Below are 144,179 nucleotides of genomic sequence, written 5' to 3' on the forward strand. Positions count from 1 at the left end.
TGTACCCCATGTCCCTGTGATTAATTAGGGAACTCTAAGTGCATGGCGTAGTGCAGAGGGCTGCTGTGTCTGTAGTGTCCGCCAACGGTAGCGGTACTGCATGCACTGAACATGTCTTGCTTCTTTCTCCCCCCCCTTTTGTGGTCTCCCTGTTCTTGTGTGCATTAGCATCATCAGGCGGAGGAGCAGTGCCACCGGAACAGGAGGGAGCTGCATCCCACATGGCCCTGGAGGGCGAGACAACGGAGTCTGAAGTCACCAGTGGGACAGAGGGCGATGGGAGCTCCACGGCGGGGACAGGAGCAGAGACCAGCAACACCGATTCCTCCTCTGATGAGAGCTACTTGCGGTGGCAGGCACCGCCCTCCCAAGAGCCCCTCAGCGTGTGTCCCGTGGCCGCTCACCCAGGAGGGTGGGCATGTCCTTCGCCCCAGGCACCTCAGGCCCTGCCCCAGTCAGCCCTGCTGCCCTCAGTTAGGAGGCCATTGACCTCCTGAGATCCCTCACTGTTGGGCAGTCTACCGTTCTGAATGCCATCCGGGGGGTAGAGAGGCAGTTGCAACAGACCAATGCATACCTGGTGGGCATTCATGCTGGTCAGGCAGCCCAACAGCGAGCTTTTCAGACTCGAGCCTCAGCACTGATGGCAGCCATTGTCCCTGTGTCCAGCCTCCCCCCTCCAACTTCCTCCACCCAGACCCAATCCCCTGTACCTCAGCCTATCCCAAGCACACCATCAGACCTGCATGCACACACATCAACACACAAGGGTGGCTCAGACAAACATAAGCACCACACATCCCACAGGCACTCATGCAAGCATCATACCCATGCACACTTACCAACATCCACTGTCTCCACTGTGTCCCCCTCCTCCATGTCTCCCTCCTCACTCCCTGTCACGTCTACACTCACACCAGCATGCACTACATCCTCAGCCACTACCTCCATCATCAGCACGCCCATCACCACACAACGCTCACGCGCACTCACCACCCCACTACCATTCACCCATCCCCTGTGTCCTCTATCAGTGTGTCTGTGAGACCTCCTCCCAAACACAAACACAGTCACACACCCACCCAACAGCCATCCACCTCACAACAGCCTACAGCCCATGCACTTTCACCCAAAGTCACCAAACAAACACCTCCTACAACTACTACCTCTTCCTCCACTCCCAAACCCCCTCCATCTACCCATCCCAGTGTGTCTAAAAAGCTTTTCCTATCAAATGTTGACCTCTTCCCTACACCTCCCCCCGTCCACCCCCTAGGGCCCGCCTTTCCCGGTCCCAACCCAGCACCTCAGCCACCACATCACCGGGCACAGTGGTGCCAGCAATAGCGGGATTTTGGAGTGCGCCAAGCAACAGGGCTGCCAGTGTCCCAAGGAGCGAGGGCAAGGACATTCCGCCACCTCCAAAACTGAAAAAGTTGCCCACATCCCGGAGGGGGAAGGCGAAAACACCTGCCACCAAGGGCTCAGGCAAGACAAAAGTTGAAAATGGCAAGACAGCTGCGCCACCATCCAAGACAGGGAAGGGCCTGAAAATCAAAGGCATGTCCACGTCGACGCCAACCTGTACGACGGACAAGATCGCCACCGCCACCTGCACCGCCGCCACAGACACCGCCACCAACACCTCAAACACTGAGCCCTTCACCAGTACGGCAGATACTGTGCCCTTTACCAGCACCGCAGTCAGTGAGCCCGCCACCAGCACCACCACTACTGACACCGCCGCCAGCACTGCAGTCAGTGAGCCCGCCACCAGCACCGCCGCTACTGACACCGCCGCCAGCACCGCAGTCAGTGAGCCCACCGCAAGCACCGCCGCTACTGAAACCGCTGCCAGCACCGCAGTCAGTGAGGCCGCCACCAGCACCGCAATCAGTGAGGCCGCTACCAGCACCGCCGCCACAAAGACCACCGCCAGCACCAATGCCACAGAGCCCGCTGCAAGCACCGCCGCTACTGACCCCGCCGCCAGCACCGCCAGCGGCCCCGCAACATCTTGAGCCAGTGGCACCACCGAAGACCTGGCTGCCATCCCCAGTGGTCAGTCGTACAAGGCTGGTGGTCAGTTCCAGGAGCCTGGGCAGCTTACATGTTGCACCACCATCAGTGGAGTGTCACATCCACTACCTCAGTCGTTGGCAGGATGAAGTACTCTGGGCACAAAGCCCCCTCCAGAACCAGTGGAGTATCACATCCACTACCTCAGTCCTTGGCAGGATAAGGCACTCTGGGCACAAAGCCCCCTCCAGAACCAGTGGAGAGATACATCCACTACCTCAGTCCTTGGCAGGATGAAGCACTCAGGGCACAAAGCCCTCTCCAGAACCAGTGGAGTATCACATCCACTACCTCAGTCCTTGGCAGGATGAAGCACTCTGGGCACAAAGCCCCCTCCAGAACCAGTGGAGTATCACATCCACTACCTCAGTCCTTGGCAGGATGAAGCACTCTGGGTACAGTGTCCCCTCTAGAACCAGTGGAGAGATACATCCACTACCTCAGTCCTTGGCAGGATGAAGCACTCTGGGCACAATGCCCCCTCCAGAACCAGTGGAGAGATACATCCACTACCTCAGTCCTTGGCAGGATGAAGCACTCTGGGCACAATGCCCCCTCCAGAACCAGTGCAGACTGTTATCCACTTGAGAGACTGTGGCTTTGCACTCCCAGGATAAAGCAGTGGGCAAACCACCCACTGAAAAGACTTGAGAGACTGTGGCTTTGCACTCCCCAGGATGAAGCAGTGGGCAACCCACCCACTGAAAAGACTTGAGTGACTGTGGCTTTGCATTCCCCAGGATAAAGCAGTGGGCAACCTACCCACTGAAAAGACTTAAGAGACTGTGGCTTTGCACTCCCCAGGATAAAGCAGTGGGCAACTCACCCACTGAAAAGACTTTAGAGACTGTGGCTTTGCATTCCCCAGGATAAAGCAATGGGCAACCACCCACTGAAAAGACTTGAGAGACTGTGGCTTTGCACTCCCCAGGATACATCAATGGGCATGGAGCCCCCTCGTGGAGCTGGCGTCGTGCACTCATCTGGCTGAGGTGCCCCACCTTCCCTTCCCCCTGAGGTGCCTGTTTCATTTAGATCTGATGCCCTAGCAGTGTTCTCTCCGTTTCGAGTCTGGTATCGAGTGTGGGTCTCTCCCATGCATTTTGGGCTCAGTAGTCCACGGACTATGAATGGTGCACTACCCGGACTTGAATAGTTGGTGTACATAATTGTTTATACTGTATTTGAAGTTTTGACTAATGGATTTTTATTGATTACAATCGTTACAATCATTTCCTTTTGTCATTGCGTTCTTCCGGGAGGGTTGGGGGTATAAATGTAATGCTGCAGCATGTGTATGTGTGTGTATGTTGTTGTGGATGAGGGTGAGGGTGGGGGTGTTGCGTGTTGTGTGTGTGTCACTCTCTTTTCCCTCCCCCCTCCCCTATGTTGTAGGTGCAGTACTCACTGTGGTTGTCGCCGCTGTCTTTCGTGCTCCTGGTAGAGGAGCAGGAATACTATCGCAGGCAGTATTTGGAGTTCTGGCTCCATGGCATCCTGGTTCTTCGTGGGTTGTGTAGAGGTGAGTGTTTCCCCTTCCAAGTCCTGTTTCCGCCATGTTTTTCTTCGCGTTGAAACCGCCCCGGAAAAGGTGGCGGATTGGCCTCTCATAATAGTGTGGGCGGTACATTGTCTTCCGCCTGTCTGTTGGCGGTGACCGCCGCTGTGTTTGTTTCTACCGCCGTGGCGGTCAGAGTGTTAAAGTGGCTGTCTATGTTGGCGGTTTCCGCCATGGTCGTGATTCCATTTTTTTTACCGCCGGCCTGTTGGAGGTCTTACCGCCGCTTTAACACCGACCGCCAGGGTTGTGATGAGGACCTATGTGCATTGTGCTTACTAAGTGCTTGTTCCTTCAAAAACCTCTGATATCTTTAGACCCTATGGTTCCTCCTGGGTTCGCCTGTCTGCATGACTTGGCTTTCTCTGGGTCCTCCTACTTCTATGTATGCTGTCTACATTCTGACACTTTCCATACTTGCCTCAAAACTTTGTAAAGCTCGTCCCCTTGTCGTTGCTCTTTACAGCATATAATCCATTTAAAATCATATGTTCTTTCCTTTGTGGTTATATCTTTTCAAATATAATAATTATCTATGTTCCTGTTTCAATGGCGAACATTTGGAACAGGTATATTTTGAATTGTGTATTTGTTATAGATTCATTTTTAGATATATTTACACTACTTAGTAAAGTATGTCGAGTCCTATGGATAAAGCGCTATGAATATTAAATAGTTTTGTCAAGTCTTAAACCCTTGCTACAAATGTGAGCTATGGCTGAATGCGTAAATGACTACAATGCGATGTTATTTTTACAGAAAGCACTAATTTAGCGTTCTCATGCAATTTAATACATTTTTATTCGGGTGTACATCAGTCACATAATGATGGGTTGGACACATCCTACAGTATCTTTGAGTCTGAAGCCCTAAACGACAATACTGCATCTTGACTTTTTCTGTGGCTGGCTGCAAATGACAAGGGTTCCTAGCTGTCAACCCTGGTCTTTCTAGTTTCAGTTTCAAAGGCAGCTGGAACATTTTGCACATCAAACAAGTACTCTGAACTCTCTTCTAAGCCCAAATCTAACACCCATCATATCTGATATGACTCTAAGCAGCACTAATCGCACTTAGGCAGCATAAAAAGAAATGTTTTCTAGAGAATAAAAGAATCCTGAAATTCAGTAATTAATTTATTTGCTCTTCTAAAAAAACGTAGCATTCACAAATCTATGATTTTACTGCACACTTTCTGACCTTATTATCAATGTTTAAATGGAGAATATTATTTTAACGATCCCTGTTGAGCTGGTGCGAGAATTGTATGTCGTTTCTATTCTTGGCAAATTCTGTGCATCTTGTTAAGCCTGTTTAAATTCACTGCACATTTGCTTTTGAGGCAAAACAGTATACTTTTATCTAATATTCGAAAATCTCTACGGTTTCCAGCGGTCCTTTCTCCGTGATTCCATCACTAAGTACAACTACTAATGCCCCCTTTCAACACAATTTTCATGTCAATAAAATCATGATAATATCACGAAGCACTGTAAATGCCAACTATTTATATAGACGTATTCTGCTGCGTTCCTGCACCTAACAAGCACAATAAATTATAGGTTGTACTAATTCTGAATTCAGATGTCCTCTTCATACTTACCTCATTTGCAAGTGTTCTTGTCATACTGTCAGGACTGCATGCCACCTTTCCACGTGATAATGCTGAAGACATTGACCACACGTCACACGCCATAAATAAACTAGAACCCTGGATTGTTGACATCTCCATTGTTAGACAATGGAGTCACTTGGGGCCAATAATGGCTTGTGTAGAACATTCCAATGCTTGTCTGTCTGTTTCTTCCTCTTAAATATAGAACATTCACCCTCAGTGGGTTTAAAGTTCTAATCGAACTATAGTTCTTCTGCTTTTGGGCTATACCTGTCATTAAGGGTCTACTTCCTCTTATAAGTTCATGTCTGCAACTCAGGCCTTTAACTCAGGAAGAGGGACAATAATGACCCCTACTACCCCTATAATCTAGAGCAACAAGCGTAATGCTGTTTTGTAAATCAGACAGCAGTACAATATCAAAATGCTATATTTTGATTGGCTTCTACCCAGGAAATTCATAGCCTGTCCTATGACAAGCCTAATGGCAATAATTCTCATCTCTGCTGCTTTAAGTTCTCCCGATCAGCTTTCTGGCACACTAGCAACCATTTATTTGACAACATGAAACTCCCATTTTGTTCATGTACTACAGCCCCCTCCACTAGGAATGTTTTCAACTCTACAGCTCCTAATCTAACAGATTGTTAATGCTCGATTTGTACAGTAGAACACTGTGGTGAATCTATGATAGAATACTGGAAAGAACTTCCAGCCTGCTGTTGCGGTTGGAAATATATGTTTTAATCAGCAAGTCATAATATTTACACATAGGGATGATGATGATTTTTGTGAATTATAGAAAATGTGTCCTCATTTTAGCTCTGAAACATAAAAAAAAAAATCCACAAGACAAACAAGAGAGAAAACAGTTTTATCTCTGAGATGGCCCATCATATCCTAGTAGGAGGTCACCATTTTCGGCTGGAGGTGAAAGTACCTTACTGCTCACCAGAATTCACATGGTTGGTATGGCTACACCAATGAAAGATTTATATTGTACCTAATAGTACGTCATTGGTCCCCTGACACAACCCTGCCCCACAACTACCTGGGAATTCCTTCCCTCTTGAATAATAGTGCTTAAATAGACTTTAAGAATGTCCATAAGCAATTGCCTCTTGCCACATAATAGTAAAGCTGATTTATTCATTTATCAATACAAAAGACCAGGTGATTAAGAAAAAAAAAGTTATTTAGGGCCAGATGTAGCAAAGGGTTTTTCCCATTCTGTGTCAATGGCAAAATGTGTTAGTACATATGGCCCTTATTGTATTCAAGCCACTTTTGTTGTCAATGACGGATTGAATTCTGTTGAACTTCCCAACTAATTCGTCCATTTTCTGTTGACTGTCAAACTTTAGGAGTTGTAAAAAACATTCAGCAGTGTGGTGAAGTTATGTAAGACTGATATGACAAAATGTTTGTTTGTGTACAAAAGTGGCATAAAACAGGTAACATCATGTTCATAAACTCCTGTCTTTAACAACAACAAAAAACACCTAGAGCTACTGAGTTCAAGAAGAAAAATAGAATGTGAGGCAGCTACTATGGCCCAACTGGAAAGAAAGCTCTGGCTTACATTCATTGTGTGCTGTACTGCATTGGTAAATATTATTACATGTGACTAATACATTATAGAAGATTGTTGATTGCCAATTCCACAGATTTAATGTAAGCTATGACTGATGGTAATATAATACATCATTTTGAATCTCCCATATTTTCAGATTTGTTTTGCTATAGTTACATATTATATACATTTGCAATACTTTTACATTTTATTTTCAACGTTAGCAATATCACTGACAGAGACTGGCGAATTGTGACCAAAAAAATACAAAAGTCCTCTTATAAAGCTTGTCTTTCGATCCTGATCCAACCCTAGAAAAACCAAGGCTTCTGGAAATAAAGCCGACTCCCATAGATAGAACACTACAATCATCATTCCAATCCTTCTTTTGATTAAAACAGTGCACTACTGCCAGATCTGCCCAATATGATGAATTATGATTCTTTTCTCGCTTATCTATTCTTTCCAAAGCATGTTTAAGCAGGGAGTAAGCAAAATATATCACTTATACAACATTATATATGAATAAATACATCAATAAAAGCCAGAAAGAGTTCATGGAACAATAGTAATGCTAATTACTTATTGGTAAATATATGCCACTATCCTACAGTACAAAAAGATAATAATCCTTAGGCTACAGTACCCCCTAATTCAACTGAGCTGTATAGCCACCTCATTTTAAAGTGTCATTCTTTCGCCTTGAGGAGTGAATGTCCCACTTCCTGTATATACGCTGCAGACACACATCAGCCTTCAACAGTAAGCTACTAGAATGGAGAGAAAAAATAATTCTTGGTAGGTAATAGCAAGAATGGCTAATCAATGTATCTAAAGTTTTTACTTTTTAAGAGAGTATTCTAAGATTAAAAAACAATTAACTAATTTCAAAATTACATTCAGTGCAAATAATCTGTAGGAGCTAATTGTGTCTCAAAACAGTGCTACATTGCTTCTCCACTTAAAGTGGTCAACTTAAATACTTGAAAAGCTAGATTTTCCCTTCAAATTGAAGACATCTTGATTAATCATTCCACAAGAATGGGAAATCCAAAGATTGGTTTAGGACTACCAGACTGCACTGGTACTTCTGAATCACATAGTACATTATATTCAAACAAAGTACTAACATTTGTTTGCAAAAAAGTTAACTTTTATAAAAGAGCTGCGTAATGATCCTAGAAATCAAAACCAATTCAATAATAAACATTTTTGGGCTGCTGTGTCTGAAGGCTATTATTACTCTTTGAAGTTTTAATAGATGATTTTGCTGTGACAAGGACAATTTTCACTATTTTGATTTTAAAAGATTCTCTTGATTTACATTGGAAACAGTGCAAGCTTGATATTTTCCCAACATTACTTCTATGTCATTCATTGTGACCCTGGCATGGGCAGGACAGAGTGAAATATTTTCAAAGTGTACTTTGTGATAGTTGCACTTACTAAGAGAAACAGTAGATTTGCCACCATGCTTCTTTGTTTCTCGCAGGCTCACACACCATGTTATGGCAGTCTTTATTAATTGCATATACTTTACAACGAGGTCCTTTTGTGTTACTGTAAAAAAAGTCTTGAGGTATACACACTTTAGCAACTTTATATTCATTTGTAATGATCATCAGAAATATAGTGTGAATTTATAGACTCACATTGTTATCATGAAAAAGGTGATAGCTTCTTAACAAACATTGCTGTTTCATGTTCATATTTGTGTGCTTCTTTACACTGATGAAATACTGAACACATTTGTGTCACTTTACACACACTGCAAGAAACATGATTACTCCAAATGCATCAGAAAAACTGTGCTTATGTCCACATAATTCACTGCTCTTTATTAATTTTAATACAAAAACAATTTGACGGCCCCTTGGTCTGTCACATAATGGCTTTCCTCATACGGCAGTGCTTAAAGTTACAAAGATGTGCACTGCTGTAATGGGATTTTACAGAATGATAGCACTTATTTTTTTTAAGTAATTGTATTTCCATTTTAAAGACTTTCTTAGCATATTGTATTGAGTTTTTTCCCTGTGGTACAGTGTTAAGCGCTTTTCCTTGGTACTACTGCACTTCTTAGCACGTTATTAGAAAGCTGTATCCACTAGGTGGTTTTCGTTTTTAAATAGACTCATAGAGGTAACATTACCTCAAGGTTGAACTAAAGCACGTTATGATTTGTACTGGTGAGAGTGTGGTGCTGAATTTAAGGAAGCTTTAATGAAACATTGGTGTTTTAATTGTGTTTTATGGGAGTCTGGGCTTTTCTATAATTTAAATACACCAACGGTGTTGGTGGTAATGACTTCCATAATGGAAATGATGGTTTAACTGTACATTTTTAAACATTTTACTTAGGGAGAGGGCAATTGAAGTCATGAATGCATCTTAATGTGTTTTAGTTCTACTTGTATGTTGATGCTACAGAAGCATAGTAAATAAAGTTTATTGACTGACTACAAAAACAATTGTCCTACTGTTTAAAAGTGTGGTAAACAAAACATACATGTGTTGTTCAGTGCACGTACTTGTACTGCTGCACACAGTTGGTCTGCTGCATATACACTTATGTGATTGTATACAAAAATGCATTGCCTTATCAAACAAAATCACTGTTTATTATTCAACTTTAAAAAGTCAACAAATGAGGCTGCATAACAACAGGTTAAACAGTAGGTCCTGAAATAGCACAATTGCTATTAAAAAAGGTAAAACACAAAAAATAAGAGATAAAAAAGTTTTTTTTAAATATGCCCAAAGAGGACCCTTGAATACAGAACCTAGAATCCTATTAGTTTCTACTGCTGGACCACAATAAGTGAACAAGGAGGTACATACCTACTTTAGTAATTCTGTCACTTCAATCATGAATTTTACAATTCGGTAACACATTTTAGTGGATAGACCACAAATTGAAAATGTTTCTTCGCACATTCTTATATGTTTTGTGAATATAGGGTGGAAAAAGATCATTCTTAGATTTTTGGCACTAATCCATTGACAATTATATTTTAGAGATTGAAGGGCCTATTAATAAAGTTAAATTTGTAGTACATTTATTGGTACTAAAATAGCACTACTCACATACTTCAAAATACTATTTATAAACCTACATGCAGAGACACCGGCTCTGCTGTTTTTTTTCTATGTGAAGATCATCACCCTGATTGCAGAGATCTCCCCACGCTTGTGACTATGTCTTTGTAGTAAATGTGGGAGGATCAGGGGGAGCTACTGGAATATGAGGAATGATTACTACAAAATGGAAGGAGTTATGGTATGGCTACAGGGTGGATACAGGAGGTTTAAGAAGGTATTTATGAGGCACAAACTCTATCCCACAAAGAAGTAGCACACTGCTATTCACAAACTGCACTTCTATAGCTACTACAGTAAAAAAAAATATTAAAGCTGTTGTTAATGTACTCCAGATCAGATCTGGAGTAAGTCCAGCACCAAACATGGGCAACCACTGGAAGTTCAATACCCTTCCACAGAAAATATTGGAGGCTAAATCTTAAAATAAAAACCCATTGAAAATAATGTTAAATTAAACCAATTTCTGTTGCTGTTTAAAATATTTTATGTTTACATTGTATTTAATTAAAGATATTAAATATGTAAACCTTTATTAAATACAGATTAAATAAAAATAAACCTTTTACTTCAGGCGAGATTTTTTTAAATACACACGTAATTAAATAATTATATAGTTATTAAATACATTTATATCAATTCCTTTGATATGACACTTTTACAATAATTGTGTAATAAATTGGTTTTATTTGTTCTAGGTTAACAAATTATGACATTGTTTTTCATTCATATCTAACCTTGAAGGATGTTTACTTTTTATTGTTGATTTAATTCACATTTTTACTTTTTCCTATATTTTACCATAGGGAGATCACTTCCCCAGTGGTGGAGACCTCCACCTATGTGTGAACTTTATTCTCCTAGATGGGTGGGGACATATAAGTCTACACTTTGTATTAACTTTACATGCGTGAATGGAATAGCCAAAAGTAGTAACTTTTACTACAGGGTGTAACAGTATATTTACACATGGGTAAATCCACATGTATAAATTTACCTTTATGAATAGGGCAATATGATTCATAAGCACAAGTGCAGTACCTACTTAAATCACTACTGTTCTTCAAATTGTCAGTCTAATCTAAAATGTCCACTCGCTGTAAACAACCTTTAAAGGCAATCTTGTAGGGGAGTTTAAAGACCAGGATCTTAAATGTTTCTGGAGATACTGAATTTTAACTACTAACTAATATTGGCCACACCTTTAGTTTCTCTGTTTTGTTAATATCAGAAAAATCTTACCTCCTACACCATTTTCAAAGTAGATGCTTTCAGCAAATATCTGAAAGAGTCAAAAGCATCCCAGGCAGTCTCTAACTTATAATGCATGTTTATGTCTCTAAAAGAGGGTTACCTCCACCTGAAATTACTACGAGTCATTCCAAATTAGTGTTACCAGATTATATCCAAACTATTTTGAAGTCGTCAAAATATAGTATTATCTTTTATCTGTTCTCTTTGCGATAACTGTAATTTTCATTTGTAACATCATAAGACACTGTAGGGTTCTATGGCTAAACTGAAAGCATTTGAAGAGCTTGCCTTCGTTTTGATTGAAGAAGTCAATGTATTTATAGAAAAGCACAATAAAACAATATAGTAGCAGTGACAACACCTTTGTCTAAAAAATCTTCAACAATAGGGGACCCAACCGACCACAATATTGTTTTTTAAAGCAAGCTGAGGCATTGCAGTGTCTTGTCACTCTAGTTAAGAAATCCTTAAGCTGTAATGTTCAGTTCAAGATGAAGTCAAATTACATCCCTGAGCAGTGCTTAATTTGAGCTGGTGGTTTCCGGTGTTTTGCACTGTCAGTTAATTTTCTATACCTGCACTTATGACTGTCTGCCGCAAGATGGCACTGTTTGCCTAATTTTTCCATGAGCACAACAACAGTCATTTAATAATGTTATTTACATTAAAAATAACTACCCAAGCCATTGTTATGGCTTTAGGCGGCTCAGAAAAGTCTGAATTGTCACGCCGGTAGGAGTGTGATGGATAATAGTTGTGTTGGTACTGTCATTGGCAGCACTGGCAGGGGCAAAAGGTGCTGGAAGCTGCATTGGCTACCTGATGAGGGCCTGGTACTTTTTTACTTTTTTGCAGATCAATTACTGCCACAGAGTGCTTATGTTGTGTGACTATTTCTAGCCTAGCCCATCAACAAACCAAGTATAGTGCTTTTTTCCAGAACCAAAAATAATATCTTAGTTTTAATGTTATTCATACATAGTTTATTAGCTTGTAATCAGAAAGTCTTTGTGAAACAATCAGCGTCTGAGCCAATAAGACCAGATTGTTTGCATATGTCAACATAGAAATATGCAAAGCCTCTTCAGCACAGGGGATAGTATTTTGCATTAGATAAATAACCTGGCAAGTTGGCCATGTATAGGTTAAAATATTGGGCAAGAATTCACACCTTTGTTAAACTGCAGCTACTAAAGACCTTTTTCTCTAAGGGTGGCCCTAATGTTTGTATGGGCTTGAATCTAGATCTCTGTAAAGTGTAAAGCTGCAATCAGGATAAGTAATGGAACTTCGATACCCATTTTTATGAGCTAGTTTCAAAGCAATCACCTGTCAATCTCACTGAGAGCTGCACCATGGTCAGTAAAACAAAAGTGCATCTTCCTTTTGTTGGAGACAGCAGATGAAATGACAGATATAACACAGAAATGTTATTGGTGGTTGAAGCTCCTTAGGAAAGAACAGTTTGTACAATGGGGATTAACACCTTCTTGGGGATTTATTCTTCCAGATCTAGAAAAATAGCCTTTTAGAACACACAACGTGCACTGGAAGACACACCCAGCACGCCTGATGAATCAATAAACCACTAGCAACCCTCGTAGCCAGCTCAGTGGTGCTGGAACAAATTTCAGAGTGGAGGTGCTGCTGTCAATCTTACAGCACTAAATAAAGTCAAGGGGATGTAAAAATTCCAAGTGTCACATACAAAGAACAAGTGTAGAAAATGTATTCAGCAGGACAGTGGTAAGGGTGTAGTATGTAGCTGGTGGCACTTTTTGGAGAAGACTTTTGCAAATATATTACTAAATTATGGTGGGGTAGTGCACTTTTTCCATTGAAATGACCACTAAATTTGCTCAGACAGTTTGTTACTGGTAAGAGCAGAAGCAACAATGTGTGATAATCAGTTTTTAGGAAATATGTCTTGATTTATTTTAAGTCCAAGAGAAGGGGGGATTGGGAGGGATAAAGGTCCAGTGTATATCCTCCAATGTAAGCTAAATAATAACGTGATACACTGTTCCTAAGAAAGGCCAGGGGACTATAGGATGAGAGCTCTAGAGTCCCATAACTCAGGAGCACGAGTCCTCACACACCCAAATGGGTGTCATGCTTCATCATCGGACAAGCTCCTCGTCAGACTGGCGCTGCAATGTCTGACGGGCACCACCCAGTGGGGGGCTCTTTGCCGGAGATCTTCTTGATGATGCCGCTCTCGCCCTCAGATAGATAAAGGGGGAAGACACCGCGGAGGGTTAGAAAAAGAAAGAATCTAAAATTGGCTCTGAACCCTGACTCGTGTTGACTTTATTCTATTAATGTCGGGTAGAGGCCAAGATTAAAAAACTCAACAAAAGAGTGAAACAGAGGTAATGCTCAACCACTCTCTAACTGTATATGTCATGGTGGTGGGTCAAGAAACTACAGGACCCCATCTCTGTATTGGGTCGACATGTTTCGCGTCTTAGTGGTCCATATGGATCCAGTGACGCTTCCTCAGGACCTAGTATGAATCAAACTCCTCCAACTATAAGCTGAATTGGCTAATTATAAATCAGAACTGACAGTCAAGACAGTAGATAACGTCAGTCACTTACAATCATTCATTGTGGCCATAGGTTCAGTTCCTATTCGTCGCCCTGGAAAATATCAATATATTAATTGAAGTGTTCATGAGAGCTGAGTGAGTGCTAAACTGTGTGGCAAACGGTGATAGTGTGGTGATAACATATTCATGCCAGAAAGAAGTGAGACAATGTATATATGCTTACCCTCCCATTTAGAGTAGGGGCATCCTGGGATCACGCGGACCTACAACCAGATGTATATACCAAACTACTTGTTGCAAAGGAAACAATAAAACACATGGGTGAATCACATTGATTATAATAAGAACAATGTACATACCCCTATAGCAGTAATGAGCAAGTCACAACATAATATCCCATATAGATATTCCAGTGAATATCAAGTTAAACATTCAGGATTACAAATTGCTTGAAAATGGCATTATAATCGGGATAGTACCTCTTGATGTCCCGTTATCAATCTCTATTCATCAATCAAGAGCCGCAACAGTGTATAAAAATGCTTATGGTTATAAAGGTAAAAGATGGAACAGTGCATGATTTAAAGCACCACTGTGTTAGGCAAGGTTGTCACATTATGCAACACAAAGTTAGGGAGCCAGCGTACTCTAATAATAGAGAGCCCGGACAGATAGAAAACAAGTTGGCTATCGAGCGTACTACTTCTGACACTCGAGAAGGGTTAATAAACAACACACACACACGTAGCGTGGGCTGCATTTACTCGAAGGTACCTAGTTGTGAGTGGACACACCTACCCTCGTCGCGCTCCCGGAGATGACTGGGAGACGCGACGAGGGCATGAGACACTCGAGAATGGTTAATAAACATCACACACACACGTAGCGTCGGCTACACTTACTTGAAGGTGTCTAGTTGTGGGTGGACAGACCTACCCTCGTCGCGCTCCCGAAGATGACTGGGAGACGCGGTGGGGGCCGAATATGAGCCCGTGCTCAATTGAAAAATTGGAAGCCGGTGCGCGCGTTGCTGGGAGACGCAGACGCGTCCCCGGTGGCGCGACCGGTCGTAAAAATGAAAGAGGGACTAAGATTAGTCCTGCAATTTGAAGCCGAGAATGGCGGCCATTCTTGAAGGGAGGATAACCCAGACGATAATATATGGGTGGTTGGTAGTTCGAGGCACATAGCTTACATCACACAATTTTATTAAGGGGAGAAATATTAATGAAGTCTAGGGTCACGTGTGTGAACTACTACTCATCTAAATATTAACACAATGTGTGTGTGGATCTAGAAAAGGTAGTCAATCGATATATTAATCAAGGGTGTGTAATGGACTAAGTATCTCTCTAGTGTGCGGAGATAACACATCCTAAGGTAATAGGTGTAGACTAATCCTAGTCTTGTCAGAGAAATTATTTATATGCTTCCTATCACATGGTCATAAGAGGTATCATATCTCTCATGTGCTCCTAGTAATAAATGAAGTCAGGAAATCAGCGAGAGAAGTTCGTCCAAGGGATGTCGTCATTTAATCCCTTCCGATGCGTCCCCAATTTATACACCCAGCGCTGTTCTAGTTCAAAAAGGGATTCGGTGCTTTTTTGGGGGCATGTTTGTAATACAACCCACCACATGTCATCTGGGCTGTGTTGTACATCGATGAAATGGATACTAAGTTTCGTCGAAGTTCGTCCACAGCGGATGTTGCTGCGGTGTTCGTTGATTCTAATTCTGACTGCTCTGGTGGTCATCCCTATATATTGTAAACCACAGGGACAAGTGATCAGATAGACACAAAACGTAGTGTTACAGTTAGTATGTTTGAGCAGTCGCCAGTTGCCTATTGGTGCTAAATCAAGACTGTCTAATCGTTTTGTTAGTGTACAAACGTTGCAGTTACCACACGGGTGGTGTCCAGTTACTGGAGGTAAGTCCCATAATGTCCCTTGTCTTTTGGATGGTGCCTGTAGTTTGGGTCGCGTATGGATCAATATATCTTTAAGATTAGTCGTCCTTTTAAACGCAAACAGTGGTTTTGGGATGTTCTCACCACCACTACACAGGATATTCCATCTCTTATTGACGATTTTCTTAATAGTGTTGGACAATGGTGTGAAGGTGGTGACACAAGTTAATTTATTCACTGGACACCTGGGGGCCGTATGGAGTAGTGATTCTCTGTTACTATTCGGTTTTCTAAGGCCCGAATCCACAGGGGCACCATCAGTAGGCTGGTCTTTGAAAAAAGACTGAAGCCTGATTTTCCTAAAGAATTGTGCCATTTCACATTGAAGGCGGAAAAAGTCTTCTTTGGGGGTTGGAACAAACCCCAAACCTCTATTTAACACCCTGGTTTCCTCAGGAGAGAGGGGTCTGTCGGATAAGTTGACAACTAGGTCCTGGGTTGTTGCACTTTTCCCTGGCTGCGAGTGACCATCTGGGGTTCTTCCTGGGCCCAATGTACTCTCCTTCCTCTTCCTCGTCTTCTGCCTCTTCCCCTGCCCCTGCCTTGGCCTAAAAAAGGCATGTAAGGTAACATATGGCGGGGTTGATAAAAGGGGAATGGTTGTTGCCAGGCCATTGGCGGTCCAGGATGATATTGAGGGTATTGGAAATATGGTTGAGGTCTCTCGTCGTCCGTGCTCCACCCGTCGGATGAAGAGCTATGGCTGAATTTACGAGGTCTTCTAAGAGACGAAGTAGATTCATCCGACGAGATGGATTGAGTGTCAACAGAATAGTCTTCCTTGGTATAGGGATAGACCTTTTCACGACAAAACTTGCCGATATCTTTCTGTAATTTAGTGATTTTCTGCTGGGTCAAGAATTCTTTAGACTCATTCAAATCGGCATTAATTTCCGCTAACCGGCTCTTAAACGCTGTGATGGATACTGTGGTCTTAAGCATTCGGTCCTTTGACTCACAAGCTACAGAACTGAAACATAAATTAGGTGACCGCCACTATCCTACCAATGTGGTTAATATCGCCTATAAACGAGCCAAATATAGTAACAGAGAATCACTACTCCATACGGCCCCCAGGTGTCCAGTGAATAAATTAACTTGTGTCACCACCTTCACACCATTGTCCAACACTATTAAGAAAATCGTCAATAAGAGATGGAATATCCTGTGTAGTGGTGGTGAGAACATCCCAAAACCACTGTTTGCGTTTAAAAGGACGACTAATCTTAAAGATATATTGATCCATACGCGACCCAAACTACAGGCACCATCCAAAAGACAAGGGACATTATGGGACTTACCTCCAGTAACTGGACACCACCCGTGTGGTAACTGCAACATTTGTACACTAACAAAACGATTAGACAGTCTTGATTTAGCACCAATAGGCAACTGGCGACTGCTCAAACATACTAACTGTAACACTACGTTTTGTGTCTATCTGATCACTTGTCCCTGTGGTTTACAATATATAGGGATGACCACCAGAGCAGTCAGAATTAGAATCAACGAACACCGCAGCAACATCCGCTGTGGACGAACTTCGACGAAACTTAGTATCCATTTCATCGATGTACAACACAGCCCAGATGACATGTGGTGGGTTGTATTACAAACATGCCCCCAAAAAAGCACCGAATCCCTTTTTGAACTAGAACAGCGCTGGGTGTATAAATTGGGGACGCATCGGAAGGGATTAAATGACGACATCCCTTGGACGAACTTCTCTCGCTGATTTCCTGACTTCATTTATTACTAGGGGCACATGAGAGATATGATACCTCTTATGACCATGTGACAGGAAGCATATAAATAATTTCTCTGACAAGACTAGGATTAGTCTACACCTATTACCTTAGGATGTGTTATCTCCGCACACTAGAGAGATACTTAGTCCATTACACACCCTTGATTAATATATCGATTGACTACCTTTTCTAGATCCACACACACATTGTGTTAATATTTAGATGAGTAGTAGTTCACACACGTGACCCTAGACTTCATTAATATTTCTCCCCTTAATAAAATTGTGTGATGTAAGCTATGTGCCTCGAACTACCAACCACCCATATATTATCGTCTGGGTTATCCTCCCTTCAAGAATGGCCGCCATTCTCGGCTTCAAATTGCAGGACTAATCTTAGTCCCTCTTTCATTTTTACGACTGGTCGCGCCACCGGGGACGCGTCTGCGTCTCCCAGCAACGCGCGCACAGGCTTCCAATTTTTCAATTGAGCACGGGCTCATATTCGGCCCCCACCGCGTCTCCCAGTCATCTTCGGGAGCGCGACGAGGGTAGGTCTGTCCACCCACAACTAGACACCTTCAAGTAAGTGTAGCCGACGCTACGTGTGTGTGTGATGTTTATTAACCATTCTCGAGTGTCTCATGCCCTCGTCGCGTCTCCCAGTCATCTCCGGGAGCGCGACGAGGGTAGGTGTGTCCACTCACAACTAGGTACCTTCGAGTAAATGCAGCCCACGCTACGTGTGTGTGTGTTGTTTATTAACCCTTCTCGAGTGTCAGAAGTAGTACGCTCGATAGCCAACTTGTTTTCTATCTGTCCGGGCTCTCTATTATTAGAGTACGCTGGCTCCCTAACTTTGTGTTGCATAATGTGACAACCTTGCCTAACACAGTGGTGCTTTAAATCATGCACTGTTCCATCTTTTACCTTTATAACCATAAGCATTTTTATACACTGTTGAGGCTCTTGATTGATGAATAGAGATTGATAACGGGACATCAAGAGGTACTATCCCGATTATAATGCCATTTTCAAGCAATTTGTAATCCTGAATGTTTAACTTGATATTCACTGGAATATCTATATGGGATATTATGTTGTGACTTGCTCATTACTGCTATAGGGGTATGTACATTGTTCTTATTATAATCAATGTGATTCACCCATGTGTTTTATTGTTTCCTTTGCAACGAGTAGTTTGGTATATACATCTGGTTGTAGGTCCGCGTGATCCCAGGATGCCCCTACTCTAAATGGGAGGGTAAGCATATATACATTGTCTCACTTCTTTCTGGCATGAATATGTTATCACCACACTATCACCGTTTGCCACACAGTTTAGCACTCACTCAGCTCTCATGAACACTTCAATTAATATATTGATATTTTCCAGGGCGACGAATAGGAACTGAACCTATGGCCACAATGAATGATTGTAAGTGACTGACGTTATCTACTGTCTTGACTGTCAGTTCTGATTTATAATTAGCCAATTCAGCTTATAGTTGGAGGAGTTTGATTCATACTAGGTCCTGAGGAAGCGTCACTGGATCCATATGGACCACTAAGACGCGAAACATGTCGACCCAATACAGAGATGGGGTCCTGTAGTTTCTTGACCCACCACCATGACATATACAGTTAGAGAGTGGTTGAGCATTACCTCTGTTTCACTCTTTTGTTGAGTTTTTTAATCTTGGCCTCTACCCGACATTAATAGAATAAAGTCAACACGAGTCAGGGTTCAGAGCCAATTTTAGATTCTTTCTTTTTCTAACCCTCCGCGGTGTCTTCCCCCTTTATCTATCTGAGGGCGAGAGCGGCATCATCAAGAAGATCTCCGGCAAAGAGCACCCCACTGGGTGGTGTCCGTCAGACATTGCAGCGCCAGTCTGACGAGGAGCTTGTCCGATGATGAAGCATGACACCCATTTGGGTGTGTGAGGACTCGTGCTCCTGAGTTATGGGACTCTAGAGCTCTCATCCTATAGTCCCCTGGCCTTTCTTAGGAACAGTGTATCACGTTATTATTTTGATTTATTTTAATCCTATTCAAATCTTTGTTTTCCTCACTCTTCAACTTTACAAAAAAATTGTGCTTTCCGAACTGCTGATATAGGCTTATACATATCAATAGTTCATTTACAGGTATGTAAATGTTATTATGTGTAAGAAAAAAGGACATTTACTGAACCCCTTCAAGATAGCCATATAGTTTACTTTACAAAAACGTCTTTCTTTGCAGGTAAAGTAAACACGAACATCCACCATACCCCTTTTTTTCAGCTGCAACATCAGCTGTGAGATTCACCATGTGCTTGTCTTCGATTTATTATGCAGTGAAAAATGCATATTAGTACATGTGCGATTCCAGGCGGGACCAAACTTTAAAGTAACATTCTAATTTCCATAATCTAATTGGATAAAGGTAATAACAACATGATTGACTGCCAGGCAAGTAAAAAGATACCGCCTCGTGGCGCAGAAAAGATTTGTGTCAACACCACCAGTGTTGAGCTCTCTGATTGCACTGCGCCATTAGATATGCATACAAGTTATACTTCAAGTTCTCTTCGAGCAAAGAATGATTCTTCCTCTGTTCCGACGGTGCTGCAGCACCCTCTATCATTCTAACTTGGAATATCTGAATTGCTAATGGAGGAAGTGCTTGACTGGTTCGAAAATGTCTCAGGTGGGGGCACAGCAAGAAACTTAGAAATTGTCAGAGATTTATTAACTGGGGTGAGAAGATCAAGGGAACACCCCTAAACTATCTGGGGATAGCTGCAAGGAAACTGGTTACACGGTTAAAACATTTTCACCATTAGGAATACAATATATATTGAATTCAAACAACACATGTCACATGACATCTCAAGTAATGTTTCTGGAAAACCACCATACTGCACAGCTTCCAAGCAAACTACTGGGAATTTTTGTGAATTCCCAAAAACTATATCTATACCCACACGAGTGAGAATATATCTATTGGTGGAAATATAGGGCTTTTCATTGTGAATTAGGGCCCTCAGGTTTCATTCTCATTGTCAAGAATTCAAACTAAATAAACTCTTTTGGGGTTAAGACAGACCGAAGCATAGAATGAGAGACTCGTTTTTTGGAAACGCCCCATACCTAATCGTAGAATAAGCGGCATGGGTGCAAGCCCTTCGTGCCAGAGGTTTCAACCTTTGAAGAGTCTGTAGCTGAATCAAGCGCTCACTATATCAACCTTTGTGAGTTTTTACGTTTTAGCATGGACCATTGTTTTAAAATGTCCAGACATGAAAAAAGTCAATTTTCACAAGCAGATCTAGTAAATGTTTCCACAGTAGCTTGGAATACTACATCTTCAGGATCAAATTAATAGTAATGTTAATTTATTTTTATTTTTTTTATATATTTTATTTAGGCGGCGAAACCAGAGTGGTTACTTGAACATGATACTTAATCAAGACAACCAAACGTATGAAATAGTAAACAATAAATATATGAATGAATGTACAAAGGTCAAGGAAAGCATAAATACAGCATAAATAAAAAGGTTGATAAGGATTTCATTTCCAAATTACTTAGAGGTATGGTCAAGGAATCGGTTCAATCAAGGAGACAATGAGCTAAAACAGTGGGGGCCTCATTTACAAGTTTTTGGTGTAGGGCAGCGCCGCACGTCTTCCTGCTGCGCTGCCCTGATTCAAAAGGAAAGGCAGGAATGTGCCATATTAATGAAATATGGCGTGTTCCTGTTCTTTCTGCCTGTGATGGTGCACAAATTGTGCATAGCACCAACGCAGGAACCCTTGCACTATGGTGCAAGGGTGTCTGCATTGTTGGCACAATTGTTTTTGTGCAGGAAGGGATACCTTTCCTCAAAAAAACAATGAATTGAGTTGTTTTCTTCTAAGAAAGGAGGAGAAATAAAGTTGTTTCTCCTCATTATGCATCCCCTGGGTAGAGCCACAGTTTAGATGCATTACCAGGTTTACAGATCCTTGTAAATCTGGGAATGTGTCAAATCCCATGGATGTTCCCTGGGAAAAAACACTGCAACGCCCATGGAACCCCTCCTTGATGCAGAGTAAAGGAAGACAGTGCAACGCGCTACCTTGCTTTACTTCATATCTATGAGGCCATGCAAAGTCATGCAGGGTGGCTTTGCGTCGCTTCATAGATATGATTGAGAGGCCTGTACCACCGTAGCATCATAAAAAGTGATCGTCCGGTGGCGCAGACCTCATGTAAATGCCCTAGGTGTTTTAGTTTATTTTTGAAAGAGAGCTACCAGGGTATGGTTTTTCTGTCAGGACAGATATATTTTGTTACCATATTACTACAATTTGAGGATCCCTACACGGGGTATCCTTTTGCTTCCTATCTGAATTCTCTACTTTTCTCCAAAATATTCTCAAATTAAGTAATCAATTCAGAAAATAGTGATGACTTTGGTGATGCTGGCTTAATTTTTACTTTCAACCTTCAAGTATTTTACTATCAACCTCCAAGCACCCATTGCCAATAGCTAATGACTTCCAAGTAATCGTCTTTACTACGAGTCATAGTCTTCCTCGTCACATTCCTGACCAATGAGGACTTTGTGTACAGTGCACAGAATTCACCCATAAAAGAAAATTAAAAAAACGCCCACCCAATATGGAGTCTACAGGAAGATTCTGTCACATGACCTGTAATGGTGGTTTGAACATGGATCACATCATGTAATACCAATCAACTCTAAAAAAACATTTTCCCCTCCAACTCCAATGTACGGGACTGTGATGAGGAACACTATGGTTCAGGGTAATGAAGATTACCAGTAAGTAACTGAGTCATTACCTTCCTCTCCCAATTTTCTCATCACAGTCCTCAACAAAGCTATTGGGAAAAAATGATAGCACATATAAAGATGTAAAATTATGTATTCAAGAAGCAAACAATAAGATTAGTGAATAGCAGCAAGAACCACAGAACCAAAATCTGAAGAAAATATTTCTCCCTTCCTCAACTTGTAATGAGAGATAAGCATATAGGGAGAAAGCCCTGTGGCTGCTACACAAATGTCTTTCAAGGGAACACCCTTGAAGGTAGCCCAAAATGAAGCAACCCCACTAGTTGAAAGACCCTGAACTGTTGAAGGAAGATAAATACTGGATTTTTGATTTGCAATGGAAATTGTAGATTTACCTTCATGGGACTGGGTCGATGTAGTTGGATGATGCTTGTGTTTGCAACCCCAAAATTCACAAAAAGAAAATTAACTTTCTGAAGAGGAGCAGGTCTCTCAAGATATATAAGGAGACACCTAGTCAAATCAAGAGAATGAAACAAAATGTCCTCCTGTGTAGAAGAGGTAGGAAATAAGTAGGAAGAATAATACCTTGAACAAAGTGCAAAGAGGAAGGAACCTTGGGGTCAGGGTGAATAACTACTTTTCCCTGAACAAACCTCTAGAATGAAGGGTGATGAAGCAAGGCACCTATCTCCCCAACCCTTCTATCTGAAGTTGTGATCACAAGGAAAAGCCCTAAAGGGTCAGAAATACTAGGGATTCAGTAGAGAGAGATTCGAAAGGAGGTTTCTGCAAGCCATTAAGGGCTAGGGGTAAATCCCATGGGAGAACAGGCAAAAACAGTGGTCTCTGTACATAAAAACTGCTGAGGAGGCTTGAGGCTAAGGATTCCAATGGGAGGAGGGAGGGACCCTTGATAGCCTTTATTGCTGCCCACTGACTATGTAGGGTTGAGATTGAAAGGCACAAAAAAAATCTCCAAGGAATTCTAGGATTCTATGTCAAAAGAGCCACCTCTGAGGAACAACCCAAACTCACTAGCCTTTTCATTCCAATCGACAAACCCTCAATTATAGCTCTTTAGAGAGCTCTGGGATAAGTGAGGGGACTGAGAAAATGGAAACTGCCACTGTGGAGTAATGGGTAAGCTGTGAAGAAGGGCAACAGAAGAACATGGTTGTCAGCACCAAAATGGCACCACCACGAGAAATGTCCCCCTCTCTCTTCTGAATTTGGCCAAAACCTTGATGTGAAGACCAAAGGGGGAAAAGCACAAAGAAGACCTTGAAGCCAAGGAATACTCATTGCTTCTACCCTCCACATCTCTTGGCATGGAAGGAGAAAGAAGAATTTTGGGAGAAGAGAATCCTGAGAGGGAGCAAATAGGTCCAGCCATGGTCTTCCAAACCTTTCCACAATCTCTTAGAACATTGGAAGAGATAGGCACATTGTCACTGATGAAGGGTGTTGGCAACTCAGCTGATCTGCACTTCCATACTCCCTCCCCAGATGATGATAACGTGCCATCAAACCCAACAGGTTGTCCTCGCCCATGCCCGTATCTGATCTGCAAACAACAGCAACATGGAACAGGTTCCCCCTAGATGATTCAGATAGGACTGGGCTACTTGATTGTCTGTCCTGAGTTGTAAAAATGTGTCCTTGAGAAAAAGAGCAAAAGTCAAAAGTGCCTTGAAAACAGCAGCATCCTCTTTCCAGTTTGAAGTCATCATCCCCTTGGCAGCTGTCCACAATCACTGAGAATAATGCTCCTCCAAAGTTGCTCCCCAACTCCAAGGACTCAGATCGGGTGTCCAGGTTAAAGCTGCAGGAAAATCCAAAGGCACCCTCTTTGCTAGATTCACAGGTTGAAAGCACCACTGGAGTTGGTGAATGATCTGATCTGGTCTGAAACTAGAACAGAGACCTCATTGGTTTGGGAGATTGGGCTCCATTGGGATACAGGTGATAGACAAGATGTAAATGATGCCTCTGAGCCCACGGAATGTGATAAAGTGAGAGAGGCATGTCCCCTTTAACCCTCAACTAAACCCCTTGCTGTGGTCACCTAATAGTGTAGGAGACGCTGTAGATGAGATATTAGGCGTTATTGAGACATGGATGGAAAAAAGTATTTTCCCAACCTTATGTTGAGACGTGCTCCAATGAACGTGAGTTCTGCTTTTTGGGCCTTAAGGAAAGATGAGGAAGACGTCAACCAATCATCTAAATAAGGGAGCAAGATTACAAGTGCTCCACTGGAGGCAGCAGGGTTTTAAAGAATAACATGGGCGCAGAAGCAAGACCAAAAGGGAGCACACTAAACTAGAAATGCTGCACTAGAGCAAAGGATCTCAAAAACCTCTGTGAAAGAGAATATACTAAAAAATGAATATGAAAATAGGTATCCGACAAGTCTAATGAAATAAGAAATTACTCTGGAGAAATGAGAGGCAATATCCTCTGCAAACTCACCATCTTGGACTTCTGGCTGGTATGGAACATGAAAAATGACAGAATTTAAATCCAGAACCGGATAATATTCACCCTTTGGTTTCTGAACTAGAAACATCAGAGAATAACAACCCAGACCGATTAATGTGGTTGGGACTGGAACAATGGCCCCTTTCTGGAGCACTTGGTACTTCTGGGGATTTTGAGGCGTTGTAGCTGGTATAAAAACACCTCGAGGTCAGAAAGGAAAATCAGTAGAATAATCGTCTGACCAATTGGAGAACCCATTTGTCAGTGACATCCTTTTTCTAAATGGAGCAAATATATCTGATTCAGCCTTCCACTTTCCAAAAGAAAGGCTTTTGGAGCGGGTGTGGAGGAAGAGCTATTTATAGATTGTTGCCACAAGTTGGAGGTAGTACCACAGCCTTGTTCCCACCAATGAAAGAGCCGAGCCTACCCCTTCCCAGCCACAGAAGGAATCCCAAAAGCGTGCTTGAAGGCAAATCTTCTACCTCTGGATGGAGGTTTCAGAGGAACAATAAGCCTCCTATCCTCCACATATTTTTCCAACAGTTCCTAAAGTTGAGGCCCAAAAGGTAGTACCCTATTGAAAAGAAGATGAGTTAAGAGCACTTTCTGAGAATTATCTATTTTCCAATATCTCATCCATATGTGGCATCTGGCTGAGATGAGAGATCCAAAAATTGCTGCAGCCACTGACAGGGAATTGAATGCAGTTTTGGAAAGGAAGTGCACTTGTTGCTTAATAATAGACAACCTAGAGTTGATGGCTACCCCTTGCTGCAGTTCCTTTGACAAAGCTTGAAAGTCATGCAGGATGGATTGCACAAAATATGTACCGTATGCTCCTGGCCCGATGGTAAAATCTGATGTGGAGTCGCAGCCTTGTCAACCTTCTTATCGACCTGGTCACCGGGGGAACACATCCTCTGATTTGACGGAACCACTTGAAGCATGGCCAGCCATTAGAGAGTCCACATTAACATAAGAATAGATCTCTTCTTGAAAATTTATGAGAGGATATTTTTTAGCCAGGAATCACGGAAGCCATATTTCTCCACCTCTGTCCATTCTCTAGTAAAACAAGTTCAAACAGCTTTGTGGATGTGGAGGGCATCTGGCTCCTTCTGCTGATGCTGGGTGAAGAAATCCTCTTTCTCCTTCTGAGGAACCACAACAAGAAAAGTCATATTGTCCTTAAGGTGGGTTAAAACTTTTTCAATTCCGCCCCATTTATAAAACATCCTCTTTGTTCCTCATCTGAGCCATCTGAATCTGAATCAGGCTGGGAAGAGAATTTAGGAATCTCTGCCTGCATCTGCCCTTCCCTTACCTGAAAAGCAGAATCAACTGCTTTATTGATCATGGCCTGAAGGACATCTTGATCCATTCCACCAGGCTCCTGTGATGTGGATGGATTTGTCAGTGCTTCCTCATCTGAGCCAGACTCAGAAGAGTGCCTCCACTTTGCTGCTTGCTTCTCCTCCACATTTCTACTCTGAACACCGACACAGAAAGGAACGCTAGCGACCCCTTTAAGAGGCTACTTCTCATGTCTGAACTGTTGCTCAGCACAGTGCCTAAATGGCACGAATGATTTTTTTTTTAAGAATCTTCTCTTTTTTATGGGTAGTTCTGTACTCAGAATGAGAAGTGCTCAATGTTCAGGACTGTGGAAAGTAAGAAGGGGGGTAATGAGTATGTTACATCTGGGAATGGAACTCACCAGTCATAACAAGATGAGAAGACAGCACATCTTTGGCCCTCACACTCAGTGTGCCGTACTCACTTTGCTGCAACTCTGCATAGTCAGAGTTTTTACAGCCATGCCTATTTGCGGAGTTCTCTGCTGGCAGTGGGGTCATCTGTTAGCAGTACAGAGTGCTTAGTTTTGAGATAAGCGGGCAGATTGTGGTACCGTAGAGACAAAGAAGGATATTAAACTGAAGGTCCAGCCTCCTACTCCTGATACCATGATTTCGAAGAAGAAGGCATCACCTGCCAAAAATCTGCTCTTATCCAAGATGACTTTCCCAGTGTTTTTATTAGTGGTTCCTAATCCACGATGTGGTTAACCCTTTTTTCCTGTGATTTCATTTGCTGCCTAAAAACAAACAAGGAAGCTTTGAACTCAGAAGGATGTATCACAACACTCTAGGATCCCCATTTTTCATTGGCTTCATTGCCTCATAGGTTCCATTTTTATCCATAATGTCTACTTCCTTTTTTCTACAGCAGCATCCCTAGCTGACTCTCTTTCCTCGTTTCCTGGAAGAATTTATGCAGGAACCTTTTTTGACACAGGGTGGGTATAGTGACTTCCTTTTCAACACATTAATCATTTATCATATTCAATCAAGAACTACTAATTTTACAAACGAGTTGTTTGCCCTTTATGAATTGTTTTCTCCTGCTAGGGAACCCCTAAAGACGACTATACACATTTCATGTGCATACTACTTCAGTGTGATATCATGGTTACTGGATGATCCCTTTCCCTGGACAAATATGAAGGAAACAAGAGAGACCCTCACAGTATCCACTCCCTTGACTTGGTACCACCGAGCCAAGGTACATAGCTATGGAGTAGTGAATAATATTCTCCATATCTCTCTCTATATATATTTACCTTGACGAAATAGTGGTAGGTGACATTATGAATTACATTTTTTAGATTGATTTTAAAAGCTTGATGATGTGGCAGAAAATCCTTGATAAGTGGCATTGTATTTCAGCAATGCTTACACAATCTCTGATGATGGTGGCAAGATACTTTGCTGGTATGATAGTAAATAAATTTCAGACAGTTTTTTCCAATAGAGAAGTGAGGTACTGCCATTCAGAGCATCAAGAATGTAAACATTGCTTAGCTAATGTAGTGCTGTAGCCCTGTGTTTTCTAATAGGCATCTTGCATTTACAATATATGATAACACACTGGTTCTTGAAGTTGACCTTTCCAGTAGCACAGTTTTGAGAGGTATTCCTGATAGTTATTAGTGTTCATCTGAATTCTTAGAAATTCCACTGAGTGGCATGTGTGCTTTGTGGCTTACTACAATGCAGGTGTATATTTCTGAATTAATTTTCATATTGGAAAACTGTGATGTTGGGAAGGATCAGAAGATCACAGTAAGAGAATGACAAAGCAAGACATGTATGGTTGTATATGTAGATTGGCATATATACAATCACAAGTGAGAAACGAGAAGGAGAAATGCAGAAAGCATTTTTCCTGCCTGAGTTTCTCACTTGTGGTTGTGTCTGATGAAGAACACTCATTGACCTTCCATTTTAAACATTAATTCCAATTATTTGCTCGCACGATTTGGATATGCTCAAATTTCTTCTACTCTAGTAATTCTGCTCTTGTTTAATAGCACTCATGGAGAGCACAAGCTTGTGTGTAAATCTGAATGCAAATGTGCATATACATTGCTGTAGCCATTTGTGAATTAGAAAGTATTCTACATGGAATACTTACTGGGTGTAGGTCTTATCTAATAACATAAATGAGCAGTTTTTAGTGAATCTGACCCATAGTCAGAGATACGCTCATCTGAGGGAGAGGGTAAAGCAGAGAGAGGGTACATTTGCACATGAATAACCGTTTGCGCTATACCATTGGTTTTCATTTGAAAATTCTTAAACACATACACAAACATATGCTCTGGTCCCAATCTAAAAAGATTTGGCTATGTAATACTCCTAGAATTCTTGTACTGCCCATTTCTGACTCCTGGCTTACTCACTTGTACTTTTATACTTCTAGAATTCAAGAGAGTTCAAGAGTTCTACAAGATTGAATAACACCTACTCATACCCAAATCTGTGTGGCCCAGGCTCTTTAAAGTCCTTACATTGTTTTTATATGCAGACCATTAATCCATCTAAACCTACGTGTTCAAGATTGTTACTTTTTCACCATAACCTTGTGATCATTTTCAACATCATCATGATAGGTGACATTGTAGGAGCATATTTGTGATTCTTGCATTTCATTCAAAAATATGCAGAACTTTTCTGTTCAAATTGTTAGTTTTCCAGTTTAGAAAATGAGTTACTTTTCAGTTTACTTGATGTGCCTATTCAGTAAAACCATAAGTTTGTTATAACTGAAACAATAGCTGTTAAATCATGAAAATACTCTTTTAGTCTGATACATGAGATTGGTAAAAATTTAGGGGGTGAGGCTTTGAATAAGGCAGCTGGGTTGTAGCAATGAAGTAGGCCGTGGATTGATATGCTGAATAAGGTAGGGTGACTGTTCCTGTATGTGGGGAGGGGATCATGCGAGGGACCATTTTAATGTACATGGAAGTGGCAGTTTTATTTTGAGTAGCTGGTTTCATGATAAATGAGAATGAAATTGAGAGCTGACAAACTAGAGGTGGCTTGATCGGCAGCCACTAAGGGTTATCTAAGCCCTTTAAGAAGAGAGTCCAGTTTCTCCTCTAGAGTGTTGTGAGACCAATATCTTGGTGATATAATTTGACAGCTCTCACTTGCAGAAAGAAAACTTTGTTTGCTTTTGTGCTCCCACCAAGAAAAATCGAACAACTATGTGCCGGGGTGGGCACCCCGGGTCATAGCGGGAGCTGGCCCTGGGGGGTGGTGGTCACCAGGGCCATCTGTGGCCCCTCAAGGGTTGCCATACGGCTCCCTTCCAACTGTGAATTTAGCTCCCGGGAGGTGGCTGTCCCCAGAACTGTGGGGGTCCAAAACGGCCCCCCTTTCTTTTTTTTTCATTTGCCCTGGGGAGGTGGTGGTCATCCCCAGGGCAGCGGGGAAGCAGCACAGCCCACCTGCTTTCAAATACAATCAAGATCCGGAGAGGCAGTGATCCCCGGGGTGTCGGGGGCCACGTGGCCCAACCGCTTTCAAGTACAATCTAGCTCCAGGGAGGTGGTGGTCCACGGGGCTGTGGGGAAGCCGCATGGCTCCCCTGCATTGAAATACAATTAAGTCCAGCGGAGGTGGCAGTCCCCTGGGCTACAAGGGGGCAGCACCCCCCACACATTAAATAAAAAACAAGCCACAGGGAAGTGGTAGTATCAGAGGCATTGAAAAGCACAGGGGCTTTAAACAAAAAGTGCGGGAGCCAGCACTTGTTTTTTTTTTGCCATGAATTTTACGGCAAAAAATTAAAAACATTTAATTTGCCCTTCTGGAGTTCCTCTGGGACCTCAGCACCGGAGCTAAGGGGTCAGGTTGTCTCTACCCTGGCCCCTTTTTCTTTTTCTTTACAATTTCTTTCGGGGACTTTCTGGTTGAAGAGTTGGCAGCCCATCAGAGCTGTACATTTCCCTGCATGAGCTCATTATGATTTGTAAAGTCTTTCAAGTAACTAACACCCACACCCTAAAGCAACTATAATTTGCGCCCTCACCATGTTCAGTTGTCTCATCAATAATTTTATTGCAAACGTTGCAGTAGGAAAATGAAAGATGGCACAGAATATGTCATCAATGATATAATATGGAGTAGTTAGCTGCGCATGGCGAAGTTATTGTTACCTTAGGGTGCATGTTTTAGTTACTTGTAAGAACTGTAGCTGCTGAATTTCTTTGGCTTTCTATGAGTAAATCAGACCCTAACTATAACGTCCCTATAACCGTTGGTTTTTCAGTGAATTCCTATGGTTTTTTTTAACGTATAGTAATTCTCATTGCTATATGTGAATCCAACCACCGCCGTGCACAGCATTCGGCTGTACGCAGCAACAGTTGGCCAAAGGGCCAGGCACTGAGGCCAACACCCTACAACCACCCAATCTTTCAGCATGCACGGCCTTCTATTGTGCGCAGTAGAGGTGGCCGCAAGGGCTGGACTGCAGTCAGTCCCTGCAGCCAACCATTGAACCCGATGCGGTGCACAGCCCTTTGCACATGCACAAGAAAGTTGGCTGCGGCCTCCCTAGGTGTGAGAAAAGGTGTGAGAGGCTGTATCTAGGCATAAGAGTGGCAGAGTGTCTGTCTGGGTGTGAGAGTGCATACATCAGTGTTTTAGTGGGTGCATCAGTATGTGCAAGGGTCTGTGAATGGGTGCATCAAGGTGTTAGTGTGTATGTGAGTGGGTATGTGACCATCTGAGTGTGTGTGTGTGATGGGTGCGTAACTCTCTGAGTGGGTGTGTTACGGTCTGACTGGGGATTTGAGTGAGTGCATGAGGGTCTGAGTGGCTCTGTGAGTAAGTACGTGAGCTGTGAGTGGGTATGTGAGTGTCTGAGTGGGTCTGTGAGAGGATGCATAAGTGTCTGAGTAGGTATGTGAGTGGGAGAATTGATTGAAAGAGAGACAGAAAGAGTGAAAGAAAGTGAGAGGGAGAGAGATTTATTATTTTAGGCGTTGATGTGTGATGTACTTAGAATGAGTCCAGCTGGACTCCAATCCCCAAAGCGCAGTGTGGAGGTATGTTTTCTTTGTTTTTTTTTGTTTTTTTCTTATTTTTTTCAGCCCTTTAGGGGCTATCTGAGACCGCAAGGGAGCCCTCAAGGGCTCCCCCCACAGTCCCTTCTTATTTATTTAGTTTTATTTTTATAATTTATTTTTTTTCAATCAAAAGCCCCTACGGGCTACCTGGCACTGCGGGGAAAAGCTTCGCTCACAGTACAATTTCTTCAGCAAGCACGGAGCTACTTTGACAGCAGTTCTGTACTTGCTTAAGCATCTCACTTCTGTCCCCTGCACACGTGCAGGGGATAGAGATGAAAGCTTTGGATTTTGACAGCGGGACCTGCTTTACAGGTCCCAATGTAAAAATCCAAAGTGTTTGCTGTGGCTTGGCTGCAGCTGGCAGAAATGATGTAGCATCAGGTGAAATTTCATAATATATCATTGAATTGTGTTGCACAATAGCCAGTGTCAGACTGCCACTATCAGGTGTGTGTGTGTGCAACTCAGTGTTCTGTATAGGGTGCTGCAATCACATCCCCCGCCTGGGAACTTGAGCTAGTAATGTAATTACTTTGTTCATGGGATAAGTTCCTCAGAATAGGGAAAGCTTGAGAAGCACCACTCTGAATCCTACTTGATGTCTGTGAGGACGTGCTATAGAGGACTGGCCACATAGTGCTTCTTCATATGATTGATGGACAGCTGTCTGTTTCTCATTGAGCCTTGTAAAGGAGGCAGAGTAACAGTTCTATGACCTTTTACCACAAAAACACATTGATGGCTGGTCTGTAGAAAGGTTGAAAAGCTTGCTTGTTGTAGATTTTTTTACAAACTAGGGGCCAGATGTAGGTAGCCTTTTGCACGTCGCAAACTGCGAAAATCGCAGTTTGCGGCGTGCAAAAGGCCTCACGCGATGCACAACCTCAAATTGCGAGTCGGTACAGACTCGCAATTTGAGGCTGCGACTTGCAAATAGGAAGGGGTGTTCCCTTCCTATTGCGACCGCATCGCCATGCTGAGTTGCTTTGTGACTGCGAATGCGGTCGCGAACCAACTCGCAGTTACCATCCACTTGAAGTGGGTGGTAACTCATTCGCAAAAGGGAAGGGGTCCCAATAGGACCCCTTCCCCTTTGTGAATGTCGACAAAAATGTTTTTTTTCAGAGCAGGAAGTGGTCCTATGGACCACTGCCTGCTCTGAAAAAACCGAAACCAAATGGTTTCGGAAGTTTTTCTTTTTGAAGCTCGTTTTCCTTTAAGGAAAACGGGCTGCAAAAAGACAAAAAAAACTGCTTTATTAAAAAAGCAGTCACAGACATGGAGGTCTGCTGTCTCCAGCAGGCCACCATCCCGGTGATTTCATGGACTCGCTATGGGGTCGCAAACTGCGACCCACCTCATTAATATTCATGAGGTGGGTCTTTGCGACCCCATAGCGAGTCGCAGAAGGTGTCTGAGACACCTTTCTGCATTTGGTTTTGCGAGTTGCAATTTGCGAGTCGCTATAACTCGCAAATTGCAAGTCGTAAAATTATACTTACCTACATCTGGCCCTAGTTCCCTAACTCTGGGAGCCTACCCGTGAGTAGCAGTGATAACCTTCTCTTCACAAGTGGTGTCAAAGTGATTCACATTAGACAGCTTGTCTCTGACTTCTTGGATACTCTGTAAAACATTTACATGTTTCTTCAAGCCACATTCTTTTTCATCCACCACCTTTTCAGGATTATCTAAATTAAGCACAGACATACAATCTCTGAAGAAAACCCCCTATGGAGTACACCCTCCCAATACGCATCTAAGCAAGGTATTCAATGTTCTCTGAACATTCTTACAGATTATGGTACCAACCAAAATAAACCCATTGCCAGGCCAAGGCCATCCTTTTTAATACATGTAAGTCACACCTTGGGTAGGCCCCAGACAGTCCCCAGGGCAGGTGCAATGTATTTAAAAAGTTGGACATGTACGTTTAAGTTTTACATGTCCTGGTAGTGAAAAAACTCTTACATTCATTTTTCACTACTGCAAGGCCTAATAGGAATGTTTACCTCTTTACATCTTATAAGTGTACTTTCCAAATGGGAAGAGGTAACTAATTTATGTTTGGTGTCTGTAGAATCATAACTTAAAATCGTAACTTATGTATTTTAGACTGCAGTTTTGAAAATGCCACTTTCAGGAAGATGGTATTTTCTTGCCTTAGCCATTTGGTGCCTGCAGCCTATCTCTGGGTCACATGAATGGGTTTGAGTGACATTTGGGATTTGTGTATTCCTCCTATCAAGCCGCACAAAATAAGGAGCGTAATTGTGACTGAATGGGCCATCACTTGGAAGATATAAGAAAGGAACTGGGCCCAGCCCCATTTACATGCTGTGTCCTGTATCCACAGGGCTGCATGTGCCCTGTACACATCGCCATCATAACTGCCTCTGCATTCTTGATGAAAGCCCTCGCATCCCTCATCGATGGCAGCCTCAATTGCAATACTGGATTACGCATCCCAGTCTCGCAGCTCCTCAGAACTGACAAATTGGTACAATTGCGCACCACATCCTTGATACCAGACTTCGTATCATAAGCTCCATCAACAGGATCTTCAACAACAATGCAGGGCCTCACATTGCAGCCTTGCACATCTCAGAACTGACACATTGCTTCAGCTGCACAATGCATCGTCAAGGCAGGTCCTTGCAATGCTCAGCAAACAAGGATTTAAGGTAAGGTATACCAGCCCAGTCACCAACTGTCCAAAGACCACTGTCTACCATCTCACATGGGAACTTGACTCACTTGGGGGCCCCATATCTCTTTATTCTGTGTGTAGCACAGGAAATAACAGCACCACAATTCCTAGCAGGCACTGTTCTACTGTTACAAAAACCAGAACAGTGCATCACAGTCATAAGTATCTTGCCCTGCAAATCCCTAGTGAAATGTACTCACCAGAGAGGAGGGCAACTGTACAGTATGTGGGAGTAGGACAGGCACTGACAGAAATGCCAAGACAATGGAACAATAGTACTTTTACCCCCACCCCAGTCAACACAGTGTACCCAAATGCAAAAACACCCTTCTCCCTCTACTCACCCATGGAACTGTACCCGCCTGAGAGGAGGACAACTGTACAGTGTGTGGGGTAGGACAGGCACTGACAGGAATGCCAAGACCAGGGGACAATAGTACTGTTATCCCCCAGCCAACACAGTGAACCCAGATGCAGAAACACCCTTCTCCCTTTACTCACCCATGGAACTTTACTCACCTGAGAAGAGGACAACTGTAAAATGTGTGGGAGTAGGACAAGCACTGACAGGAATATCAAGGCCTTGGGGCAATATTACTGCTAAACCCCACCCCCATCCAGCACAGTGTACCCAGAAACAAAACATCCTTCTCCCTTAATCACCATTGGAACTGTACTGACTAGAGAGGAGGATAAATGTACAGTGTGTGTGAAAACAGGGAATGAAATGGCTAGAACTCATATGAGGATCTATTACTCTCACTCCAAGTAACAGTCCACTGTATTCCTGCCAAAATACAATTTCTTGGGAATTCACACATGAAGTGCACACACCTAGGGGAATTACATCGAACAACTGCATTTAATACAGGGAGTCACATGACTGCTAATGCAGGATGCTCTGTCTACCCAATTCAATGATCAAGCCCACCCTGCACCTTTTCAAATATCCTTGTTGGTATACTTGCAATGGAAGTCAACTCACCTCAGAGGATTAACAATGTAAACTGCGAGTTGTGTTTTGAGTAACATCACTGTAAATTCAAGGAGGGCTAGGCCATGCAACCTCAAACACCAGGCCAGTGTCCATATGACATTCTTCCACTGTCCGTGAACTTACTTATGAAATTAACACTCCTGGGAGGGACGTGGATACAGGTCATGGTACACCCTGTGATGTGGCAACACACCCCAATCCATCTTGAGCAGCTATGCCAAGAAGACAATGGTGCGCACAGAAAGGACAGCTCAAAATGGTTGGAAAGAACATGTAAGACAGAGCTAAGACCTCAAGATGTGTCATCTGAATGGCATTGGAAACAGCCAAATCCACAATGCACTGACCATAGGATGACAACTATGACATCTAACCCAGGGTTCTGCCCCTGCGTGCACAACAGACAACTAGGTCTCAAGATGACCCAAACAACATCCTGCCCAGCATCTGTTTTGCCAGCACTGCTTGCATGATAGGAGTCCATGGCCATCCCTCCAACAGCCAAAATATTCAGACAGTCTGAGGCTAGATTACTGAAATGAAATTGGTATGTAACTCCACTGTCAGGGATATACAAATGATAATATGTGTACCTGTCACATGAGGCAAATCAGAAAATCCAGTGTGAACATGACCCTAGCCCAATGTCGAGCAGCCTATGCAAATACTGAATCCACTGAAGAGACTGCCACTACCCCATGGATGAAGCTCTCACTGAGGACACCACTCCTGAACCGGTGGACGTTGAGGAAAGTCCTGGCCCATCCGGGCAACCTGGTCAGACAACACCTGTTAGCCTCAGCCTGACCACATTGACTCCTCCCAGCCCTATGGCCTTTAAATCTCAGGCAGCCAATTACCCCAAAATATGTGTCCAGGTTCCCGAGTCACAGCCAGCCAACTCAGACAATGAAGGACCTGGAACCTGTAGAAGGGGAACCAGTGGAAGGGGTCAAGCTGCTCCAAGGGCGCAGGCATGTGAGGGTAGGTATGTGGGAGGGATGGTGTGGCCCAGCTTCAAGAGGCTGCTGGTGATGCTCCTGGCCAGGACACTATCAGCCAGGCCTTTGGAGCCTACCAACATTCCCAATGCATGATGGGCCAGGTACTAACCAAACTCAAGTAAATCAAGGAACTGCAGAGGGACTTCTATCTGGAAATGCATGAACAGTGGGAGGCCCACAATACCAACAGGGGTGCTGAGGGACATCAACAATACCCTGAGCAAGGATTGATAACAACACTCCACCCTTCCCTTTGGTGCCTCTACACCAGGACCTTCATTGGTGTCAGCCACTGGAAGGGAAGTCCTGCCAGGGGAAGCAGCCACCTCAGACACCCCTGTGTCTGTAGTTACAGAACCGCCCCAGCCCCGCTAGCGGGGTCATCCACCCAAGACTCCAGGAACTGCAGATAGCAAGACACCAACCACTGCCAACAAGTGACCACTTACTGATGTCATTCCTTTGTGTGCCACAGTATCACTCTGTTGACTGTTTCCTAACCACTTTCCATTTTCCTTGGTAGTAGGATACTGGATTTTGGACTTCAAATGCTGTGGCCTCTGCTCCATTGATTACATAAATCACGACTGATCCCTTCACCTTACTACTTGTTTTTCATTATAACTATTATTTTATGTATATATGTAAATAAACACACCTACCAGTACAACAATGACTACTACCTCTTCTTTTAACTTTCTGACTTGTTGAATGGTAATCACATGTGAAGAACATGAGTAAGACATAAGAAGGTAATGGAAGGAGGGAGATGGTTCAGGTAGTGTCATGCTGTGGATGACTAGTAACATGCTGACATAAGTGTCTGGTCACACCAAATATTTTATTTCACTGTACTGCACATAGGCTGTTAAAATGTCTGGGCAGTCATAGCCAAGAATGAGCCGGATTGAGTCAGACCAGATATCCCAAATGTACCACCCCCCAGACCACACAGGAAAGGGCTTTGACAGACCTTTCTCCATAGATTAGGCTAACAGAGTGGTGGATGTTCTCACCAGTTTGAGCTTATTGCATACCAAAACCAGGTCTGTCAATATGACATACGCCATGGCACAGACAGAGGGCAGTACAACATTCCCTGATCCTAGGTCCTTCCCATTGCAATGAGTACAGCATCTGGTGGAAGGTCACAAATCCATGTCAGTGTTGTGGCACAGGCACACTGGCCTGCAATGAGGAAACATATCAACAGCCACAAAAAGATCTTACAGGATCAAAGTCAACACAGTGTGAAGGTAGATTACATGGATTGCACAGGATGACATGTTGCGGGCTACATGATCACAAACATAAGACCACTGGACCAACACACCACAGCAAACAAGGGTATTGTGTATTCCAGATTCCTACCTACCCACTATCCAGGCTTTTTGCGTATAGGCCTCATACACCTCAAATCTGTGACCAATGTTACCTGGATCGATCCATGTCCACTTCACATGTCAGACCAGCATGGCTACCTGCCAATGACACAACTCTAAAATGCCCACATAAGGATGGCATGGTAAAGACACCTGGAAGAAGGAATATATTACAAGGAGTTCAGGCAAATAAAGGCATACATATGACCCAATTATCATTTTAAAGTTCTAGCAAACCTCAGCTGCAAAATGTATAGCATGTCTCTAGGAAAAAGAAATACCCTACTCAAGACATCCTGACCCCTACAGTTGCACAAACAGTCAAAGTGATCACATAACATCACACGCTTACACTCAAGTGAAGTAATGATTGATGAGATCTACACGCATGTCTCCACCTTCATCCTCATCACTGTCATCCTCACTTGACATTTCAGGAGGCTCACCTGGTGGCTCTGTTAGCTCCCCCTCAACTGGAATACATAGGATATTTCTCCTCAGGGCAATATTCTGGGGCATGCAGCAGGCCACAATGATCTTATACACTTTTCCGGGTGAGTAGAAGAGGGCTCTACCAGTCTTTTTGTGTTGAAATTTTTTATTGAAAAAAAAGCCACACAAACTGCAATATAGGACAATGATCGAAATGAGTGGTAAACAAAGTACATTGAAAAGAAGGAAAGCAACAGGAAGAGGGTGGGCAGTAAGTGACTAATGTGTGAAGAAATTTGGGGCCAGATGTATCATCACAGCCCTTTGCGATTCGGAAACAGCGATTTTTAAGAAATCGCTATTTCTGTCTTGCAAAGTGCCATGTATCACATTTGCGATTCGGTAATAGCGATTTCTTAAAAATCGCAAATGCTATTACCGAATCGCAAATTGCGATACTGGCCCTATTCGCAGCTATGGTCCTGTTGGCCCATATCTGTGAATTTTTTGCATTTCCAAAATTGCGATTTCCGAACCAGAAATCGCAATTTTGGAAATGCAAAAACCAAGGGTAATGGGGGGCTAAGGCCCCCTCTGCTGCACCCCAAAACTTTTTTGGGGGACATGTAAGGTGCACACATGCCAAAAGGGCATGTGTGCTTTACATGTACAATTTAAAAATGCATCTTAAATGCATTTTTAAATTTTGCACATGGTTACCACCAAGTTCAACTTGGTGGTAATTAGCGATTCCTAAATGCCAAAATCGCATTTAGGAATTGCTTCATACATGTGCTAAGAAATCGCAAATAAGGAATCCTTATTTGCGATTTCTAATTTAGAGAGTCGCAATTTGCGACTCTCTAAACAGGGTCGCAATTTTAAGGAATCGCTATTTTAGCGATTCCTTAAAATTGCTTTCAGAATGTATTTCATACATTTTGAACTGGCATTTTGCATTTGCAAACGGGCATTCGCACCGTTTTCGAATGCAAAATGCTTTCATACATCTGGCCCTTGGTGAGAAAAATTGAAATAATAAAGGAGTAAGGTACAATAATAGGGGAAGGGGAGAATCTTGCAAGAGTCATTCTTGGAGGGGAGGAGGGGTCAAAGAAGACCTAGATGGTGTGGCTATATGGGCTTTGCATACACGAGTATCGGAAAAAGTGGGTCCAGAGGTGAACGGTGGAGAGGGGAAGCTGTGGTAGAGGGGGGAAATAAACCATAATCGACTGGTGTACTGATAGCGGGCGTATGATGAGATGGAGGCAGATGAGGAAGGAGATGCTGCGTGCTGTGTGACCGCATTGGAGTTAGAACGTAGGTGAGAGTGGGGGTGGGGAGAGGAGAGGAGAAGGGGTAGGGCAGGGGAGGTGACAAGGAAGGGAGGGGAAGGGAAGCAGGGAAAAGGAGTGGGGAGGAGTAGTGTGGTGGGGGAACCGAGGGATGGGGATGTTTGTGTATTGTGTAGGGGGGTGAGAGTCAGGGGGATAGGGGTGGGCGGAGGAGTATAATGCCATCTGTGACATGTAGTCATGAAGAAGTACAGACCATCAAGTGTCAGTGGGGCCATCCCAGATAAAGGGTGCCCATGTCTGCTGGAATAGCACTAATTGGTCCTGTAGTTGGTAAATGAAGCATTCATGGACCGCCATCTGGACCATCGCTAACGTCTGCAGCGTGAGAGAACACCAATGTTGGAGTCTACAAATCTTGGTGGTTGCGAGGGCCAGGTGTAAGAGGCGGTGTTATGGGCAGGTTAAACCCAGTGTATCCCTTGTATCGTGTAGGAGGATCACTGAGGAAGAGAAAGGCCTGCAAGCGTCATAGAGGCACCCAGCGTGTCGTAGATTGCAGTTGAAAAGGGCCAGCCAAGGGGCATTAACGTAGGATATTATGGGTGAGGTCACAATGGTTAGCTGGGCATCACCAACAATTCACATGTCATTTGTTGCGGAGAGGGTCAATGTGAGTTTGCGAGAAGAGGTGACTTGTGAGGACCTCATAGAGGCCTGATATTACCCCTTGGAAACAACCCCAGGTCTTCAGGTAGGGTACCACGGGTGAGACAGGGAGGATCCAAGGATGGAGCCCCATTCAGCGCCATAGGCAATGCAACAGTTGAAGACATTGCTATGCTTGGTGTGGAGGGAGGTCAAATTCCTCCTGGAGGCGTCCGAACAGTTTCAGATCGGCTAGGAACTGGTCAGTGGTATGGATGCACACCGTACGCCACTGTCAAGGGTCTTGCCATCTATGCATAGGCAGTCGTAGCCCCATATGGGGTTCCATGAGTGGAGATAGGGATGTACACTGAGGAGACAATGGGCCCTGAGCCAAGTTTTATGCATAGCCTGGAGCATCGAATTGGGTCTGTGTGGGTGAGGAGGAATGACTTTGTTTATGGGATCGATGCCACTGTGGCCAGAGAGTAGCAGACGTTCAGTGGTGATCCATTGTGGCTGGTCCGGCAGTTCAGGTAGCATTTATGTCAGCTGGGAAAGGTGGAGGACCATGTGTATTGTTCTATTGAGGGGAGTCCCATACACCCATGTGAGCCATGTGCCATGACCTTGGCAGTAGCTAAATGGGGTCAGGATGATCCCCATACAAAGGTTCGGATTTCTGCGTCTATAAGACGGAGGATCTCCAGAGGAACTGATGGGGAGCATGCCCAGCACATATGTGTATCGTGGTAATGTGACCATCTATACTGCCTGCACCCAGCCCCACTTAGACAACCCCAGGTGCGATCACTTCACAAAGTCTTGTCTCATACGAGTGATCAGGGAGCCTAGGTTATCCGTCACCATATGTTTCAGCCCTCTGTTAACAAGAATACCTAAATACTTAAGGTGGCACTGTGTCCATCAGAAAGGAGGGAGTCGATGTCTCCTCACCAGCCCACTTACAAAATTCCGGAGGGAAGCCGTTGTCCCAGGAGCCTTATGCAATGGGAGTTTGGATATGGCTTGCAAAATTTCCATTTTGCTGATCTCATCCTAGGAGAAGGGCCCTACCCACCTCTGACAGGCTGGGTAACTGTGGGCTTTCTAGGAAGGCTTCTGCCCGGTCAACGTCAACTGTCATTTCAGGATTATAGAGTGTACGGTAAGGCTGCAAACGCATTAACTATGTCTTGTGGGTGGTTAAGGAGCATGCTGCTCACTGAGTGGATGGTGGGTATTGCCTGCAGCACTTCTATTTGAGGCAACTGGACCACCAGTAGGCATCCAGCTTTTTCCCCTTGTTTGTAGACCTTTAAGGCGCAGTAGGGTGTGCTCTGCTTTAGACGTCAACAGTTCATTGAGAGCTACACAGCCAGTTCAAGACAACAACGGTTAGATGGGTTGTGAAGCGATGGGTGAGGCCTGAAACATCAGTTTCTAATATTTTTTAATGGGCCACCCTTTGTTTGTTAGCGAGCACTGTATCTCGCATCATTGGCCCCATATGGTTGCCTTCACAGCTGGCCACAGCACCCTCTGGGATGCTAGTGAACCTTTATTGTCCTCTAGATAGATGGAGATGAGCATTCTCAACTTTGATTTGCCCTGGGGGATACAGTAGCGTTGTTCTGGTCGACGCCAAGGTTTTCAACCCAGAGTGATAAGACATACATCTACAGGCAAGAGGACAGGAGCGTGATGGGATAGGGCAGGAGTGAGAACCCGGTAATCCCAGATGTGGGCCACCAGTCTTTGCGAGATGAGGAAATAATCCAATCGTGATTGTGTGCTGTTTACGGACGACAGAAAAGTATACTCTCTTTCCCCTGGATGAACGAGTCTCCAGTGGTCCACCAGACCGTGATCTGAGATGACATCCCCTAGCAGGGCCCTGTCTGAATTATTGCTCGTGTCCAGTGGTCCTGGCCTGTCAAGCACTGCATCTCAGACGTGGCTTCAGTTGCCCCCAATTAAATACAGAGGGCTCCAATGAGGAGGTGATTGAGGTGGAGAAAAAAGGAGCGTTTGAGGCCCTTGGCAGCACATACTGAGCCAATGCAAAGAGTGCAGTTCCCTATCTTTAGTTTGGCAAAGGCATATCTGCCTACCACGTCAGACGAGGACTTAACAATTGTGACGGGCCGTGTTTTTGGGGCAATGTTGCCACTCCGCATTTCCTGGGCACCCTGATGTCAACAGGGCTCTACAACTAATGTGTATCACCTTCTCCACCCGATCGTGGCACAGTTTGTTGGATTCAAGGTTGTCAAGGTGCTTCTCCTGCAGTAGGGCCACATCTGCCTGCTTCAGTTGGAGGTAGGACAGCACCTTCTTATGCTTCACATAGTGTGTCAGCCCGTTTACATTCCAAGAGAGCTCTCGGAGGGAGTGGAGGGTAGGAGGAGCTTAGCTAACCATATCCGTGTTATAGGGATGTACTGCTTGGGGGAGGAGGTGACAAAGGAAGGTAAGGCAGAGAGGGGGAGAGTGGGAAGTCAGCGGGGTAACAGGTACAGGCACCAAGAAGGGAAGAGGTCTTGGGCGGAGGCACCCATGGTCCCAGTCTGGAGGGGGGAGGAGGGCCAGGGTAAGGGTGTAGAGGGAGAAGGGTAAGAGATGTAGCAGTGTAGAATAATGTAAGAGGACCTGAGGGATAAGATGAGGTGTAGAAGAGGTTGTGAAGAGTTGGGGAGGGCGTAGAGCTGGGGAAGGAGATAGAGAAGAGAGGGTAGTCAGGGAGGGTAGAGGAGAGCCCTGTGCCAGGCTGGGGAGAGCTCCAAGGGTCTGGGCATGTGAACCATGGGTCCCAGCTTGTGGATCCATTGCGCCGAACGGGATCCCTCTTGAGGCAGGATAGTTGTAGAGGGAGAAGACAATCAAGGACTCAACAGGGAGGAGGAACAGGTGGTGTCCAAGGATTAGGTGGGAGGGCTATCGAAGGCTACAGGGTCTCGCTGTGATGGGGCAGTAGGTCAGGGCCATTACCTGCATTTTGTGAGGGGACACCCGCCGGGCTATGCAGTTGGGGATAGCAAGGGATGTGGGGGAGACCGGTTGTGATGGGCTGGGTGGACCCAGACAAGCAAGGGTCGGGCACCATGATGGGCAGAGTCGTACAGGCACCAGCATGGGTAAAGCCCAACTTCTGTGTCATTTCCAGCAGGGGAGACATTGGAAGATGGGCAGCAATGTTGGAGAACATTCTATAGGGCAATATAAGCATGCGTTACACTACAACCCATTAACCACTTGAGCAGTAAACCAGGATGATCATTTGAAACAGGCAGGTATTGCTCTGCATTTTAAACATCAGTAATACAAAGCAGAACATTAAGAATCAATGGTGAGCGGACTGAGGAGGAGCAGAAGGGAGTGGAGGGAGGGAAAAGGGAGGAATTGGGAGGGAAGCCACAGGGTTGTGTCAGGCTAGAAACAAACGGGCAGGATAGAGGGTGAAATGCAGTGCCAGTCCCAAGAGGGAGGAGACCAAGACAGGGTGCAGACCAGAACAATCAGTGCGTAAATGTTCATGCATTAGGATACTCAGCTGTCCGATGAACACAGGGCACCAGACTCAGCTGTCGCTCTGCGGCAGGAACATGGCCGAAGTTCACAATGCTGTAGAGGCACCTCAGTCTGAGTTGGGAGAAAGCTTCAGCGTTGACCGTGATTTGTTTCTGTCTTGGGTTTGAGTAAGGTGCGCCACTGCTTTCAGTGCCAGGTCCCTATCAGCATAGGACCGAGGAGCTCTCTCGCTGACCCTCCTCTGCGATGCGGTCTGCCGTCATTGTGGCCCCAACCTTGCATTGGGCAAAGTGAAACTGAGGGGCCATGGCAGCCACTCTTTTGAGAGTGGGAGAGATTTGAGTGCAGAGATGTTGGAGTCCATGCCTTCCAGACTACACCCCACCGCCATGATTTCCTGGAGGATGCGGTCCATGGTAGTGGCCGGCTCTGAACCTGCTGTGACATTAGTTCGGCTGGATGACGACAGTCCCTTTGTGGCAGCCATAGGGTGAGTCTGGAGAAGGGCTTTTGTAAATAGCAGTTGTCGTGCAGGTTTACCAGGAGGCATGATGCCAGATTTGCCAAAGGGCATCTCCGGGATGGACCGGTGAGCAGCAGCTGCGAGGGATCAGGGTGTGAGGGTCGCATAGTCCTCTTTAGTATTGTGAAGTCCTCAGGTCTGCGCCAGGTGGTACCTTCCGACAGTCAGGGTTGCACCGGCAGCAGGTGTGATGATCATTGTGGGTCAAGAGAGCATGCTGGTTGTTGTACTTGGGGATGGCTATCTTCGTCCCAGTGTGGCAGTGGACCTGCAGGGGTGCTCAGCAGGGGCTTCAGAGCGTTGTTCCCTATCCAAGCTGGTACCCCCCCAAAAAGGGGGGCCTGTGGACAGTGTAATTAAACCCCTGAGGGTGGGAGCTTCTGTGGGGCCAGAATGAAGTGCTTGACTCAAGCAATAACACTCCTCTCAGAAGTGGGGGCAGGCCATGTCAAGTCTTCCCTGCTGTGTATGATGACACCGGGCCCACGGGCCCATTACAGACTAGAGATGGCCCTGAGGTGTAGGCCAGACTCCCTTTGTGGTGTATTATGCTGCCAGGCACATAAGCAGCTAAGAAAGGTCTATGGGAGTATAACAGGCTCCCCACAAATTGTTCTGTACTGATGGGTCCGCAGGGAGGCCAGAAGTGCAGGCCAATGCTGCAGTGGGTGGCAGTGGCACTCGCTACAGGCTGTGACTCTGGCCCCCAATCAGGCTGGAGTTCAAGCATCGAGTTCTTGTCCATGTAAACCCACCGGTATTGGTAGCTGGGGCAGGGCCCATGGAGTGGTCTGCTGGATGCGTGTTCAGGCTCCCCCCACTATAAGAACTGCTGCTTGAAGTGCTGCCGGCAGGCTGGGGCCCTTTAACAACCCTCCAGTGTGTGCTTTCAGGCTCCCCCCGCGTCACTTCATTGGCCATGCTGGTGGTGAAAGGGGAGGCATCCTCGAGAAAGTCCAGCGGACCCAGTTTCAAACTCCCCCGTGTTGTGCAGTATCTCTAGACCCATAGGGTAGTTGAGGCACAACTCTATGCAGCGGTGGGGGCTGCTTCATTCACTGCAGGCTGTGGCTTACCCCCCACTCATGCCCGATTCCAGGCGCTGATGCTTAATCAGTGTTATTTTACCAATAGGGGGTGAGCTGCCACCTCCCCATCAGACCCGGGACTACAGGGCGCTCCGGGGCTGGGTAGGGCTCAACTGCTGCTCCGCAGATGTCAGTGAGAAGCCGCTGCCTCGACGCGGAGCTCACAGATCAGGCAGCCATGTTTGTGGCAAGACCATGCCCCCAGGTCCACCAGTCTTGTCCATACAATGAAATCTGGCTCTCAGGAGCCCAAAAGCCCACCTGTTGGAAATGGCCTTTCTACAGGGTCACCCTCAAACCTTTTGCCTTCCTCTTCCTCTTTTTCTGACCTCATTTCTGCTGGCTTTAGGACTCTGCGCACTAATCAGTGCTAAAGTGCATATGCTCTATTCCTTAAAACATGGTAACCTTAGCTCATACCCAATTGGCATATTTAATTTACTTGTAAGTCCCTAGTAAAGTGCAGTACATGTGCCCGGGCCTGTAAATTAAATTCTACTAGTGGGCCTGCAGCACTGAGTGTGCCACCCACATAAGTAGCCCCTTAACCATGTCTTAGGCCTGCTATTGCAAGGCCTGTTTGTGCAGTTTCACTGCCAATCGGTTTAGCATTTAAAAGTAAGTGCCAAGCCTTAAACTACCCTTTTTCTACATATAAGTAATAGTAATAGGTATCCCATTAGGCAGGGTGCTATATAGGTAAAAGGCAGGACAGGAACATGTGTGTTCTATATGTCCTGGTAGTGTAAAGTTCCTAAATTCATTTTACACTTCTGTGAGGCCTGCTCCTTTCATAGACTAACATTAAGTCTACCCTCATAAACTATTTGAGTGGTAGATTCTGATTAGAAAGGGGTAACCAGGTCATATTTAGTATGGCCAGAATGGTAATACAAAGTCCTGCTGACTGGTGAAGTTGAATTTTATGTTACTATTTCAGAAATGTCACTTTTAGAAATGAGTATTTCTCTGCACTTAAATCTTTCTGTGCCTTACAATACACATCTGGCTAGGATAAATTGACAGCTCCTTTTTGTGCATTTCACTCAGACAACCCCAAACACAGGATATTCAGTCACACCTGCACACATAGGCATACTGAATGGGTCTTCCTGGGATGGGAGGGTAGAGGGCCTGACAGTTACATGTCAAAGGACAGTGGCCTACCCTCACACAATGGACTGCCAAACTCCCTACTGGGTCCCTGGCAGACAGGATGGAACTGAAAGGGGACCTTGTGAACTTCTAAGCCACTCTTTGAAGTCTCCCCCACTTCAAAGGTGCAATTGGGTATATAAACTGGGTCCCTGACCCTACCAACCCAGACACTTCTTGACAAGATACCTCCTGGGAAAGAAACTCTGAAACAGAACCTGCTAAGAGAAGCTGCCTGGCCAAAGGACTGACCTTACTGCTTTGCTGAAAAGGACTGCTGCCTTGCTGTTGCCCTACTGTCTTGCTGCCCTGCTGCCCTGCTGCCCTGCTGCCCCAGGCCCTAATGAGAAGTGTTCTCCAAGGGCTTGGATTGAGCTTGCCTCCTGCTTTCTTAAGTCTCAGGGCCAAGAAGAATTCCTCTCTGCAAAGAACTCCTTGTGCGATCAAAATCGACACACAGCCTGCCGGAATCGACGCATATCCTGCCCCGCGGTGAGACATTCCAACAAACCGTTCAACAATCAATAAACAGTTTGGGTATGCAGAGTCACCTGTACGAAAATGTGACATATGTGCAACCATGAGTCCCAAGCATCGTGTCTCTAGCAGACATAGCATACAAACAAATGAGACATATGTGACTTACCAATCAGCCAGGCCCTCTCTGGGTACAGTTGTGTCATCAGCTGTGAAACAGAGCTGTTCCACATGATGAAGGCATCCTGGACTGAATCTGGACAATGGGCACAGAACTTTGAAATGTAGAGGTCTGCCAAACAAACAACTTGGACATCGATGGAAAGGAAGTTCTTCCTGTTCCAATAGACTTGTTCATTCCCATGCAGTGGAACCAAGGCTAGATGTGTACCAACAATGGCTCCCACGACCTGTGGGATGTGTGCCAAGCCATAGAAGTCAGCCTTCACACGGGCAAAACCCTCAGATTGAGGAAACCAGATGTAGCTGTCCATGTGTTTCAACACTGCTTAGAGTACATCCTTCAACACAAGTCTGAACATAGACTTGGACATCGCAGCAGATAGGGCCACTGTATTTTAGAAGGACCCTGTGGCCAGGAAATACAACATTGCCATAACTTGAGTGATGGGTGCTATGCTATTTGGAAGATGAATGGCAGTCATCCGGTCTGGCTCCAACTGATGACAAAGATTTTGCCTATCCAGGTGGCATATCTGGATGTTGTGTCTGTCCTCCATTGCCTGAAGATCTGCAAGTGGACAGTACGCAGGAGGTTGTCTGATCCTTCCCCTTCCAGGGTAACTATGTAGGACAAAAGGAGAGTGTAGACATCATTCAATGTGTCCCCTGCCGATACATCATGCATGTTATAGACGAACAATGACATGGCATGTGAGTAGCAGAGGATATGATACACCACTTTACATTATGCAGTAGTAACACATTTCCCCCTTGCATTTCCACAAATGTGTACATATCATCTATCTGGACAACAACAATGTGTGCATGTGACTTGCCACTCAAACTATGAGTTAATGCCCCAAAATCAACATTGCCCTAAGGGGAGAGGGTGGGAGCCTCAGCCCCTCATCATGTTGTCACATGTGCTTGGCGTCAAAGCAAAATGATGTCAAAATCAATTGACCTACATGAGAGGACAATGCCAGCATTCATATTTTGCCTTAACAGCGTTTTTGGATTTGTGAAGCATCTAAAACAGCTACAAATGGCATAGTATGCCTCTAAAATAGCAGCTGCCTGACCTATTCCACTGGACATTAGGAACCGGCCGTGACTGCCGGCGGAAGTCGCATGATGGTAGGCGGATGCTACCGTAGTGGACACAGACATAGGTTAACGTGGTATTGAGCCAATGACTGTGTCTGCCAGTGGTGACGGTCACGTATGTGGCAGGCGTGACCGGCATGTTCTGCAAAATCCCTCACTTGACTCCTGACTCTACTGTCAGCAAGACCTTCACTACTGCTGTGTACCACCTCTGGGAGCAGCCATGCCACGTCTAACAGCTGATAGAACCCCTGCCTTCTCCCCGGGTGAGCTGGAGAAGCTTGCGGAGGAAGTTCTACCCCTATATGAGCATCTCTATAGTGAACCAGAGGAGCAGGTATGTGTCCCATGTGAACAGTTTTCTCTGTACTTTGACATATCTTACCTTTAGACAGCCCAGTTTTGCCCGGTTTGTCAGATTGTATAGTCAAAGCCCTGAAGGTGCTGTCAGTGTGCATCAATGGGTGAGTCAATGGGCATGTTTGTGTCTTAAGTGACAGGTATTGAGTTCTGAAAACATTGTGGTGCGTGTGTATTGAATGTTCCCTTACCCAGCTTGTGTTGGATGCACATAACTAGGAGAGGTGCCATGACAGGCATCCCCAGGCATCTCTTACCAACAGATGTCATCAATGTGTTCTCCCGGGTGATTGCATGACAACATGAGCTGAGAATGTATGTTGCATGTGTTGTTGATTGTAAATTGAGCCCTGTGCATGTTGGCACAGTAATCTAAAACCATCTGGCCTTGTTATACTTGTTTTGAAGCCAGTTCATGACTTACTAAGGCCCTCAGCTCGGCACATAGGCACCACATGCAAACTGGCCGTTGGCTACATGATGTACTGTTATGCATGTAAGTGTTGGATATGGTGTTTCATGTAGGTCTGTATGCTCAGCCTGCAGACACTGGGGCCTGTCTAATGTTTCTCACAGTATCTGTTGTAATCTGGGGTAGTATCAAGTTCCTTTAGCTGTGCAAGTGTGACACTGCGCCCACACCCTGTATCCATGCACAGCATGGTCAGATATCAAATCGTGCCTCAGTGCTGATATGAAGCTTATTGAGCCTCTGTCCACTTATTAGAATGGAAATGGTATGAGGGGCAGGCTGGTGATCTGTGACGGATGTGCTGTTATCATCTTTGTCAATATGTGTTACATAGCCTTGACAGGTCCCTTGATCCCACAGCCCTGTTGCCACCTTCATCTAGCTCAAATGTGTCCTATGCAGGGTCATTGCATTTAAGTCATTGCATAAGTAGAAACAGTGTGTTGCTTACTCATGAGCCACGATATGTGAGTCAGTTTTTTGGGCACCTAGCAGGACATGTACAATGCATGTCCATGTCTTTCCAAAGGTACCCTGGGTTAAGCGAACACACATGTGCAGAGGTGTGTTTTGTGTTGTTGATGAGACACACAGACCCCCACCCCTGAAGTGTTATGTACCTGAATCTGTATCTGTACATGTCCACACATGGACAGTCTTGACTCTCTGTGTGCCCACAATGCCACTCCCTTCATTGTGAGCCAAGGGTGATAGTGGAGTTTGTAGGCTGGCTGTGGCCTGTAGAGACTGTGGCCCATATTTATACTTTTTGACGCTAAACTGCGCTAACGCAGTTTAGCGTCAAAAAGTTTTGCGCCGGCTAACGCCATTCTGAAGCGCCATGCGGGCGCCGTATTTATTGAATGGCGTTAGCCGGCGCAAGCAGACCGGCGCTGCCTGGTGTGCGCGAGAAAAACCACGTACACCAGGCAGCGCCGGCGTAGGGGGAAAATGGCGCATGGGCGTCTTAAAATGGGGCAAGTCAGGTTACGTCGAAAAAATCGTCGTAACCCGACTTGCGCCATTTATTTTCGACGCCCATCCCCCATCAACATGACTCCTATCATTGTAAAGATAGGAGTCATGCCCCCTTGCCCAATGGCCATGCCCAGGGGACTTCTGTCCCCTGGGCATGGTCATTGGGCATAGTGGCATGTAGGGGGGCACAAATCAGGCCCCCCTATGCCAAAAAAAATTATTAAAAAAAAATAAAAAAATACTTACCTGAATGTCCCTGGGGTGGGTCCCTCCAGCCTTGGGTGTCCTCCTGGGGTGGGCAAGGGTGGCAGGGGGGGTCCCTGGGGGCAGGGGAGGGCACTCTGGGCTCATTTTGAGCCCACTTGTCCCTTAACGCCATGCCTGACCCAGGCGTTAAAAAGCGGCGCAAATGCGCCGTTTTTAGCCACGCCCACTCCCGGGCGTCTCTTTTGCCCGGGAGTATAAATACCACGTAAAGGCCTGGGAGTCATTTTTTAGACGGGAACGCCTCCCTTGCATATCATTAACGCAAGGAAGGGGTTCACGCTAAAAAATGACGCACATTCCGGGAACTTTGGCGCTATTCGCCTCTAACGCCATAGTATAAATATGGCGTTAGTTGGCGTTAGTTTAGCGTCGAATTTGCGTCGAAAAAAACGACGCAAATTCGGCGCAAACGGAGTATAAATACGGCCCTGTATGCTGCGGTTGATAATCTGGGATTGTGGATGTTTATGTGCATTCCTGGCTGAGGGGTTTACTTGTCAGTAGCCATTTGGTGTGATGTGTCTCATAGTGATTCTGATCTCTGTCAGGTTGCTATCTCATGTCCAACAGAAGACACAACTGACCTACCTAGGCAGTGCAGGGCCTGAGCTGAGTGGTTTGTAGGGCAGCATATTGGAGAGTGATTGTAGTCTTGTCCCTGTGCCTAATGACTGCTATGTGCCACACTTGGTAAGTATGGTCAGGACAGGATGCTCGTAGCTTGGCACACTGACATGTATGTGACTCAGCCATCATGCACTGGACATTTTGACATGATGTCTTGTCTTTTGCATCCATGCAGGTCAAGGCCCATCAGAGGATGTGGATTTCGAGAGCCATCACCAAGAAGCTATGGACCCTGGAGGTTCACAGCCAGCAGAGCTCCCACTGTTGGAAGAAGTGGGAGGACCTGAGACACTGGGCCCAGAAGATCGCAGAGGCCCAGCTGGGGCTGTCCTCCCAACGTGAACGGGGTGCCCGTCCGACAATGACCCCCCTAATGGCCTGCACTTTGGCTGTGGTCTACCCGGAGTTGGATGGGTGTTTGAGGGCAGCACAGCAGCCCCAAAGGGGTGAGTACAAAGCTAATTCCTGTTTTTCCCTTCGCCGGGTGATTGAGGCAAGTACTGACTGCTATCCCTGACAATGTGGGATGTGTCATGGGTCACAGATCATATGGGAGCTTATTTTTGTAGACAGGTCTTGTGTTTCCTACTGGTGTGCTTTTCCTTTTGGACCTGGGACATAGGACAAAACTATGGAGAATCCTCAGACCTAATGCTTTGCAGGGACCACATATGGCTGTGTGAAGTTAACAAATATTTACTATTTGTTCCTCTAGTGGGAGTTAGTTATCTCCAACAGATCACTCGTCCCAAATATTACAGGCCAAAGGTAAGTAGGATGTGAATCACAGTCCTCTACCATGTGTCTGGAAATATATGTCTAGGTTGACATCTGCCACCCAGAAGCTAGTTATCTTCAGTGTATGATGGGTGATGGTGCCTCACCGCAGTCTATGATGCGTCCATCATAGATGTGAGATGACTTACATGTCTAATTTTGGGCAGCTGTAGCAAACTACTTTCCCTTGGTAAGTGGGGAATGTACATTGACATGAGTGATGGGTCATCACTGTAGCCAACAGTCCTTGTGCCTTCATGTCAGCATGTGCTCCATTCTCCTTACGATATATATATATATATATATATATATATATATATGCTGCTGTTTTATGCATGTGCTACCCATGTTGATAGGATGATGTCTGGAGTATCCCAAATATATGTACATAAGGAACTGTTGTTGGTAATGGTACATCTACAATGGTGGTCTACTTCTTCTGGTGCTGCAGACAGGAGTGGGTCACCAACATATGTTGTTTGACAGGTACCTTCATGCCTCATAGCATGTCATTAGACATGTACAACTTCAGTAGCAATGAAGGACATGACGGTTAGGGCCAGGGTGTGGATCCACTTTATGTTTGCATGCACCCTTGATGTGGATTCATGTTGAGAAGTGCACTGGACATGTCCAATGGGGATTGTGCCCTGACTGTTGGAATGCATCATGGAGTGACATGCAGTGATGTTTGCATCATGTGTGTTTGGAGACAGGAATTCATCCACAGACAGATGCCATGCTTGCCATGTCTGAGATGTGGGTAGTGATGTAGCTTCTCCTTGGACAAAAGATTGGGATCCTTCTGTTGGTGATTGCAAGTTCTGTGCCTCTCAAACCCGCACGGTATAGTTGGTCACTACAAACACACTCAGATGTGAACATTGGTGGTGGCTATCCTGGGCCTTACAGGATCATTTTTGTATGTATTCTGGAGACATTTCGCCATGAGATTTTGAACATGATTTCATTGTTGTTCCTTATAATGCCACATTTGGGGAATGTCTGAGTGACATTGCTACTACCTCCTTGACTCATTTTGTACCGGTGTACTTGTGTAGCTGTACATTGTTGTGACATGTCCATAGTGACATGAGCATTTCCATGTAACATAATCCAAGTTTTCGCAGATTTGTACCTGTGTCAGCTGCATATCCTTTGCAAGCTCTGATATTGTTGGTACATCATGTCAGTGCAGAATAGATGTGTGCCTTAGCTTGTGTCTGTGTATTTGGTAGAGTACCTTATAATGGCATCCAGTTCACTGCATCCAGTTCACTGGGGTCTGCTGCATGTGGCACGGGTTTGAGGATGGAGTGGTAACGTAGTTGTGGTATGGTTAGTGTAGTTGCTAGACTTCATCAATTCAATTGTAGTTGTCTGAGATCCTAATTTTCTCATGTGTCACTTTTGTAATTCCAGATGGCATACATGGGTATAAGGGCACATGATTGTGTATCTTGGATGCCACTTTTTGCAGGGGGCTACTTGACATGATGGCATGGTTTGTCTTTCAGAGTTGTGATTTGAAGTGTTTTCATGTCCATGTTGTAACCCTATTTCTCTTTCTTTTGCCAGCACCATCACAGGCAGGCAAAGGAGACACAGCTGAGCAGAGTGGGGAAGCATCTGGCCAAGTAACCTCAGGTCAAGATACAACTCACACAGAGGGACCCAGTGGCCCAGAGGGAGTAGGGAGTGCCACGGTGGGTGGGTTACTGGATCAGCCTTTACATCTTTGGATTCCTATTCCAGTGGCCACTGCCTAGTGGTGGCGGAGCCATCGTGGAACCCTCCAGCACCATCTTTGTTGGCCATTCCCGTTCTATCACCACAGTCCCTGTTGCTCCCCAGCCAATAGGCCATGCCTGCTCACCCAAGAGGGTGGGAGTCTTCTTTGTCACAGACACCTCCACCCTAGCCCCTGTTCCACCTGCTGCCCTCAGTGAGAAGGCTATTGACCTCCTGAGAACCATCTTGGTGGGTCAGTCCACCAATTGTGAATATCATCCAGGGACTGGTGACCCAACCCCAGCAGACAAATGCGTTCCTGGAGGGCATTCACAGTTCAATGGCTGGCCTACATAGATCTTTTCAGTCTCTGGCCTCCACACTGATGGCAGCTAGTCACCCCTTGTCTTCCGTTCCCCCTCCATCTCTCTCTTCCCAATCCAAATCACCCATTCACAGACCTACCCAGAGCACACAGACAGCTCAGAAACACAAGCACCACAAGACCCACTGGCACCTACACAAACAACATCTACCTACAGACACAACAGTCACTACTTTCCCTGACACCTCCTACCCCCAGCATCATACACATTACATCTGGCATACCTACAGACACCACAACAACAGTCTCAGACACAGCCACCACATCTATCCTACCCACAGTCACCACCCCAGTAGACCCTCAGACATCCACCCCTATCACCACACCCATGGACACCTCAACTACAGACAGACGTAAAGGCCCCAAATTCAGCATCCCTGCAGTCACCATCCCAACAGATACACACCCACCCACCATGGCATTCCAGAGCACCTACAAACCCCACAGCCTAAGACACATAAATGCCCTTACCCACCCACCAAACAGACACCAACACCACACAATCAAACCTCCCACAAGCACGCACCCAAGACCTCCACTACGACATGTCAGACAACCACTCCCTCAACCTTCAAATCCCGACCCTCTTCTGATGACCACCCCATGTGTCTAAAAAATGTTTCATTTGTGACCTAGACCTTACCCTTGTTCTCCCAAATACCACACCCAACATGTCTGCCTCCCTTCTCAAGGCCATCCCTTCCACTTCAAAGGCCTTCCCTACAAACCGCAAAAACCCATGCCTCTTCCCCTGCCAAAAAGGTGCCCACCCCTTCCAAAAATTGAGTCCCCCTCCCAAGCCCAAACCCAGACTCCTCCTCCAATACCTAATCCCCTCGACCCCCCAGATAATCCCTGAGGTGCCTGCCTGCCCCCCAATGATGCCCCTTACTGTGGAGGTTACATGGCAGTTAGAGTTAGGAGTCAGGTTTGGCAACAACACAGTGCCGTTATTTGGACACCATATGAACTGGCCTTGGGCTTTGGACTTACAGCCTTTTGTTGAATAAACCCAACCAGTTGTTGGTTTATTAGATAAACCTTTGTCCTGCAATTCCTTTCTTAGCTTTCTTTTGTTCCTGAGTGACTTTGGTTGTGTGCCTGTGTGTGTTTGTTTCTGCTTGCTGTTCCATGTGGTGTTGTTTGCAGTAAGTGTGCAGTGCTGTTGTCCCCTAAGAGAAGGATATCTGTTGTGTGATTGGTATGAGTGTGTTCTATTGTGCTCTGTGTGTGTGATGTGTTTGTCCATTGAAGGGTTGTTTCATTGTGGTGTTGTGTTTGTCCCATGCCACATCGATGGATATGTGTGTTGTATGCGTGGACAGTTCCTGGCCAGTGTTAGGTGTGAGTGTGTGAGTTCTATTTGTATATGTGCAGTAGTTATGTTGTTGTTGCTTTGTGTGAGAATGTTGTGTGGCTTCAGTGTCACTGTGCCTGAGCTGTGTGGCTCTGTGTATTTGTGCAGTATTGTAGTGCAGTGTGTGCCGACCAAAGTGTGTATATTGTGAGTGTGTGGGTGTTGGTGTTGATGTATGTTTGTGGGTGGGTGTTGTGTGACACATGTAGCTGCTGCCCGTGTGATTCCCCCCATGGTGTGTTTCCCAATGCTACATGCTGTTTTTATTGATACAGGTAGGTGTGTGTACTTATTGTGGCTGTAGTCCACAGCGGCTTTGATTTGACTCCATGGTGGCTCTGGACGTGTGAGGCTTCCTGCAGGTGAGTGTCTCCCTTTATACTGTCCATTTCTGCCAGCTTGTACATGGTGGTTGGACCGCTACCATCACATTGGTGGTGTCCAGCCTTGTAATGGGTGTAAACACATGCTCTGCCGGCCTGTTTGTGCTTTCAGGAGACTGTCAGGTTTTGCATTGCCTGGCAGTGGACCTCTGATGGTCTTCTGATTCTACAACCAACAAACTTGTAATATGGGGTCTGCTTTCCCAGACTGTTGGCGGTTGAACCGCCATCGCCAAACTCATAATCAGCCGCATAGTCAGTATTCTATGTTTGTCTTGGGGTGTAGTATATGAGTCCACTGCTTCTAAATGGTCAGTCTTGCGAGCAATCCAAAAGGCCATTTCGGCATGCTTCATGGGCTCTTTTCCCATGATAGTATTAATAGTCTGGCGACAAATGGTTTGTTCTTGTTTAGGAGCCGTAGATCCTGCTATGAGCAAAGGTCTGGAGCTCAAAGTACAATGTAAGAACTCTACAAATCTTTTGTAAAAGGCAACTATAAAGTTTAAAACCCGACCACCTCAACAAGTGTTAGGTTATTGGGGTGAGAGTTGGGCATGTAGCAAGTCATAACCGTCCACATAGCCTCTTCATTGATCAGAGGCCCTAAGGGGACATTTCTATGTGCGTGTTGTAATTGACCAGCAAACCAGTTCTGATGCTCCAGGTATGTCAGTCCTATACTATGCCAGTGGATCTACCTCTGTTGGTATGAAACTGTCCTGTGGCAGCATTGATAAGCTCAAATTTCATCCATGAGTAAAATGTTTCAAAGGAATACACCACGAGTGCGGCTATTACACAAGTAACCCTCCCCCCCCCTTAATTGGGACACCTTAAGCTTTGAGATGCTGTTTAACTGCCTCCCTGCAATTGGCCCATTAAGAATAGGTGCTGCCATAGTGAACGGATTGAAATAAATATGCAATCAAAGTGTTAGAAAGCCCACAGAATGGGGAATAACCTTTTAATGAGTCAATCATGACAAACATATGGAAATAAGTGCTCCCTTATTCCCAATAGGAAGTAACCATGATTACTATAGACGTCTTCGTAATGGCGTGATGATAGTTCAAGTATGTGTGAATAGTGAAAAACTACTCAAGGTGTAACTGTAAGTCTCGTGGCCCGTGTTAGGCACCAACTGTTGCATAAACTACAACTGTAGCATAGTTCTAAAAGGTTTGCGTTTCCATCCACGGGTGACACCAGTGAACTTAATTCAATTCACCTATCCTGAATGTGAAAGACAGGTTATTGTAGCCCCACAGAACCCTATCCAATACATTGCTTAAATATAGTTATTGCTTTTGGGTTACTAACTATCCCTATAAAGGGAACAGAGCCACAGTGGCAACAGAAATAGACCTATTTTGTTATACAGAGTATCAAACACCCACCCACACACACACACACACACACACACACAAACACACTGCACTAAGAAGAATAGACACATTAAATAAAAGACATTTATTATGACAGGAACAAACTGCTTCTCAGTACATCTAAAACAACTACACAGGATATAAAAACAGCAAGAAGGCATATTGTGAGCAACAACAATAAAATGAACATTTCTAACATGGCTAAAGTGTCACTTAAAACCTAACAACCTAAAACACACTTTTATGTGCTACACTGAGCAAGCATGGAAAGCTGAACAACTTGCAGTCTAAAGATTCTTAGGGAGAAGTGACTGCCTGCATACCTTGTTGATAGTAAAGGCTCTCTCTATCAGTGGAGGAATTAATACAGTGTTCCCTGTGAAGAGCACACATGCATTGTGGTTGAATATTTCCGCTGGTACTTGGCTTTATAACCACTGAGTGAGATGTATTGTCAGAAATTGGGCTGACTTTAGGGGGAGACCTTGTCAAGCAGTAAACACAATCCTTGTCAGGATAAGGCTCTAGCCAACACTTAATTGCCTAGTGCACCCCTCTATCCCCGAAGTAGCTTGACCCAGAGCAGTCAGGCATAGCTTAGAGGCAATGTGTAAAGTATTTGTGCGAAACATCAAACAGAAATACCACACAAACAGGATCCCACACCAAGTTAGAAAATAGAAAAGGATTTAGTAAACAAAACAAGGCAAAAATCACAAAGATTCAATTACTAGAACCAGAGTTACTGGTTACTTTGAGAAACTGGCACCAAACAGCACAAAGTTGCAAATTGGCGTATTTCGTCACGCTGCACCGGGTGAAAGCCACACTTTCAGGCCAACCGCAATGGAACACAGGTCGGATTCAGTCACCAGGTTAGGTCCGCTGACGTTTACCTTATGAGGTCAGTGCCAAGAGCTTGGTTTGCATTTAAGAGGGCCCCAAGGAGCATATAGAGCCTTGTAAGAGGCTGTCAACTTAGCATGAAGGGCCAGCTGGCATGGTAGGTGGGCGTAGCAGGAACATCCCATTGGCAGTCACCATGAGCAGTCGATGCTGGGGCATGATGAGTCAGGATGGAGGAGCTTCATGCTAAATCGTGGTGCAAGCAGAGTCTTGGCTCAAACAAGCTTGTTTGTGGTCACAAAGAGCCCAAAAGCTTGATTATAGCTCACTGAACCACACCAGGGCTCCAGGACCAGAGAGGCACCAACTGGGGGCCAGGCATCACTGCAGTAGGGTCCAAGGACTGGTGCAGGAAGTTGGAGAGCCTTTTATGTCCCTGAGGCTCAGATCAGGAAGCGAGCAGGCTAGCCTTTTGAGTCCTGGGTTCCAGATGAAGTTTCAGGTCCAGTTCTTTCTCGCAGGAAAGAGGGCAGCAGGCATCAGGGCAGCGGTTCATTCAGAAAAGCAGTCCAGCAGAGTGCCAGGCCTTTCAGCAGCACACCAGTCCTTCTTATCTACAGGCCCAGAAGTGTACTGAAGAGTTGCTGTGTGAGGTCCAGTATTTATACACAATTGTGCCTTTGAAGTGCACAGATGCCCTGCCTTCCTGTCCCTGGCTCCAGAATAACTGCAGTCTTTGTGTGGAGACAGGATACAGCCTATTTATCTATAAGTAGGACTGCACTTAGCTCCTCCCCGCTTCCTGCCAATGATGGCTCATTTAGTCACAGCTAAGTTCGCCATTGTGTGTGGCTATCTAGGAGGAATACACAAGGCCCAACTGTCAGCTACGTACAGCCATGTGACACAGAAACAGGCTGCATGCATCAAAGGCTAAGGCAAGAAAATGTCAACTTTCTAAAAGCGGCATTTTCAGATTTGCAATTTAGAGTCAAACTTCACCACAAGATAGGATAGAGATTGTGATTCCAGAGACACCAAATATAAGTCAGTTATCTCCTCCCATTTTGACAGTACACTTATAAAATGTAATAAGGCAATTCTACTATTACCCTACGGAAGAAGTAGGTCTTGAAAGAGTTTTTCACTACCAGGACATGTAAAACCTAAAAGTACATGCCCTGCCTCTTAAAAACATTGCAGCCTGCCCTCTGTTTTTTCAGGGACTACTATGGGGTCACTTATATGAATTAAGAATGAAGGTTTGGGCCTGATAAAGTGTTTACTTAGCCAGGTCAAGGTGGCAGTTTAAACTGCACACACAGGCTGCAATAGCAGGCCTTAGACATGTTTAAAATGCTACTTAAGTGGGTGGCACAATCAGTGCTGTAGGCCCACTAGTAGCATTTAATAATTTACAGGCCTTGGGCACAGGTAGTACCAGCTTACTAGGAACTTACAAGTACATTAATTATGACAACTGTGTATAAGCCCATCTAACATGTTTTCAGGAGAGAGCACAAGCACTTTAGCACCAGTTAGCAGTGGTACAGTGTGCAGAGTTCAAAGGCCAACAAGAACAAATTTGGGCAAAAATAGGAGGCATGCAGCGAAAAAGTCTGCAGAAAGGGCCAAGTCAGACATGTAGCATCTTTGAAGTGTGCTGGCAGTATGTGAGACTGTGTTCTGGCAGAATTCTGGGCAATGTTGGTAAAGGACCTCTAACTTAAGTGGTCAAATAGCAGTCCTTATATAATAAATATTATAATAAATATTATCAAATATTGGAATTTCTGACCTGAAAGAGTGTCAATTCAGACTACACTATGGTCCTCATTACAACCCTGGCAGTAAATGCCGCCTTCCGCCGTGCTGACGGCCGCCAACATACCGTGACCGCAGCGGTAATCCGCCATGGGTATTATGACACACACATATAAATCATCCACTATACAGACACCCACACAAGTCCGCCAGACCAAAGGTCAGTGATAAGCTGGCGATAGCAAAACCCATACCGTTACGCCAACAGAAATACGCCCACAGTATCACGACCCGCGAATCACTGCAGCGGTCTTTCAATCGCTGTAAACCATTGGCGGTACATACCACCGTGCTCAAAATACACACACAGGTACAAAACCACACCACATTGGACAATTCAAACTACACACACCTAAAACACATACACACACCACACCCACACACTCACACCACTATCAAATACACACCCACATTACCCACAACCCCTTCCACGAAAAAAAAGTTATGAACAGAGAGAGACAAGCAAGGATAACCCACTCAATCAGAGGCACAGAACACCATCACCCAAACACCATTCAAGCACATCACAGCATACACCACAACACATCACCCCACATATCACCCCACACATCCTCACACATATCACTCGCACCACATCTATGGCACCCCAAAGACACCCCAGGTTGTCTGAGGAGGAGCTAAGGGTCATGGTGGAGGAAATCATCCGGGTAGAGCCACAGCTGTTCGGATCACAAGTACAGCAGACGTCCATTGCAAGAAAGATGGAGCTATGGCGGAGAATAGTGGACAGGGTCAACGCCGTGGGACAACACCCAAGGACCAGGGATGACATCAGGAAGAGGTGGAATGACCTACGGGGGAAGGTGCGTTCCATGGTCTCCAGACACCAGATTGCTGTACAGAGGACTAGTGGCGGACCCCCACCTCCTCCCTCACAACTAACAACATGGGAGGAGCAAGTCTTGGCGATCATGCATCCTGAGGGCCTGGCAGGAGTAGCAGGAGGACTATACTCTGGGAAGTCAAATGTCTATTACTATCACTCCTACCCCTACCCTCACCCCCATCACGCCAACACCTCACATATACCCCACTATCACAAATCACCCATCCCAATATCAAGCCCTGCATGCCACACCAATGTATGGATCCCCATCACAGACCTGCATGGACACCCATCACCCCAGCATGCACAGTAGAGAGACTCACTCAGCCCACAAAATCAGCACTCACACAAGGCCAAGCCGACAGGGAAATCACAATCATAGATGGAAACACACCCATGCACAACATGTCCCATGCAGATACATTAACAATTCATTTGCATCCCCACAGGACCCCTACTCAATGTCACCAGAGAGAAGGTGCCAGCTACATCCGGTCCCTCCCATGAAGAGGCCCACAGTGACAACAGCAGCTCTGCACGCCTGGATCAGGATGACCAACCTGGCCCATCATGGGCCTCTGGACAGTCGGCTCCCCTGCCACAGTCCCAACCCACCACAGAGCCTCCCCCCTCAGGAAATACCAGCACAACACCCACCCATTGGGCCCATGCCACTGTCCCCAGGACACGTCAATCAGCAGTGTGTCCACCACTATAGGGACCCCAGGCAACTCCACAAACACATGACGATCAGGGACCTGGGATCGGTGGCAGTGGACACACGGTTCAGGGGACAGAGACACAGGACAACAGGGAAGCTGGGGGGACTGCTGTGCAACAGGGAGAGGACAGGCCCAGGTAACCCACTCTCCACAAGGCACTATCAAACATCCTGGGAGCATACCACCATTCCCAGGAGAATATGGGCCAGATACTGGTCAAGTTGCAGGAGACCCAGCGGCTGCAGGAGGGACAGTACCTGGGGATCAGGGATGACCTAACAAAAATATACACCATCCTGGTCACCATTGCAGGGGTGCTGGCTGACATGGGCAAGACCATGAAGGAGGCAGTGGCACAACAAAGGGCACCTGACACTAGCCAAACCCAGGAACAGCGATCCACCTCCACCGGCTCTAGTGGACAGGAGGCCCACCACAGGACCAACAGGCCACCCCGCAAACGGTCCCTGCGATCCAGGCAGAAGACAGAGAACGTTGCCAAGCCCCCACCAGGAAATAGGACTCTTCTGATAGTCACCCTTCTGTCCCACTTTGTTACCCTGTCTACCTTGAACTGCCAATGCTCCCCTTCCTATGCCCCCTTGGACAATGCACCTGTGATACCAAGAGACTGGACTCTACTCTGGACTTTCCTCCACCATCACCCCAGCCCCTTGCTCATACACCTATAATTATTAGCACCTAAATAAACACCCTTGAAACAAATACCATTCTGGAGTCAGTCTAATAATTCACAAATGTATTAGTACAACATTAACAAAGCATTGCAACATATGTGTATGGTGAAATATACTATAGGATGACCTTTGGTGCGCCGCAGTACATATAGCAGGAGCCAGAATGGGGCACATAGATCTGAAATTAGGGGAACAGTCAGTGGCCATAGACATAGGGTAAGAGGCTGCCTTGTACAATGTCCAACATATTACTGAAATGTTAAGTGGAGTTACAGTCTCCTACCTGTGTGTCACTGTAAGTACTGCTGTATTATATTTGTTCTGTTATCAACATCTTCTGTCCACAGGCTCCACCGCTGCCACAAGACCACCTCCAGGCACTTCCTCCTGTAGAAAAGGCACCTGGTGTCTCAAGGCCAGGTTGTGCAACATGCAGCATGCAACGATGATCTGGTACACCTTCTTGGGTGAGTAGTACAGGGAGCCACCTGTCAGATGGAGGCACTGGAACCTGGCCTTCAGGAGGCCAAATGTTCTTTCTATAACCCTCCTTGTATGCCCATGTGCCTCATTGTAACGTTCCTCTGCCCTTGTCCTGGCATTCCTCACTGGGGTCAGTTGCCATGAGGGGTTGGGGTAACCAGAGTCACCTGTAAATAAGGGTGATAACTGTTAGACACACACAAACCCTTAGGGGCAATCCCATACCCAGACATCAACATATACTATGTGTGGACCTTTGGCTCACCTATTAGCCACACCTGGTGCCTCTGGAGTTGGCCCATCAAATATGGGATGCTGCTATTCCTCAAGACAAAGGCGTCATGCACAGAGCCAGGATATTTGGCATTCACATGGGAGACGTACTGGCCCGCCAAACACACCATTTGCACATTCATCGAGTGATAGCTTTTTCTATTCCTGTAAACCTGTTCATTTCTCTGGTGGGGGGACAAATGCTACATGTGTACCATCAATGGCACCAATGATGTTGGGGATATGTCCAAGGGCATAAAAGTCAGCCTTCACTCTGGCCAAATCATCCACCTGGGGGAACACGAAGTAGCTGCGAATATGTTTCAGCAGGGCAGGCAACACTCTGGTCAACACGTTGGAGAACATTGGCTGAGACATCCCTGATGCCATGGCCACTGTTGTTTGGAAGGAACCACTTGCCAGGAATGGAGCACTGACAGGACCTGCACTAGAGGTGGGATTCCTGTGGGATGGCGGATAGCTGACATCAGGTCTGGCTCCAATTGGGCACACAGTTCTTGGATTGTGGCACGATCAAGTCTGTAGGTAAGGATAATGTGTCTGTCCTCCAATGTCGCAAGGTCCACCAAGGGTCTGTTCACCGGAGGATGCCGCCATTGAATATGCTGCCTCAGCGGTTAAAGCCTATGGAAGAGAACGGTGAGCAGAGGGTCATATTCCACATCTTTTGCAGTAATGTTGAATAATTTACTTTACAGAAGCAGTATGTGAACTCAAGAGTCAGTTGATGTGCCAATGTGTGCTGTGACGCAGTTAGGTGCCATGCCCTGTGCCCCCCTGAAATGGTGGCTGACTGACCTGTGAGGAGGGACAAGTGGAAATGAGGTAATTGCGCTGGTGTTGTGTGCCGTCACGGTAGGCGGTCGATGACCACCGCACAACTACGCATTGGTTATTATTTGGCCCTATGGGTTCCAGGAGCCAATGGCGATGTACACCGGCGGTGACGGTACGCACCGCCGCGGATGTCACCGCCATTTTCTAACTATTCACTCACTTGCTACCTGACCTTCAACAGCAGAGGACCTACACTGCAAGTGCTGCTGTGACCTGTGTCTGGAAGGGACAATGGCTCATGTGTCTGGGGAAAGGGCCCTGCCTTCTCTGCGGAGGAGGTGGAGAAACTGGTGGATGGGGTCCTACCCCAGTACACAATACTCTACGGTCCTCCAGACAAACAGGTGAGTACACTGTGAGCATGATGCGTGGGCCATGAATGTATGGACTGCAGTGGATGTAAGCCACATGTTGACGGGTGCTGAGGCGTCCTGGCCAGAGTGCAGCATGTAAGGTGGTCAGTCTATGTGTGTTAGGGCATGAGTGGGAACTGGTGGGCAATGAGCATGACGGTTCGGATGGGTGAGTGATTTCCTTTTCTGCTGTCTTTTCCCTCCAGGTCAGCGCCCACCAAAAAAAGGGATTTGGCGTGCCATCGCCAAGGAGGTGTGGACCCTGGGGGTCTTTCACAGGCAGAGCACCCACTGCCGCAAGAGATGGGAGGACCTGCGCCGCTGGTCAAAAAAGATGGCGAGGCCCAGCTGGGACTGGCCTCCCAACGTGGAAGGAGTGCCCATTGCACCATGACCCCCCTAATGTTCTGCATCCTGGTGGTGGCCTATCCGGAGTTGGATGGGTGCTTGAGGGCATCACAGCAGCCACAAGGGGTGAGTACAGAACTGAATCATGACTTTCCATGCGTTAAGGTGTTACCTGGGTGCGGGATGTAGGTTGTGGGTACCCCTAGGCTAGGGCGAACATGGCAGGGTCGGTCCCTTGTTGGGCAGGTACTGGAGCACTCCTACCCCAATAATGTAAGTGGCCCATCTACTACTGGGCAGGGTCCTCTGGGTTTCTGGTGTGCAGATGCTGGTGTTAGGCTTTGTACCCCAAGGGCTGGTGACTAGCTGTGTAACTGGTAGTGGATGGCCTAGTGCATAGGGCAGCTCCCTGTGTGTAGTGTACGCCAATGGTGGTGTTGTTGCTGGCATTGACCAAGTGTATCCTCTGTCTCGCCCCCTTCTTTTTGTTTTGTTACGCTGTCCTTGTGTGCATTAGCATCATCTGGTGGAGGAGCAGAGGCACCGGTGGCGGAGGGAACTGCATCCCACATGAGCCTGGAGGTCGAATTCACTGAGGGTAAAGGCACCAGTGGGACTGAAGGCGAGGGGAGTACCACGACAGGGACAGGAGGGGAGACCAGCGACAGCGACTCCTCCTCCGATGGCAGCTCCCTGGCGGTGGCAGCCACCTCTGTGCCCACCCCAACAACAGGTACAGCCACCCCCCCAGCACTGCCTTCCCAGCAGCCCATCAGCATGTTTCCCGTGCCCGCTCACCCAGGAAGTTGGATATCTCCTTTGCCCCAGGCACCTCAGGCCTTGCCCCAGTCAGCTCTGCTGCCCTCAGTGAGGAGGCTATTGACCTCCTGAGATCCCTCTCTGTTGGGCAGTCAACCATTCTGAATGCCATCCAGGTTGTCGAGAGGCATTTGCAATAAACAAATGCACACCGGGAGGGCATTCACTCTGGCGTGGCAGCCCAACAGAGAGCATTTCAGGCTCTGGCCTCAGCACTGATGGCAGCCATTGTCTCTGTGTCTAGCCTCCCCCTCCAACTTCCTCTACCCAGTCCCAATCCCCTCAACCTCAGCCTATCCCAAGACCAGCATTCACCCAAATCAACACACAAAAGTGGCTCAGGCAAACATAAGCACCACACTTCATCTCACAGGCACTCACACAAGCACAATGCCCATGCACACACACCAATATCCGCTGCCTTCACTGTGTCCCCATCCTCCTCCTCATCCACCTCCCTCCCAGTATGGTCTCCTCTCACACCTGCCTGCACTACATCCTCATCCACTACCTCCATCACCAGCATGCCCATCACAACACACCCCTCACTGGAAGTCACCACCCCCACAACCATGCACACGTCCCCTGTGTCCTCTCCCAGTGTGTCTGTGAGCCCTCCTCCCAAAGTACACAAACGCAAGCACCCACCCACCCAACAGGCATCCACCGCACAACTGGATCCAGCCCAGGCACCTTCACCCAAACTCCGCAGACAGACACCTTCTACAACCACTCCCTCTTCCTCCACTCCCAAACCCTCACCATCTTCCCGTCCCAGTGTGTCTAAAAACTTTTCCTGGCTAATGCTGACCTCTTCCCTACCCCTCCCCCCATCGGGCCAGGGTGTCCAGATCCAAGGCTAGCACCTCAGCCACCAAGTCGGCATCCGCTGTGGTACCTGCAACTCCCAGAGGATCAAAGGGGGCACCCGTCAGGCCAGGCAGTGTGCCACTGACCCCTGCAAAGGACCAAACTCATTCCGCCACCTGCCAAGGTGAAGAAGGGGCCAGCATGCAGCACAGCCAGGGAGCATGACCCACCCAGCATGGCCTCCTCCAAAACTCAAGCTGCCAGTGCCAAGGTCCCAGCTGCATCTGCCAAGGTGAGGAAGAGGCAGAAAAGCCAAGGCAAGGCACTTCAGGCCTCAGAGGCTCCAGGTGAGGGCCTGGTGCCCACCATCAGAACCGACAGCCCCGCCACCTGTACCACGGCAAGCACTGCCACAAGCACCACCACCTACACCGCCACCTGCCCCGCCGCTGCCACAACAACTGTCAGCAGCAGCATCCCCAGTGGGCAGCCGTCCAAGGGTGCAGGAGACAGGCTGGTGCCTCCCTCCACCACTAAGAGCACATGCACCACGGACAGCACCGCCACCATCCCCGCCGCAGGCCCCGCCACAGGCCCCGCCACAGGCACCGCCACCTGCACCTCCACCTGCACCGCCATCTGCCTCGCCGCTGCCACAAAAACTGTCAGCAGCCGCAACCCAGTGGGCAGCCATCCGAGGCTACAGGAGACGGCCTGGAGCCTCCCACCACCACAGGAAGCACCCCCACCAGCACCAGCACTACCACCAGTATGCAGCCTTATTCACCACAGGAAGGATTTTAGCCCTGCCTCCATGGAGTATCATGCTACCTGTTCCCTGCAAATCTTGTGCCTCAGACACCCAGGTGAGGGAATGTGAACTGTCACACCCCAAGAGCAGCATCACTGGGCACAAAACCCCCTCCAGAACCAGTGGAGAAATGCATCCACTCCCCCTATCTTTGGCAGGATGAAACAGACTGGGCACAATGCCCGCTCCAGAACCAGTGGAGAAATGCATCCACTCCCCCTATCCTTGGCAGGATGAAGCAGACTGGGCAGAAAGCCCCCTCTAGAACCAGTGGAGAAATGCATCCACTTCCCTTATCCTTGGCACGATGAAGCCGACTGGACACATAGCCCCCTCCAGAACCAGTGGACAACTGCATCCACTCCCCCTATCCTTGGTGGGATGAAGCAGACTGGGCACAAAGCCCCCTCCAGAACCAGTGGAGAAATGCATCCACTCCCCCTATCCTTGGCAGGAGGAAGAACACTGGGCACAAAGCCCCTTCCAGAACCAGTGGAGATGCCATCCTCTTGAGAGACTGTGGCTTTGCACTCCCCAGTACCAAGCAGTGGGCAAACCACCTACTTGGGAGACTTGAGAGACTGTGGCTTTGCACTCCCCAGGAGCAAGCAGTGGGCAAACCACCCACTTGAGTGACTTAAGAGACTGTGGCTTTGCACTCTCCAGGACCAAGCAGTGGGTAACCCACCCACTTGAGAGACTGTGGCTTTGCACTCCCCAGGACATTGCTGTGGGCATGGAGCCCCCTAGAGGAGTAGTGGCGTTGTACCATCTTCCGGCTGAGGTGCCCCCCATTTCCCGTCCCCCTATGGTGCCTCTGTGTTTTTCGACCTGATGCCCCTGCAGTATTCTCTCCTTATTGAGGCACGAGTCAAGTGATTTTTGTCCCTGTGGGCCACGGACATTTGCAAAGGACAGTGTACAACCTTCTGTACATATTGTAAATATTTGTATATACTGTTTTTCTGTTCGTTAAGTACATCTGCCTATTAAAAAAATTATCACTGATTTAACTCAATTCCTTTTGTCCTTGCGTTCTTCCAGGGGCTAACGGGGTGTAAATGGAATCTTGAGGCACGTGTTTGTGTGCAGGGTGTTGTGGGTTGGGGTGAGGGTGTTTCGTGTTGTGTGTGTGTGTCACTCTCTTTTTCCTCCCCACCTCCCCTGTGTGCTAGGTGCAGTACTCACTGTGGTTGTCGCCGCCGCCTCCTGTGATATTCCTTGTGTATGAGGAGGTAGACCAGCATCGGCAGGACCTGCAGCTCGGGCTCCATGGCGTCCTGGTTCTTTGCTGATTGTCGGAAGGTGAGTGGTTTCCCTTCCAAAGACTGTTTCCGCTGTGCTTTTGATGGCGTTGGTACCGCCCTGTAAAAGCTGGTGGATTGGCGGGTTGTAATAGTGTGGGCGGTACATTGTCTTCCGCCTGTCTGTTGGCGGTGACCGCCGTGGTGTTTGTTGCTACCGCCGTGGCGGTCGGTGTGTGAAATTGGCTGTCTGTGTTGGCGGTTTCCGCAGTGGTCGTGATCCCATTTTTGTTACCGCCGGCCTGTTGGAGGTATTACTGCCACTTTAACACCGACCGCCAGGGTTGTAATGAGGGCCATTATGACTATATATCTGTACTTGTTCATATTTGACCTAAACATGGTGATAAGTAGACACTGGGCTCAGACTGATGTTGCATCAAGTGTTGTATCTGTGTCATCAGTTGAACGACCTGACATTTTCACAGTTATGATATTTGTGCCAAATGGCAGACATTTTGATGAGTCTGCATAAAATGAAAAAGATGGCAACATCCATGATCTAAAATGACGACCTCCGTGATCTAAAATGATGAACTCTGTGAAATAGTTAAGAGGCCTCCCTAAATGGAGTCAGATGAGTCAGAACTTAGGGACTTTATTCCACTGACCCTCGGGTAGGTCGCTCCCCTGCTCACACAGTGCCACCAGTCCCTGACTGCCCTCCTCTCCGTTCTCCTCCTGTGAGTGTGTGCGAGTGTGCCCTTCTTTGCCCGTGTACCCCCGAGTGCCTGTGTGACGGACTGACTGGATTCCTCTTTTTCCCCGTGTATCCCGTGCGTGTGCCCCTGAGTGCGCCTGAGTGCCCCTGAGTGCCGTGTGCCCCCCCCCGCCGTCCTCCCTCTTCTCTTCTCAGCCCCTCCCTTTAGAGTTTTTTCTTGGCCTCTCGCCGTTCTTTTATCGCCGCTGCTTCGCCGCCTTTTGCCGCGTTTTCTTTCCCCAGGCCTCCAGGCCTCCTCGCCGCTCTTTTCCCGCCTCCAGTTTCCCCCGCCTCCCAGCTGACCCCTCCTCCCCGGCTACCCTTAAATGGCGGCCGCTGCGAGGCAGAGGTAGCGACCACTGACCCTCTGGTAGGTCGCTCCCCTGCTCACACAGCGCCACCAGTCCCTGACTGCCCTCCTCTCCGTTCTCCTCCTGTGAGTGTGTGCGAGTGTGCCCTTCTTTGCCCGTGTACCCCCGAGTGCCTGTGTGATGGACTGACTGGATTCCTCTTTTTCCCCGTGTATCCCGTGCGTGTGCCCCTGAGTGCGCCTGAGTGCCCCTGAGTGCCGTGTGCCCCCCCCGCCGTCCTCCCTCTTCTCTTCTCAGCCCCTCCCTTTAGAGTTTTTTCTTGGCCTCTCGCCGTTCTTTTACCACCGCTGCTTCGCCGCCTTTTGCCGCGTTTTCTTTCCCCAGACCTCCAGGCCTCCTCGCCGCTCTTTTCCCACCTCCAGTTTCCCCCGCCTCCCAGCTGACCCCTCCTCCCCGGCTACCCTTAAATGGCGGCCGCTGCGAGGCAGAGGTAGCGACCACTGACCCTCGGTAGGTCGCTCCCCTGCTCACACAGCGCCACCAGTCCCTGACTGCCCTCCTCTCCGTTCTCCTCCTGTGAGTGTGTGCGAGTGTGCCCTTCTTTGCCCGTGTACCCCCGAGTGCCTGTGTGATGGACTGACTGGATTCCTCTTTTTCCCCGTGTATCCCGTGCGTGTGCCCCTGAGTGCGCCTGAGTGCCCCTGAGTGCCGTGTGCCCCCCCGCCGTCCTCCCTCTTCTCTTCTCAGCCCCTCCCTTTAGAGTTTTTTCTTGGCCTCTCGCCGTTCTTTTACCGCCGCTGCTTCGCCGCCTTTTGCCGCGTTTTCTTTCCCCAGGCCTCCAGGCCTCCTCGCCGCTCTTTTCCCGCCTTCAGTTTTCCCCGCCTCCCAGCTGACCCTTCCTCCCCGGCTACCCTTAAATGGCGGCCGCTGCGAGGCAGAGGTAGTGACCACTGACCCTCGGGTAGGTCGCTCCCCTGCTCACACAGCGCCACCAGTCCCTGACTGCCCTCCTCTCCGTTCTCCTCCTGTGAGTGTGTGCGAGTGTGCCCTTCTTTGCCCGTGTACCCCCGAGTGCCTGTGTGACGGACTGACTGGATTCCTCTTTTTCCCCGTGTATCCCGTGCGTGTGCCCCTGAGTGCGCCTGAGTGCCCCTGAGTGCCGTGTGCCCCCCCCCGCCGTCCTCCCTCTTCTCTTCTCAGCCCCTCCCTTTAGAGTTTTTTCTTGGCCTCTCGCCGTTCTTTTATCGCCGCTGCTTCGCCGCCTTTTGCCGCGTTTTCTTTCCCCAGGCCTCCAGGCCTCCTTGCCGCTCTTTTCCCGCCTCCAGTTTCCCCCGCCTCCCGCCTCCCAGCTGACCCCTCCTCCCCGGCTACCCTTAAATGGCGGCCGCTGCGAGGCAGAGGTAGCGACCACTGACCCTCGGGTAGGTCGCTCCCCTGCTCACACAGCGCCACCAGTCCCTGACTGCCCTCCTCTCCGTTCTCCTTCTGTGAGTGTGTGCGAGTGTGCCCTTCTTTGCCCGTGTACCCCCGAGTGCCTGTGTGATGGACTGACTGGATTCCTCTTTTTCCCCGTGTATCCCGTGCGTGTGCCCCTGAGTGCGCCTGAGTGCCCCTGAGTGCCGTGTGCCCCCCCCCCGCCGTCCTCCCTCTTCTCTTCTCAGCCCCTCCCTTTAGAGTTTTTTCTTGGCCTCTCGCCGTTCTTTTACCGCCGCTGCTTCGCCGCCTTTTGCCGCGTTTTCTTTCCCCAGGCCTCCAGGCCTCCTCGCCGCTCTTTTCCCGCCTCCAGTTTCCCCCGCCTCCCGCCTCCCAGCTGACCCCTCCTCCCCGGCTACCCTTAAATGGCGGCCGCTGCGAGGCAGAGGTAGCGACCACTGACCCTCGGGTAGGTCGCTCCCCTGCTCACACAGCGCCACCAGTCCCTGACTGCCCTCCTCTCCGTTCTCCTTCTGTGAGTGTGTGCGAGTGTGCCCTTCTTTGCCCGTGTACCCCCGAGTGCCTGTGTGACGGACTGACTGGATTCCTCTTTTTCCCCGTGTATCCCGTGCGTGTGCCCCTGAGTGCGCCTGAGTGCCCCTGAGTGCCGTGTGCCCCCCCCCCGCCGTCCTCCCTCTTCTCTTCTCAGCCCCTCCCATTAGAGTTTTATCTTGGCCTCTCGCCGTTCTTTTACCGCTGCTGCTTCGCCGCCTTTTGCCGCGTTTTCTTTCCCCAGGCCTCCAGGCCTCCTCGCCGCTCTTTTCCCGCCTCCAGTTTTCCCCGCCTCCCGCCTCCCAGCTGACCCCTCCTCCCCGGCTACCCTTAAATGGCGGCCGCTGCGAGGCAGAGGTAGCGACCACTGACCCTTGGGTAGGTCGCTCCCCTGCTCACACAGCGCCACCAGTCCCTGACTGCCCTCCTCTCCGTTCTCCTCCTGTGAGTGTGTGCGAGTGTGCCCTTCTTTGCCCGTGTACCCCCGAGTGCCTGTGTGACGGACTGACTGGATTCCTCTTTTTCCCCGTGTATCCCGTGCGTGTGCCCCTGAGTGCGCCTGAGTGCCCCTGAGTGCCGTGTGCCCCCCCGCCGTCCTCCCTCTTCTCTTCTCAGCCCCTCCCTTTAGAGTTTTTCCTTGGCCTCTCGCCGTTCTTTTACCGCCGCTGCTTCGCCGCCTTTTGCCGCGTTTTCTTTCCCCAGGCCTCCAGGCCTCCTCGCCGCTCTTTTCCCGCCTCCAGTTTCCCCCGCCTCCCGCCTCCCAGCTGACCCCTCCTCCCCGGCTACCCTTAAATGGCGGCCGCTGCGAGGCAGAGGTAGCGACCACTGACCCTCGGGTAGGTCGCTCCCCTGCTCACACAGCGCCACCAGTCCCTGACTGCCCTCCTCTCCGTTCTCCTCCTGTGAGTGTGTGCGAGTGTGCCCTTCTTTGCCCGTGTACCCCCGAGTGCCTGTGTGACGGACTGACTGGATTCCTCTTTTTCCCCGTGTATCCCGTGCGTGTGCCCCTGAGTGCGCCTGAGTGCCCCTGAGTGCCGTGTGCCCCCCCGCCATCCTCCCTCTTCTCTTCTCAGCCCCTCCCTTTAGAGTTTTTCCTTGGCCTCTCGCCGTTCTTTTACCGCCGCTGCTTCACCGCCTTTTGCCGCGTTTTCTTTCCCCAGGCCTCCAGGCCTCCTCGCCGCTCTTTTCCTGCCTCCAGTTTCCCCCGCCTCCCGCCTCCCAGCTGACCCCTCCTCCCCGGCTACCCTTAAATGGCGGCCGCTGCGAGGCAGAGGTAGCGACCACTGACCCTCGGGTAGGTCGCTCCCCTGCTCACACAGCGCCACCAGTCCCTGACTGCCCTCCTCTCCGTTCTCCTCCTGTGAGTGTGTGCGAGTGTGCCCTTCTTTGCCCGTGTACCCCCGAGTGCCTGTGTGACGGACTGACTGGATTCCTCTTTTCCCCGTGTATCCCGTGCGTGTGCCCCTGAGTGCGCCTGAGTGCCCCTGAGTGCCGTGTGCCCCCCCCCGCCGTCCTCCCTCTTCTCTTCTCAGCCCCTCCCTTTAGAGTTTTTTCTTGGCCTCTCGCTGTTCTTTTACCGCCGCTGCTTCGCCGCCTTTTGCCGCGTTTTCTTTCCCCAGGCCTCCAGGCCTCCTCGCCGCTCTTTTCCAGCCTCCAGTTTCCCCCGCCTCCCGCCTCCCAGCTGACCCCTCCTCCCCGGCTACCCTTAAATGGCGGCCGCTGCGAGGCCGCGCAGCGGGCGCGCCGCTGGCACGCCGAAGGCGCGCCTAAGGCAAGCCCGTCTGCGCCCGTCCGCGCCTGGACCGCGCCTAGCGCCACAACCCCTGGCCCCCGCGACCCCCACCTCCCCCGCCTGACCCACAACTCCGCCTTCCTCACCGCTCTCAACCCCGGCCACACGCCGGGCTGCTGCCGCGCCACCCCGAAGCGGACCCACGGACCCTTCACCTGCCGCAACTGCCATTTCACCTGCCTACGAACTCACACCACACCCAACAGGAACGACTCGCCCGGAAACAACCTCGAATGCATCCTGGTCAACACCAGATCCGTCCACAGGCACGCCATCGAACTGTGGAACCTCATCGACTCTACAAACCCGGACATCGCCTTCCTCACCGAGACCTGGATGAACCCCTCCTCGGCACCCGACATCGCCATAGCCATCCCCGACGGCTACAAAATCATCAGGAAAGACCGTACCAACCGCACCGGAGGAGGCATCGCCATCGCCCACAAGAGCTCAATCCGCATCTCAACCTACACCGACAACTCATTGCCCGACGCCGAGCACCTCCACTTCTCAATCAACAGCGACCCCAAGACCACCCTCAGAGGCACCCTCATATACAGACCACCGGGACCACGCACAAAGTTCAGCGAAGACATCGCAGACTTCATCAGCCCACACGCACTCCCGTCCACCAACTACATCCTCCTAGGGGACCTCAACTTCCACCTGGAGAATCGCACCGACAACAACACCACCGCCTTACTGGACAACCTCGCCAACCTGGGACTGAAACAACTAGTCAACACCCCCACCCACTACGCCGGACACACGCTGGACCCCATCTTCTCCTCCAGCAAACACATCTCTTTCAGCCACACCACCGTACTCTCCTGGACAGACCACAGCTGTGTCCACTTCAGCTTCAAGAAAACCAACGTACACCACCACACCCAACAGCCACCAAGAAGACAGTGGAACAGAATCTCCTCGGAACAACTCACATCGACCCTCTCTCAGAACCCACCCACCAGCACTACAGACCCCAACGAAGCCGCCAACAACCTCACGAGCTGGATCTCAGACTGCGCCAACCTCCTGGCCCCCCTGAAGACCCAAGCAAACAGAAACAGCCACAAGAAAAATTCCTGGTTCACCCCCGACCTCAAGGACTCCAAAAAAGAATGCCGCACCCTCGAGAAGACTTGGCGCCTCAACCAGACCGACGAAAACATGTCTGCTCTCAAAAACGCCACCCGCAAACACCACCAACTCCTCCGCGCAGCACGAAAATCAGCCTCCCAGAACAGACTAGACAGCAACGCCCACAACAGCAAGGAACTATTTGGCATCGTCAAAGAGCTCTCCAACCCCGACGCCGAAAACAACTCCATCCCTCCCTCACAGGACCTCTGCGACTCCCTCGCAGCCTTCTTCCACCACAAGATCACCGACATCTACAACAGCTTCACCACAACCAACACGAACCCTCCACCGGAACCCGCCACCGACAACACCACCATCCACACCTGGAACCCAACCTCCACTGAGGAAACCACCCGCGTCATGAACTCCATCCACTCAGGATCACCATCCGACCCCTGCCCGCACCACATCTTTAACAAAGCCGACAACATCATCGCACCCCACCTCCGAGACGTCATCAACACATCTTTTTCCACCGCCACCTTCCCGGAGAACTGGAAGCACGCCGAACTGAACGCCCTCCTAAAGAAACCAACAGCAGGCCCCACCGAACTCAAAAACCTCCGGCCCATCTCGCTCCTACCGTTCCCTGCCAAAGTGATCGAGAAAATCATCAACGCTCAACTCACCACCACCCTGGAAACCAACGACTCACTCGACCCCTCACAGTTCGGCTTCAGAGCTAACCACAGCACCGAGACCGCCCTCATCGCAGCCACGGACGACATCAGATCCCTGACCGACAAAGGAGAAACCGTGGCCCTCATACTCCTGGACCTCTCTGCAGCATTCGACACGGTCTGCCACCGCACCCTGATACGTCGCCTAAGCAACGCCGGCATCAGAGGCAAGGCTCTGGAATGGATCACCTCCTTCCTCTCCGGAAGAACTCAGAGAGTCCGCCTCCCCCCCTTCAGATCCACGGCTACGGAGATCATCTGCGGCGTCCCCCAGGGATCCTCCCTCAGCCCCACCCTCTTCAACATCTACATGACCCCCCTGGCGAACATCGCACGCAAACACGGACTCGACCTCATATCCTACGCAGACGACACCCAGCTCATCCTATCCCTCACCAACAACCCCACCTCAGCAAGAACCAGACTACACGAAGGCATGAAGGAAGTAGCGAACTGGATGACAGACAGCTGGCTTAAACTGAATACAGAGAAAACGGAGGTCCTCATCCTCGGCCCGACACCAACCGCCTGGGACGACTCCTGGTGGCCTCCCGCCCTAGGCAGCACTCCCCAACCCACCGACCACGCACGCAACCTCGGTTTCATCCTGGACTCTTCCCTCTCCATGACCAGACAGGTCAACTCGGTGACTTCAGCATGCTTCAACACCCTCCGCATGCTCCGCAAGATCTTCCGCTGGATCCCCACCGACACCAGGAAGACCGTCACCCACGCCCTCATCACCAGTCGCTTGGACTATGGGAACGCCCTGTACGCCGGCATCACCATCAAGCTGCAGAGGAAACTTCAACGAATCCAGAACGCTGCCGCACGACTCATCCTGAACATACCCCGCCACCACCACATCTCCGGTCACCTGAAGAAACTCCACTGGCTCCCAGTCAACAAGAGGATAACCTTCAGACTCCTCACCCACGCACACAAAGCCCTTCACAACCGCGGACCAGAACTCATCAACCACTGCGTCTCCTTCTACACTCCTCCTCGCACCCTACGCTCGACCGGACAAGCCCTGGCAGCCGTACCCCGCATTCGCAAAGCCACCGCCGGAGGCAGGTCCTTCTCCTACCTAGCAGCGAAGACCTGGAACTCCCTTCCCAGCCACCTTCGCGCCATACAAGACCACCTTCACTTCAGAAGGCAGCTCAAGACCTGGCTCTTCGAGCATTGACACCGCCCCCCCCCCCAGCGCCTTGAGACCCTTACGGGTGAGTAGCGTGCTTTATAAATGCGACTGATTGATTGATTGATTCTGCCTCCCCTTGCATGCACGTCAATAGGGAAAATAAATGATCCTGATTTTGTATTTAAAAATAGACCTCTTTCATGTTTCAAAATATTGATAGGTATGCTGCGTAGATGCACTTGAGTACTTCCTTAGAGCAAAGAACCAATCAAGTAAGTGGATAGTGATTCCAGGCTTTCACAAATGTTGTAGGTCTACATAGACTTTTTCTTAGAGCCAGGCAAGGTGAAAACAGCCACTTCTAGAGTGAATCGATGAGTGAAGTCTTCCTTTACTTTCACAGGACGTGAAGCTCACAAGAAGAGCAACAATGAGGCCAGAGAGCACTACCAATAGTAAGGCATGACCCACACTGCTGAATCGTATGGCTGACACACTAGTCCACCAGCAGCATCCATCACTGTGCAGGAGAACGCGGGGTCACATAGGCTATTGTGTACTGATTTTTGACTGCTGCCTGTGACAATATTTTCCACATAGGTCCTTTTGACAAGTAACACAGAAACAACTGACAAATAGTATTTCTTAAACCTTCATTTTAAACTTTATCTGCAGTTCACCGAAAATGTTTTTATTTGGTTTCATGGCTACTGTATGTTCATCCATTTTCAATTGTCAATAGAGATCATCACCATTAACTGTGTGGAATAAATATAGGTGGTCATTACAACCCTGGCGGACGGTGTTAAAGCTGCGGTAATACCGCAAACAGGCCGGCGGAACAAAAATGGGAATTATGACCGTGGCGGAAACCACCAACATAGACAGCCACTTTAACACTCTGACCGCCACGGCGGTACAGACAAGTAGCGCGGGGGTCACCGCCAACAGACAGGCGGAAGACAAAGTACCGCCCACAGTATCACAACCCGCCAATCCGCCACCTTTTCCGGGGCGGATTCACCCTGGATAAAAACACTGCGGAAACAGCTTTTGCAATGGGAAAACGCTCACCTCAACACACTCCACAAGGAAGGAGGCCACCATGGAGCCCGAACTACAAATACTCCCTGCGCTTGTCTACCTGCTCCTCTACGATCACCATCTACGTAGGCGGCGAAGACAACGGTGAGTACAGCACCTACGACATAGGGGAGGGGGGAGGCAAAAGTCAGGGGGACACACACGCAACACCCCCAACCTGACCCTCACCCACTACAACACACACACCAATGCATTTCCAAACAGCACAGTAACAACCCTCCCCCCCCGGAAGAATGCAAAGACAAAAGGAAATCAGGTCAAACATTGTAATGTATCCAAATACAGTAAGCTAATATATACAGATATATTTACACATTCCAGAATTGATACATGACGATTAGTAGTGCAGGTATGCACATATCAATGTCCGTGCACCACTGGGCCCAAAATGCATGGGCGAGGCCCACACTAGATACCAGTCCACAAACAGAGAACACTGCAGGGGCATCAGACAGAAATACAACAGGCACCTTAGGGGGAAGGGAAGGGGGGGGCACCTCAGCCGGATTACAGCACCACGCCAGATCCACGACGGGGCTCCATGCCCATTGATGTATCCTGGGGAGTGCAAAGCCACAGTCTCTCAAGTCTCTACAGTGGGTGGGTTGTCCACTGCCATATCCTGGGGAGTGCAAAGCCGCAGTCTCTCAAGTCTCTACAGTGGGTGGGTTGCCCACTGCCATATCCTGGGGAGTGCAAAGCCACAGTCTCTCAAGTCTCTACAGTGGGTGGGTTGCCCACTGGACCATCCTGGGAAGTGCAAAGCCACAGTCTCTCAAGTCTCTACAGTGGGTGGGTTGCCCACTGCCATATCCTGGGGAGTGCAAAGCCACAGTCATGCGAGTCTCTACAGTGGGTGGGTTGCCCACTGCCATATCCTGGGGAGTGCAAAGCCACAGTCTCTCAAGTCTCTACAGTGGGTGGGTTGTCCACTGGACCATCCTGGGGAGTGCAAAGCCACAGTCTCTCAAGTCTCTACAGTGGGTGGGTTGCCCACTGGACCATCCTGGGGAGTGCAAAGCCACAGTCTCTCAAGTCTCTACAGTGGGTGGGTTGCCCACTGGACCATCCTGGGGAGTGCAAAGCCACAGTCTCTCAAGTGAATATTAGTCTCCACTGGTTCGGGAGGGGGACTGGTGCCCAGACTGCATCAGGCTCCCCGTCACGGTTCCTGTTCCGTCACTGTCCCAGCTGCACATGGGCTAACGATGCTTGATTTGGCGGTCTTTTCCCTGTTCAGCGGTGCTTGACTTTGCAGTTTCTGACCTGTTCAGCAGTGCTTTGCCCTGTTCAGCGGTCTTCACCATGGCGGTCTTTTCCCTGTTCAGCGGCGCTTTGCCATGGCGGTCTGTGCCCTGTTCAGCGGTGCTTGACTGTGCAGTTTCTGACCTGTTCAGCGGTGCCTTGCCCTGTTCAGCGGTCTCCACCATGGCGGTCTTTTCCCTGTTCAGTGGTGCTTTGCCATGGCGGTCTGTGCCCTGCTCTGCAGTGCTTGACTGTTCAGTTTCTGACCTGTTCAGCGGTGCTTTGCCCTGTTCAGCGGTCTTCACCATGGCGGTCTTTTCCCTGTTCAATGGTGCTTGACTTTGCAGTTTCTGACCTGTTCAGCGGTCTTCACCATGGCGGTCTTTTCCCTGTTCAGTGGTACTTTGCCATGGCGGTCTGTGCCCTGTTCAGCGGTGTTTGACTGTGCAGTTTCTGACCTGTTCAGCGGTGCTTTGCCCTGTTCAGCGGTCTCCACCATGGCGGTCTTTTCCCTGTTCAGCGGTGCTTTGCCATGGCGGTCTGTGCCCTGTTCAGCGGTGCTTGACTGTGCAGTTTCTGACCTGTTCAGCGGTGCTTTGCCCTGTTCAGCGGTCTTCACCATGGTGTTCTTTTCCCTGTTCAGCGGTGCTTGACTTTGCAGTTTCTAACCTGTTCAGGAGTGCTTTGCCCTGTTCAGCGGTCTCCACCATTGCGGTCTTTTCCCTGTTCAGCGGTGCTTTGCCATGGCGGTCTGTGCCCTGTTCAGCGGTGCTTGACTGTGCAGTTTCTGACCTTTTCAGCTGTGCTTTGCCCTGTTCAGCGGTCTTCACCGTGGCGGTCTTTTCCCTGTTCAGCGGTGCTTGACTTTGCAGTTTCTGACCTGTTCAGCGGTGCTTTGCCCTGTTCAGCGGTCTACACCATGGCGGTCTTTTCCCTGTTCAGTGGTGCTTTGCCATGGCGGTCTGTGCCCTGTTCAGCGGTGCTTGACTGTGCAGTTTCTGACCTGTTCAGCGGTGCTTTGCCCTGTTCAGCGGTCTCCACCATGGCGGTCTTTTCCCTGTTCAGCGGTGCTCTGCCATGGCGATCTGTGCCCTGTTCAGCGGTGCTTGACTGTGCAGTTTCTGACCTGTTCAGCAGTGCTTTGCCCTGTTCAGCGGTCTTCACCATGGCAGTCTTTTCCATGTTCAGCGGTGCTTGACTTTGCAGTTTCTGACCTGTTCAGCGGTGCTTTGCCTTGTTCACCGGTCTTCACCATGGCGGTCTTTTCCCTGTTCAGCGGTGCTTTGCCATGGCGGTCTGTGCCCTGTTCAGCGGTGCTTGACTGTGCAGTTTCTGACCTGTTCAGCGGTGCTTTGCCCTGTTCAGCGGTCTTCACCATGGTGTTCTTTTCCCTGTTCAGCGGTGCTTGACTTTGCAGTTTCTAACCTGTTCAGGAGTGCTTTGCCCTGTTCAGCGGTCTCCACCATGGCGGTCTTTTCCCTGTTCAGCGGTGCTTTGCCATGGCGGTCTGTGCCCTGTTCAGCGGTGCTTGACTGTGCAGTTTCTGACCTTTTCAGCGGTGCTTTGCCCTGTTCAGCGGTCTTCACCGTGGCGGTCTTTTCCCTGTTCAGCGGTGCTTGACTTTGCAGTTTCTGACCTGTTCAGCGGTGCTTTGCCCTGTTCAGCGGTCTACACCATGGCGGTCTTTTCCCTGTTCAGTGGTGCTTTGCCATGGCGGTCTGTGCCCTGTTCAGCGGTGCTTGACTGTGCAGTTTCTGACCTGTTCAGCGGTGCTTTGCCCTGTTCAGCGGTCTCCACCATGGCGGTCTATTCCCTGTTCAGCGGTGCTCTGCCATGGCGATCTGTGCCCTGTTCAGCGGTGCTTGACTGTGCAGTTTCTGACCTGTTCAGCGGTGCTTTGCCCTGTTCAGCGGTCTTCACCATGGCAGTCTTTTCCATGTTCAGCGGTGCTTGACTTTGCAGTTTCTGACCTGTTCAGCGGTGCTTTGCCTTGTTCACCGGTCTTCACCATGGCGGTCTTTTCCCTGTTCGGCGGTGCTTTGCCATGGCGGTCTGTGCCCTGTTCAGCAGTGCTTGACTGTGCAGTTTCTGACCTGTTCAGCAGTGCTTTGCCCTGTTCAGCGGTCTTCACCATGGCGGTCTTTTCCCTGTTCAGCGGTGCTTTGCCATGGCGGTCTGTGCCCTGTTCAGCGGTGCTTGACTTTGCAGTTTCTGACCTGTTCAGCAGTGCTTTGCCCTGTTCAGCAATCTTCACCATGGCGGTATTTTCCCTGTTCAGCGGTGCTTTGCCATGGCGGTCTGTGCCCTGTTCAGCGGTGCTTGACTTTGCAGTTTCTGACCTGTTCAGCGGTGCTTGACTTTGCTGTCTGACCTGTGCATTGGTGTGTGGCATGACGGTCCCTCATTGCCCAGCGGGGCTGTGGCTGCCGGGGCCCTCCAGGGCACTGATGCTGGCAGTGCTCTCCGGACCAGTGTCTACAGTGCTGCCCTCCAGGGCACTGCCCGCACCACATCTTTAACAAAGCCGACAACATCATCGCACCCCACCTCCGAGACGTCATCAACACATCTTTTTCCACCGCCACCTTCCCGGAGAACTGGAAGCACGCCGAACTGAACGCCCTCCTAAAGAAACCAACAGCAGGCCCCACCGAACTCAAAAACTTCCGGCCCATCTCGCTCCTACCGTTCCCTGCCAAAGTGATCGAGAAAATCGTCAACGCTCAACTCACCACCACCCTGGAAACCAACGACTCACTCGACCCCTCACAGTTCGGCTTCAGAGCTAACCACAGCACCGAGACCGCCCTCATCGCAGCCACGGACGACATCAGATCCCTGACCGACAAAGGAGAAACCGTGGCCCTCATACTCCTGGACCTCTCTGCAGCATTCGACACGGTCTGCCACCGCACCCTGATACGTCGCCTAAGCAACGCCGGCATCAGAGGCAAGGCTCTGGAATGGATCACCTCCTTCCTCTCCGGAAGAACTCAGAGAGTCCGCCTCCCCCCCTTCAGATCCACGGCTACGGAGATCATCTGCGGCGTCCCCCAGGGATCCTCCCTCAGCCCCACCCTCTTCAACATCTACATGACCCCCCTGGCGAACATCGCACGCAAACACGGACTCGACCTCATATCCTACGCAGACGACACCCAGCTCATCCTATCCCTCACCAACAACCCCACCTCAGCAAGAACCAGACTACACGAAGGCATGAAGGAAGTAGCGAACTGGATGACAGACAGCTGGCTTAAACTGAATACAGAGAAAACGGAGGTCCTCATCCTCGGCCCGACACCAACCGCCTGGGACGACTCCTGGTGGCCTCCCGCCCTAGGCAGCACTCCCCAACCCACCGACCACGCACGCAACCTCGGTTTCATCCTGGACTCTTCCCTCTCCATGACCAGACAGGTCAACTCGGTGACTTCAGCATGCTTCAACACCCTCCGCATGCTCCGCAAGATCTTCCGCTGGATCCCCACCGACACCAGGAAGACCGTCACCCACGCCCTCGTCACCAGTCGCTTGGACTATGGGAACGCCCTGTACGCCGGCATCACCATCAAGCTGCAGAGGAAACTTCAACGAATCCAGAACGCTGCCGCACGACTCATCCTGAACATACCCCGCCACCACCACATCTCCGGTCACCTGAAGAAACTCCACTGGCTCCCAGTCAACAAGAGGATAACCTTCAGACTCCTCACCCACGCACACAAAGCCCTTCACAACCGCGGACCAGAACTCATCAACCACTGCGTCTCCTTCTACACTCCTCCTCGCACCCTACGCTCGACCGGACAAGCCCTGGCAGCCGTACCCCGCATTCGCAAAGCCACCGCCGGAGGCAGGTCCTTCTCCTACCTAGCAGCGAAGACCTGGAACTCCCTTCCCAGCCACCTTCGCGCCATACAAGACCACCTTCACTTCAGAAGGCAGCTCAAGACCTGGCTCTTCGAGCATTGACACCGCCCCCCCCCCCCCAGCGCCTTGAGACCCTTACGGGTGAGTAGCGTGCTTTATAAATGCAACTGATTGATTGATTGATTCTGCCTCCCCTTGCATGCACGTCAATAGGGAAAATAAATGATCCTGATTTTGTATTTAAAAATAGACCTCTTTCATGTTTCAAAATATTGATAGGTATGCTGTGTAGATGCACTTGAGTACTTCCTTAGAGCAAAGAACCAATCAAGTAAGTGGATAGTGATTCCAGGCTTTCACAAATGTTGTAGGTCTACATAGACTTTTTCTTAGAGCTAGGCAAGGTGAAAACAGCCACTTCTAGAGTGAATCGATGAGTGAAGTCTTCCTTTACTTTCACAGGACGTGAAGCTCACAAGAAGAGCAACAATGAGGCCAGAGAGCACTACCAATAGTAAGGCATGACCCACACTGCTGAATCGTATGGCTGACACACTAGTCCACCAGCAGCATCCATCACTGTGCAGGAGAACGCGGGGTCACATAGGCTATTGTGTACTGATTTTTGACTGCTGCCTGTGACAATATTTTCCACATAGGTCCTTTTGACAAGTAACACAGAAACAACTGACAAATAGTATTTCTTAAACCTTCATTTTAAACTTTATCTGCAGTTCACCGAAAATGTTTTTATTTGGTTTCATGGCTACTGTATGTTCATCCATTTTCAATTGTCAATAGAGATCATCACCATTAACTGTGTGGAATAAATATAGGTGGTCATTACAACCCTGGCGGACGGTGTTAAAGCTGCGGTAATACCGCAAACAGGCCGGCGGAACAAAAATGGGAATTATGACCGTGGCGGAAACCACCAACATAGACAGCCACTTTAACACTCTGACCGCCACGGCGGTACAGACAAGTAGCGCGGGGGTCACCGCCAACAGACAGGCGGAAGACAAAGTACCGCCCACAGTATCACAACCCGCCAATCCGCCACCTTTTCCGGGGCGGATTCACCCTGGATAAAAACACTGCGGAAACAGCTTTTGCAATGGGAAAACGCTCACCTCAACACACTCCACAAGGAAGGAGGCCACCATGGAGCCCGAACTACAAATACTCCCTGCGCTTGTCTACCTGCTCCTCTACGATCACCATCTACGTAGGCGGCGAAGACAACGGTGAGTACAGCACCTACGACATAGGGGAGGGGGGAGGCAAAAGTCAGGGGGACACACACGCAACACCCCCACCCCCAACCTGACCCTCACCCACTACAACACACACACCAATGCATTTCCAAACAGCACAGTAACAACCCTCCCCCCCAGGAAGAATGCAAAGACAAAAGGAAATCAGGTCAAACATTGTAATGTATCCAAATACAGTAAGCTAATATATACAGATATATTTACACATTCCAGAATTGATACATGACGATTAGTAGTGCAGGTATGCACATATCAATGTCCGTGCACCACTGGGCCCAAAATGCATGGGCGAGGCCCACACTAGATACCAGTCCACAAACAGAGAACACTGCAGGGGCATCAGACAGAAATACAACAGGCACCTTAGGGGGAAGGGAAGGGGGGGGCACCTCAGCCGGATTACAGCACCACGCCAGATCCACGACGGGGCTCCATGCCCATTGATGTATCCTGGGGAGTGCAAAGCCACAGTCTCTCAAGTCTCTACAGTGGGTGGGTTGTCCACTGCCATATCCTGGGGAGTGCAAAGCCGCAGTCTCTCAAGTCTCTACAGTGGGTGGGTTGCCCACTGCCATATCCTGGGGAGTGCAAAGCCACAGTCTCTCAAGTCTCTACAGTGGGTGGGTTGCCCACTGGACCATCCTGGGAAGTGCAAAGCCACAGTCTCTCAAGTCTCTACAGTGGGTGGGTTGCCCACTGCCATATCCTGGGGAGTGCAAAGCCACAGTCATGCGAGTCTCTACAGTGGGTGGGTTGCCCACTGCCATATCCTGGGGAGTGCAAAGCCACAGTCTCTCAAGTCTCTACAGTGGGTGGGTTGTCCACTGGATCATCCTGGGGAGTGCAAAGCCACAGTCTCACAAGTCTCTACAGTGGGTGGGTTGCCCACTGGACCATCCTGGGGAGTGCAAAGCCACAGTCTCTCAAGTCTCTACAGTGGGTGGGTTGCCCACTGGACCATCCTGGGGAGTGCAAAGCCACAGTCTCTCAAGTGAATATTAGTCTCCACTGGTTCTGGAGGGGGACTGGTGCCCAGACTGCATCAGGCTCCCCGTCACGGTTCCTGTTCCGTCACTGTCCCAGCTGCACATGGGCTAACGATGCTTGATTTGGCGGTCTTTTCCCTGTTCAGCGGTGCTTGACTTTGCAGTTTCTGACCTGTTCAGCAGTGCTTTGCCCTGTTCAGCGGTCTTCACCATGGCGGTCTTTTCCCTGTTCAGCGGCGCTTTGCCATGGCAGTCTGTGCCCTGTTCAGCGGTGCTTGACTGTGCAGTTTCTGACCTGTTCAGCGGTGCCTTGCCCTGTTCAGCGGTCTCCACCATGGCGGTCTTTTCCCTGTTCAGTGGTGCTTTGCCATGGCGGTCTGTGCCCTGCTCTGCAGTGCTTGACTGTTCAGTTTCTGACCTGTTCAGCGGTGCTTTGCCCTGTTCAGCGGTCTTCACCATGGCGGTCTTTTCCCTGTTCAGTGGTGCTTGACTTTGCAGTTTCTGACCTGTTCAGCGGTCTTCACCATGGCGGTCTTTTCCCTGTTCAGTGGTGCTTTGCCATGGCGGTCTGTGCCCTGTTCAGCGGTGTTTGACTGTGCAGTTTCTGACCTGTTCAGCGGTGCTTTGCCCTGTTCAGCGGTCTCCACCATGGCGGTCTTTTCCCTGTTCAGCGGTGCTTTGCCATGGCGGTCTGTGCCCTGTTCAGCGGTGCTTGACTGTGCAGTTTCTGACCTGTTCAGCGGTGCTTTGCCCTGTTCAGCGGTCTCCACCATGGCGGTCTATTCCCTGTTCAGCGGTGCTCTGCCATGGCGATCTGTGCCCTGTTCAGCGGTGCTTGACTGTGCAGTTTCTGACCTGTTCAGCGGTGCTTTGCCCTGTTCAGCGGTCTTCACCATGGCAGTCTTTTCCATGTTCAGCGGTGCTTGACTTTGCAGTTTCTGACCTGTTCAGCGGTGCTTTGCCTTGTTCACCGGTCTCCACCATGGCGGTCTTTTCCCTGTTCAGCGGTGCTTTGCCATGGCGGTCTGTGCCCTGTTCAGCGGTGCTTGACTGTGCAGTTTCTGACCTTTTCAGCGGTGCTTTGCCCTGTTCAGCGGTCTTCACCGTGGCGGTCTTTTCCCTGTTCAGCGGTGCTTGACTTTGCAGTTTCTGACCTGTTCAGCGGTGCTTTGCCCTGTTCAGCGGTCTACACCATGGCGGTCTTTTCCCTGTTCAGTGGTGCTTTGCCATGGCGGTCTGTGCCCTGTTCAGCGGTGCTTGACTGTGCAGTTTCTGACCTGTTCAGCGGTGCTTTGCCCTGTTCAGCGGTCTCCACCATGGCGGTCTTTTCCCTGTTCAGCGGTGCTCTGCCATGGCGATCTGTGCCCTGTTCAGCGGTGCTTGACTGTGCAGTTTCTGACCTGTTCAGCGGTGCTTTGCCCTGTTCAGCGGTCTTCACCATGGCAGTCTTTTCCATGTTCAGCGGTGCTTGACTTTGCAGTTTCTGACCTGTTCAGCGGTGCTTTGCCTTGTTCACCGGTCTTCACCATGGCGGTCTTTTCCCTGTTCAGCGGTGCTTTGCCATGGCGGTCTGTGCCCTGTTCAGCGGTGCTTGACTGTGCAGTTTCTGACCTGTTCAGCGGTGCTTTGCCCTGTTCAGCGGTCTTCACCATGGTGTTCTTTTCCCTGTTCAGCGGTGCTTGACTTTGCAGTTTCTAATCTGTTCAGGAGTGCTTTGCCCTGTTCAGCGGTCTCCACCATGGCGGTCTTTTCCCTGTTCAGCGGTGCTTTGCCATGGCGGTCTGTGCCCTGTTCAGCGGTTCTTGACTGTGCAGTTTCTGACCTTTTCAGCGGTGCTTTGCCCTGTTCAGCGGTCTTCACCGTGGTGGTCTTTTCCCTGTTCAGCGGTGCTTGACTTTGCAGTTTCTGACCTGTTCAGCGGTGCTTTGCCCTCTTCAGCGGTCTACACCATGGTGGTCTTTTCCCTGTTCAGTGGTGCTTTGCCATGGCGGTCTGTGCCCTGTTCAGCGGTGCTTGACTGTGCAGTTTCTGACCTGTTCAGCGGTGCTTTGCCCTGTTCAGCGGTCTCCACCATGGCGGTCTATTCCCTGTTCAGCGGTGCTCTGCCATGGCGATCTGTGCCCTGTTCAGCGGTGCTTGACTGTGCAGTTTCTGACCTGTTCAGCGGTGCTTTGCCCTGTTCAGCGGTCTTCACCATGGCAGTCTTTTCCATGTTCAGCGGTGCTTGACTTTGCAGTTTCTGACCTGTTCAGCGGTGCTTTGCCTTGTTCACCGGTCTTCACCTTGGCGGTCTTTTCCCTGTTCGGCGGTGCTTTGCCATGGCGGTCTGTGCCCTGTTCAGCGGTGCTTGACTGTGCAGTTTCTGACCTGTTCAGCGGTGCTTTGCCCTGTTCAGCGGTCTTCACCATGGCGGTCTTTTCCCTGTTCAGCGGTGCTTTGCCATGGCGGTCTGTGCCCTGTTCAGCGGTGCTTGACTTTGCAGTTTCTGACCTGTTCAGCAGTGCTTTGCCCTGTTCAGCAATCTTCACCATGGCGGTATTTTCCCTGTTCAGTGGTGCTTTGCCATGGCGGTCTGTGCCCTGTTCAGCGGTGCTTGACTTTGCAGTTTCTGACCTGTTCAGCGGTGCTTGACTTTGCTGTCTGACCTGTGCATTGGTGTGTGGCATGACGGTCCCTCATTGCCCAGCGGGGCTGTGGCTGCCGGGGCCCTCCAGGGCACTGATGCTGGCAGTGCTCTCCGGACCAGTGACTACAGTGCTGCCCTCCAGGGCACTGATGCTGGCGGTGCTCTCCTGACCAGTGACGATTGTGCTGCCCTCCTGGGCAACGACTCCGGTGGTGGTCTCCTGACCAGTGACGACTGTGCTGCCCTCCTGAGGAATGACTCTGGTGGTGGTCTCCTGACCAGTGACGACTGTGCTGCCCTCCTGGGCAATGACTCTGGCGGTGGTCTCCGGACCAGTGACGACTGTGCTGCCCTCCTGGGCAATGACGCTGGCGGTGGTCTCCGGACCAGTGACGATTGTGCTGCCCTCCTGGGCAATGACTCCGGCGGTGGTCTCCTGACCAGTGAGAATTGTGCTGCCCTCCTGGGCAATGACTCCGGCGGTGGTCTCCTGACCAGTGACGATTGTGCTGCCCTCCTCGGCACTGACTCCGGCGGTGGTCTCCTGACCAGTGACGATTGTGCTGCCCTCCTGGGCACTGACTCTGGCCTCCTGACCAGTGACGATAGTGCTAGCGGTGGCGTCCCGCCCGCCGGGGAGGATGGCGCCCTTCTCCGCCGTACTGCTCTTCCCAGACTGTGCAGACTTCTTCTGGCCCTTGACCACCTTTGGAGGAGTCACAGCTGACTCGGCACTCCCCCTGGGACCCTTGTGAGCAGTTTTACCACCAGGAGTCTTCACCCTGTCCCGTCGGCCACTTTCCAACTTAAGGTGCTTTACCGGGGGTTAACTGGCAGTGCTTTGGCTCCGTGTCACACTGGCTGCCCTGGTGGCCGGTGCACTCCACACACCTTTAACACGCACCACTGGTACTGGACTTTTTTTGGCTGAGGTGCTACTACGGGACCTATGAATTGGAGGGGTGGGGGTGGTGGCAAAGAGGCAAAGAGGTCAACGTTGCTGAGGAAGAGTTGCTGACGAAGACTGGGATGGGTAGCTGGAGGGGTTCTGGGAGTGGAGGAAGAGGAGGTGGTTGTAGGAGGTGTAACTTTAGGTGATTTGGGTGCAGGTGCAGGTACTCGAGGCTGTCGTGAGGTGGATGGATGTTGGGTGTGTGGGTGTCCGCGTTTGTGTACTTTGGGAGGGGGCGTCACAGACACACTGGGAGTGGACACAGGGGACGTGTAAATGGTAGTGGGGGTGGTGAGTGCAGGTGAGCGGGGTGTGGTGCTGGGTGTTCTGGTGCGAGTCCTAGTGCCTGTAGATGTAGTGCATGCAGGTGAGAGTGTAGACGACACTGGGAGGGAGGAGGGAGACGACGAGGAGGGGGACACAGTGGAGGCAGTGGATGTTGTTGTGTCTGTATGTGGGTGATGCTTGTTTGAGTGCTTGTGTGGTGCTTATGTTTGCTTGAGCTACTTTTGTGTGTTGAGGTGTATGCATGCTTGTCTGATGGTGTGCTTGGGGTAGGCTGGGGTACAGGGGACTGGGTCTGGGTGGAGGAAGTTGGAGGGGGGAGGCTAGACACACGGACAATGGCTGCCATCAGTGCTGAGGCCAGAGATTGCAGGGTTCGATGAAGGGTAGCCTGGCCAGAATGAATACCCTCTAAGAATGCATTACCGTGTTGCAACTCCCTTTCTACACCCTGGATGGCATTCACAATGGTAGACTGCCCAACAGTGAGTGACCTGAGGAGGTCAATGGCCTCCTCACTGAGGTCAGCAGGGGTGACTGGGGCAGGGGCTGAGGTGCCAGGGGCGAAGGTGATGCCCACCCTCCTGGGTGAGCGGGCACGGGGCAAAGGCTGGGGGGCTGCTGGGAGGGCGGTGCTGGTAGGGGAGGTGGCGGCTGTACCTGTAGAAGTGGGGGGCACAGATGTTGCCTCCACCACAAGGGAGCTCCCATCGGCGGACGAGTCCGTGTCGCTGTTTGGTGATCCGGTGACCGACGTGAAGCTCCCCTCGCCCTCCGTCCCACTGGTGTATTCAGAGTCTGTGGTGTGGCCTTCCATGGCCATGTGGGATGCAGCTCCCTCGTGCTCTGGTGCCACTGTACCTCCGCCTGATGATGCTGATGCACACAAGAACAGGGAGAGCACAAAAAAGGGGGGGGCCACAGAAGAAAGACAGGTTGAGTGCATGGCTTACCGCTACCGTTGGTGGACAATACAGACACAGCAGCCCCCTGCACTATGCCGTGCTTTTGGCCTCTACAGATGCAATTCCTGGGATGTGGCCTACATGGCTATGGTGGTCATCTGCACACATAGATGACACAGGGGCATGTATACCTGTACTTGGCACTCTACAGAGGTGGGGTGGAGTGGCACATGGCCTGCATTACGGAGGGGCCTAGCCTACGGAAGTCGCCCTGGCCTAGGGAAACCCACAGCCCTCCTCCCCCACCCAGACCCCTCCACTGCACGCACAGTCCGCAGAATGAGAGTGTACTCACCCCCTTGTGTCTGCTGTGATGCCCTCAAGCACCCATCCAACTCAGGGTAGGCCACCACCAGGATCCAGAACATCTGGGGGGTCATGGTGCGAAGGGCACCCCTCCCACGTTGGGAGGCCATCCCCAGCTGAGCCTCCGCCGTCTTCTTGCTCCAGCGGCGAATGTCCTCCCATCTTTTCCGGCAGTGGGTGCCCCGTCTCTGGTGGACCCCCAGGGTCCGGACGTCCTTGGCGATGGCACGCCAAATGTCCTTCTTCTGGTGGGCGCTGACCTACATGACATGTACAGGGGAAGAAGAGAAGTCATTAACAACAGCACCGTCGAAGTGGGTGGCCCCCATCCATACCCTTGCCATGTGGCACATGCATTCACAGTCCTTCATGTTCCCTGAACTCTGCCCCCTTCCTACTGACATCCAGCCCTCTCCACCCAGGCATAGCCCATACAACGTGCTCCCTATGTACTTACCTGTTGGTCTGGAGGACCGTAGAGTAGCGTGAACTGGGGGATGACCCCGTCGACTAGCTTCTCCAACTCCTGAGCAGTGAAGGCAGGGGCCCTTTCCCCAGACGCAGCAGCCATTGTCTCTTCGAGACCGAGGTCACAGCAGCACTTGCAGTGTAGGTCCTCTCCTGTCGAAGATCAGGTATCGAGTGATTCAACAGATAGAAAATGGCAGTCACGTCCGCGGCGGTGACGTCCGCGGCGGTGCGTATCATCACCGCCGGCGCACTTCATCATTGGCTCCTGGGACCCATAGGGTCCAATGTTAACCAATGCAGCATTGCGCCGCGGTCTACGACCGCCTACCGCGACGGTGTACAACGCCAGCGCAGATACCTCACATCCCATTGTCCCACTTTGGAGGTCAGGCAGCCGCCATTTCAGGGGCCCACATGGCTTCATTTACTACTGCATCACACATACCTAGGCCTACACTCAACACACATACAGGAAGAGTTTTGTATTTGGTGTCGTGTTCTCTGTAGCTGTGGGTACATACCTGGGAATTTGTTGACTCTGTGGTCGCTGTTGTCCTTCCTAGGCACCGTCAGCTGGGACATGTGAGGAGATGGCGGAATCGTCCGGTGTACCGACCGCTGGTGGACCTGTTGACAATGGAGGAGCGACATTTAATCATCACCTACAGGTTTGACCGTGCCACAATCCAGGAACTGTGTACCCAGTTGGAGCCAGACCTGATGTCACCAATCCGCCATCCCACAGGAATCCCCCCTGAAGTGCAGGTGCTATCAGTGCTCCATTTCCTTGCAAGTGGGTCATTTCAAACAACAGTGGCCATGGTATCAGGGATGTCCCAGCCTATGTTTTCCAACGTGTTGTCCAGAGTGTTGTCTGCCCTGCTGAAACACATGCGCAGCTACATTGTTTTCCCTTAGGTGTAGGATTTGGCTACAGTGAAAGGTGACTTCTATGCCTTTGGACATATCCCCAACATCATAGGTGCTATTTATGGGACCCATGTAGCTCTGGTTCCCCCCGCAGGAGTGAACAGGTGTACAGGAACCGGAAGAGTTATCATTCCATGAATGTACAGATGGTATGTTTGGCAGACCAGTACATCTCCCAGGTTAATGCTATGTTCCCTGGCTCAGTGCATGACGCCTACATCCTGCGGAATAGCAGCATCCCGTATGTGATGGGTCAACTCCAGAGGCACTGTGTGTGGCTATTATGGGACTCTGGTTACCCCAACCTGTCCTGGCTATTGACCCCAGTGAGGAATCCCAGGAACAGGGCAGAGGAACGCTACAATGAGGCCCATGGGTGGACTAGGAGGGTGATCGAACGCACCTTCGGCCTCCTGAAGGCCAGGTTCAGCTGCCTCCATATGACAGGTGATTCCCTATTCTACTCACCAAAGAAGGTGTGCCAGATCATCATCGCCTGCTCGATGCTTCACAATCTTGCTTTGCAACGCCAGGTGCCTTTTCTGCAGGAGGATGGTCCAGATGGCGGTGTTGTGGCAGCTGTGGAGCCTGTGGAGCCTGTGGACAGTGATGAGGAGGAAGCTGAGGAAGAAGACATAGACAACAGGAAGTCAGTCATACAGCAATATTTCCAGTGACACACAGGTGAGAATATTTTGTTTTACTATTACATTCACTTTCACACTTCTACCTCTATCCTGTCTGTCATTTAGTAGCAGTATATGGTAACTGAGTTGTACCTTTCCATTACGGTTTCACAGGTGTGGTTACCAACGTGTGTCATCTGCTTGCATCCTTCATGGACTTCTGATGTGTGACATGGGTATGTTGACATTACAATTGAAAATGCATTTTGACACTGTCATTGATAATACAAATTTACCAAATCACAGACTAACTCCAGATTGTTTTGTGCTTCAAGGGTGTTTATTTAAGTGCTCAAAAATGGAGGGGGGGTTGTAAAATGGTGATGGGTGATGGTGGAGGAATGTCTATGGCAGAGTCCAGTCTATTCGTCTCACAGGTGCTTTGCCGATATGAGCATAGGTAGTGGAGCTAGGGCAGTTCCAATATGGACAGGGTTACAAAGTGGGACAGTGGGAGGACAATCAGGGTGGTCTCATTTCCTGGTGGGGGTCTTGCCATCTTGCTCTGTCCTGTTCCTGGATCTCAGGGACCGTTTGCGGGGTGGTTGTCCATCTGCAGGGGGTGGGGTGCTGGTCTGGTGGTCCTGTGGCGGGGCGTCCTTTCCACTAGCGCCAGTGGAGGTGGTGGGCAGTTCATCGTTCATGCTAGTGTCAAGGGCTCCTTGGAGTGCCACAGTGTCCCTCATAGTCTTTTGTATGTCCTTCAGCACCCCTACGATGGTGCCCAGGGCGGAGCTGATGGTTCTGAGGTCCTCCCTGAACCCCAAATACTGCTCCTCCTGCAGGCGCTGGGTCTCCTGAAACTTGGCCAGGACCGTCGCCATCGTCTCCTGGGAGTGGTGGTATGCTCCCATGATGGAGGAGAGGGTCTCGTGGAGAGTGGGTTCCCTTGGCCTGTCCGCCCGCTGTCGCACAGCAGCCCTCCCAGTTCCTCTGTGTTCCTGTGCCTCCGTCCCCTGGACTGTGTGCCCACTACCACTGCCCCCAGGTCCCTGTTGTTGTTGGGGTGGTGGGTTATCCTGGGTTCCCTGTAGTGGAGGACACACCACTGATTGACGTGTCCTGGTTACGGAGGTATGGGCCCGCTGGGTGGGTGCTGTGCTGGTTTTACCAGAGGGTGGAAGGTCAGTGTTGGGCTGTGCCTGTGCAAGGGGAACCGACTGTCCCGAGGCCCACGATGGTCAGGGCTGGTCATCTGGATCCAGTTGGCCAGAGCTGCTGTCGTCACTGTGGGCCTCTTCTGTGGGTGGAGTGGAGATGTCTGGACCCTCCTGTGTGGTGACGTTGGGTAGTGGTCCTGCAGGGGTATAAGAGCATGATTATTGCATGTGTGTGTGTCAAGGTGTGCAATGGGTGGGTGTGCGTGTACCCCAGTGAAAGCATTCCTGTGTGGGGGTTTTGTGATGATGGTTTAGGGGGTTGTTATGGGTATGTGCAGTGAGCATGCTTTAGTGAGGGGTGACCATGCTTACTTGTGTCATGCAGGGCTTGGTGTTGGGATGTGTGGTTTGTGTTATTAGTACATTAGTGAGGAGTTGGAGTGATAGGGGAGGGGGTGAGGGTGGGGGTGTGTGATAGCATGCAGGTAGGGTGGGGGATATGATAGTTAAGATTTGACTTACCAGTGTCCATTCCTCCACCGACTCCTCCGAGGCCCTCTGGATGCATGATGGTCAAGACTTGCTCCTCCCATGTTGTTAGTTGTGGGGGAGGAGGTGGGGGTCCGCCGCCAGTCTGCTGTACCGCGATGTTGTGCCTGGAGACCAATGAACGCACCTTCCCCCGTAGGTCGTTCCACCTCTTCCTGATGTCCTCACGATTTCTTGGATGCTGTCCCACAGCGTTGACCCTTTCCACGATTGTGCGCCATAGCTCCATCTTCCTGGCTATGGAGGTGTGCTGCACCTGTGAGCCAAATAGCTGTGGCTCTACACGTAGGATTTCCTCCACCATGACCCTGTGTCTTTGGCGTGACATGGGGTGGTGTGGGTGATGTGTCTGGTGGTGTATGTGTTGATGTGTGTGGTGATGTGTAGTGGTGTGTGGTGTTTTGTGCGTGGAATGTTGTATGGGTGATGGTGTTGTGTGCCTCTGTGTGGTGAGGTTGTCTATGCTGTGCTCTCTCTCTGTCGCCTTTGTCTCAAATTTTTGGTCGTAGGTGCTTGTGGGTGATGTGGGTGTGTGTTTTATATTGTGTTGGGTGTGTGGGAGTGTTGTTTGTATGTGTATCAGGTGTTTGTATTTGGAATTGTCCAATGTGGCGGTGTTTTGGAGATGTGTGTGTATTTTGAGCGCAGCGGTGTGTACCGCCAATGGAATACCACGGTTGAAAGACCACCGCGTGGATTCGTGGGTCGTGATAGCATGGGCGTGTTTCTGTTGGCGTGACGGTGGAGGAATTGTTTTCGCCAGTTTAACATTGACCTTTGGTGTGGCGGACTTGTGTGGGTGCCTGAATTTCGGAGGATTCCGAGATGTGTGTCATAATTGCTGTGGCGGAATTCTGCGCCCCGGCGGTGTATTGGCGGTCTTCTGCACGGCGGTAAGCGCCTTTTGCCGCCAATGTTGTAATGACCCCCATAGTCTCTTAAGGTATGCTGACTGCGGTTGATAGAAGAGATGAGAAAAATAGCATATCTAACAGTGCAGGCTGGTGAAATTTGAAACTGGTGGGGCGTAAGATGAACTGATAAATATTTGCGTGCATGCTAGGGAGTATAGTGAGCGAGCTAACGGTTCTTAGAGAGGTTCGAGGGGAATCTCCCCTAGAGAAAAATTTAAGAAATTAGGGTACAGAGGTACAGTATTTAGCATTTTTTCTGTGACAATGGACAAGAAATATAGTTCTTATAGGCATTTATAAAGGACAACACAAAGCATTTTATAGTTTCTGATTTGCCAAACAAGTCTGACCTCCAAAAAGGGATAGACTACCAGATAAGTCAGTTTAGGATCTCCCCTTTACAAAACAAAGCACATGACATAGGATAATGAAAGTCCACAAAGAGACACATGCAGTTTTGTTCCTACCTGAAGTGCATGCAAGCTGCTTCCCTTTCTGCATCAGCTGGTCAACATTGATTGCAGAATTCTCAAATCATATACAGTTGAGTACTCCGCTGTGAAGCAAGGAAATCATACAGTCACTGTGCTAGTGGTCACTTTATCAAAATGTCACTGTACCAATGGTCTCATGTTTGGGGAGAAAACATATGTGGAATCTGTAAACTGCACAAATGGGAAAGAATGCCTTGGTTGGAATATGAAATATATGGAATATTTTCTCATTGTACTTTTTTCATGGGTTTTATTTTTTCAATTGAATTTCTAAATTGTTTATTAGCCATTTTTGTCCATATAAACAACACAATAATATTACACACAATGTTTAAATTGCAGTACAGAACCGTTTATACTAAACACATTTCATATATAGAAAGAATAGGAACTTAGATACAGATTTACTATCAGAGTTAAACTGAGGTGATTTCCATCTCAGGAAGAATACATTTGAAAAATGTGATGGAGAAGATACTGATATTAAAGCAATTTCATGTCAGCATGATGGAAGCAATTAATGAGGCATAACTTTGACTTTTCAGTCATTAACAGCATCATGATTAAGCGTGTGAATGTATACATAGTAGTGCCATAAAACTGTCTCAAGGAGTTAAGCAATGATCATGGGCATTAAAAAGACTCCTAAAAATTCATAATACTAGTGGCCAATTACGAGCTAAAAATGCAGATTTTAGGGCACTTTTGAATGTATACAGTGCAAATCAGCTACAACTAGGAAAGCATGATGTCAGCTCTCCTAGGCTCACAGTACCTGAAGGCTGTGATTGTTTGTTCAAATTGTATGGTCTAAAATGTTTTTCAGCAGCCCTCTCTAAGTACAGATACAGAACCACTCCTGGTGAAAGCTACAAGCGCATGCTATCAATTAGAGATCTGAAGACTGATAATGCAGTGTCATGTCAATTTCCTTCCCATCTGTAGGTTGCAAATTCCATTTGTAGCCAATGTGCTTCCCGTTGCCACCCTTTGCCTTCCCACCTGCTACAGGGGCTTCTCTTGCAGACAGTGGCTGCCCACATGTGCCAGGGCTGCAGCTTCTGCACCACTAGCATCTCCCTGGCTACATCCACCCCTAGGGTGACTGCTATAATTGGCGCCTCCTCATCGTCTGTGCAGAGGATTTTTGCAGAGAAACCTGGCTGTGAGAAGAGATTTGAGGCAGAAAACATACATGGACAGCCAATCTGTATTAGTATTATTCTATTGGGATTGAGATAAAAGCCTAGAGGAGCTAAGGATAATTTCCAGGGCTGTTCAAGTGACGCTTGGGAGAGTGGGCTACTGTCCTCGCAGTGGATGCTGAGGAACATTCATTGGCAGTCTCTAACTTGGGTTTCACAAAACCAGAGCCACCTGTAGTAAACCAGACAAAGTGCAGCCATCCAAACTGGACCTGTAAAATGTGCCTTTAAAAGAGGTATGGGAACTGGAGAGATGCTACAAAATGACTGGACCTTACCTAAAAGGCCTAACAGCCAGAAGAGGGGCTGCAGCATCCACTGAGGGAACAAGCTGTAGCTGCCAAGGAGGAAAGAAAGTTCTGCATGATACTGTGTGCTCTGTTATATTTTATTTTTCCTGATTTGCTGAAGATCCTGGTGTGGCACTGAAGAAGACACACGTGCTTTTTTGCTGTGGCATGCCCAGCATAATCAAAGGATGTTGAGCTGATGCCAGTACCTGATCCTGGTTTCCCGCTCCAAAGTTATCAGCTCTGGGACAGAGCAGGTTTCTCATTTTGAAGGGATGACACTCTGACTGTACCACTGCACACCACATCCCCATCTCGAAAATAGACTACCTACTTTTGAACATCCCATGCCTCTGTTACTTACCTATGCCCTTGGTCTGCTGCTACTTGTTAAGCATATGCTGGAGGACTGCATTGCATACCACCAGTCCCAAAGTGCTCTAATATTCTGTAAACAGATACACGAGGCACACAGAAGTATTAGCCGTGTATCTGTTTACAGCATGCTCCAGGGCCATGTGACCCAACGTCACAAAATCATGACTTGTGAGTCTCATGACTTTTTGACACAAGGTCACATGATCAGCAGCATCAAGAGATTGACAAGCAGTCCTGGGTGTACAGGGCTGATGCCCTAAATGCCTTGGGTCTCCTTTAAAATATGATGCTGTTTTGTGTCATTAGTGGGTGGTCCCTGAGGACCTCCAGGTATTGCAGGCCAGTACTGGTGCCATGCCAGCCCTTTGTCTGCTAAATTTTCCAACGATCATGCAGCACACGCACAGTAGCACATATGCCTTATAAAACTGCTTGGCTTCCTGACTTGTTACTGTTAGAGAGTGTAACACAGTCACATGGCCCAGGTATTGTTTCAAATTAAATGTGGATGGAAATTGCTCTAAGCAATTACCATCTGTATGAAGCTGGCCTGGTGTGTGGTGAGCATCAGGCAGGAGACTGTGCTTTACAGGAAGAAGTGCTGGGGTCCAGGGCTACACACAGCCTGAAAATCTCTTGGAGGAGGAGCAAACAAGCTTTGGTGGCTGCGAAAGTCATGGTGCACAGGGGTACTGGCCTGCAAGGAGAGGCACGGGCTTACCATCTCCCAAGCTGGATAGCTGGTAGAAAGGACCAAGCGGACCACTCCAGACCACCACCTGTGATGCAGGATCCACACAGCAGGTCATCATTGTAGTTGCTACCTGCGGATGCAGGGAAGTGACTCCTTCACTCCAAGGGAGAGTCCTTCTTAGATCTTGTGCAGGCTGAAGACTCATCACCCTAAGAGGATGCACAGCCAGGGAAATGTTGCAGTTGCTGGAAGGAGCAGGAGAAACATTGCTGCAGAGCGTAGTCGTCACTGTAGTTGCAGATTGTTGGTTCCTGGAGGGTCTGGTTGCAGCCCCAGTGACCAGAAGGTGAAGTCCCGGTGGAATCTTACATGTTAAATCTGAGGACCCATCCTAGAGGGAGAACCTACATAGCCCAGGAAGGGGGATTGGTCAACTAGCACGGTGACCACCTATCAGGTGATGTCACCTACCTAACCTGGCCACTCAGATTCTCCCAGGGGCCTCTGCCCACCTTGGATTCAAGATGGCAGAATCAAGTGGCCACCAGGAGGAGCGCTGGACACCACCCCTAGGGTGGTGACGGACAGGGGAGTGGTCACTCCCCTTTCCTTTGTCCAGTTTCGTACCAGAGCAGGGATCCGGGGTCCCTGTACTGGTGCAAAACAATTTATGCAAGGAGGGCAGCAAATGTGCCGATCAAAGCATACTGGTGACTTGGGGAGCCTACCCCTCTCAAGCCATGTAACACCTAGTTCCGAGGGAGAGGGTGTTATCTCCCTCTCCCGCAGGAAAGCCTTTGTTCTGTCTTCCTCTGCCTGAGCTGATCAAGCAGCAGGAGAGCAGAAACCTGTCTGAGGGGTGGCAGTAATGTAAGCTGCCCAGACAACCTCAGAATACTGGTAGGAGCAATGCTGGGGGTCCTCTAAGGAGCCCCCAGAGTGCATGAATCATACAACCAATACTGACAACAGTATTGGCATATGATTCCAACATGTTTGATACCAAACATGCCCAGGTTCAGAGTTACCATTATGTAGCTGGACACAGGTGTCTGGTACATGGGTAAAATTACTTCCCGCACTTACAACGTCTAGTGTATTGGAGCTGGAGTTCATAGGGGCACCTCTGCTTTGCAGGGGTGCCTTCACACACAGGTACCTGCACCTTGCCCTCTGGGCTAGGAGGTCCTACCCTAGGGGTGACTTACAGTGACCTGTTATAGTGACATGTAGTAAAAGGGTGCATGCACCTTTTCACGCAGGCTGCAATGGCAGGCCTGCAGACACATTTTGCATGGGCTCCCATGGGTGGCATAATACCTGCTGCAGCGCGCGGGGAACCCCTGGTGCCCCAACTACCTGGGTACCTAAGTACCTTATATTAGGGACTTATATGGGGGCATCAGTATTTCAATTGTGGGGTGTGCAAAGTCCTAAGCAACCAAATTTAGAGGGAGAGATCACAGTTACTGGGGTCCTGGTTAGCAGGATCCCAGTGAAAACAGTCAAAACATACAGCAGGCAAAAGTGTGGGTAACCATGCCAAAAAGAGGGTACTTTCCTGCACCATCCACATTACTCAACATATTAGGAGGGCGGAGCCCCTGCACCCAGCACCAGAGGCCGCTGCTGGTATCTAAGATCTCAAGTTTTTTAACTGTTGTTTTCTACTATATTCAAAGATAACTACTAGCTGAGCAGGATCTTTAATGTATTTCTCCTGAGGAGGAGCCCATCAGTCATGTTATAAAATTGCTTTCACAGAAGGTAGAAAAAACCTTCAGATTCACCCACACACCTACATTGTTGGTGATACCTGCTCATGAAAGTAATTGCAATCAAGGTGAATATTGACACTTAGAAACTCAAGTGGTGAGTGAAGTATTGCTTCACTTTCTATCAGAGCAGGCAAGGCAAGATATTTATCTTCAGCATAGATAAAGTTGTGTCAAGCAAAATGATCAACCAACTCCGCTCCCCTAATCTTTGTATGCAGTTGCTTGTGCTGCTGATTGAAGACATGAGAAATATCGTTTATCTAAGATTTAAAGGGGCATATCTACTGGAAAGTGGTTTGGCAGTGCTGATGCTGCAGTTTTCTTGCGGCATCCCTTCCCCTCCTAATGAAACCATGTGTGTGTCATAATTACAATATGGCACACCATGGTGCACATTAAGCCAATAGTGTCATCACTTTTTATTCAACTGTGGCGCTTTGCTGCACTAGTATCAAAAATGTTGATGCTAGTGCAGCAAAGTGCAATTAAGCCCATTGATCACAATGGGTGCGTCACTTTAACACCTGCTTTGAACAGGCATTAAAAATGTCGCCAAAAACAGCACAGTGAAATCGTTTAGATTTGACTGCGCCATTTTTGAGGACCTCCTAATGCCGGAATGCCCCCTTGCATACATTATGTCTGAGGCAGGTAGTCCAGGTAGTGAAAAACTCTTCAATTTGTTTGTCGCTACTGCAAGGCCTATCTCTCCCATAGGTTAACATTGGGATTGCCTTATTGCCTTTTATACGTATCATTTTCAAATTGGGAAGAGCTGCGACCCCCGAGTTTGGTGTCTATGCAATCACAAATATAATCACAACTTATGGTGAAGTGGGATTTTTAAATTAAAATTCTGAAAATACCACTTTTAGAAAGCTGGCATTTTCCTACTTCAAATCATCTAGTGCCTTCTGTCTGTCTCTGACTAAATGTTGGGTGCATGTAGGATGGGATCTGTGCATTCCCTCCAGACAGTCACACACAAAGGGAGCTTAGGTGTGACTGAGAAGCCATATGCATGTTGATGGCGGAGAGGAGATGACACACCTAAATGGACTGTGTCCTGAGCCCTCACAAAGAGCTGCATAACCCTCTGTGGTCATTATGAACAACTCCTGTTATGATACGAATTTGACCCTCATGGGACCATCAAAAAAAGACGCAAATGCGGCGCTAAAACAGTATGAATATGGGCCTAACTATTCTAACTCCAGTGGGGGCCACCTCAGAAAAGGTCCCATGAGGGTCACACTGTAGAAGTATTAAAAAATCTACAGGTTTGCTAGGTTTCCCTAGGTGCCGGCTGAGCTAAAGGCCAAACTCCACTGTTAGGCACTTAGCAAAAAATACATCCGTTTTTCATTGGAAAAAAGTGATGTGTCCACGTTGTGTTTTGGGGTATTACCTGTTGCGTCACTAGACTTACCCAGACAAGTGAGGTACCATTTTTATCAGGAGACTTGGGGGAATGCTGGGTGGAAAGAAGTTTGCGGCTCCTCTCAGATTCCATAACTTTGCAGCACCGAAATCTGAGGGAAAAGTGTTTTTTGTGCCATATTTTGAGGTTTGCAAAGGATTCTGGGTAACAGAACCTGGTGAGAGCCCCACAAGCCACCCCATCCTGGATTCCCCTAGGTGTCTAGTTTTCACAAATGTGCAGGTTTGGCAGGTTTCCCTTGGTGCCGGCTCAGCTAGAGGCCAAAATCCACAGCTAGGCACTTTCCCAAAAACACGTCAGATTTCAATGTAAAAATGTGATGTGTTCATGTTTCGTTTCCTGTCGCGGACATTAGGCCTACCCATGCAAGTAATGTACCATTTGTATCGGGAGACTTGGGGGAACACAGAATAGCAGAACAAGTTTTATTGCCCTTTGTCTTTGTGCACATTGTTTCCTTCCAAATGTGAGACAGTGTGTAAAAAATACATATATTTGAGAAATGTTCTGTAATTCACATGCTAGTATGGGCACCCGGGAGTTCAGAGATGTGCAAATAACAATGCCTTTTCAACACCTTATCTTATGCTCATTTTGGAAATACAAAGGTTTCCTTGATACCAATTTTCCACTCTTTATATTTCACCAAAGGATTTGCTGTACACCCAGTATACAATGAAAACCCATTTCAAGGTGCAGCTCCTTTATTGGCTCTGGGTACCTAGGATTCTTGATGAACCTATAAGCCCTGTCTATCCCCACAACCAGAAGAGTTCAGCAGATGTAACGGTATAACATGTTTGAAAACCTGACATCGCAGGAAAAAGTTACAGAATAAATCGTGGAGAAAAATGGCTGTTTTTTTAACCTCAATTTCAATATTTTTATATTTCAGCTGTTATTTTCTGTAGGAAAACTTGCAGGATCTACAGAAATGATCCCTTGTTGAATTTAGAATATTTTCTACTTTTCAAAAATGTTTAGCTGTCTGGAATCCAGCATTGGTTTCACACCCATTTCTGCCACTAACCGGAAGGAGGCTAAAAGCACAAAACATAGTAAAAATGGGGTTTGTCCCAGTAAAATGCCAAACTTGTGTTGAAAAATGTGGTTTTCTGATTCAAGTCTACCTGTCCGTGAAAGCTGGGAACATGGTGATGTTAGCACTGCAAACCCTCTCAAAATGGCATTAACAAGGTTAATGCCATTTTCAGAGAAAAAAACACATGCTTTCGTCTGCAGCCCTTTTTTTCCAATTTAAAACAAAAATAATAATAATTATAGCTGTATTTTGGCTAATTTCTAGGTCTCCTCCAGGGGAACCCACAAACTCTGGGTACTTTTAGAATCCCTATGATGTAGGAAAAAAAGGACGCAAACTTGGCGTGGATAGCTTATGTGGACAAAAAGTTATGAAAGCCTAAGTGCGAACTACTTCAAATAGCCAAAAAAGGGCTCAGCACCTAAGGGTCGGGGGGAGGCCCAGCAGCTAAGGGGTTAATTATGTAGACCATACAGTTTAGGATTGAAATGTCAACAACTAAATTACCATGCCTGTAGCCAATCTATCAGTCCCAGGCTTTATGAGGAATAAAGAATATTCCATTAACTTCTACAGAATCAGCATGTTAAGACGCACTAGACAGGCTTAACACAACTTGTACAAAAGACTACATTGGTGAAATTTATTAATTGAATATATTACTTTGGCACCTTTAGAGCTATATCACTACACTCACTATACGCAGTGAGCGGATGCGTGACTCAGCGCTCACCAAACAACAGGCCCTGGCAGCTCAACGTACACTTAAGTGCCAAGTTTTTACCACCTCATTGCCGAATACTCTAGTATGAACTCCCCCAGTACTTTTAGGGAATCCTTGAAAGGAAGGCAGAACTTAATGGCCTTTTCAGACCTATTCAGTTTAAAGCAGAGGCATTATGAAAGGGGGAGAAAACCAGATGTATACTTACTTTTCAATTCAGACACAGGAGGCTACGCATACAGTTCCAGCTATCAGGATCACCTCCAGGAAAATACCTCTACCGCTTTGATATCTTTCAAGCCTTCAGCACATTCTATATACAGCTCTATACAGCGGACTGTCGTGAATCTTGCCAAATGGAGGAAAACTTTCTCTCTAGTATAATCCTTCCCAGTTTGCACCCCAAACTCACCGTTCAATTGAAGGAATATATATATCTGCAACTGAGGTTAGTCAGGAAATAGATGAACCCCCCACATCCAAAGTTCATGGGGGTAGATGGCTACCCAGCGGAGTTTTATAAACTAAACAAAATGACTTTAGTCCCCCCACTGTGTAAGCTGTTTACTGAGATGTGTGATGACTCATCCCCACTCAGAGAGTCTAACAAGGCCAGGATAGTGGTACTGCTTAAGCAGAATGAAGACCTACTAGAGTGTGCATGTTATCTACTGATCTCCTTACTCAATACAGAACTTAAGATCCTAGCACAGGTCTTGGAAACAGGCTGAAGGAACTTTACCGACCCTGAGCCATAAAGATCAAGTGAGCTTTATCTCTCACCAAACATCAGCCTCCCATCTTCAAACCCTCACTCATACCATTTGGCAAGTGCAGGGCAATGAAGATGAAAAGGTGCTTATCTCACTTGATGCTGAAACAGCCTTTGCCGTGTGGAGTGGAGGAACCTCATTTGGCTGCTGTCCTCCATTGGGTTAACCCTCGAGTTTGAATTTAAGGACAGATGGCTTTACACCTCCTCCTTAGCTGTTTTTTTTGCTGCAATGGACACACTTCTCAACTCTTTGAGATTGCCAGGGGAACAAGACACAGATGTCCTCTTTCCCCTTTACTTTTTATTCTAGCCTTAGACCTGCTAGCCATATCCATCTGTCACGGCGAAGAAATCAGAGGCATCCTCACCCTGGCGGGTGAATTCATGGCATTATTTTACGCAGATGACATCCTCTTGACTCTGTCTTACCTGAAGAACTATCTAACCTATTCATGACCTTTATTTCACAATTTTCTACCTTTTTGTAGTTCTCATTACCTGGGAGAAATGCAAAGCCATGCCTTTAACTCGGTCTTCCATCAAAGCTAATTTGGGCTCTTTTCCAATCTAAATTTACTAAATTAAGATACTTGGGCATCATATTGAACCATGGCTTTACCGATGTCATGGATGACAACTTACGTCCTCTATTGATGAAGCTCTGATATGATATGGACAGATGAATGGCCCTCAATCTCTCTCTATGGGGTAAGGTTCAAATCATTAAAATTAATGTGGCCCTTTGGCGGTTCCAAAAGGGCAGAGGCTGCTGGGACCCACTGTCTTGAACGGCACCCTGGTTGTACTGAGGATTTGTGGGCTGCGCAACAGTGTAGCCCATGGGGCACACTTTCTGACATCAAGCACCTCACTGATAAGGGTGCAGACCTAGAATGGTGGTGTCCATCTACAAGTGAGGAAAGAAACAGCGAGGAGTAGGTAGATGGAGAAAGCAGCCAAGGACAGGGGAGTGCAGAGCAGACCAAGAGGCAACAGAACACTGGGAGTCTGCATTGCAGGGAAAACAACAGGTGGAGAATTTGGGACCCCTTGGAAGCTACACGGATAGAGGCTGGAGTACACAGTGAGGCCACTCGGACCGGAGACACCAGAGGAGCCTGCACGCCTGACGACCCTTCCCAGTCCCAGGCGCCCTGCTACATTCCAGGAGGGGCGTGGGTGGCCCAAGCCTGCATGTATCCGGGCTGGGATCGAGTAAGAGGAAGGAGTGAGGTAGGAAAGGAGGATATATAAAAGGGCAGTGCTAGCATGCCAAGGGCTATTATCACTGTGCCCATGAGGAATAGAAAAAACACAGGAAACTGGTGACGGTAGCACAAGTTTGTATCAGCCTGTCCACAACCTTCACTCCAATTTCCCCTTTTCAGTTTTGAGGTCTTTCAGATATAAAAACTTACCAGGGGCATTGTCTTCTCTTTTACGAGGGGAGGTGTTTTCTGGAGTCGGCATGCGAATCCCTGTGAAGAAACAAACAGGATTTAAAAACCTCTGAGGGAGCACTAAAACAATCTATATGTCAAGAGGCAAAACAGAAAAAGACCCTATAAATCACAAGTGACTTAAATAAAACAAAGTAAACAATAAAAGAATAGGAAAGAACTTACCTGTGTCACACATATATATTGACACTACCCACCAATTTACCCCGACACCCATCCCTGAGCCTGTCACAGGTCCCTAGGTTAAATTAAATCTTTGCAATGTCCCTCTCATGCTTCTAAATACAATACTTACAGAACTCTCTCATATGCTTAAACTGTTTCTCAGGGTGAGACGGAAACCCCCAATTGAAAATGGATAATCTGTATGCGATTACTGAATGGGGGTGGTCTCAGGCTGCCACACCCTGAATATGGCTGGTTGACATGTCAGCTACACCACATACATTTCTTCCTTCACACCAGTCATGAAAAACTGAGGTAGGCTGTAATTTAAAACTCCCTACTGGGTAAGGGGAGGGCCTGAACATGTTCTAGAGGTATAAACAGCCGCTGATCAAGGCCCACCTACTGCTCAGGCCTCCATACAAGCTTGGCGAGGGGCACGCCGTGTACTGAAATTGGACAGTAAACTACACAAGAAAGCTCCAATATGGGGTAGCGACAACATCTAAATTAATATCTGAGAACCTTACTGAAAGCATAGTGTAGATGACTTATTGTCAGCAGGTATGCTCCTGTCCTTTACTGAAGTATGTGCCATCTTACATCTCACACTGAACCAAAGGTCGAAATACTGCCATTTCACACATTGTTTAACTGTCACGCTAGGCCTTCAGTCCATCACCCTTCTCCGATCCCCTCTTCAGCAAAAGTTACAGATGTTGGAAACACATAAAGGGGTGGTCTCAGAATTGTATAAGACACTCAATGTTGGGGCTCCATTAGCACCTTTACAAGGGCATTGAAGGAGTGGTGGTTCACTAGACTGCAGGTTGATTACCCTGACGAAGACTGGGCTGCTTTCCTGGAACACCACAATACCTTTCTCTGGAAGGCTAGACTTAAGCTAGGGTACTATAAAATACTGCATAGATAGCACTGGTCCCCAGCCTGGCTGAAACAAGTGAAGATAGAGGAGGACTCTACTTACTGCTTCTGCTTTAGAGCAGACTGTGATATAGCACACATCCTATGGGAGTGTCAGATGCCCCATTTCTACAGGTAGCTGTGTGGGGAAAACTGTAACCTCAGTCACGGATGGGAGGGGTGCCGGTGGGAAATGGTGGTGCAATTTCATGACTTCTCACAATACCCAGAAATCACTCCACAAGGGGAGCAATGTTTTGCCACAACCATTGCCATGGCAACGCTATGCATAATCTACCACTAGAAGACTGCTACTATCCCCTCAATAGCAGTTTGGCTGAAAAGATTGTTTCATATGGCCTCCTCATGTGAAAAATCATATACAGGTTAGAAAACTGCCTACCCATTTTTGAAGCACTATGGGATGCATTTTTTACCCATAATGGGGCTTCTCCTTAGCAACACAGGTGCCCCCAAACTAAAAGGAATGGACAAGATACCAGATGCAATGTAGTGTCCTCACTTCCCAGTCAGTATCCTCTTTGGCATTATAGGTTGAGAGGATGCTACACCACATAGGGGGTGAACCTTTTTAGTCACTTGACTTTAATTTCTGGGTTCTTACAGTTTTTTTTACTTTCAGGGCTAGGTCTGGGGATGGCAGAGTTGTGGGGAGGCTACAAATGTTTCTTAAAACCACGAAGGTTAGGGGTACTATTTTGTGGGTGAAGGGGATGTGAGAGTTATATAACTGAAGTACTATTATGAGACATGCACATTGTTGACCCCCACGTTACTATAAGGTACATATCTATACCCTTGCATTTCCTTGTGTCTGATTACCTATGCTGGGTCACAGTGTTACAAGTGCATGTTTTTATTTGTAAGTGGGTAGATAGATGTATATTTACTTTTCATGCCTTGCAAACAATCCAGTTGAAAATGTATTAAAGAACTGACATAAGAAAGACTGTGTGGTAAAGACACTTTGTGGAAAAGTCTGCATGGTAAAGGCAGTTTCTAATAAACAGGTGGAGCAGAGTTAGTGGCCCAATTGAGGGTGCCCCTCAGGATGGTGTAAAGGGACACCATTGACATTCCCCTGCAGGCACACACAACAACCGCCTGCAAAGAATCTTTCTCCCCCTTTCAAGTGGAGGGCTGGTTGACACCTCTACAATGAAAGGCAGAATGGAGGTTTCAACCAGCTGTTCCACCTTTAATTAGTACAATGTTCCCAGGGTAGGTGTGAGTTTGAGGTTCTCCTGGTAGCATCACATTGACTGTGAGAGGGTACACTGGTTTGTAACTAGTTAAACTGCACCACAGTGCAGACCAGGGCAGAATGCCTTATCTGTGATGTGGGCTTGGTTGGGAGAAAAAATTCTAGCAGAAAAACACTGGAAGTAACAATTGTTTGGGATCATGCAACAACCTCAAGGAAAGACAAAGATAGCCCACACCTTTTTCAGTATCATCCTTTTTCTATTTAGTTCACTGGAGATTGTACAGAAGTGCCATAACTCAAGTTTAGGTGAGATTCAGATCATTGTGAGACTGTAATTATTCTGTCTCAAGTCCTCTGTACATACAAGAGCAAGCTCTCCTGGCTCATTAACACGTCACAGGGCTGTCCAGATTCCTGTGACATAATTATTTAGACATACTGGGAGGCCTACTCACCAACTGCATTTTATAGTATGTTTTGTAGTACGACAATAGTATGACAAATGTTTTACAAAAAGCTATTCACAAACCTATGTGTGAAGTTTATACTTTTGCCTCTTCTGTCTTTTTCTGGGTGGAGATCTCCGCCCTGACTGAACAGTCTCCACATACGTAAGTACATTTTTAGTTGTCAATGTTGAAGGCGCAGTGGGGAGAGGCTAGAAAATGGGGACTACCTACTACTGAAGTGGAGGAGTTTATGAAGTAAAGAGGGGTTAAGGGAGCCCACTAAAGGGGGTTAGGGAGAGACATGTAGCCACCCACAAAAGAGTAAGTCCATTGCTACTCAGAAAGTGCCTCTAAAGGTACTGTAGCTAAAAAAGGAACACTAAACGGTAGTAAATTACTCCAGCTCAGAGCTGAAATAAGTCCAGCAACAGCCATGAGGAAACATTGGTACTGCAACACGCTGCCACAGAAATCAATGGAGGTAGGGAATTAAAATAAAACTCCATATGAAATAACATTAAATTACTTAAAATAGTTCAAAATGTAACTATATTTAATTTAATGTTTTATAAGAAATAGCAACAAATTCCTATTTAGTTCTAAAATAGTGTGATATTTTTTTTACATTAAAAAATAATAGAACAATAAATTACTAATGACAATTTAAGCTTATCTAAATTAGGTATTATTTTTCTTTTTATTAAAACACTTTACCAGCATATTAGCTACAGTTTTAATTAACAACTAAATAATTTAAAATATATTAAATGAAATTCATAGTATTTCTCTCAGGTTATATTAAAAAATAAATCCCAATCTTAAATCAAAAATATTTTTACTTTGCATTTATAATAATTAAAAGTGATACACAAAATTAATTAAACATAATTTAACTATAGTTTAATAATATTGATTGTTGTATTCATCTTGAAAGAAAAAACGTTACTAAAATATTTCAGAATTAAATAAAAACTATGTACCATTGTTTATATATATTTAACAAGAAGTTATATTAATGGGTATGTTAGAAATGGGGTTTCTAGTTGGCAGAGGTATGCACCCTTGTCCAAGCAGGGACCACAGTCCTAGTCAGGGTAAGTCACAACACAACCCAAATTATCCAGTGCTCAACCTCTGGTAGCTTGGCACCGAGCAGGCAGGCTTAACTTAGAAGAACATGTGTAAAGTATTTGTGCAATAACTCATACAATAACACAGTGAAAACACCACACGAATACTCCATACAGGTTTAGAAAAATAGCTAATATTTATCTGAATACATTAAGGTCAAAACAACAACAAATCCAAATAAGCATGAGTTGAAATATCACTTTTAAAAGGTTTAAAAGAGTCTCAATTCTTAAGAATTTGTTTTTGTTTCTTTGTAACACACAGTACCTGGGATGCGTCAAACATAACAACATGCGGGAACCGCAAAGGAGGAAATGCATGGAAAAATAAAATGTTTCTGGCGCAGCTCAGACATTGCAACATTTCTTTTTAACACTGCAAGCTGATGAGTCCATTTTCAGCAGCACAGCCTTGCATACTTACTGAGATGTTGAGATATGTTGATGCCCAGGGACAATGCCTTGAAAATCCTTGATGCCCTGGGAGAAGGAACAGGCGCTGCGTCAATCCGGTCGGCGATGCGGTGAAATTTCAGCTGCAAGGCAGGTGCTGCATCGGATTTCTGGTTGTAAAGCTGGGGCTGCATCATTCTGGTCGACGGTGTGGTGATTTTCCAGCTGCGATGCAGGTGCTGCGTCAATTTCTGAAGCCATTGAGTTGATTTTCCGGTGCACATGGATTTCTTGAAGAGGTGAAGTCTTTGTTGGCCCTGAGACTTCAGAAACAGGAGGCAAGCTCAATCCAAGTCCTGGGAGAGCACTTTAGGAGGAGGGCAGAGTTCTTTCAGCAGAGTCAGGAGTACCATGCAGCAGGGCAACAATCAGGAAAGCCGTCCTTCAGCAAAGCAGTCCAGATAAATCGTTTGGGCAGCCAGGCAGAATCTGTGACGGACTCCAGGTATAAGTTCAGAAGTATCTTATTTGGTGGGGTCAGAGACCCAGTTTATATTACAAAAATGGCTTTGAAATGGGGGAAAGGTCAAAGAGTGGTTCTGAGGTGCACACGTTTCCCTTTCAGACCAGTCCTGTCTGCCAGGATCCCGGTGGGCGGGTATCAGTCCTTTGTGTGAGGGCAAGCCGCTGGCCTTTGAAATGTAAGAGAGAACCCCTCCACTCTTCCTGCCCAGGAAACCCATTCAGTATGCAGATGAATGCAAATGTGACCAAGTGTCCTGTGTTTATGGCTGTCTGTGTCGAATGCACAAGGGGAGCTGCCAACCATCATAGATCAGATGTGGATTGGAGACAGGCTGTAACACAAAGATGGTGGTAACTGCAGAGAAATGCCCACTTTCTAAAAGTGGCATCTGTAAAATATTAATATTAAATCCATCTCCACCAGAAAGCATGTTTTCTAGTACCATTATGACAATACTAAACATGATAGGGCTACTCCTTCAAGATCAAAATCTACCACTTAAAAGTATATGAGGGCAGTTCTAATGCTAGTCTATGAGAGGAGCAGGCCTCAGAGTAGTGGGAAATGAATTTATGAGTCTTTGACTACCAGGACATGTAAAACACAGAGGCACATAGTCTGCCTTTTACCTACATAGTACCCTGTCCCATGGGTTACCTAGGGCCTACCTTAGGGGTGACATATGTAGAAAAAGGGGAGTTAAAGGCTTGGGAAGTAGTTTTCAATGCCAAATCACTGTGGCAGTGTAACTGCACACACAAGCCTTGCAATGGCAGGTCTGAGACATGGTTAAGTGGCTACTTATGTAGGTGGCACAATCAGTGCCGCAGGCCCACTTGTAGCATTTTATTCACAGGCCCTGGGCACCTCTAGTGCACTCTGCTAGGGACTTACAGGTAAATTAAATATGCCAATTGGGTAGGGATCAATGCTACCATGTGTAGGGAAGAGAGCACATGCACTTTAGTACTGGACAGCAGTGATAAAGTGTGCAGAGTCCTAACATCAGCACAAAAGGTCAGAAAAATGGAGGGAGGCATGCACAAAGTTGGGGGATGACCACCCTAAGGCTTTCAGGTCTAACATGTGTCCCCCCCAGCTGAAAGTGGAGAGCCCTGCCTAACCCTTCTCACTAAAGCAGATGAATCTGGAGAGACCATCAGCATTGGTGTGGTCAGTCCTTATGTGATGCTCCATGATAAAGTCCATACCCTGTAGGGAGATGGACCACCTCAAGGGTTTAGGGTTTTCACCCCTAATTTGCATGAGCCATCGGAGGGGCCTCTCGTCCGTCTGAACCCAGAAGTGAGTCCCAAACAGGTATGGACTCAGCTTCTTTAGTGCCCAGACCACAGCAAATGCTTCTCTTTCAATTGCACTCCACTTCTGTTCCAGCGGAAGTAACCTCCTGCTAATGAAGTATGCTGGTTGGTCTAGGCCCTCCTCATTCAGCTGTGCTAAGACTGCCCTTATGCCCGATGAATTCCTTGGAGTAATCAGGTGCCCTGAGCACAGGTGCTGTGCTCATGGTTTCCTTGAGGGAATCAAATACTTTCTGGCAAGTCTCTGTCCAGTTCACAATCAGGGATGCTTCTTCGAAGTCAGCTCAGTTAAGGGGGCAACTGCAGTGTAATATCAATTAACAAATCTCTTGTAATAGCCAGTGAGGCCTAGGAAGGCTCTCATTTCAGTTTGGGTATAAGGTGGTTGCCAAGCCATGATTGTTTCAATCTTGGCCTGGAGGGGCTGCACCTTGCCATCATCACCAAGGAACCCTACCCAATCTGGCACTTACTGGCCTTGATTGCCAGTCCTGCCTATTGCAGGAGCAGGTGTTCCTGCTGCACTGTAGACGGCACAGTGACGTCTAAGTAGACAGCACAGAATGCCTCTTTACCAGCCAGGACCCTGTTAACCAACCGCTGGAAGGTAGCAGGGGCATTCTTCAGACAAATTGCACCACACAGAACTGGTAATGTCCCTCAGAGGTTGAGAATGCTGACCTCTCTTTTGCCCCCTCAGTCAAGGCAATCTGGCAGTACCCTGATGTTGAATCAAAGGTACTGAGGAAGTTGGCAGCGCCTAGCCTGTCAATGTGCTCATCAGCTCTGGGGATGGGGGTGCGTCGGTCTTTGTGACGTAATTGAGACCTCGGTAGTCCACACAGAACCAAAGTTCTTGGTGGTGCCTGGTGGGGCAGCCTTTGGTACTAATACCACTGGGCTGGACCAGGGACTGCTAGAGGATTCAATCACCCTTAAAGCTAGCATCTTGGCAACTTCCTCCTTAATGCTGGCCTTCACCCTGTCTGACAACCTGCAAATTTTGTTTTTTATAGGGGGACTGTCTCTTGTATCAATATCATGGACTCACAGATGTGTGAGTACAGGAGTGAGAGAAAACAAGGAGTAAAACTGTCCCAGTAACTGGTAACAGTCACCTAGCTGGTGTAGGTTCAGGGAGTCAGGGAGACTGACACCCTCCACTGACCCCTCACTTTCTTGTGCAGAGAGGAGGTCATGGAGAGGTTCACTATCTTCCTCCACAGCTTCATCTGTCACTAGGAACATGCTGACTTCAGATCTCTCAAAGTGAGGCTTTAGTCTGTTGACTGGATCATCCTTTAGGGGTTTCTATGGTTCTGGAGGTCCACCAAATAAATGTCCTTCCCCTTACAGTCCTTTACTTTGTAGGGGCCAGTCCAGTGGTCCTGGAGAGCTCTGAACTCTACTGGTTCCATGAGCCATACTTTGTCGCCAGGTTGAAACTTCACCAGAGTGGCCTTCTGGTCATACCAGCTTTTCATCACCTCTTGACTGGCCTCAAGGATGCTTTTGACCTTTTTCCAGAAGCAGTGCATCTGGTTGCAGAGGGCCAACATATATCTGACCACATCCTCAGGGTTTTCCTGGGAGCTTTCTCCAACCCCTACCTGACATGCCTAACAGAGTGGTAGCCATAGAAAAGATCAAAGGGACTAAACCTTACCCCCTTCTGTGGCATCTCTCTGTAAGCAAAGAGAAGACATGGCAAGAGGACTTACGCCTCATGGCCTCATGTATACCTGCAATCATGCCCTTCAAAGTCTTGTCTAATCTCTCAACTAGACTGTCGAATTGAGGGTGATAGGGTGTGATGAACTTGTAGGTTACACCACACGCATCCCAGATGGACTTCATTTATGCAGACATGAAGTTAGTGCCTCTGTCAGACACTGTGGTGGTCATTCCGAGTTTGTTGGTAACCTGACTGCCACGCCGGTGCAGCATTATGACCGCTGCCAGGGTCGCGGTGCAGATCGCCATATAACAAGTAAGGCGGTGAACCAAACACAACACAGACAACTCACCACCACCGCCTACGAGCAGAATCCAGTGGTGGAAGCCAACTTCATGCAGGCAGAAGCCAATGTCTGGTTCACCATATTTCAAGTCACCACACCGACAGGATATCCGGGGCGGGCTGACCACTATGAAAAACCTGGCGGAAACAGAAAGTACAAAAGGAGACACCCACCCCCAGGCACAGAGACGTGTCCGTGGCCGCCATAACAAACAAACAGCGTTGTATCTCGCCATACACCTTCAGGGCCACCGACAATGATGAAGATGACAACCGTGAGTATGCCTAGCATACAGGGGAGAAAATGGCAGTGACACACTCCCAGACATAACACACATTCCTTGCACAGACAGTGAAGGCCACACACAGGCACACACAATATACATCAACGCCAGGTACTCAATACACACACAAAGCCAAGCAGACACGAGCCAAACATACAGCACAACGCACACCAACACCACCAACACACCCCATAACCACACAACAACAACTAGACCACAAACACCTTAACGCATGCATAGACAGGCACGTTGTGCGACACCACACATACATACACACACCATGAACTGAATGTAGCAATGATACACAATCAATAGCAGTGAACACACATCCAAACAATGACAGATGTGACACAACACAAACAACCAACAATCAAGGAAATCCACACAGGCAGCACCATACACACGGACGCACACAACACCCCATACAATCCCACAAGCAAACAGTGAGACACATTACAACATGTCCATGGCAAAACCCATCTACCCAGTGCATGAAACAACCCAGACACAATACAAGCACATACCTTACACACCATTGCACACAGATGTCACACCACCAAGTAGAAAAAAAACAGGACAAGCAACTCATCTTGCCAACCACAGCAATATGGGCAGATGTAATTGGAACCATAAAAATTATCATAAATATATACAAAATCTGCCCAATTGCAAGTCCCATCTGCATTAATGCAGAAATGCATTAAGTCCACTTATATATCATGGTCCCAACTTGACTCCTGACAGCAAATAGGCCTCCACGTCATAGGGGCATCAATGGGACAAGCAGACACTGCAGGGGTGGGGGGTGGTGGGGGAGTCTTGGATGTGGAAGGGGCACGTTTCTGTTTGGGCTTGGGAGGGGTGACTTTGGCACTGGGAAGGGTGGAGCAGGGGAAACACCAGAGGGGGGCCTGAGAGGGGCAGGGGGACACAGCATTTACGGGGAACACAGGGTGGGGGAGGAGTAGGGAAGAGGTCAAAGGCGGCAAGGAAAACTTTCTTAGGTACACGGAGTGGTCACATGATTGAGGGTTGGTAGTGGAGGTAGAGGGAGTGCTCGTCTGACGTGTTGGTGTGCTGTACGTGGATGCTGGTGTGTGCAATGTGTGCATGTGTGTGGTGGCTGAATGTTGGGTGGGTGAGCGGGTGCGTGTGCATTCATTCGGAGGAAGGGGCAGAGGTCCAGAGAGAGGGAATGGGAGATGTGTGAGTGAATGTTGCGGTGCTGTGTGCAAGTGAGGTAGATGTGCTGCAGATGGCAGAGACGGTAGTCGTGGTGAGTGCGGATGTGGTGTGTGGAGTGTGTGTCTGTGAGTCTGCTGTTGTGGTGATTAAGGGTATGACAGGAATGATAGCAGGACCAGTGTGTGATGATGCAATGCTGGCAGGTGTGAGTGGAGATGTGACTGCAAAGAAGGAGGTGGTGGGGGAAGTAGCTGTTGTGTCTGCAGATGTGTGCTGTGTGAATGCATGCCTGTGTGAACGTTTGTGATGCCTATGCCTGTCTTTGCGCACCTTATCTGTTGTAGTGGGTGTATACTGGTCTGTAGGTGTGCTTCAGACGGGTGTAGGGAGAGGGGTTGTGGATTGGGATCAGGTAGCTAGAGGGGGGATGGAAGATGAAGGGACACTGGCTGCCATCAATGAGGAGGCCAGAGCCTGAAATGATCTCTGTAGGCCAGACAAGGCATCATGAATGCCTCCCAGGAACGCATTGGACTGCTGCATCTGGTATGCCAGTCCCTGAATGGCATTCACAATGGTTGTCTGCCCCACAGAGATGGACCTCAGGAGGTCAATAGCCTCCTCATTGAGGGCAGCAGGGCTGACCGGGGCAGGGGCAGAGATGCCTGCGGTGAAGGAGATGCCCACCCTCCAGGGTGAGCGGGCACAGGCAACTGGGTGGGGTGCTACAGGGAGGGCGGTGCTGGAAAGGGGGGTGGTGGACAAGGATGGTGCTGGGGTGGTCCCAGATGGGTCCACCACTGCCAGGGAGCCGCCAATGGAGGAGGAATCTGTATCAGATGTGTTGGTAGCTCCAGTTTCCCCCGTGGTGCTCCCCTCACCCTCTGTCCCACTGGTCCCCTCGACTTCACTGGTGTCAGCCTCCTGGGTTCTGTGGGCTGCTGCATCCCCGCTCGCCGGTGCCCTTCCTCCTTCGCCAGATGATGCTAATGCACACATAGACAGAGTTGGAGAGTGAGAAGGAGGGTGGGAGAAACAGAAAGGGAGGAAATGATGATAACCCACACATCTACCTCACATACAAAAAATACAGATTACAGCCCAAGCCGGGGGAAACAAGAGACCATTTAGCAATCATTGTAAATTGAGTCATGCAAGCGATACCCAAACTCACCTCAACCCTGCAGCCTAAACACCTAAATGAAGCACGGAGGGACTGAGAACTCTAACTAACTGACAGGAATGTGTGGAGTACATGTGGTACAGAGGTCCATTGATATAGCAAGTGAAGCAATTGCAATGTTCACGTAACATGCCTATCATTACCCATATACAGTGCCAATATGACCACCTTGTACTACTACAGTACACGCAGAGACGGAGTATGCAGCCAGTGACATGATAGCATACTTGAGTGACCCATACATACAGGTGAACATGTGTCACAGTACCACCACTAACATGACACACTCCTACGTGATGGGTGTGACAACCAGGACAGTACATTCCCTAAATCACATCTGACCACATAAATTCCACGTCCAGTGAGGTCACAGTACACAACCATGCAGTAGTCACCAGACAGTCAACAATTACCCCTTGTGGCTGCTGTGCTGCCTTCAAGCGCCCATCCAACTCTGGGTAGGCCCCCGCCAGTAGGTGAGCCATTGGAGAGGGTCAGGGTTCGACAGGCACCCCTCCCACATTGAGAGGCCGTCCCCAGCTGGGCCTCTGCGGTCTTCCGGGCCCAGCGCCTCAGGTCCTTGCTTCCTGCAGTGAGTACTCCACTGGCTATGGACCCCCAGGGTCCACACTTCCTTGGCGTTGGCTCTCCATAACCCTTTTTTCTGGTGGGCGCTGACCTGCATGGGAAACATTAAAAAAATGGGGGACATGATGTAAATAATACTAATACAATTGTAACCTTTGGTGACACACAACAAACACAGATCATGCACACTGCCAATATCCCACACATATCATGTGCATGCTAAACACCTCATCAGTCATGACATGTCAATGTGCACACGCATACATCATCAAACACCACCTGACATGTGGGACAAAGGACTTTGTAGTGACCTGTTGCCCTGGAGCACCATACAACCGCTCATACAGGGGTAGGACCCCTTCCACCAGTTTCTCAAGTTCCTCCGTAGTGAAGGCTGGTGCCCTATCCCCTGCAGTCCGTGCCATCGTTGCTCCAAGATACAGGACACAGCAGCACACGAAGTGGAGGTCTGTCTTGCCCGAATTCCAGGAGTCAAGTAAGCTGGCACATACAAAATGGCGGTTATGATCGCAGCGGTCATGACCGTCACCGCCTGCAGTGATCGTCATTTGGTCCCAGTCACCCATAGACGTCAGTGTTAACCAATGAGGTGCTGCACGGCAGTTCAGACGACCTCCGCCGGCGGAACAAGGTCACTTCCAGCTGTCCAATGCATGCCGGACAGGCGGATGACAAATTAGTCTGTAACATGACTGTCCTGGGTTCACACTGCATAATTACCTGCAAGTTGTCACAAACAGATACGTTAGGTCATATATTGTGGATAATGAAACATATAGTGAGTGTCTGGTGACATCATCACATTTGTCACTACAGTTGTCAGCATATATGATCAATATAGTGGTATACATGGAAGGTGTACGTGTACATGTCCTGTATACGTCCATTGCCACAGGGATCATGTGGCATCGTCTGGTTAGGAATAGAGTGTGGAGTAATGTGTCTTCCCACAACATGACAGACAACTTGCATGAATAAAACTTTGTTACTGTTGTATGTCATACTTGGTGCCCTACATTGTGAGATGTTCCCAGATTGTTATTTGTGTCCCGGCACAGATATTGTCACAGTGGAGTGATGAGGAATGCACCAGTTTACTGGCAACTTGTAGATCTTGATACCATGGACGAGTGCCACATCATCCTGACCTATCAACTGAACCGTTTATGCATCAGGGAACTGGTCGCCCAGTTGAAGCCAGGCCTCCTGCAGGGTTTGAGAAATCTTAATGCCATTCCTCCAACAGTCCAGGTATGTCAGTCCTTCTTTTTCTGGCGAGTGGCTCTTTTCAGGTTACAGTGGGACTGGCTGCAGGGTTTTCACAGACGCAGTTCAGTAAGGAGTTGCAGGATGTGCTGGATGCCCTACTCAAGCATGTGCACAGGTACATTAGGTTTCCACAAAGTCCAGAATTGCCCACTGTAAAAGCAGCCTTCTACAACATATCAAATGTCCCACATGTCATTGGGGCCATTGATGGGACTCACATTGCCTTGGTACCTCCGAGGACCAAGGAACAGGTCTACAGAAACCGGAAGAGAAGAATGGAACAGTTTTTGGGTTCCGTGACTCTGATGCTGAGGGGGAGGCAGACGATGATGAGGCACATGACAACAGGACTGACATGATTCGTCACTACTTTCAATGATGTACAGGTATGTGTGAATTGTATGTCATCTGCACATGGAAGATTTATTGCTGAAGCCAGTCTGTAGCCAGTATTTGCATGCATCAAGGTGAGTGTGGGGACTACAGCCTTCCATCTTGGTTTCCGACCTTGAAGGGTAGGTGACTTACCATGAGGGATGGTGGAAATGCACTGCTGCTAAGTACATGTGTGGAACGCTTGTACATTTGTGGTACAGCCTTACAGTTTTACCAAAGTTTTAGGGTCCTCAGTATGCCTGTTTGGTGATATGTTTGGTGGACTTATCAGTCTTGTCCTGATGCGTAGGCATGCCATGCTGCATTGTCATCTGCGTGTGGCAAGTACCTGTTCCTGACTACTCAGGGAGGTGAACAATAGAGGATGTTACCTATGTTACATCTTTCCTGTCCCACACGTGTGTGAGTGCCATTGCAAGTCTGTGTATGTGTTCAAATGCTGTGGATGTATGACTTGGGTCACATGCCTTACAACATTGTACCTGATTCCATTTAATTTTCCCTCTTCAGGTCACATCGTTGTCTGCAAGCTGATTACTTTATTGTCTGTTGCCATCGTTGACACTGGATATCATTAGAATTTGGATGTACTTACACACCTGCTGGGGTGTCTCACTACATCTGTCACTTCAACATTGTTGTTGTGCCAACATGTGTACATATTTGCTGCTTGGATTGCCACTCCATACAATGAAGAGACGTAAATTTGTGTTTATTAAGTGTATGACATCACAGTTCAGAGGTGTGGGGTAATGGTCTGGGTGCTGATCAGAGTGGGAGATACAGCTGTTTGTCCCAAAGGTCCTGTATTTATTTGCCCGGTACAATGTGTACTTGGTTTTGGACAGCTAATAGTGTGTAACAGAGGCACACAAGAGTGACAGTTCGGATGAGAGATCACTTCCTGGTGGGGGGATTGGTCTTGGCCTTAAGTCCTGCAGGATGTCTGGATGGGTGACTTCTTTTGTGGGGGGAGTCCCTCAGCTGCAGGGGTAGGGGTGCTTGTGCCCTGTGGGTCCTCCTACTGGCCCTTAATTCCAGTAGCAGGTGCTGATGTTGGCAGTGATGTTGCCTGGCTACTGGATGGGGCCTGCTGTTGGGTTGAGGATGTCTGCAGGATATAGTTCAATTCCTTGAACTCCCCCAATATGAAGACCATGGTGGCATTGAGTGCCTGCCACTGCTGCATGGCCTCCTGGTGGTATTCATCTTGCAGCCTTTTGACTGTTCTGCAAGGTGGTGAGTATCTGGCCCATCTTGTCGTGGGTTTGCTGGTAGACTCCCAGGACACTGGAGACGGCCACCTGGACAGTCGTGTCCTGTACCTGCCTTATCCCTTGGCCCATGATTGCCCTCCCACTGGCCCTGGCCCTCTGTGCCTGTGCTCCTGGTGCAGTGTGCCCCCCCCCCCCCATTGACAGCAGGACCGTCATTGTCTTTGCTTTGCACTGTTGACTCCTGCTCCTGTCCTGTGGGGCACACTGATGTTTGATGTGACCTTGGGACACAGGTATGGAAAGGTGGGCTCTGCTGTGCATTGGCTGCCACAGGGAAGGTGGTTTCAGTTGTGGGCAGGGTGAGGCTGGTGGTGGTGGACTGACCACTCATGCCTGATGGGCCTGGTTCGTTGTCCATATCCATACTTCCAGGGGAGTCCTCTCCTATTGGACCTGCTTCCAGGCCTGGGCTTTCTGTCACTGGGCTCCTCTGCTGTGTGGCAGTACCTGGGAGACCTGTGTAATGAGAGGTATTGTGTCAGATGATGATATTGTAGCAGTGACACACATGCTTGTATGCCATCATTAACGGGATTTGCAGGGCAGTAATGGCATTGGCAGTTACCAGTCCACTGTTGTGTTACCATCAGTGGGCCTATTTTGGAGGATAGTTATGTTAGTCTTGTTACTGTCAATGCTATGTACTGATGTGCATTTCTCATACTTATTGGTGATGGGGAGTGACATGGTTTAACATGCAATTGTAGAGATGTGATGTGGATGTAGCAGTCATGCAAGGGTAGGGAGTGTTGCATTGTGGTAGTTGTGGTACGTCCTGCAGTGTGAGGTATCCATGCAGTGGGTAGGGCTGTGAGAGAATGGTGTCAGGAGGGTGCTGTGGCATGCAAGGGTGGGTATTGGGTCCATGGTGCATGTTAGGGTGGTGTGAGGGGGTGAGAGGGTGGTGGTACCTGCTGTGCACCAGGACATGTTGGCAGGGGAGTACAGTAGACTTACTAGTGTCCAGTTCACTAGGTATTCCTGTCAGCCCTTCTGGATGTAGAGTGGCTAGGACCTTCTCCTCCCATGGTGACATTTCTGGGGGAGCCAGTTGAGGCCCACCACCAGTCCTCATGACAGCGATTTGGTGCTGGAAGCCATGGACTGGATATTCACCCGTAGGTCGTTCCATCTCTTCCTAATGTCCTCCCTTGCGCGTGGATGGTTTCCCACTGCATTCACCCTGTTGACTATCCTCTGCCATAAGTCGTTTTTCCAGGCTATGGATGTCTGCTGGACCTGTGTTCCAAACAGTTGCAGCTCCACTATGATGAGTTTGTCAACCATTACCCGCCTCTTCTTTGAATTGTGGGTTTTTTGGTGGTGCCATGGTGATTGTGTTGTGGGTGGGGGTGTATGTTGTGCAGGGATTCTGGGTGTGCTGTTTGTTGATTTGAGTTTGTGCAGTGGTATGTGTGTGTGCTCTGTGGTGTTTATATGCAGTGGTGTGTTGTATGATGCGTGTTCAGTGTGATGGTGCCTGTGGTATCTAGGTACAGTGCCTCCTTTCAGTGTGTTCTTGCCTCTCTCTGTCAGAGTTTCTGGTTGCAAAGGGTTCTGGGTAATTGTGGGGGGGGTGTTTTGTAGTGCTGTGGACAGGTATGTGTATGCGTCTCAGGTTTTGGGTAATGGGATTGTCCAATGTGGTACAGTGTTCTGGTGGTGGTGCCTTTTTTTCCTGCAGCGGTTCGTACCCCCAATAGATTGCCGCCGTGTTGGGACCTCAGTGCTGATTTGTGAATCGTTATTTGGCGGGTGGGATATTCTCAGCGTGACGGAGCTGGTAGTGCAGTCGCCTCCTTCACACCGTTGTTTCGGCCGCCAGTGTAATTTTTTGGGTGTATTTTGGGAGGTATTGTGTGGGTGATTCGTAATGCGGGGTCTTCCTTCCAGTATCACTGGCGGTCTTTCGGCGGCTGCTTGCACGGCAGTCTTTAGTAGTGACTGCCAAACTCGAAATGACCACCTATGTCTTTGGGGAACACCAAACGGGTAAAGATCCCCATCAAGTTCTGGTCACCACAGGTGCAGTCACCGTCCTTGGAGGGATTGCCATTGGGTAGCATGTGGCATGGTCCACTGAGACTAGGATAAATCTGTTGCCTAGGACTGTCTTGGGGTCCATTGGACCAATGAAGTCGATACTCACCATTTCAAAGGGGGTGCCAATGAGAGGAAGTAGGATCAGGGGAGCCTCCAGCTTTTCCCTGACTTCCCACTGGCCTGACAAGTGGGACAGGACCTGCAGAATGTGTCTGAGGCTGTCTTCATCTGGGGTCAATAGAGGTGGGTGACAAGCTTGGCAAAGCTCTTGTCTTGCCATAAATGGCCTGCCAGGGGTATGTCATGAGCCAAACCCAGTAGGCCCGGTAACACTGGGAAGCCACCAGCACATGTGCTGCCCCAGAACCTGGAGCCTTACGCTCACTATATAAAAGATTATTCTCCCAGTAAATCAGGTGATCCACAGGGGCTTCACCTGCTGCATGGGCTGAGGCCAGTCATCTCAAGCCCTTAAGAGTGGGACTCTCTTTCTGCACTTTGCAGAACTCTTCCTTGGTGGGCCCACCCTCAACGTGCCAACCAGCAAGCTCAGGTAGGACACCTAGGGTGGCAATGTCTTCCCCGGCTGGCTCAGGGGCCTACTCCTTAGGGACCCCATCAACCTCCACAGTGGAAACTTGAGGGGCTGGTTTCTCGCGTCCCCTGCCCCTCTCCTTGGCAGCAGTCTGGACCATTTTTCCAGGCTCCAGATACCCTTGGCTCTCCTCCTGGGCAGCCATGAACTGTGTGGTCGTGCAGACCCCCTCAGGCAATCCCATCATCTCCAAGTGAGACCTGAGCTCTACCTCCTTCCAGGTAGTGTGCTCTAGGTCATTGCCTATCAGACAATCTCACAGCAACTTTCAGAGTACCCGAGACAACCCCCCACTCAAAGGGAACCAGAGCCACTAGTAGATGGCTCTCACGATTGTCAGCGAAGTATTGGCAGACATGAGGGCTTTTGGCACCATATCTGCATCCCCAGGGACACGACAGTTATCTCTGTCTGTTCCTCAAAGCTATCTGAGACTACCTCCCCCACAAGCGCTTTTCTAGCCAACCCAGATGTCTGCCCACCAGTGGGGGCTGTGCCCTCTTTGGAAATTTGGAGTTGCCCTTAGAGTGACCATACTTGGAGCACTATGCACATTGGGGAACCCACCTCCCTGTCTTGTGATCAAAGAACCCTTTCTTCTTAGGATCAGACTGGGTCTAGTTACCACTATTCCCTTGGGAATATTTTGGGGGCCTTTAGAGAACTCCTTATTTTTAAGTTTTTCTACCCCCTCTTTCTTCTCTTGGGAACCTTGACTTCCTTTGTGGGTGACCCCCCAGATACCTTTTTGGGTACTCTGGTGCTAGCCCAGCGGACACCTCCACAGCAAGCTTCTTGGGATCAGCCAGCTTACTGTCAACTAGGTGCTGCCGCAACTCTGTAAAAGAAATACTGAGCATGGTTGTCTCAAGATTAATTGTACAACACAATATAATCACTAACTTTGCTGCCCCGCACCCAGCCATTCATTGTCTTACTGGAGTAATCAATGAAGTCTACCCAGGATTGGTTGGGGAGCTTATCACTGTTCCTGAATCTTTGGCTATACTTCTCAGGGGTCAGTTGAAATTTGGCAATCAAAATGGTTTTTATAGGAGTGTACTTGTTCTGGTCCCCAACCTCTAATGTCAGACGTGTGTCCCTCCCAACTGTAGGCATGTGTTTTCACAGACCTGCCCGCAAGTGCTCTTCAGGAACCTCATGTGCCCTTAGAACAACTTCATAAGGAGAAAAACGCTAGTCAATGTCATCTCCCACCATATAACTGGGCACCAAATCCTTAGGTATACAAACCTTCTTGTCTTCGGCAGGTCCTGCATGTATGCTGCCACCATCACTGCTGGATTCAGACTGCCTAGCCTTGAGCTCCAACTCTTTCAGACTTAGTTCATGAGCCAATAGAAGTTTCTTCTCAGCTAAAGCACTTTCAGCCGCAGCCTTCCTCTCCTCTGACTCCATTTTTAATCTTGCCAACTGCAACCTGAATTCTCTCTCCTCTCTCCTCTCTCCTTTCCTCCGTGGTCGGGCCGTGAATTGATACAGTGCTCCCTGGTCTCACAAGGGGCATACATCCAGGGGTGTCATCCCCCACTGCTGTTGGCAGCTCCTCAGGAGAAATATCCACTTGCTCCCCCAACTGATCTCGCTCTTAGGGGTGGGATTCTTCCCAGGCCCTCAGCACCTTTTGGTACTCCTTCTTCGTGGAAGCTCCATGGGTAGGTACCCCCATCTCCTTGCAAAAGCCCTTCAGCTGAATATGTGTATCCCTCCAGCTTAGCTAGGTCAAACTCCCCAACTCCACTTGTGGACGAAGTCAGAGACATGATGTATAGGGTTGATTAAAGAATGTCAAGCAGGGAAAGTTTGCAGAAGAAGAAAACAAATCAAATTGACCTTTAACTGTGGGTAGGTAGTGTACACATAGCTATTGTATGGCACTGCACAAACACAAGTCCTATCCTCACCGCTGATCACAATGTTAGAAATGGGGTCTGTAGTTGGCAGAAGTATACACCCTTGTCCAAGTAGGGACCACAACCCTAGTCAGGGTAAGCCACAACACAACCCAAATTATCCTGTGCTTACCCTCTGGTAACCTGGCACCGAGCAGGCAGGCTTAAGTTAGAAGGCAATGCGTAAAGTATTTGTGCAATACCTTGAAAACTCCATAAAAACACACCACACAGGTTTAGAAAAATAGATAATATTTATATTTTAAAAAACGACAAAAAATCCAATAAGCGCAAGTTGAAATATCACTTTTAAAAGATTTTAAAAAGTCTCAATCCTTAAGAATTAGTTGTTGTTTCTTTGTAACACACAGTACCTGGGATGTGTAAAAAATAACAATGTGCGGGGACCACAGAAGAGGAGGTGCGTGGAAAAATAAGGCACAGACAATGCAACGTTTATTTCCACGCTGCAAGGTGATGCGTCGATTTCCAGGAGTGCAGCCTTGGTTCCTTACTGTGGTATGGGGATATTTTGATGCCTAGGGACGATGCATTGAAAATCCTTGAAGCGCTAGGAAAGAAGCCAGCACTGCGTTGTTCCAGTCAGTGGTGCACTGATTTTGCAGCCGCCATGCAGGTGCTGCATCGATTTCTGCAGGCGTTGCATCAATTTTCCGATGCACAAGGATTTCTTGAAGCTGTAAAGTCTTTGTTGGCCCTGAAACATCAGAAACAGGAGGCAAGCTCAATCCAGGCCCTTGGAGAGCACTTTAAGTGGAAGGTAGAGTCCTTCCAGCAGAGTCAGGAGTACAAGGCAGCAGGGCAACAAGCAGGAAAGCAGTCTTTTAGGGAGCCAGGCAATCTCTCTGATAGAGTCCAGGTGTAGGTCCAGAAGTGTCTGATTTAGTGGGGCCAGAGACCCCGTTTATATACCCCAAAATGCCTTTGAAGTGGGGGAAGCTTCAAAGAGTGGTTTTGAAGTGCACAATTTCCCCTTTCAGCCCAGTCTTGTCTGCTGGTATCCATGTGGGGGGTTATCAGTCCTTTGTGTGAGGGTAGGGCACTGGCCTTTGAAATGTAAGAGAGAGCCCCTCCACACTTCCAGCCCAGGGAGACCCATTCAGTATGCAGAGGAATACAGATGTGACTGAGTGTCCTGTGTTTATGGCTGCCTGGGTGGAACGCACAAGAGGAGCTGTCAACCAGCACAGACCAGATGTGGATTGGAGGCAGGCTGTAAGGCACAGATGGCAGTAAGTGCAGAGAGATTTCCACTTTCTAAAAGTGGCATTTCTAAAATAGTAATATTAAATCCAACTTCTTCAGTAAGCAGGATTTTCTATTACCATTTTGGCAATACTAAACATGACAGAGCTACTCCTTCCAGTTCAGAATCTACCACTTAAAAGTATATGAGGGCAGGCTTCACAGTAGTGGAAAACGTATTTATGAGTTTTCACTATCAGGACATGTAAAACACATAGGTACATGGCCTGCCTTTTACCTACATAGCACCCTGCCTTATGGGTTACCTAGGGCCTACCTTAGGGGTGAGATATCTGTAGAATAAGGGAAGTTTAAGACTTGGCAAGTAGTTTTAAATGCTAAATCGAAGTGACAGTGAACCTGCACACACAGGCCTTGCATTGGCAGGCCCGAGACATGGTTAGGGGGCTACTTATGTGGGTGGCACAATCAGTGCTGCAGGCCCACTTGTAACATTTAATTTACAGGCCCTGGGCACCTCTAGTGCACTTTACTAGGGACTTACAGGTAAATTAAATATGCCAATTAGGTAGGGACCAATATTACCATGTTTAGGGAGAGAGCACATGCTCTTTAAGACTGGACATCAGCAGTGAAGTGCACAGAGTCCTAAAACAGTTAAAAAAATGGAGGGAGGCAGGCAAAAGGTTGGGGGATGACCACCCTAAGGCTGTCAGGACTACCAAAAAGCTATTCACAGACCTGTGTGTGAAGCTCATAACTTTGCCTCTTCTGTCTTTTTCTGGGTTGAGATCTCTGCCCTGACTGAACAGTCTCTGCGCACTTACGTACATCTTTTTAGTAGTCAATGTTGACGACGTAGTGGGGAGTGGCTGAAAAATGGGGAATACCTACTACTTAAGAAGTAAAGAGGGGTTACGGGAGCCCAAAAAAGGTGGTTAAGGAGGGACATGGACCCACCCACAAAAGAGTAAGTCCATTGTTATTCACAAACTGCCTCTAAAGTTATTATAGCCAAAAGAAAGGGACACTAAACGGCGGCTCAGAGCTGAAGTAAATCCAGCACCAAACATGGGGAAACAATGTTACTGCAACACACTCCCACAGAAATCAATGGATGAAGGGACTTAAAATACAACTCCATATGAAAAAACATTACATTAACTTACTTAAAATTGTTAAAAATGTAACAAAATGTAATTTAATGTTTTATAAGATATCGCAAGAAATTTCTATTCAAGTGTAAAATATAGTAATAATCTCTTTTACATTAAAAAAAGAATAAAACAATAAATTACCCATGGCAACTTAAGCTTATCTGAATTAGGCGCTATTTTCGTATTTATTAAAACACCTTATCTGCATATTAGCTCCAGTTTTAATTGAAAATTAAATAATGTAAAACATATTATATGCAATTAATATTATTTTTCTAAGGTTATATTAAAAAATGAATCCCAATATGTATTTATAATAATTAAAAGTGATATAAGAAATTATATTAATTGGTATTTTCTATTTTAAATTAATTCTATTTCCTTTGCAGTTTACATTTAAGTCCCTTTCTCCATTATCTTTTATGTGAGGGGTTTCCATTACTAGGGGTTGGCCAAGTGTGGTGCTAGACTTCCTACTGTTTTTTAGCAGTAACTCACAATGGTAAATTTGGCTCCACACCCTTATTTGAGGGGGTGGAGGCATATAAGACTACACTATTGAGTACCTTTACCCTTGCATTTTGGGAATAGCCACAAGTAATAAAGTTACTCAAATAGCCAAGTTACACGTGTGTATCGCTCACACCTGTAACTTAGCTGGTGAATAGCCCCAAATTTGAATAATCTTGCTCATGCCTGTCATTTCTGTGCAGTACAGATGTGGTAAACACTGTACATGTCTACTAAATGTGTTTATGTCCTTTCTGCCATGAAACATTGAGGAATTTGCACTTTTCTATAAAATGTCGTGTAACATGTAGAGAAACAGAATTGTAGTCTGCCTGCTCGAATGTACAAGAAACACTTGGAATGACTCACATTCGTACTTTCACCTTTGTCTCCAACTATATGAATTACATTCAAGGCTGCACAATGGTTTAAACAAGCTGACACTCTCATTATGATAGCTTCTTAATATCTATATGGGAGTTCAAATTAAATTATAAGCGTAACTCATGCACTAAACTATGCTCTTGTAGCCCCTGTGGTATAGTGGGGGTTGACCTTCCAGGCCCCTCAGCCCTTCAAGGGTGGTCCTATTTAGCCTAATAATGGATATCTGTGAGACAGGGGATGCTAAGGGGGCCCTCTTCATATTTTGCAGGAGGGCATTATTTTGTGTTACACTACTGCATGGAATCAGGCCGTGCACTTTGTTTATGTTTTTTTGTCGCCGTTTACCAACAGAACATGATTGTGTGCCAGCAAAAAAACATTGGTCATCTGGAAACTGGTCCTGCTGAATCATACTGCCCAGAAAAGTCCCAAGAGCCAAGTATTGGCACAGTAATTCGGATATTTTCCATGCCATAATAAGAACTCAGCATACAGGACTTTGGGTTTTGTCCTTCCAAAAGACTCTAAATCCAGCCTACAAACTTTATCGATTGATCTCAGCTATTCTTCTACTGTGGGAGGGCTGGTCTGTAGCGGCTTTATGCAAATCACTGTCCTTGCCATAAGTATCGTAAACATGTGTTTGAATAAGGCAAATTAATGCAACCTACATATAGACATAACATGTAGGCCTTAGATAAAAAGCTATATTTTAAAAGCAAGCTAGAGCACTAGGCTTTCATATTTACATGTAGTAAGTTTGAATAGCTGCAGAATGCATTTTTTAAAATCTTTTTCAAAAACTATTCTAGGTCAGCAATGCAAAATGTTAAACTTTCAATGACACAAGTGTGCTGAGAGGAGAGTGACTTAAAACAAAATGTTAGATTTTGACCTTTCCAGTTTTCATAGAATGATAATATATTAAAATACTCAGTTTAATTTCCACAGAATGTTTCTGAATGAACAATAGTACAGTTAGGGCCTTATTTACAAGAGGCCTGCGCTGCCGGATCGTCACTTTTTATAATGTTCTGGTGTTGCAGTCCTCTCAATCATATCTAAGAGGTGACACAAAGTCACCCTGCGTGGGTTTGTGTGGCCTTATAGATATGGAGTAAGGTAAGGCAGTGCAAAGCGTTGCGTTGCTTTACTCTATGTCACTGAGGTATTCCATGGGCGTTTCAGGGGGTTTTCCTACACAACACCCATGGGTTTTGACACATTCCCAGATTTACAAGTATCTGTAAACCTGGGACTGCATCAAAACTGGGCGCCAGAGGAGGCATAAAGAGGAGAATTAACTTTATTTCTTTATAGTTTTGACCTCTTTCTTTCTGGAGCACACAAAGAAAGAGGACATCGCCTCCATTGATTGTTTTTGTGCAGGAAGGTATCCCTTTCTGCAGAAAAAATAATTGTGGCAACAATGTAGGCATCATGGTGCAAGGGTACAAACTTTGGCACAAGGCACCAATTTGTGTGCCGGAGCAGACAGAACAGAGGGGAATGTATCACATTTCATTAATATGGTAATTCCTGCCCTTTCCTTTTGACGAAGGGCAGCACAGCAAAGTGACTTGCTGTGCTGCCCTGAGGTGAAAACTCATAAATCAGGCCCATAGTTTACAACAGTGGTTTACAACCTGTGTTCCGGGGACCCCTGGGGGTCCGCGACTGCTTGGAAAATTAAGGCATATTAACAGACTAAGGGCCAGATGTGGGAAAAAGGGAAATTGCGACTTGCAATTTGAAAGTCTGTGCGACTCGCAAATTGCAACTCGCAATTTGCCATGCAGAAAGGTGTCTCAGACACCTTCTGCAACTCGCAATGGGGTCGCAGTTTGCGACCCCATTGCGAGTATGGGCACTCAAGGGTATGGTGGCCTTCTGGAGACAGCAGACCACCATGTCCGTGACTGCTTTTTAATAAAGCAGTTTTTTTTTTTCTATCTGCAGCCCGTTTTCCTTAAAGGAAAACGAGCTGCACTTAGAAAAAAAACCTGAAACCTTTTGTTTCTGTATTTTTCAGAGCAGGCAGTGGTCCATAGGACCACTGCCTGCTCTGAAAAATTGTTTTTGTGATCATTCACAAAAGGGAAGGGGTCCTTCCTGTTTGCGAATGAGTTACCATCCACTTCAAGTGGATGGTAACTGCGAGTTCATTTGCGACCGCGAAATGAACTTGCATAGCGTTGCGAGTCGCAAATAGGAAGGGAACACCCCTTCCTATTTGTGAGTCGGAAACGCATTTTGCGAGTCGGATCCGACTCGCAAAATGCATTTCTGCATCGTGGAGAGGCTTTTGCGCCTCGCAAACGGCGTTTTTCTCCGTTTGCGAGTCGCAAAAACCTTCCTACATCTGGCCCTAGGTCCCCAGCTTTCAGTAATTACTTAGTGGGGGTCCACAGAAGTCAAAAGGTTGGGAACCACTGGTTAAGAAGGGTGCTGCAGAGCCCTAACCATGAACTGTAGTAAGATAATGCTGGGAACACTCCTGAGTTTCCACGAAAAGTGTCACATTATATTTCATTCTAATGTTATTATTTGTGAGTGGTTGTCTGTTGATTGCTTCTTTATGGGAAGTTCTGCTTTCATAAATATTTGAGATTTGATGCTAAAAGCTTCATGCTTTCACCTTTTGATTTAGACAGTGTGCATTGGGAGCCAAGACCAATACCGTAGCACTGTTCATGCTGGCCTGACCGGCGAGAACATCGTAATACGATGTGCCCACCGGTCACCCCGGGGGGAACATTGTAATTCGACTGGGAGGGAGACAGCCAATATGATGGCTACCTCCTTCCCACAGCTTTGGCGGTCAGAGTATTCCGACCGCCAAAGTCGTTATGAGTCCCTTACTTACTAAAAGATTTTAATGAACATTTTGTAACACTCACACACACTCTCATCATTGACTCCCAAAATATTTAAATTGAAAACTTTGATGATTTAGGTGATTTTGATTTGCAGCTCCTAGTTACTCTCATCTACAACAAAAGTCTTTCAACCTAGCCTGAGTAACAGTGGGGACTCCTGATTTGGTGAGTTGGTAAGATTATGCTGTAAAACAAATGTTTAACTAAAGCCCCTGCTCCAGCAGTATCATAAAGAAGATAAGTCTTTTTTGAGATCGAGATATCAGAGCATTGAGCTGGATATCAGAGCTAAAAAGAATCAAATAAAGGCTTACCTTTATCCTCAAACCCAGGATTTCCAAGTGCATACCGCTTACCTCTTCTCGAAATTTGATGAACACAGACACAGGTGACAAATATGTGCTCATCATTGGAGTTGAACTTCGGAACCTATTACAGTTAGGCACCACAACTTTGATGAATTTAGTGATCTTCCTCTGTGGTATAGTCTGTGGAGTGTATAGAAATGCTTGTTCTTTAAGTTATTGTTAACCACAGTAGTTCCAGGAAAACATAATAAATAATGAAGATATTGAAAAAGAGCAAAGGATTGAAAAACACTGCTAAAACACACAATAATTATTGCAAATATATATATAATGCAATTATTCAATAATAAAAATTATACATTTGAGAATTTCTCCCTGCATTACACTAATACAAATATACAAACAGTATAAAGTGTAAAAAACAAAGAAAGGCGATGGATCAAAAAAAAATCAAACAAAAAAGACCAAAATAGACCATACACAATTCACAATCAATATTTGTATACAATCAGCCAAAGAACCGTCAATGGCGTTTAGACCCCTATTTTTGCTGGGTCATCATCAGGACATGTCAGTTTTTGAGCACACACAAAATTAGTTCTAAAAAGCAAAAAATGAGACTGTAATAAGGCACAGTGAAATAACAAAGAATGTGATAATAAAGGAGGCCAGGGACAAATACTCACATTGCTGGTCACCTGATACAAAGACGTCTTAATCAAGGAACCTGTTGTATCAATAACAATTTAAATACCTCCACCAATGGAAGGTACTAAAACATCTAGAAGTCACTGTGTAGAAAAGGAGAAAAAGTGCTCAGCACCAAGTACCATCCCTACAGAAAGTTTAACAGCCAATGTCACCACAAAAAGGAAGCAAACACACCTACTTGTAAAAGTTTACTATGAACACCAATCTATCACATAGAACAATGGCACATGCATTCTAAAGTTATTTCACAGGTTGTGCTGGATCAGAGGACCTAAGTCAAAATGATCAAAGATCATCCCTTTAGACCTTTGTCCACCACACATCTTCATGAATATTCTTTTATCTATCTCTGCTGCCACACCAGTAAGAAGAATCAGCAATACTTCTTTAGATACAATAATTTTTCCTTACAATCTTAAAAAGCCATACACATGCCTGTTATTAAAGAAAACAAATTTGGACCTATAGGACCCCAACAACTGCAGACTGATTACAAATAGTCCTTTCCTGGGCAAACTGATGGAAAGAGCAGCTTTTACCCAGTTCACAATTCATTGAAGATAACTCTATACTTTCAGACTCCCAAACTGGATTTAGCCCAGGAAGAGGTACTGAATCTGCCCTCATCACCATCTAGGATGATCTTAAAAACACAAAAGAACGCAATGGAGTTGCTGCACTACTTCTCCTGGACCTCTCAGCTGCCTATGACACAGTTGACCATGCCACTCTAATACAAAGACTCTGTGAAGCTGGCATAGAGGGGACTGCTCCCGACTGGATCACATCCTACCTTCAAAACAGAACAAATGTCATCCAGACTCCCCCTTTCTCAGCCAAGCCCTACTCACAAAAGCAGGGGTACCTCAAGGTTCAATCATCTCACCCATGCATTTCTAAATCTACATGAGGTCATTACCAACAATGATCAATGAATATCAACTCACATGCTACAACTATGCAGATGACACACAAATACTCCTGAAACTGGAATGCCCCAAAGACATCGCAAACTCACAAATCTTCAGTTGACTCAGAGTCATTGATCTGTGGATGACATGAAGACATCTCAAACTGAATGCTTCCAAAACAGAAATACTCACATGTGCCGAATGGAAAAATGATGAACCACTCTGCGCCTGGCCTGATGACCTGGGGCCACTTCTAAAACCATCTAAGGAAATAAGAAACCTTGGAATTACCATGAACTCTAAGTTAACAATGAATGATCAAGTGGACAAATTAGGAAGATCAAGCTTTATCACCATGAAAACTCTGAGACGCATCATCCCCCACCTTAGATTTCCACACAAGGTGTAGGCTACTATCTCTCTTGCAGTATCTAAAGTGGATTACGCCAATGGCCTCTACCCTGGATCACCTCTATCTACTATGTAAAAACTACAACACATTCAGAGCTCAGCGGCCAGACTACTCCTACATGTAAAGCCACTAGCCCACATCTCCCCTTTCTTGAGGGCCCTACATTGGTTACCGGTTGCCAGAAAGTCCACCTGCAATCTGCTCTGTATCACCCACAAGGCAATACATGGAACAGGACCGCTTTTCATTAGGAATAAAATAACCAAATACATTCAACAAAGAACCCTCCGCTCAAGACTGGGACCCTGCCTCAAAACACTACCATACAAGAAAAAGACAATAGGTGGATCTTTCTCCGTTCAAGCGGCCAGACTATGGAATTCATTACCCCCAAATATGAGATCCATGGATAACTATCTTATCTTCAGAAGACTAATCAAGAGTTGGCTCTTTTCTACATAACCACCACACTTAAAACAGCATTATACTGCATATCCCTGTGTACGTAAACATGTTATAATTTGAATATGTGTATATATCTAGATATGTGTATTTCTTTGTACAAATACATACAATAACTATTTTATCTTAAAATATATACATACTCTTTAGGCCTGTTTAACTTCAATTAAAAGTATATATGAATGTATTTGTGAGCGCAACCTTGGCTTATCTATCTTATCATAGCAAGCGGACGCAGCTTGAAGGTTGATGAACCTTTTGACTCATTTAAATTATTATTGTAAAGAGTCAATAACACAACAGTATTAAACAATGACAATCATCAAAGAGTTAGTAAAGAACGCACCATGACCCATTTGGCCATGATTAACCACACCCTTTAGCATCAATTAAAATGTTTAATTCTCTATATTAACAATGCTAAGGTCACGAAAATGAGTCTCAACACCAAATGGTACAAGTAAAGAAACATCACAGGCTGTCCAAATTGTCTAAAGAATTTTAGCTTAAACAAAGCAATAAGAACGTCAATTTCAATAGCGTAAACAGTAATTAATAACAACAATATTTTAGCAAGAGAAATGACATACACGGGTTTAGCAATAAAACAACATCAGTTCATAGGTATAGGGAATAATTCCTCACTAGCTTCAGATTAGCATTAGCATTTTGGGCTTAAAGCAAAAGTTTTAGCAACATTAATTTTGAAAACATCTCACTATGGCGCTATCAAAATAGCAGCAGTTTTAAAACAATAGCAGCTGGTACCTGAAAAACAAAAGACAAACAACAATACACAGATCATACATTCATCTATTCCTAAAAAACATCAACAGTACAGCTACAGCTTCATCAGGGGGGACAACAGCATCAGTATCAGGGCAGGAACAGGGTAAGGAGAACGGTTTAGAATTTGGACCATAAGATTACTAAACCATCAGAGCATTAGTTCTGAACAGGCATAGTAAACTCAGAAAATACTAAAGCACCAGAATGTCAGTAGACTGACTGGCAAAGCATGAAGTGTTGAAATGACAGGTCACACGAAGAAGAAGAAGAATGATAATAATAAGTCTCAGGAAACCGGAGAGTAATAAAAGTTGAATGACCCATTTCTCTCAATGCGCAGTTTGTTAAATTGAAAACTAACATACATTTTCTACTGGTCAGAAAAATCAGGCGAAGAAAGAACATCCAATTACAAAAATATTAGATATTGGCAATGCATTAGAAAATACACAATAACAATTGGCAAAACGTTGATTTGTTACTGTAACCCCAAACTACACTAATTGTTGCATTTCAGTCTTGCTTCAGTAGACCCTTTCACATTCCAAACGTACACTGTTGCTTGACAGTAGTTACCAAGATATGGAAACATTATTGTGCTGCACCATTTTACTAGAGAGGAATACATTTCATTAATAGATGCATAGAAAAAGTTTGTTATACAACGGACATGAGAACATCTAAATGTTTATTTTATTGGTACATTGGCAGATAGACAACTTCTCGCTGTAACCTCATCTGCTTGAGGCCCAGCAGAAAACAAGAAATACTCATATTATTTCCGCTTTTAGTTTAGCATAGAAAATGCTCTTAAAGAGACAGTCTAACTATATACAGTATTAGTACATTATTTCCAAAGTGCACGTTTTCCCACTTAATGGTGGCCAATAAAAAAGCACATTTTGTGTTAACATTAATTCCATCGCTAAAACATTTCACATATCAATACATAGGTATGATTACATAAAAAACACATTTTGTGTTAACATTAATTCCATTGTTAAAACACTTCACTTACAAATACATAAGTATGATTACGTAAAAGATAATTATTAGTAATGATTTTCTGCGCTCACAATTCCTCCTCTGATGACTATTTATGTCATCACACGTACATCTCAAATAAATGTATTTATTTTATTGCACAGATTTTCTAAAATGCTGATTCCCTCACATTTTTATTTAAGCTTTTCTTCATTGAATTTTTCCCATATAATCTGTGAAATTGTAATTCTACTCTCCTGTGATTCTTTTCAAATCTTCTCCTTTCGATCACTTTGTACAATTTGCATATTCCTCAAATTCCAATTAGACAAATCACAATATTTGAAACCCCTTGTATTATTTTCATTAGCATTCCTTTTCCCAGGTTGCCAATCCAGTTTCCCACAGCAGTCATTCCTTTGCCAGCTTTTTCCCGAACAGTGGGCTCAGTTAGTTCTTTTAATTCAGTTTCATCTTTTGTTAGATTATTAATCAAGCTTCTAACTACTTTACTGTTGTCTGGTATATAGGAACTACAATGACGCGGACCTAGCAATTTACAAACTACGCCCTCCTTTGCTAAAAGAATGTCTAACGCAAGGCGTATGATTACGTAAAAGATAATTATTAGTAATGATTTTCTGCGCTCACAATTCCTCCTCTGATGACTATTTATGTCATCACACGTACATCTCAAATAAATGTATTTATTTTATTGCACAGATTTTCTAAAATGTTGATTCCCTCACATTTTTATTTAAGCTTTTCTTCATTGAATTTTTCCCATATAATCTGTGAAATTGTAATTCTACTCTCCTGTGATTCTTTTCAAATCTTCTCCTTTCGATCACTTTGTACAATTTGCATATTCCTCAAATTCCAATTAGACAAATCACAATATTTGAAACCCCTTGTATTATTTTCATTAGCATTCCTTTTCCCAGGTTGCCAATCCAGTTTCCCACAGCAGTCATTCCTTTGCCAGCTTTTTCCCGAACAGTGGGCTCAGTTAGTTCTTTTAATTCAGTTTCATCTTTTGTTAGATTATTAATCAAGCTTCTAACTACTTTACTGTTGTCTGGTATATAGGAACTACAATGACGCGGACCTAGCAATTTACAAACTACTCCCTCCTTTGCTAAAAGAATGTCTAACGCAAGGCGGTTCTGAAGAGTCATAGCTCTTATCGCAGCCATTTCTGCATCTAAAATGATAATGGCTCATGAATATCTTCTCAGCATGTTCTCCACAACCGTTGAATTTTAATAGAATTCAGAACAACTCCCACTGAAGGAATTATTGCCCCAAATATATGTCCATGAATGCTAGAAACTGATTCTCGCTTTTGTCTCTTTGGTTGTAATTCAGTAATTTTAGGAAATTTACTCAAGTCATCAAGTTGGTACATTTTCGGGAAGACTATTCCCAAATAACATGTGCCATACCATCCTCTCGGAAGATGGTAATGTGCATTTTTCCCACAGATGTAATAGACACGAGGTTCAGGCAGATCCTGACCTTTCAACATAAATGTCTACTTAGGCTCAAACAAAAACACATGTCTGCATTCACTTGTTCGCACAAATATTTTATCCACCCTTGATTGTGGTCTGTATATATAAATCTTTCCTACGTTTTGTGCATCTAAAGTTAGTCTCCCTTGTTTAGTAATGTCCATGTATGCATAGTCATTCCCAGGACTATGTGAAACTAATCCCTTATCTACCTTAGCCTTGATTGCCCTTCTCCTATCCTCTGTGTAATTGAAAAAGCTCTTTTCTAAGGGTGAAAGTAAACAGGTCAAGTTATTTCTATGAGCAAATACTGTCCCAAACGTTAATGTAGGTTCAGAGAAATCCCACATTATTACTATATTATTGTCCTTAGCTACCTTATTAAGGTCCCTAATGATTGGTACAAAAGAAAACATTACATCAAACTTCAAATAGAAATATTGGATATACTCTGGTTATAGAATTGTGTTAGTAAAAGCCTACAATTTATGCCATATGCTAGTGGCAAACTATCATAGGAAATTCCCTCCTCAATAGAGGCTGGAATCTGTGTGCAAATATAACAATCTCTCACATCCATTATATCAACATCCTCACACAACAAGTGATAGAACACATTAGAAGAAAGTTCTCCCTGTGTATGCAAATACTTTTCATCTATTTTAAATCTATCTATTGCTGAAAGAGTAGGCTCTAATTCTAAAGATGTCCTTTCTACAGCTATTGTATGGTTGGTTCCATTCAAAGACAATCACTCCCACAATCAATACCAAACATACAATTGCACAAACAATCACCAACCCAATACCAATGTATTTACAGCATCTATTTTTAGAGTTCTGCTGGTTTTGGTTACCGATGGTCAATAAAGAATCAGGAAGCAAAAGCAAATACAAAAATATGGCTATGCAGCAAAAAATTAAAAACTAAAAAAATATAAAAACTAACATTTTCAAAATACAAAAATTTTCAATTCTCCAAAAACAAAAGTTTCCAATTCTTCAAACTTCAGTCTCAAGCAGTCTTCAATCCCTCCTTTTTTCACAGCTTCATTCACACAGGACCCTTTTTGTCTAAAGTTGTTAAAGCTGTCAAATTCAGTTTAGCAGCTTGTCAAAATCAGGTTATCAGCTTGTCAAAATCAGTTTATCAAAGTCTCTCAAAAATATTTTCAACAGTGTCTTTTCTATTTAGGTTTTGAATTTTCAATTTTCCCACCAAATCTTCATCAGTTTTCTTCATGTTCCAAAATATAGACCCTGAATGTCTCTATCAAAACAGAAATTCAAAAATTCTTCTTGCCATTCTTGGGTGGCTACCAATGCCCAATCAAGACCTGAGTATCTTTGATTGGCAATTCTCTTCCGTTTTAATCTCCGACCTTCACTGTATTTACCATCACTTAGGTCTTCATTTCTGCAAGTATCAACCTCTTCCTGAATTGGTGGCACCACGTTTGTCTTCTTTGTCTCTGATCTTGTTTCTGGCCAGTTGTCACCTTTCAGATGTTTTCTTGTTAATGCTCTTTCCAGTATTGGACACAAATTCTTCTCCTTTGATGATTCTTCAACTGGTCCAGGAGGAGTCAAATCCTCTTGTCTCAGATCTATCTCAACTCCTTTCCTATTAGGGGCAGTCACTTGTTCAGTCTGGGGTCTCAAACCATCTGCTTCTGAGGACACCCTCCTCTGAGCAGGTTTTCTCTGAACTGGTTCTCTCTCTTGTACTCTCTGGACCAGTTCTCACTCTTGTTCTCTTTTGGCCGGTCTTTTACTGTTTCATTTGAGGATGTTGAGGATGTCTCTTCCTCATCTTCCAGAATTCCTTCCACTTTGTCTGTCACAGGAGTGGGCAAGTCAACTGGAGTACGTTCAGGCTCTGACTCCAGCTCACTTCTTCATCTGTCTTGCCCTGGAATACGTCTTGGTGGTGGCAATCTCAACAGCTCTTCTTCTTGTTCTGTTGGATTATTCACTTTCTGAGTGTGGCTTGCGTGGATCCAGTTCAGAAGTCCTTCACACTGTGGTAGTAATTAACACAACCTGGAAAGGATCCTTCCACTGAGGCTCCAAACACGATTTTCTCACATGTTTTCGGATCACAACCCTGTCCCCTGCCTTCAGGTTGTGTCCTTGCTCTTGGGACAATTGCAGTGTGGTAGCTTCCACCTGATGGGAGAAAGAGCGAACCACATTGGCTAGACCTTTGCAGTAGTCCAATACCATATCATCTGTAATATTCACAAGACCATTTGCAGGTACAGCGGGCAATACCATGGCCCTTCCCATGAGGATTTCATGGGGCAACAGTCCTCTTTTCTTGTCAGGGGTGCTCCTCATCAACATTAGAACCAACGGCAAAGAATCTGGCCATTTCACATTTGTTGATGCACACATTTTTGCCAATCTCAACTTCGGAGTACCATTCATCTGTTCTACATGTCCTGAGGCTACTGGGTGGTAGCTACAATGAAGTTTCTGCTGAATGTTTAAAGCTGAACATAGCAACTTAATCACCTCATTGTTGAAGTGGCTTCCTCTATCTGATTCTAAAGAGACCAGAACACCGAAACGTGGAATTAACACACTAAGCAGTAACTCCTACTGTAAGACTGTCATTTCTCTTTGTAGGGTAAGCCTCAATCCAATGACTGAAAATGTACACAATCATCAACACATATTTCAAACCAGCACACACAGGCATCTCAATGAAATCCATTTGCATTCTGCTGAATGGTCCTTCAGCCATGCCTATATGTCCCATGTTGAGGACTGTTCTTTGCCTTCGTTTATATGCTGGCAAATGACACATCTGTGGCAAACTGCTTCGGCAACCTGTCTAAGTTTTGGATTGAACCAAAATTGTTTAAACAACCTGACCATGGCATCTCTCCCCACATGAGCTCAGTAGATTGTTGGGCAGTACTACCTTCCCTTCTCCTAAAACCCACACATCGTCAATTCTTTGGAGGCATTTTAACATTAACCAATCTCTACGCTCTTCCATTGGGATGTTGTCTTGAAGAGTTTTTAACTCCTCCAAATTGTCAATAACATGCATTACATAATTTGCATAGACTTCATCATTTTCAAATAACAATTCCCATTCTCCTTTGTAGGATATGCCGTTCAAAGCACAAAACTTTGCGACTTGATCCTCATATGCATTACCCAATGACACGTAATCTTTTGATCTCTGATGTGCACTGCATTTCACCACAGCAATCTTTTCAGGCATTTGAATTGTGTTTAACAACTCATGTACTCTTTCACCATTTCCTATTGGTGAACAAGAAGAGGTCAGGAAACCTCTCTGTGACCACAGTTGGCCAAAGTCATGCAGAATGCAGAATCCATATTGACTATCTGTGTAAATAGTCACTTTCAGTTGAGTTAAAATGTGGCATCCTCTAGTAAGAGCCACTAGTTCCGCCACTTGTGCAGAAAACACTCTTTGAAGCCATGAAACTTCCAGTATGCCAGTGCTGGTACACACTGCATATCCTGCTCTTAATGTGCCCACACTATCTCTCAGGTAGGAACCATCGACAAAGATAATTTGGTCATTCTCTTCCAGGCAATATCTCTAATATTGGCTCTGGATTTTGTGCATAACTTCGTAATTTCCAGACAATCATGTTTAGTATCATCCAATTTAACAATATCTACATCCTCATTTGGAAGCAAAGTTGCTGGGTTAAGCACTGTACATCTCTTAATAGTCACATTTGGAGACCCAAAGATTGCAGTCTCATATCTGGTCAGCCTTGAGCTGGTCAGATATTGCGTTTCAGACCTAGTGAGCAAAAGTTCAATTGAATGAGGTGCCATTATAGTAAGGGGATAACCCATTACTATATTCTCACTCTGAGCGAAGCTCTGCCCAACTGCTGCAACGGACCGCAAACAACTGGGTAAAGCTGCTTTCAACCAGATCCAAAGTGGCTGAAAAATATGCCACCGGGCAGTTCACACTACCATGATTTTGATTCAAAACAGACAAAGACCATGCATCACGTTCATGACAAAACAATAGAACAAGTTTTGTGTAATCAGGCATTCCCAAAGCTGGAGCTTGACCCAAACTCTCTTTCAAATCAGTAAACGCTTACATACATGCTTTATCCAGTACTATGGGATCGGAAACATCCTTATGAGTCAGCTTCTGGAAGGGCTTTGAAAGAACTGAAAATTTGTGATCCATTGGCGGCAGTAACCCACCATTCCAAAAAACATCATCACATCTTTCTGTGTTTTTGGTGCTGGCATTTGCAAAACAGTTGCAACTCTCTCTCTCTAGAAATTGTCCTAGTTCCCGTCTTGATCAAATGACCAAAATATTTTACTTCTTTCTGACAGTAATGCAATTTAGCAGGGGACACTTCATGTCCATTGTCTCCCAGAAAATTCAACAATGCAATAATTTCGTATTTACACCCATCATTTGTTTTGGACGCAATTAACAGATAATAAATGTATTGCACCAATGTTGACTGATAAGGCATCACTAATGATTCCAAATTATTTTTCAAGATCTGGTTAAAAATCGATGGTGATTCCAAAAACCCTGGTGGAATTCTACACCAACAGTAGACCCTGTTTAAGAACTTAAAACAAAAGAGATATCTGCTGTCCTCCTGAAGTGGCACGGAAAAGATTGCTTGACATAATTCCTCCACAGTGAACCATTCAGCATCGCATGGGATCTGAAACATAACATGGCTGGATTCCGGACCACTTGGCCACACTTAACCCCTGTGTCATTTATTTTTCTCAAGCCTTCCATAAGTCAGATTTTCCTACAAGGTTTGCACAATCCCGTTATCGGTGAATTACACTGGCTGCTCAACACTTCTTTTAAAATGCCTTTCTCCACAAATTCTCCTATCAATGGTTTCACACCCTCGATTACATATTTTGCCATCAGGTAGTGTGGAGTATGAGGAAAAATGACATTCAGCTGAACTGTGACTCTAACTGGCTCCGCTCCTTTTATCAACCCAATGTCCTTTCCTGAAAGATCCCAAACCTTAGTCTTAACATTTTTCTGTGAATCAGCAGGAAGAACTTTCACTTCAAAAACTGGAAATAAACTAATCAAAGTAGATTCCTCATTCACTGACTCATCAAAACTTATTAAAGGAAATTCTTTGGACACTGACTCATTGTTAACAGTAAGTATCGGGTGTTCTTCATCATCACTGTTTGTTTGAATTTCAGTACCCTCATCTGAAAAAGTAATTGAGAATCTTATTTTGCACAATACATCCCTTCCCAGTAAGGATACAGGAATTGAATCACCAACCACAAACTTGTGAAAACCATTAAAATTATCAATTTTAACCAAGACTGGTTCCGTAATTGGGTTTGTCAAATATTGATTAGCAACTCCCACAGTCTGAACTGTTTTCCCTGATAAGGGCAGATCTTGAACTTCTGCAGATCTCACTGTCAAGCGTGTAGCTCCAGTGTCAACCAAAATGAAACTTTGTGACCTTTCCTTTAACATAAGGACCTTTCTGATCCACTTCTAAAAAAGCTGCCATCACACACTCTTCTTCATCTGAACTCTCAGACATCCAAACATCGTTTATTCCATTCTTACTGTCTAGTTGAAATTGATGTACAGTATTATTACCCTGATTTGCTCTTTGACCTGTGACCATCTGAGAAAGCATTACCTGCTGCTGTTCCATAGGGGCTGGTGGGATCTGAATTTGTTGTCTAGGCATTTTAATTTGTTGTGCAGGCACCATCTGCACCTGTGGCTGCATCTGCTGTAACTGGGGCACCCGTACTTGTAATGGCTGTACAGTTTGCATGGGCTTCATAGGTTGGAAACCTTGCATCGGACTACATTATTCTGGAAATGTTTATTTTGACCTCTCATTCTTAGTCCGCTCACATTTTGAATTGAATTGACATCATTCACTTGCTTAACCATACCTCCCTTATTTACCATTGGACACTCCTGTTTCCAATGCCCGATTCCCCCACAAGCGTGACAAGGGAACAATCTTTTTCCTTGTGGCTCTCCTTGTATCATTACTTTATTCCAATCCAAACCACTATTTATACTTCCCATTCCTCCACGACCTCTACCTCTGCCTACATTCTGAAACGTGCATTGATTCTGAAACATGCCATTTCCCTGATGCTGCAGTAAACTTCCCTGAATCCCTGTCTGTGTAGCCTTGATCTGCATCACCATCTCTTTCTCCTTCAACTTTTTTCTGTTTAATTTCAACATCATCACTATAGTATTTTGCATACTGCAGCACCTTATCAATTGTTTCGGCTTGCCAACAAATCAAATGGCTCTTAATAATCTGACCAATTTCTGGTCTGAGTCCCTCAACAAATCTGAACACAAAGTGAATCATGTCTTTCGGCTAAATGGTTTCTGTTCCACTGTAGTGTTTGAATGATTTTAGTAACCTCTCATAATATGCATTAATTGATTATTTTGCTTCCTGACCTGTCTTATCTATGTGCTGCCAATGAATGTTTTTGGGTGAAATTCTTGTTTTCAGAAATTCAATCACTTTATATTAAGCTTTCATTACTTCAGGAGACAGTGCACCTGTTGCTGGATCTCTCGGCGGCTCACTTGTTGGCTAATCTACACTCCTCTTGCATTCAATCCATGCTGGAACAACTATCTCCAAAAGAGTATTCAAATCCCTCCACAGGCATTTTGCAAGTTTCGCAAACCTATCTGTTTGCTGGTGCCATTCTACTAGTTTCTCCCTCAACCTGGGGTAATCATTTGTAAATGACAAAATGTAATTTTTGCTCCAAGGGACATGTACAAAATTCCCTCCTGGAATTTCCCTCATTGATAAAACTTTCACTGCTTCCCTATTCTGCTGTGCTTCTGCAGAAAAAGTATCAGGACCTTTTTTCGACTTGTCTCTTTTCTTCTCCCATCTGCCTTCCCATTTGTCTAATGCTCTCCATATCTGGATACCTTGAAGCAACTCTCTAAGGTGAGTTTTCATCCCTGCAGATCTCATGTGTTCGAAGTCTTTTGCCTCAAAATCCAACCTGTAACTTCTTTTCAAATGTTTCATTTATGATAGAACCATCCCATGTTTATCTGCGAACTGTTGACGTACCTCACCTGCTTCTTTTCTAATCTTCGGACACAAATATCACAATTCTGCTTCAGTGTAGGACTCTAACCTATTTACACCTATAGTTCCTTCAACAAGCTCACTCGCTTCCATTGAAAGCCTAGTGTAGTTAATATAATTCCCTCCACTAGAAGTATCTTGGGTAGTATTTTTCTAACCACTGTGTTAACTGCTGAGCTGTCAAACCCTGTAATGAAATGCTATTAGGCTTAGCACCAGGTAGCTATTATACAGTTAAACTCGGAGGTTGAGGTGTCAGTAACCCCTTGTTGGTGCCATTGTGAGACCATGTCTCAGTATTCAAATGAGCTCTGTGAGGGCTCAAATCTAACAATGACCCTATTTAATCAAAAGTCTTTGTAGGGCAGACTATTCTTACACTATCACTAAGTCCTTCTCCCACTTGACTCTGACTTAGGACTCCCTGACATTTGTGCCATTGTTACCCTGAGCAAACAATGATATGACTGGACGATTGGTGACTGGTACATACACAGCATCTGGACTTGGTCTAGCAGTTACATTCTGAGTTTGCATTACCCCTGTGTTCTAACTCATCAATAAAGGCATGTCTGTCTGAGTGTCTGTTATAGGAGTGTACTTTGGAATTGCTTGTGACTGCATTTCAGGCAGCAATAGTGGAGTTGGCTCTGTCTGGACCAACACTGGTTTCTGATCAACTTGTCCTGTTGGCACTACTAGATTTGCTGATGCATCCATGATAGGCACATCTGGGTAAATCCTAGGAATACTAGGTTGTGGCAACTGGCACTGTACTGGTGACACAGTTGCCAGATTGAAACTGCTTTGCATTGGTATTTGTGCAAAAGGACTAGTCTGTATTGAGTTCTGGTTCACATTAGAAATAACCTGTACGGAACTATTAGTCATGTTATGATTACTCTGTACCAGACTCTGTGTCATGCTAACTGGGGTCGGAGCTGTGGGATTCACACCAGTACTTGGATCTTCTTGTGCCACATATGGTGGTGGACGATTTTTCAACAACTGTAAAAATTAACTCATCATCGTCCAATTCCTCATCAGGAGTTAGAGACTTCTTTGCCTCTTCCGATTTCTGATTGTCATCCAAAGATTAATTCCCTTTTGATTTCTTAGAAGCCGTCTTCGCTTCTTTTTCACTGTCTTCTGTATGTGCAGGAAACATCCTAACACCATGCAAGGTATCTAGTCTCCACCGTCTCTGGTCATTATCCCACCTAGCCCCTGCTAGTGTCTTTTCTGCTCTTCTCATTTTTCTCTTAAATTTCAACGCTTGTTGTTGTCTGGCTACTAGATCTCAGATCACTAATGCTTCGAACTGAGCTGGTCTTGGCGGAGGTTTCAAACTATACATCACTTGTCTCAAATTCTCTAAAATTCTAAAATTAAATGTCCCATTTTCAGGAAACTCCAAGCTCCCTTCTTTTCCTCTGCTTTTGCACCAATGTTTTAACCAAAGGCATGCTCCAGTAGCTTTCTCTTCAATTACGATAAATATGCTGGAGTACCTTCTGGCAGACAAATTTCTCCTACCCTAGCTGGAATATATTCATCTCCCCTAAGACCACTTTTTAAAGCTTCGAAAAACTTCAATTTCACAAATTTATGTCACAAATCAATAATCAGGAAGTGACTTTTAATCCCACAATCCTCTTTGTCTCCCTTCTCAACCAATTGCGCTTCACGGTTGTCCACCAATCTGTGCGGGGCCCTTCTCACTAACCATCCTATTCCAGCATGGCACAAAATGACGTCACACTTACACACAGCGGCTAACAAAGCCTTGTGGCTTGCCCTCGTAAACACAAAAACACTGAAATATAATGCAATATTATTTGCAAGCACTTTATCAAAACCAAAAACATATTTGTCTATTTTCTACAGGTAGGGTAATACAATTGCTTCGTGAACCTTATGGATTTCACTGACGGCTTTTGATCTAACAGCTATTCTATCTTTCTCAGTTCCCCATATTCGCAAGCAAAATTCGACCCACAAATGTTACTCTCATCTGCTCAATGGGTCTGTCCTGGTGCATGTAGGACTCACCAAATCTCAGTTGAAAAGACCGTAAACTCGACTTAACTGACAAACTTGACTTGCCAACCATGTCTGAATGGCCTACTAAATAGACAAATTACAACAAAAAACAAGTGTCTCAATACACTTTTAATATACTCCGGAGTC

This window comes from Pleurodeles waltl, chromosome 8 (assembly GCF_031143425.1).
Source record: "Pleurodeles waltl isolate 20211129_DDA chromosome 8, aPleWal1.hap1.20221129, whole genome shotgun sequence".
In the NCBI taxonomy this organism is placed as follows: Eukaryota; Metazoa; Chordata; class Amphibia; order Caudata; family Salamandridae; genus Pleurodeles; species Pleurodeles waltl.